We start from the raw sequence: 120,403 nt of genomic DNA on the forward strand, positions 1-120,403 counted from the left end.
CAAAGGGATTGTTTACACTAACCCTCGTTGCACACAGTGATATTGCAGTATAGAGCATTCTGCTACTGACAGAGAACCCTCATATCACACAAATAAATTGTTATTGTCATTACGCACTGTACAAAGGGATTGTTTACACTAACCCTCGCTGCACACGGTGATACTGCAGTATAGAACATTCTGATACTGACAGAGAACCCTCATATTACACATGTAAATTGTTATTGTCATTACGCACTGCACAAAGTGATTGTTTACACTAACCCTCGCTGCACACAGTGATATTGCAGTATAGAACATTCTGATACTGACAGAGAACCCTCATATCACACATGTAAATTGTTATTGTCATTACGCACTGTACAAAGGGATTGTTTACACTAACCCTCGCTGCACACGGTAATACTGCAGTATAGAACATTCTGCTACTGACAGAGAACCCTCATATCACACATGTAAATTGTTATTGTCATTACGCAATGTACAAAGTGATTGTTTACACTAACCCTCGCTGCACACAGTAATACTGCAGTATAGAACATTATGCTACTGACAGAGAACCCTCATATTACACATGTAAATTGTTATTGTCATTACACACTATACAAAAGGATTGTTTACACTAACCCTCGCTGCACACAGTAATACTGCAGTATAGAACATTCTGATACTGACAGAGAACCCTCATATCACACATGTAAATTGTTATTGTCATTACACACTATACAAAGTGATTGTTTACACTAACCCTCGCTACACACAGTGATAATGCAGTATAGAACATTCTGCTAATGACAGAGAACCCTCATATCACACATGTAAATTGTTATTGTCATTACGCAATGTACAAAGTGATTGTTTACACTAACCCTCACTGCACACGGTGATACTGCAGTATAGAACATTATGCTACTGACAGAGAACCCTCATATTACACATGTACATTGTTATTGTCATTACGCAATGTACAAAGTGATTGTTTACACTAACCCTCACTGCACACGGTGATACTGCAGTATAGAACATTATGCTACTGACAGAGAACCCTCATATTACACATGTACATTGTTATTGTCATTACGCAATGTACAAAGTGATTGTTTACACTAACCCTCGCTGCACACGGTGATACTGCAGTATAGAACATTCTGCTACTGACAGAGAACCCTCATATCACACATGTAAATTGTTATTGTCATTACGCAATGTACAAAGTGATTGTTTACACTAACCCTCACTGCACACGGTGATACTGCAGTATAGAACATTATGCTACTGACAGAGAACCCTCATATTACACATGTAAATTGTTATTGTCATTACGCAATGTACAAAGTGATTGTTTACACTAACCCTTGCTGCACACAGTGATACTGCAGTATAGAACATTCTGCTACTGACAGAGAACCCTCATATCACACAAATAAATTGTTATTGTCATTACGCACTGCACAAAAGGATTGTTTACACTAACTCTCGCTACACACAGTGATACTGCAGTATAGAACATTCTGCTACTGACAGAGAACCCTCATATCACACATGTAAATTGTTATTGTGATTACACACTGTACAAAGGGATTGTTTACACTAACCCTTGCTGCACACCGTGATACTGCAGTATAGAACATTCTGCTACTGACAGAGAACCCTCATATCACACATGTAAATTGTTATTGTCATTACGCACTGCACAAAGTGATTGTTTACACTAACCCTCGCCGCACTCCGTGATACTGCAGTATAGAACATTATGCTACTGACAGAGAACCCTCATATCACACAAATAAATATTGTCATTACGCACTGCACAAAAGGATTGTTTACACTAACTCTCGCTACACACAGTGATACTGCAGTATAGAACATTCTGCTACTGACAGAGAACCCTCATATCACACATGTAAATTGTTATTGTGATTACACACTGTACAAAGGGATTGTTTACACTAACCCTTGCTGCACACCGTGATACTGCAGTATAGAACATTCTGCTACTGACAGAGAACCCTCATATCACACATGTAAATTGTTATTGTCATTACGCACTGCACAAAAGGATTGTTTACACTAACCCTCGCTACACACAGTGATACTGCAGTATAGAACATTCTGCTACTGACAGAGAACCCTCATATCACACATGTAAATTGTTATTGTCATTACACACTGCACAAAGTGATTGTTTACACTAACCCTCGCCGCACACCGTGATACTGCAGTATAGAACATTCTGCTACTGACAGAGAACCCTCATATCACACATGTAAATTGTTATTGTCATTACACACTATACAAAAGGATTGTTTACACTAACCCTCGCCGCACACGGTGATACTGCAGTATAGAACATTATGCTACTGACAGAGAACCCTCATATCACACATGTAAATTGTTATTGTAATTACACACTGTACAAAGTGATTGTTTACACTAACCCTCGCCGCACACCGTGATACTGCAGTATAGAACATTCTGCTACTGACAGAGAACCCTCATATCACACATGCAAATTGTTATTGTCATTACACACTATACAAAAGGATTGTTTACACTAACCCTCGCCGCACACGGTGATACTGCAGTATAGAACATTCTGATACTGACAGAGAACCCTCATATCACACATGTAAATTGTTATTGTAATTACACACTGTACAAAGGGATTGTTTACACTAACCCTCGCCGCACACGGTGATACTGCAGTATAGAACATTCTGCTACTGACAGAGAACCCTCATATTACACATGTAAATTGTTATTGTCATTACACACTATACAAAAGGATTGTTTACACTAACCCTCGTTGCACACAGTGATATTGCAGTGTAGAACATTCTGCTACTGACAGAGAACCCTCATATCACACAAATAAATTGTTATTGTCATTACGCACTGCACAAAAGGATTGTTTACACTAACTCTCGCTACACACAGTGATACTGCAGTATAGAACATTATGCTACTGACAGAGAACCCTCATATCACACATGTAAATTGTTATTGTCATTACACACTGCACAAAGTGATTGTTTACACTAACCCTTGCTGCACACAGTGATACTGCAGTATAGAACATTCTGCTACTGACAGAGAACCCTCATATCACACAAATAAATTGTTATTGTCATTACGCACTGCACAAAAGGATTGTTTACACTAACCCTCGCTACACACAGTGATACTGCAGTATAGAACATTATGCTACTGACAGAGAACCCTCATATCACACATGTAAATTGTTATTGTCATTACGCACTGTACAAAGGGATTGTTTACACTAACCCTCGCTACACACAGTGATACTGCAGTATAGAACATTCTGCTACTGACAGAGAACCCTCATATTACACATGTAAATTGTTATTGTCATTACACACTATACAAAAGGATTGTTTACACTAACCCTCGCCGCACACGGTGATACTGCAGTATAGAACATTCTGATACTGACAGAGAACCCTCATATCACACATGTAAATTGTTATTGTAATTACACACTGTACAAAGGGATTGTTTACACTAACCCTCGCCGCACACGGTGATACTGCAGTATAGAACATTCTGCTACTGACAGAGAACCCTCATATTACACATGTAAATTGTTATTGTCATTACACACTATACAAAAGGATTGTTTACACTAACCCTCGTTGCACACAGTGATATTGCAGTGTAGAACATTCTGCTACTGACAGAGAACCCTCATATCACACAAATAAATTGTTATTGTCATTACGCACTGCACAAAAGGATTGTTTACACTAACTCTCGCTACACACAGTGATACTGCAGTATAGAACATTATGCTACTGACAGAGAACCCTCATATCACACATGTAAATTGTTATTGTCATTACACACTGCACAAAGTGATTGTTTACACTAACCCTCGCTGCACACGGTGATACTGCAGTATAGAACATTCTGCTACTGACAGAGAACCCTCATATCACACAAATAAATTGTTATTGTCATTACGCACTGCACAAAAGGATTGTTTACACTAACCCTCGCTACACACAGTGATACTGCAGTATAGAACATTATGCTACTGACAGAGAACCCTCATATCACACATGTAAATTGTTATTGTCATTACGCACTGTACAAAGGGATTGTTTACACTAACCCTCGCTGCACACGGTGATACTGCAGTATAGAACATTATGCTACTGACAGAGAACCCTCATATCACACATGTAAATTGTTATTGTCATTACGCACTGTACAAAGGGATTGTTTACACTAACCCTCGCCGCACACGGTGATACTGCAGTATAGAACATTATGCTACCGGAATGCGATGCTGAAACCTTAGCGCTATTATGATGACTCTTTGATATTCCGGCCCTTAGTATTAAGTTGCCGCATCACCATCCCTGTCATCATGGTTATATCCCTCTCCTGACAAAGGTTATCGCATTCTGCTCTATACTATTATATTAGTAACAACATTCATGTTTTCTTTATTTTATAACTTTTTTTTCCCTAGAGGAGAAGTGTGGACTCGTTTGGTTCGACAGTATCAATGCTATCAAATGAAGAAACAGGTGATGATATAACGCAAGCAATTAAAGGCAGCTGCAGCATAAAATAAGACCAATTAGATTAAAATATGGGGGGGAAAAGATTCTTAATTGTACACAGATTTACACAAAGATAAATATTTATAGACAGGGTACATGCAATACAGAGGGATTGGTATATAGATATATCTAGACAGTGTACGCACAATACAGAGGGGCTGGTATATAGATGTATAGATGTATCTAAACAGGGTACGTATAATACAGAGGGGGTGGTATATATTTGTATCTAGATAGGGTGTGTACAATACAGAGGTATTGGTATATAGATGTATCCGGACAGTGTATGCACAATATAGAGGGGGTGGTATATACAGTGGAGTAGCGTGGCTTCTCAGCGCCCAGGGCAAGGCAAGAATTGCGCCCCCCTAATCCATTAGCACTGACTGAGTCTCTTCCACCAGTACAGTAGGGATTGGCAAATTTGCTTTGAATCTAGGAGACAGCTCAACAACTTAGGAGACAGGTTTTTGTTTTAAAACAAACAAAGCTTTATTTTAACAACAAAAATATATATTATGTATAGAATTGTAAACTCTACATTCATCCTTAAAAATTAGGATTCAATATGGTTGCAGGCAGCCATTACTTTATTATATACATTAAGTAAGTACATTAAAGAACTTAACAATTACATTTTTTATGGTTTAATATTTAAACATGGGATTTCATTTTTAAAATACATCTGAGCCAGCCAGCATGCCAGAGTGTGAGAGTGATCTATGCTGCTTTAAAGTGAAAGCTGGTTATTTTATTTCAAATTCATTTTTAACCTGGGTAAAACATACAAGATGTAGATCATCTACATCTTGTATGTTTTATTCTACCCAGGTTAAAAATGAATTTGAAATAAAATAACCAGCTTTCACTTTAAAGCAGCATAGATCACTCTCACACTCTGGCATGCTGGCTGGCTCAGACTCTGGGTCCTTTGGAAGTTGGAATTTGGCTGGCTGGCTCAGAGGGACTCTGGGTCCTTTGGAACTTGGCTGGCTGGCCCTGCGACGTCACGTGCATAACGGTAGAGGCTAAGCTGCATTTTGCGTGCGTTGCCATTTCCAATCCCTATTCCCCAGGGCCCAGGCAAAAACAGGGGCTATAATAATTTAATTATAATTCTGGCTGGCAGTGGCACTGGTGGTCTGGTTCTGATACGGACCCGGTGATGAGTTTGGTAATTTCTGTTGACACTACTTACCTTATCATTGCGGGCGCGGCGTGCTAGTCAGTCTGACTCCACTCTGGCTCTGCTGCTCTGACTTCTTCCTCCCTCCTGACATGTGCGCTGGGAGTGGGAGTGGACCGTGCTAACTAGTGGTGTAAACACTAGTCTAGCAGCAGGTAACGGTCGGATAGGATTACACTCATAAAATTATGATAATTAAATCATTACACAGCACGTCTTGACTTCAGAGTAGTAGACAGTTCACTTGAGAGACAGAACGGCTGGGCGCAGGCGCCTGTCAGATTTTTTAGCCTCCCTGTAGCGCAGCTGGGAATGGGACTGTGACTGTCTACTGTCTTGAGATGGTGGGGACTGGGGAGGCTGGGAGCCAAGCATTTTGCGCCCCTCAGAATTTTGCGCCCGGGGCAACCGCCCCTGTGGCCCCCCCCACGCTACGCCACTGGGTATATAGATTTATCTAGACAGGGTACAGGCACTGGTATATAGATATATCTAGAGAGGGTAAATACAAAACAGAGAGATTTGTATATAAATATATCTAGACAGCATGCGTACAATACAGAGAGATTGGTATACAGATGTATCTAGATGGGGTAGTACAATTCAGAGGAATTGGTATATAGATATATCTAGACAGGGTATGTACAATACAGAAAGTGATATATAGATATATCTAGACAGGATACGTACAATACAGAGGGGTTGGTATATAGATGTATCTACACAGGGTACATACAATACAGAGGGATTAGAAAAATAGATCTATAGACAGACAGGGTATGTACAATACAAAGTTGTTGGTATAAAGATGTATCTGGACAGTGTACGCATAATACAGAGGGGCTGGTATATAGATGTATCTCGACACGGTACGAATAATACAGAGGGATTGGTATATAGATATATCTAGACAGGATACGTACAATACTGAGGGGTTGGTATATAGATGTATCTAGACAGGGTACATACAATACAGAGATATTCATATATAGATGTATCTACACAGGGTACGTACAATACAGAGGGATTAGAAAAATAGATCTGTTTAGACAGACATGGTACGTACAAAAGTGTTGGTATAAAGACAGTGTACACACAATACAGAGGGGCTGGTATATAGATGTATCTAGAGTAGACAAGATACAAATAATACAGAGGGATTGTTATATAGATGTATCTAGATAGGGTATGTACAATATAGAGGGGGTGGTATATAGATGTATATAGACAGTGTACGTACAATACAGAGGGGGTGGTATATAGATGTATATAAACAGGGTAGTACAATACAGAGGGGCTGGTATATATATGTATCTAGACAGGGTAGTACAATACAGAGGGGGGTGGTATATAGATGTATATAGACAGGATACGTACAATACAGAGGGGGACGTGGTATATAGATGTATCTAGACAGGGTAGTACAATACAGAGGGGCTGGTATATAGGTGTATATAGACAGGATACGTACAATACAGAGGGGGTGGTATATAGATGTAGCTAGACAGGATAGTACAATACAGATGGGCTGGTATATAGATGTATCTAGACAGGGTACGTACAATACAGAGGTGGTGGTATATAGATGTATCTAGACAGGGTAGTACAATACAGAGGTGGCGGTATATAGATTTATCTAGACAGGGTAGTACAATACAGAGGGGGTGGTATATAGATGTTTCTAGACAGGGTAGTACAATACAGAGGGGTGGTATATAGATGTATCTAGACAGGGTAGTACAATACAGAGGGGCTGGTATATAGGTGTATATAGACAGGATACGTACAATACAGAGGGGGTGGTATATAGATGTATCTAGACAGGATACGTACAATACAGAGGGGGTGGTATATAGATGTATCTAGACAGGATACGTACAATACAGAGGGGGTGGTATATAGATGTATCTAGACAGGGTACGTACAATACAGAGGTGGCGGTATATAGATGTATCTAGACAGGGTAGTACAATACAGAGGGGTGGTATATAGATGTTTCTAGACAGGGTAGTACAATACAGAGGGGGTGGTATATAGATGTATCTAGACAGGGTAGTACAATACAGAGGGGCTGGTATATAGGTGTATATAGACAGGATACGTACAATACAGAGAGGGTGGTATATAGATGTATCTAGACAGGATACGTACAATACAGAGGGGGTGGTATATAGATGTATCTAGACTGGGTACGTACAATACAGAGGGACTGGTATATAGATGTATCTAGACAGGGTACGTACAATACAGAGGGGGTGGTATATAGATGTATCTAGACAGGGTAGTACAATACAGAGGGGGTGGTATATAGATGTATCTAGACAGGGTACGTACAATACAGAGGGGGTGGTATATAGATGTATCTAGACAGGGTACGTACAATACAGAGGGGGTGGTATATAGATGTATCTAGACAGGGTACATACAATACAGAGGGACTGGTATATAGATGTATCTAGACAGGGTACGTACAATACAGAGGGGTTGGTATATAGATGTATCTACACAGGGTACATACAATACAGAGGGATTAGAAAAATAGATCTATTTAGACAGACAGGGTATGTACAATACAAAGTTGTTGGTATAAAGATGTATCTGGACAGTGTACGCATAATACAGAGGGGCTGGTATATAGATGTATCTCGACACGGTACGAATAATACAGAGGGATTGGTATATAGATATATCTAGACAGGATACGTACAATACTGAGGGGTTGGTATATAGATGTATCTAGACAGGGTACATACAATACAGAGATATTCATATATAGATGTATCTACACAGGGTACGTACAATACAGAGGGATTAGAAAAATAGATCTGTTTAGACAGACATGGTACGTACAAAAGTGTTGGTATAAAGACAGTGTACACACAATACAGAGGGGCTGGTATATAGATGTATCTAGAGTAGACAAGATACAAATAATACAGAGGGATTGTTATATAGATGTATCTAGATAGGGTATGTACAATATAGAGGGGGTGGTATATAGATGTATATAGACAGTGTACGTACAATACAGAGGGGGTGGTATATAGATGTATATAAACAGGGTAGTACAATACAGAGGGGCTGGTATATAGATGTATCTAGACAGGGTAGTACAATACAGAGGGGGGTGGTATATAGATGTATATAGACAGGATACGTACAATACAGAGGGGGACGTGGTATATAGATGTATCTAGACAGGGTAGTACAATACAGAGGGGCTGGTATATAGGTGTATATAGACAGGATACGTACAATACAGAGGGGGTGGTATATAGATGTAGCTAGACAGGATAGTACAATACAGATGGGCTGGTATATAGATGTATCTAGACAGGGTACGTACAATACAGAGGTGGTGGTATATAGATGTATCTAGACAGGGTAGTACAATACAGAGGTGGCGGTATATAGATTTATCTAGACAGGGTAGTACAATACAGAGGGGGTGGTATATAGATGTTTCTAGACAGGGTAGTACAATACAGAGGGGTGGTATATAGATGTATCTAGACAGGGTAGTACAATACAGAGGGGCTGGTATATAGGTGTATATAGACAGGATACGTACAATACAGAGGGGGTGGTATATAGATGTATCTAGACAGGATACGTACAATACAGAGGGGGTGGTATATAGATGTATCTAGACAGGATACGTACAATACAGAGGGGGTGGTATATAGATGTATCTAGACAGGGTACGTACAATACAGAGGTGGCGGTATATAGATGTATCTAGACAGGGTAGTACAATACAGAGGGGTGGTATATAGATGTTTCTAGACAGGGTAGTACAATACAGAGGGGTGGTATATAGATGTATCTAGACAGGGTAGTACAATACAGAGGGGCTGGTATATAGGTGTATATAGACAGGATACGTACAATACAGAGAGGGTGGTATATAGATGTATCTAGACAGGATACGTACAATACAGAGGGGGTGGTATATAGATGTATCTAGACTGGGTACGTACAATACAGAGGGACTGGTATATAGATGTATCTAGACAGGGTACGTACAATACAGAGGGGGTGGTATATAGATGTATCTAGACAGGGTAGTACAATACAGAGGGGGTGGTATATAGATGTATCTAGACAGGGTACGTACAATACAGAGGGGGTGGTATATAGATGTATCTAGACAGGGTACGTACAATACAGAGGGGGTGGTATATAGATGTATCTAGACAGGGTACATACAATACAGAGGGACTGGTATATAGATGTATCTAGACAGGGTACGTACAATACAGAGGGGGTGGTATATAGATGTATCTAGACAGGGTACGTACAATACAGAGGGACTGATATATAGATGTATCTAGACAGGGTAGTACAATACAGAGGGGGTGGTATATAGATGTACCTAGACAGGGTACGTACAATACAGAGGGGGTGGTATATAGATGTATCTAGACAGGATAGTACAATACAGATGGGCTGGTATATAGATGTATCTAGACAGGATAGTACAATACAGATGGACTGGTATATAGATGTATCTAGACAGGGTAGTACAATACAGAGGGGGTGGTATATAGATGTATCTAGACAGGGTACGTACTATACAGAGGGGGTGGTATATAGTTGTATCTAGACAGGGTACGTACAATACAGAGGGACTGGTATATAGATGTATCTAGACAGGGTACGTACAATACAGAGGGGGTGGTATATAGTTGTATCTAGACAGGGTACGTACAATACAGAGGGACTGGTATATAGATGTATCTAGACAGGGTACGTACAATACAGATGGGCTGGTATATAGATGTATCTAGACAGGGTACGTACAATACAGAAGAGCTGGTATATAGCGATATCTAGACAGGGTACGTACAATACAGAGGGGGTGGTATATAGATGTATCTAGACAGGGTACGTACTATACAGAGGGGGTGGTATATAGTTGTATCTAGACAGGGTACGTACAATACAGAGGGACTGGTATATAGATGTATCTAGACAGGGTACGTACAATACAGAGGGGGTGGTATATAGTTGTATCTAGACAGGGTACGTACAATACAGAGGGACTGGTATATAGATGTATCTAGACAGGGTACGTACAATACAGAAGAGCTGGTATATAGCGATATCTAGACAGGGTACGTACAATACAGAGGGACTGGTATATAGATGTATCTAGACAGGGTACGTACAATACAGATGGGCTGGTATATAGATGTATCTAGACAGGATAGTACAATACAGATGGGCTGGTATATAGATGTATCTAGACAGGGTACGTACAATACAGAAGAGCTGGTATATAGCGATATCTAGACAGGGTACGTACAATACAGAGGGGGTGGTATATAGATGTATCTAGACAGGGTACGTACAATACAGAGGGGGTGGTATATAGATGTATCTAGACAGGGTACGTACAATACAGAGGGGGTGGTATATAGATGTATCTAGACAGGATAGTACAATACAGATGGGCTGGTATATAGATGTATCTAGACAGGGTACGTACAATACAGAGGGACTGGTATATAGATGTATCTAGACAGGGTACGTACAATACAGAGGGACTGGTATATAGATGTATCTAGACAGGGTACGTACTATACAGAGGGGGTGGTATATAGTTGTATCTAGACAGGGTACATACTATACAGAGGGGGTGGTATATAGATGTATCTAGACAGGGTACGTACAATACAGAGGGACTGGTATATAGATGTATCTAGACAGGGTACGTACAATACAGAGGGGGTGGTATATAGTTGTATCTAGACAGGGTACGTACAATACAGAGGGACTGGTATATAGATGTATCTAGACAGGGTACGTACAATACAGAGGGGGTGGTATATAGATGTATCTAGACAGGATAGTACAATACAGATGGGCTGGTATATAGATGTATCTAGACAGGGTAGTACAATACAGAAGAGCTGGTATATAGCGATATCTAGACAGGGTACGTACAATACAGAAGAGCTGGTATATAGCGATATCTAGACAGGGTAGTACAATACAGAGGGACTGGTATATAGATGTATCTAGACAGGGTAGTACAATACAGAGGGGGTGGTATATAGATGTACCTAGACAGGGTACGTACAATACAGAGGGGGTGGTATATAGATGTATCTAGACAGGGTACGTACAATACAGAGGGGGTGGTATATAGTTGTATCTAGACAGGGTAGTACAATACAGAGGGACTGGTATATAGATGTATCTAGACAGGGTACGTACAATACAGAGGGGGTGGTATATAGATGTATCTAGACAGGATAGTACAATACAGATGGGCTGGTATATAGATGTATCTAGACAGGATAGTACAATACAGAGGGGGTGGTATATAGTTGTATCTAGACAGGATAGTACAATACAGATGGGCTGGTATATAGATGTATCTAGACAGGGTACGTACAATACAGAAGAGCTGGTATATAGCGATATCTAGACAGGGTACGTACAATACAGAGGGGGTGGTATACAGAGGATAACATGTAGGGTCCCTCACACTGCCATATCTTGTTGCACACAGATTGCTGCCGCGGTGGTCCAGGTGTGTGTGGATGCTCCCGCAGGTGTGTATGTATCACAGTTGTGGTCCTGTTCTTGCTGATGATCCTGGCAGCTGCAATCGCATGTACGGTTACCCTGGCACTGCCATCACGCACTGCAGGTGTGTAATTAGCCTGATCTGTTGCTCTCACACAGCGCTGATGCTGCGCATTGTCTGTGTTTGATATCCGGACAGTCTAAAACGAGCCTTGATTAACCTCTACACGTTTTGTCTGCTATCGTGCAGACAAAACGCCACGTTCTGCTACTCACTTTAAAAGTAATTTTAAAAATGAATAAATTTGTGAGCTAACGGATTGAACTGTTAGAATTGTATATCTATATTAAAAAGTAAGTTATAGCGCAACTTCATTACAACTGATTCATTAAACTGCATCTAAAATATCACTAACTGTCCAGATTCGTTTATTCAAAAGCGCTTGTTGTTTTACATAATCTATTGAACATTTATATTTAATAATCACAAAGGTTACATTTCTTTATAAACCATTGGTTTGCTTATCTTGCATTTTTACACATGCTGATTAAGTGCTCGTTTTTTATGTTTTGCCATCAGAGACTCGCACTTGTGTAACTTCAGATAATGTCAGTGGGTTCTTGTGTGATGACAGGATTACGTGTCTGCTACCGACACAAGTCTGTAACTCCCATAACGACTGCGGCAGCGGTGAGGATGAAGAAACCTCATTATGCAGTAAGTAACAGCAGTTGTAAGGGAAAATGGTGAAGGTTAAATTGTCAGTATTTCTCTGTATTATTTAATGGAGTCATGTGATGGGTTCATTTCATAATTCTGTAACATTTTCCTTTCTAGGTGACCTTCCCAATAATCTTCCAGGTTTCCTGATCTTCCGTTGTGGGAATCCAAAGAACTGGATCTACAGTAACTTAAAGTGCAATGGGATCAATAACTGTGGTGACTGCTCTGATGAGTCTTCAACATGTGAGTGGTGCAGCTCTGTTGTCAAGCTAGTGCCTTGCTGTGTGTGACGTGGGAATGCTGGTACCCTCCTGTGTGTGTAATATAGAGAGGCTGGCGCCCTCCTGTGTGTGTAATATAGAGAGGCTGGTGCCCTGCTGTGTGTGTAATATAGAGAGGCAGGTGCCCTGCTGTGTGTGACGTGGGAAGGCTGGTACCCTCCTGTGTGTGTAATATAGAGAGGCAGGTGCCCTGCTGTGTGTGACGTGGGAAGGCTGGTACCCTCCTGTGTGTGTAATATAGAGAGGCTGGTGCCCTCCTGTGTGTGTAATATAGAGAGGCTGGTGCCCTCCTGTGTGTGTAATATAGAGAGGCTGGTGCCCTGCTTTATGTGATATAGAGAGGCTGGTGCCCTGCTGTGTGTGTAATATAGAGAGGCTGGTGCCCTGCTGTGTGTGTAATATAGAGAGACTGGTGCCCTCCTGTGTGTGTAATATAGAGAGGCTGGTGCCCTGCTGTGTGTGACGTGGGAAGGCTGGTGCCCTCCTGTGTGTGTAATATAGAGAGGCTGGTGCCCTCCTGTGTGTGTAATATAGAGAGGCTGGTGCCCTGCTGTGTGTGACATGGGAAAGACTGGTGCCCTGCTGTGTGTGTAATATAGAGAGGCTGGTGCCCTGCTGTGTGTGTAATATAGAGACGCTGGTGCCCTGCTGTGTGTGTAATATAGAGAGGCTGGTGCCCTGCTGTGTGTGTAATATAGAGACGCTGGTGCCCTACTGTGTGTGTAATATAGAGAGGCTGGTGCCCTGCTGTGTGTGTAATATAGAGAGGCTGGTGCCCTGCTGTGTGTAATATAGAGAGGCTGGTGCCCTCCTGTGTGTGTAATATAGAGAGGCTGGTGCCCTGCTTTGTGTGATATAGAGAGGCTGGTGCCCTGCTGTGTGTGTAATATAGAGAGGCTGGTGCCCTCCTGTGTGTGTAATATAGAGAGGCTAGTGCCCTCCTGTGTGTGTAATATAGAGAGGCTAGTGCCCTCCTGTGTGTGTAATATAGAGAGGCTGGTGCCCTGCTGTGTGTGACATGGGAAAGGCTGGTGCCCTGCTGTGTGTGTAATATAGAGAGCTGGTGCCCTGCTGTGTGTGTAATATAGAGACGCTGGTGCCCTGCTGTGTGTGTAATATAGAGAGGTTGGTGCCCTGCTGTGTGTGTGTGTGTGTAATATAGAGAGGCTGGTGCCCTGCTGTGTGTGTAATATAGAGAGGTTGGTGCCCTGCTGTGTGTGTGTGTGTGTGTGTAATATAGAGAGGCTGGTGCCCTGCTGTGTGTGTAATATAGAGACGCTGGTGCCCTGCTGTGTGTGTAATATAGAGACGCTGGTGCCCTGCTGTGTGTGTAATATAGAGAGGCTGGTGCCCTGCTGTGTGTGTAATATAGAGAGGCTGGTGCCCTGCTGTGTGTGTAATATAGAGAGGCTGGTGCCCTGCTGTGTGTGTAATATAGAGAGGCTGTTGCCCTGCTGTATGTGATATAGAGAGGCTGGTGCCCTGCTGTGTGAGAGACATGAATAGGTTGGTGCCCTGCTGTGTGTGTGACATGAATAGGTTGGCGCCCTGCTGTGTGTGAGACATGAATAGGTTGGCGCCCTGCTGTGTGAGAGACATGAATAGGTTGGTGCCCTGCTGTGTGAGAGACATGAATAGTTTGGTGCCCTGGTGTGTGAGAGACATTATTAGGTTGGTGCCCTGGTGTGTGTGAGACATTATTAGGTTGGTGCCCTGCTGTGTGTGAGACATGAATAGGTTGGTGCCCTGCTGTGTGTGAGACATTAATAGGTTGGTGCCCTGGTGTGTGAGAGACATTAATAGGTTGGTGCCCTGGTGTGTGAGAGACATTATTAGGTTGGTGCCCTGCTGTGTGAGAGACATTAATAGGTTGGTGCCCTGGTGTGTGAGAGACATTAATAGGTTGGTGCCCTGGTGTGTGAGAGACATTATTAGGTTGGTGCCCTGGTGTGTGTGAGACATTAATAGGTTGGTGCCCTGGTGTGTGAGAGACATGAATAGGTTGGTGCCCTGCTGTGTGTGAGACATTAATAGGTTGGTGCCCTGGTGTGTGAGAGACATGAATAGTTTGGTGCCCTGCTGTGTGTGAGACATTAATAGGTTGGTGCCCTGGTGTGTGAGAGACATTATTAGGTTGGTGCCCTGCTGTGTGAGAGACATGAATAGTTTGGTGCCCTGGTGTGTGAGAGACATTATTAGGTTGGTGCCCTGGTGTGTGTGAGACATTATTAGGTTGGTGCCCTGCTGTGTGTGAGACATGAATAGGTTGGTGCCCTGCTGTGTGTGAGACATGAATAGGTTGGTGCCCTGCTGTGTGTGAGACATTAATAGGTTGGTGCCCTGGTGTGTGAGAGACATTAATAGGTTGGTGCCCTGGTGTGTGAGAGACATTATTAGGTTGGTGCCCTGCTGTGTGAGAGACATTAATAGGTTGGTGCCCTGGTGTGTGAGAGACATTATTAGGTTGGTGCCCTGGTGTGTGTGAGACATTAATAGGTTGGTGCCCTGGTGTGTGAGAGACATGAATAGGTTGGTGCCCTGCTGTGTGTGAGACATTAATAGGTTGGTGCCCTGGTGTGTGAGAGACATGAATAGTTTGGTGCCCTGCTGTGTGTGAGACATTAATAGGTTGGTGCCCTGGTGTGTGAGAGACATTATTAGGTTGGTGCCCTGCTGTGTGAGAGACATTAATAGGTTGGTGCCCTGGTGTGTGAGAGACATTATTAGGTTGGTGCCCTGGTGTGTGTGAGACATTAATAGGTTGGTGCCCTGGTGTGTGAGAGACATGAATAGGTTGGTGCCCTGCTGTGTGTGAGACATTAATAGGTTGGTGCCCTGGTGTGTGAGATACATTAATAGGTTGGTGCCCTGGTGTGTGAGAGACATTATTAGGTTGGTGCCCTGCTGTGTGAGAGACATTAATAGGTTGGTGCCCTGGTGTGTGAGAGACATTATTAGGTTGGTGCCCTGGTGTGTGTGAGACATTAATAGGTTGGTGCCCTGCTGTGTGAGAGACATGAATAGGTTGGTGCCCTGCTGTGTGAGGGACATTATTAGGTTGGTGCCCTGCTGTGTGTGAGACATTAATAGGTTGGTGCCCTGCTGTGTGTGAGACATGAATAGGTTGGTGCCCTGCTGTGTGAGAGACATGAATAGGTTGGTGCCCTGCTGTGTGTGAGACATGAATAGGTTGGTGCCCTGCTGTGTGTGAGACATTAATAGGTTGGTGCCCTGCTGTGTGAGAGACATTAATAGGTTGGTGCCCTGGTGTGTGAGAGACATTAATAGGTTGGTGCCCTGGTGTGTGAGAGACATTAATAGGTTGGTGCCCTGGTGTGTGAGAGACATTATTAGGTTGGTGCCCTGCTGTGTGAGAGACATTAATAGGTTGGTGCCCTGGTGTGTGAGAGACATTAATAGGTTGGTGCCCTGCTGTGTGAGACATTAATAGGTTGGTGCCCTGCTGTGTGTGAGACATTAATAGGTTGGTGCCCTGCTGTGTGTGAGACATTATTAGGTTGGTGCCCTGCTGTGTGTGAGACATAAATAGGTTGGTGCCCTGCTGTGTGAGAGACATTAATAGGTTGGTGCCCTGCTGTGTGTGAGACATGAATAGGTTGGTGCCCTGCTGTGTGTGAGACATGAATAGGTTGGTGCCCTGCTGTGTGTGAGACATGAATAGGTTGGTGCCCTGCTGTGTGTGAGACATGAATAGGTTGGTGCCCTGCTGTGTGTGAGACATGAATAGGTTGGTGCCCTGCTGTGTGAGAGACATGAATAGGTTGGTGCCCTGCTGTGTGAGGGACATTATTAGGTTGGTGCCCTGCTGTGTGTGAGACATGAATAGGTTGGTGCCCTGCTGTGTGAGGGACATTATTAGGCTGGTGCCCTGCTGTGTGTGAGACATGAATAGGTTGGTGCCCTGCTGTGTGAGAGAAATGAAGAGGTTGGTGCCCTGGTGTGGGAGATATAAAGTGTTAACCATGCTTTGTCTGGGGATTAGAGAGGAAGATGGGTTGATCTCCAGCTGGCACAGTATAGAGAAAGACAGATGGGCAAACCCTGTGCACTTGAGTAGATAAAGAGGCAACACAGCCATAACTTCCTCTCTCTCTTTCAGTGGCATCATGCCCGTCATGTGGGTCTGCATGGTGGCCATGCACACCCGTCCTCTTCCAGTACTGTAACTGCATCCCCAGCAGTCTGTGCCAGAATGGAATCCAGGACTGCACAGACTGGTCAGATGAGTACCGCTGCACCAAGTGACCACAATGTCTGACATTCTATGGCTGCCTATGCTTGTACCTCTACAGGGCCAGTTCTGGGATCAGTCAGCAGCCTCAGGAACTCACACCCTGTATGGTGTATGTATTTATGTGTGTGTCATAAAGTGTTGTATACAACTGTTACATGTGAGCACCTCTGTGTATAGGACTGTTACACGTGAGCACCTCACCTCTGTGTATAGAACTGTTACATGTGAGCACTTCTGTGTATAGAACTGTTACATGTGAGCACCTCTGTGTATAGAACTGTTACACGTGAGCACTTCTGTGTATAGAACTGTTACATGTGAGCACCTCTGTGTATAGAACTGTTACATGTGAGCACCTCTGTGTATAGAACTGTTACATAAGAGCACCTCTGTGTATAGGACTGTTAGACGTGAGCACCTCACCTCTGTGTATAGAACCGTTACATGTGAGCACTTCTGTGTTCAGAACTGTTACATGTGAGCACCTCTGTGTATAGAACTGTTACATGTGAGCACTTCTGTGTATAGAACTGTTACATGTGAGAATATCTGTCTATAGAACTGTTACATGGGAGCACCTCTGTGTATAGAACTGTTACATGTGAGCACTTCTGTGTATAGAACTGTTACATGTGAGCACCTCTGTGTATAGAACTGTTACATGTGAGCACCTCTGTGTATAGAACTGTTACATGGGAGCACCTCTGTGTATAGAACTGTTACATGGGAGCACCTCTGTGTATAGAACTGTTACATGTGAGCACTTCTGTGTATAGAACTGTTACATGAGAGCACCTCTGTGTATAGAACTGTTACATGGGAGCACCTCTGTGTATAGAACTGTTACATGGGAGCACCTCTGTGTATAGAACTGTTACATGGGAGCACCTCTGTGTATAGAACTGTTACATGTGAGCACCTCTGTGTATAGAACTGTTACATGTGAGCACCTCTGTGTATAGAACTGTTACATGTGAGCACATCTGTGTATAGAACTGTTACATGTGAGCACCTCTGTGTATAGAACTGTTACATGTGAGCACCTGTGTATACAACTGTTACATGTGAGCACCTCTGTATAGAACTGTTACATGTGAGCACCTCTGTGTATAGAACTGTTACATGTGAGCACCTCTGTGTATAGAACTGTTACATGTGAGCACATCTGTGTATAGAACTATTACATGTGAGCACCTCTGTGTATAGAACTTTTACACGTGAGCACCTTACCTCTGTGTATAGAACTGTTACATGTGAGCACCTCTGTGTATAGAACTGTTACATGTGAACACCTCTGTGTATAGAACTGTTACATGTGAGCACCTGTGTATAGAACTGTTACACGTGAGCACCTTACCTCTGTGTATAGAACTGTTACATGTGAGCACCTCTGTGTATAGAACTGTTACATGTGAACACCTCTGTGTATAGAACTGTTACATGTGAGCACCTCTGTGTATAGAACTGTTACATGTGAGCACCCAAAAGTTCCAGGAAGCGCTCAGACACTGCACTCGATGCGGCAAAAGGTTACCAGGAACCCTGCAGTGGCCTTCACGTAGAGAGTCACACCCCCTCCAATGCGTCGTAATGACGTCACTGCTTCACCCAACTGGTGCGAGGACAGGAACGTTCCACCTGCGCTCCAAATTCAATCAACTATGTTAGTAGTCAGCGCACCCAGGTAGGTAAAAGAATAGAAAAATAATATATGATCCGACTTGTTTATTGTAACAAATCACATTACATTACAAATGTTTAGGGCATCAAAAATAATACGGTTGGCAGCTCAGGTCAGATTAGGAAAAAAAAACAAAACAAACAAAAAGGTCAGACGCGTTTCTTAGTGCATTAAGCACATAATATGCATTAGCTCCTTAGCTCCTCAGTGACCATTAGTGTGTACCCATAATTCCTGAGTTTATATGCACAGGTAAACACCTCCTAAGTGATTGCCTAGCCAATTAAATGTAAGCAAAACAGGGCAAATATGGAGAAACTGCACATATAGGAATAATTAGGTACAAACTAGGGGGATTGTTAGAAATAACACGCTCAGTATACTGCAAACCCAAAAAGTCAAAAAAAGAATTAATATTAATATATATTATTTGATATCCATAATATACTGAAAACGTTGGGGATACGCAGTATTCACATGTGTGTGATTGTTTCTAAAAAACAACAATTAAAGACACATTTCTTTAGATGCAGAATGTGATGAACAATTTAAAGGTACAGTGATAAACAATGTCAAAAATAAAAATAAAATTTTTTGTTTGTTGAAAAACAGTTATGAAGAAAAAAATGATAATGAATAAAAATAAAAATTCAAATGAGGCTTACTATTGATCCACATAAAGCTTAACATCCCACTCTGAGTTAAGACCAATTGGCATTCGAGTATCCAATTGAAAGATCCAAAAAACCTCTCTTTTACTGAGGGTTATCCCTCTATTACCCCCTCTGGGGTGTCTCGGGATACATTGGATGCCCTGGAATGTCAAGAGGGAAATGTCAGAGTTGTGACATTTTTTGAAATGTAAAGATATTGGGGTAGTGGACTCAGGGTCCTCTATAGAGCGTAAATGCTCAAGAAAGCGATCTTTCAAGGCACGTGTGGTTTGACCTACATATTGCCTAGAACAACCCTTGCATGTTAAAAGATAGATAACATAGCAAGAGTTACAGGTCATGTGTTCCCGAATTTGAAAACTCTTATCATTAGCAGAAGATACAAAGCTTGTCCCAAAAGAAGCATGAGAACAAGATTTGCACCTCCTGCTCCCACATTTGAAAAACCCTGGCTTAATTGAAAGCCAATTCTGTGTATGTGGTGTCCGTGGCAACATGGAGGGAGAAAGAATATTCCCTAAAGTAAGTGATTTTCGTGACACAAAGCATGTGCCATCTCTCACAATGCTCTTAAGACTCTCATCAGTATCTAAAATTGGTAATGCTCTCCTTATTATATCACAGATTTGCCCAAATTCAACACTGTATGTAGTGATGAACTTGAGTTTATTGAAACCACTCATTTTAGTAGATCTGTGTGACTGGAAAAAAGTTTTCCTGTCAAACTGATCTACTTCCTGTTTGGTCCGTTCAAGAAGGTCCTTAGAATAACCTCTCTCAATAAGTCTGGCTGTTAGTTCTGCAGAAAATTTTGAATAAGTCTCATGGTTACTGCAGTTACGTTTAACCCTGATATATTGGGACTTGGGTATGGAATTTATTGTATGTCTGGGATGACAAGACCGGGCATTCAAAATAGTGTTTCCTGCACTAGATTTACGGAACAATTGTGTTTCTATAGTGGAGGTATGCAAATTAGCACATAATTCGATGTCAAGAAATGAAATCGAAGATGTGTTTACCTCCATAGTGAATTTAAGATTCAACAAATTGTCCTGAAGATAAATTTGAAACTGTTCAAGAAGATCAATTGGGCCCTTCCAGATAAGAAGGATGTCGTCAATGTACCGACCATAATATTGAATGAATTGTCTGAAGGGGTTTCCATCTCCATAGACGTGGGACAGCTCCCACCAACCCATGTAAAGGTTGGCATAGGAGGGGGCAAATTTGGCCCCCATAGCCGTCCCACGCCTCTGGAGATAGAACTCCCCCTCAAACAAGAAAAAATTGTGTGTCAACAAATATTCCACAGAAGTCTTGATAAACAGTTTCAAATTTTCCTCATATTTTGAATAGGTATTCAAAAAAAATTCAATTGCTTGTATGCCCAGTTGATGTGGTATACAAGTATATAGTGAGCACACGTCAATGGTGACAAAAGTAAATTCTTTATGCCATTCAATAGTTTCAACCTGGCTAATAACATCTGACGTGTCCTTAATGTAACTTGTGAGGTTTAATACAAATGGTTGAAGATAACCGTCAATGAGTTCCGAAAGGGGTTCATTGAGGGATCCAATCCCTGCCACTATGGGTCTCCCTGGGGGGTTGGTGCCATGCTTATGGACCTTCGGCAAATAGTGAAAAATGGCCATGACCGGATGCTCAGTGTATAGAAAGTCAAAGTTAGATTGTTTAATAATTCCCTCATTTAATGCTGTAACCAATATGTTACGTAACTCAGATTTATAAAAGAAAATGGGATTAAATTTGAGCTTTTCATACACTGTAGTATCCAACAATTGTCTATACGCCTCAGTTAAATATGCCTGCCTGTACAAAACAACAACCTTACCCCCTTTATCAGAGTTACGTATGACTAACTTAGAGTTAGCCTGTAGTTGCTTAATTGCAAAATGTTGTGCCTTAGACAAATTATCTTTATAGGGATTAAGAGCCCTACCAGACAATTTCTTTAACTCTAGTTCAACAGTTTTTTGGAAAACTTCAATGGCACTAGATCGTGCCTGGACAGGATAACATTTAGATTTTCTCTTGAGCCTGGTGATGTCCTGTACATCACCAGATGCCAGAACATCAGAGAAATCCAAATTCTCTCTATCTAGTGCCAAAAGATCTAATGCTGAACATTCATCTGAAAAATCAAAACCAAATTTTCTTTGAACATGTTTTTCCCCCACTTCCATACTCTGACTAGTTGAGCCCAAAAAATGCTTTTTGAGAACAATAGATCTAACAAATCTATTTAGATCAACTATTGTGTCAAATAGTTTAAAGTGTGCCGTGGGGGAAAAAACAAGACCTAAGGATAGTACCTCTATCTGTGGTTTAGTGAGTACTGTGGAGGAAAGGTTAATAACATTATCAGTGTCTAAGCATATTTCTGTGATGGATTGGCCTTCCTCCTCTGTGGGTATCGACGAGACTTCGGTGTTAATGTCTCTGAGTCTTGGTGTTGATCTGCGCGACCCTCCTCGGCCCCCTCTGCGTACTTTTTTCTGCGTACATAGGGCTTCTGTGGGCGCTGCCCGTTTTTTGGCTGTGAAAGAGTGGGTGTCACAACATCAGTGCCAAGGGAAAAGGATCCACTTGCTGCAGTAGACTCTTTTATTGAACTTGTGGTCTCAGGATCAGAAGAGTCATAATCATACTCCGTGTCAGTGTCTGCAAATCTTACTTGCTTATTATCTGCATTTGTATTTCTGGAGTTTCTCCTATACCGTCTCCTAGTATCTGACACGGTCCACTTGTAAACTTTGTTAAGTTCATAATCTTGCTTATCTCTGAGTATCTTTTGTTTCTTAAAGTGCCAGAGATCTTTTTTAAAATCAGTAATCACTTTATTAAGTTTGTTGTCATATTTTGTAAATTCAGGGTTTTCACTAAGTGGGCGCAAAAATGATTGCAATTTTAATTTTTCTGCAGTCAACTCCTGACGTAATGTCTTTTTAAATTCAATAATAAGATCAATTAGTGCCAGAGAACAGGTTGTCAAAACATGATTCCATTTTTCAATAAACACCTGATTGGTAACTTGGAAAGAAGGAAATTTCCTAATGCGCAGCCCACGTGGTATACGCTTGGCTTTTTGGTACATCTGGAAACTCTTAATATCTAGTTCTATTCTGGTATCTCGTTTAAGCAAAGTATCCATCTTGAAAAACAGATTGTCCAAATTGGTATTAGCCTCCTGTTCCATAATATCAGTATTGAACAGATCCTCACTGTCACTTATTTCATCAGCAAACTGCTGTAAAACATATCCCCCTGCTGCCATACCGTATACTTCAATAACAGATGCCTAACACTGTGTAAATATCAATAATAGACTGTAATAATCTTCAGGGTGTATCTACGGCTTATATCACATGCAGTCAATAATTGTGCCTTGAAATCAGACTAGTGTCCGTGCAGCTTACCCTCCGATGCGGCGGAAAATCAACAATCAAAAGTTCCAGGAAGCGCTCAGACACTGCACTCGATGCGGCAAAAGGTTACCAGGAACTTAGGAGGTGTTTACCTGTGCATATAAACTCAGGAATTATGGGTACACACTAATGGTCACTGAGGAGCTAAGGAGCTAATGCATATTATGTGCTTAATGCACTAAGAAACGCGTCTGACCTTTTTGTTTGTTTTTTTTTTTTTTCCTAATCTGACCTGAGCTGCCAACCGTATAATTTTTGATGCCCTAAACATTTGTAATGTAATGTGATTTGTTACAATAAACAAGTCGGATCATATATTATTTTTCTATTCTTTTACCTACCTGGGTGCGCTGACTACTAACATAGTTACATGTGAGCACCTCTGTGTATAGAACTGTTACACGTGAGCACCTCACCTCTGTGTATAGAACTGTTACATGTGAGCACCTCTGTGTATAGAACTGTTACATGTGAGCACCTCTGTGTATAGAACTGTTACACGTGAGCACCTCACCTCTGTGTATAGAACTGTTACATGTGAGCACCTCTGTGTATAGAACTGTTACATGTGAGCACCTCTGTGTATAGAACTGTTACATGTGAGCACCTGTGTATAGAACTGTTACATGTGAGCACCTGTGTATAGAACTGTTATATGTGAGCACCTCTGTGTATAGAACTATTATATGTGAGCACCTCTGTGTATAGAACTGTTACATGTGAGCACCTCTGTGTATAGAACTGTTACATGTGAGCACCTCTGTGTATAGAACTGTTACATGTGAGCACATCTGTGTATAGAACTGTTACATGTGAGCACATCTGTGTATAGAACTGTTACATGTGAGCACCTCTGTGTATAGAACTGTTACATGTGAGCACCTCTGTGTATAGAACTGTTACATGTGAGCACCTGTGTATAGAACTGTTACATGTGAGCACCTGTGTATAGAACTGTTACATGTGAGCACCTCTGTGTATAGAACTGTTACATGTGAGCACCTCTGTGTATAGAACTGTTACATGTGAGCACCTCTGTGTATAGAACTGTTACATGTGAGCACCTCTGTGTATAGAACTGTTACATGTGAGCACCTGTGTATAGAACTGTTACATGTGAGCACCTCTGTGTATAGAACTGTTACATGTGAGCACCTCTGTGTATAGAACTGTTACATGTGAGCACCTCTGTGTATAGAACTTTTACACGTGAGCACCTTACCTCTGTGTATAGAACTGTTACATGTGAACACCTCTGTGTATAGAACTGTTACATGTGAACACCTCTGTGTATAGAACTTTTACACGTGAGCACCTTACCTCTGTGTATAGAACTGTTACATGTGAACACCTCTGTGTATAGAACTGTTACATGTGAGCACCTGTGTATAGAACTGTTACACGTGAGCACCTTACCTCTGTGTATAGAACTGTTACATGTGAGCACCTCTGTGTATAGAACTGTTACATGTGAGCACCTCTGTGTATAGAACTGTTACATGTGAGCACCTCTGTGTATAGAACTGTTACATGTGAGCACCTCTGTGTATAGAACTGTTACATGTGAGCACCTCTGTGTATAGAACTGTTACATGTGAGCACCTCTGTGTATAGAACTGTTACATGTGAGCACCTCTGTGTATAGAACTGTTACATGTGAGCACCTCTGTGTATAGAACTGTTACATGTGAGCACCTCTGTGTATAGAACTGTTACACGTGAGCACCTCACCTCTGTGTATAGAACTGTTACATGTGAGCACCTCTGTGTATAGAACTGTTACATGTGAGCACATCTGTGTATAGAACTGTTACATGTGAGCACCTCTGTGTATAGAACTGTTACATGTGAGCACCTCTGTGTATAGAACTGTTACATGTGAGCACCTCTGTGTATAGAACTGTTACACGTGAGCACCTCACCTCTGTGTATAGAACTGTTACATGTGAGCACCTCTGTGTATAGAACTGTTACATGTGAGCACATCTGTGTATAGAACTGTTACATGTGAGCACCTGTGTATAGAACTGTTACATGTGAGCACCTGTGTATAGAACTGTTACATGTGAGCACCTCTGTGTATAGAACTGTTATATGTGAGCACCTCTGTGTATAGAACTGTTACACGTGAGCACCTCTGTGTATAGAACTGTTACACATGAGCACCTCACCTCTGTGTATAGAACTGTTACATGTGAGCACCTCTGTGTATAGAACTGTTACATGTGAGCACATCTGTGTATAGAACTGTTACATGTGAGCACATCTGTGTATAGAACTGTTACATGTGAGCACCTCTGTGTATAGAACTGTTACATGAGAGCACCTCTGTGTATAGAACTGTTACATGTGAGCACCTCTGTGTATAGAACTGTTACATGTGAGCACCTCTGTGTATAGAACTGTTACATGTGAGCACCTCTGTGTATAGAACTGTTACATGTGAGCACCTCTGTGTATAGAACTGTTACATGTGAGCACCTCTGTGTATAGAACTGTTACATGAGAGCACCTCTGTGTATAGAACTGTTACATGTGAGCACCTCTGTGTATAGAACTGTTACATGTGAGCACCTCTGTGTATAGAACTGTTACATGTGAGCACCTCTGTGTATAGAACTGTTACATGTGAGCACCTCTGTGTATAGAACTGTTACATGTGAGCACCTGTGTATAGAACTGTTACATGTGAGCACCTCTGTGTATAGAACGGTTACATGTGAGCACCTCTGTGTATAGAACTGTTACATGTGAGCACCTCTGTGTATAGAACTGTTACATGTGAGCACCTCTGTGTATAGAACTGTTACATGTGAGCACCTCTGTGTATAGAACTGTTACATGTGAGCACCTGTGTATAGAACTGTTACATGTGAGCACCTCTGTGTATAGAACGGTTACATGTGAGCACCTCTGTGTATAGAACTGTTACATGTGAGCACCTCTGTGTATAGAACATGCATGAATTCACAGAGCAAGTCCTGCAGTATCTTATAGACACCAAATCCTAAAGGGGACTCAGTACTTTACTCACATAATGACTAAGGTCATTGTCTTTGCTGTAAAAAAAATGCTTGCCAAGTAAATTTTTATAATTCATTAATTTAAGAGACATTGCATTTTATATATTCATAGGCCAAGGTTACAAATGGAGCACAAAAATAATATCACTATTGGGCGCTAACATCACTCATGGTAAATCAATTGCACTATTATTTTTGTGCTCATATTACATGTTTAAAATAATATGTTAGCGCATGAATGAGTCTAGGGCCCGCTAACATCTGGATGCCTGAAACATAAAAATTTACTTTTTACTTCCTTTTAATCTATGCACAAACTTCCATGTCGTTCTTCCAATATGGATCTTGCATAATTTGTGTTCTCATAAATCACAATGCATAGATGTTTGTGTGCGTCCCACATACTGCTGCACACATTTACAATCTAATCAATATATATATATATATATATATATATATATATAAAATATATGTGTGTAAAATTATTTTTTTATTTCAGTGCTGGGTGGGTGGGTGGGTGGGTGTGAGGACTTACGTGAAGCTTAGACTGGAAGTAAGTTTGTAATGACCTAGGATATGCATAGGGCTGGGTAGAGGTGGTGTCCCCAGACTCTTCTGATGCAAATTGGAATAACAAAGGAAAAGACTGGGAATCTGGTTTATCTTTCTATATCTCTATTGTACGGTGTCACTGAACAGGTTGGCACTAAATAAACCACAAAAATGTTTTCATACAAAACTTTACTGTGTTCACCTTTACAAAATTGAATTAAATCTTCTATTAAAACATATGTCATGTCATTACAAAATGTGTAGAAAATAAATAGACCATTCATTTATACTTAATGGCACTTTGCTGGGTACTGCTTGGCACAGTCGCTGCACATGCCTCTGATACTCAGTATTTATTCAGTAGGTCCCAGTCTGCAACAGTGAGGGTCACACGCTGACGCTTTGAAGAGGGAGCAGGTGCACTAATTTCAGGCGTTTGGTTGTTTGATGCTCTCTTTAGTGCGCTAAGTGTTATGTTAGATTTAGGGAAGCAGGAATTATCTGGTCTATAAAACTGCAGCAGCTTGTTCTTCGGAGTCTTGAGATCTGGGAAGGTGGAGATTTCCGAGTTCTGCACTGGAGGTCTCATTTCTTTTCCATCTAAGTAAAGAACACAAGATTTTCTCTGTGAAAGTTCTTGGTTTACTTCTTCAGTAACTAAACACAATGGATCCCACTCACATACAGGACAGCTGTAGATAGGTCTCATTTGGGTACTTGTCACAATCACATGATCACGGGCATAGGGTCACAAGTCAACAGTCACACTGACCTTAATGTGTCAATTTATTGCTGTGGTATTGGCCCGAGTAATGTCACACTATAATTGTGACCCTGTTATTGTGGGCATGTTTGTGACACTGTTTGTGTATGGGGGCAGGGGCATGACATGGTCATCAGTACGGAATATCTCTGAGGTTCTACTACTAAATGCTTCTGCAGTGTGATCCCAGATACTCACAGAACTGCTGTGCCGCTCTTCGGAATTTTATACCATCCTTGGGTTTAACCGCTGATGTTACTTTGGATTCCCAGTAGTTCACTAGCTGGAAGATATACAAGTAGTAGACTAACCATATAATTCTCTGATCACAAACTGCTCATACACTTTCCTGTGTGGACACTCCTGCTGCTTTCGCCCTGTTTTAAAGGGACACTGAACCAAATTTTTTTCTTTTGTGATTCAGATAGAGCATGAAATTTTAAACAACTTTCTAATTTACTCCCAAACTTTCTTCATTCTCTTGGTATCTTTACTTGAAATGCAAGAATGTAAGTTTAGATGCCGGCCCATTTTTGTTGAACAACTTGGGTTGTTCTTGCTGATTGGTGGATAAATTCATCCACCAATAAAAAAAGTGCTGTCCAGAGTTCTGAACCAAAAAAAATCCTAGCTGCCTTCTTTTTCAAATAAAGATAGAAAGAGAATGAAGACAAATTGATAATAGGAGTAAATTAGAAAGTTGCTTAAATTTGCATGCTCTATCTGAATCACGAAAGAAAAAAAATTGGGTTCAGTGTCCCTTTAAGGGACATAAAACCAATTTTTTTTCTTTCGTGATTTAGATAGAGCATACAATTATAAACATCTTTCTAATTTACTTCTATTATCAAATTTTCATTGCTTTCTTGTTATCCTTATTTAAAAAGCAGAAATGTGAGCTCAAGAGTGTGCACGTGTCTGCAGCACTCTATAGCAGCAGTTTTGCAACAATGTTATAAATTAGAAATAGCACTAGAAGGCAGCACTGTTTACTGTCATGTAGGGCTTCAAATGAAAACATTTTGGAAAAAATGTATTCTCTATCTAAATCATGAAAGAAAACTTTTGAGTTTAATGTCCCTTTAAAGGGACAGTCTACACCAGAATTTTTATTGTTTTAAAAGATAGATAATCCCTTTATTACCCATTTCCCAGTTTTGCATAACCAACACAGTTATAATAATATACTTTTTACCTCTGTGATTATCTTGTATCTAAGCCTCTGCAAACTGCCCCTTTTTTCAGTTCTTTTGACAGACTTGCAGTCTAGCCAATCAGTGCCTGCTCCCAGATAACTTCTCGTGCACGAGCACAGTGTTATCTATATGAAATACGTGAACTAACACCCTCTAGTGGTGAAAAACTGTTAAAATGCAATCTGAAAGAGGTGAGCTTCAAGGTTTAAGAAATTAGCATATGAACCTCCTAGGTTAAGCTTTCAACTAAGAATACCAAGAGAACAAAGCAAAATTGGTGATAAAAGTAAATTGGAAAATTGTTTAAAATGACATGCTCTATCTGAATCATAAAAGTTTATTTTGGCCTAGACTGTCCCTTTAAGTCCTGATTTTAATACATAAAATCTGACACAACCAAAAACTAAAATTATCATGTCCAACCAAGAAGCCAGGGCCAGACTAGGAATAAAAAGCAATCCTGGAGCTTATCATGGTTTAAATACCACTTTATAGCCTCTCACAAATACAGAGATAAAATAACCAGAGAACTCACAAACTTTGAAAAAAACTCAAAGTATCTTACACCGCAACGGGTAAAACAACTATTTCCAACCGCCTCCGACAAATGTTGGAGATGCGGAGAGAAGAAAGGTGATATGCTTCACATATGGTGGTCATGCAAGATAATACAAATTATTTGGTCTAAAAGTAATTCAACAATTTAACAGAATACTGTCTTGCGACTTAAACCCGAATCCTCAACTACACTTATTTAATACCCCGATAGGAATCAGATGCAAAATTAAACTAGCTTTAGGCCAGATACTATTAAACTCTGCTAAACAATTAATAGCACTGAATTGGAAGAAAAAGGAAGCACCCTCCATGACCTCAAGGGAAAATAGTTAAAAAAAACCCTACTATTAGAAAGATACCACTACTTCAAATCAGGTCGCATAGATTTCTTCTCATGATATCCAATTCTACTGGGATTCGTATTTGAACATGAACACACCTACATAGATGTGAAATAAATTTAAAACGAAATCTCAATGATAAAACAAGTAAATGTTCCTATATGTGTAACTTTCCCATTAAATAATGCCGTACATATTTTGTTTTTCTTTTAATGTTGACATGTTATTGATGTACTGTTATGTTTTTTACTGTTTGAGTAAATTGTACTCTAAGTTATAGAGATATAAAATTATCCTTTTTCACACTGGGACTATACAAAGGCTATATATCAACAAAGGACTATTTGCAAACGCTGGACTCTAAACTACAGAGATGTAATGGACTATATAATTGCCTTGACATGCGAATGTCCCCAGAACACTGTGGAAAAAATATGAGACAAATATTGTAAAACTTTGATCTTTTATTGTAAAGTCAAATAAAAATAAAATATTTAAAAAAAAAAAAAGCAATCCTGGAACAATCCTATTTTCTGTTGTTATATTAGTTTACAATAAAAAATATTTGCCAGAATGTTGTTGTACAACCCAATATCATCAATGACTCATTTTAACATTGTGAAAATGATTATCCATAGTGTTATCTGATGAAGACACTCAAAACAGTGTCATTATGTCTCACGGTTTGTCTTGACTAGACCCTAGAAACCGTTCAAAGAAGGGCTACTGAAATGGTACATGGTCTAGGAAATAAAACTTTAGATGAAATACTTTCCGACCTTACACACAACACATAGAAAGTCTGGCACTCTCTTGCAAGCACAAAGCTAGATTGAAAGCAAAAGGGAAGAGTTAGTTACAGCATTTGGCCTCCCTGGGTCCCTAACCTACAGCCAACACAATGCAGCCTTTAACCAAACACACTGAGATACAAACAAGGGGGACACAGGCCCTTTGTAATTTCAATAGACACATACAAAACAGTCAAGCCGGACTAGCCCCGCCCACAAAAGCATAAATCCCTCAACAAGCCAGGCAATGCCACACCCACAAACTTATTAACCTCACCTTGAATTATAAACTCCACCCATAGTCATCCTGTCACAGCCCTTTATGTCCGATTTCACGTTACAAAAATGTTGGATGATATTGGTGTTACAGTCTGAGGATAAGTTACTCAGGTTATGTACTAGAGCTAAATACAACCCCAGTAGTCCCCAGGTACCTGCTCAGCCCAGCCCTGTGTCCTGCATTCTGCATGAGCAAACTTGGTGAGACCCTGAGACTGAAGTAATCCAGTGCGTGTGCAGATCTTCTGTGCAGTAATTCTGGGATCCTGCAAACATGTAGCACAAATAATGTTGTATTACTGTATATAACATAGTGTGTGTCTCCCTAGAATATTAATGTAAATGTGTTTATTATGCCCATACAATGTCATATCTGGAACATTCTACCCTGCCTGATAACATCTGCCCTGAGATATCCATCAAAAACATCATCTGTCTTTACCAATCACATAAACTCTTTCAGGAACAAGGACATTTAATATGTTGTGTAAATTGCAGCCCTATAAGGCTCTGCAGAATAAAATAAAGTCAAAATATTATATTTGGAGATCACAGTGTAAAATGTTTGTTACAATAGGTGTATAATATATTGGATGCACTGATTAATAATATAAATGCTAAGTGGCTCACACATTACATTATACATATGTACATTATAGGTTATATCGTGTGCGTAAAATACGCACTTTGTGTAACACTCTGCTTTGATGTGAATTATGCTTTTTTATGTGACTGTTACAACTACAAACACTAGAACATGCTTACACGTCTATCGCTCACCTTTATGCCGGTCTCAGAAATATCCAAGAAAAGAAGATGTTTAAACACAAAAAGAAATGATACTCCCAGGTCGGTTACATTCGGGTTACCTGACGGATACAGAAAATAAATAAACATAAATATGGCGCTACATTGCACACGAGTCAGAGAGCAGATTTAACCTAGAGATATTCTTTACCACACAGCACTGTCAGGGTGTATGCACCAGATATCACAGCAGTGTCAGGGTGTATGCACCAGATATCACAGCAGTGTCAGGGTGTATGCACCAGATATCACAGCACTGTCAGGGTGTATGCACCAGATATCTCAGTACTGTCAGGGTGTATGCACCAGATATCACAGCACTGTCAGGGTGTATGCACCAGATATCACAGCACTGTCAGGGTGTATGCACCAGATATCTCAGTACTGTCAGGGTGTATGCACCAGATATCACAGTACTGTCAGGGTGTATGCACCAGATATCACAGCACTGTCAGGGTGTATGCACCAGATATCACAGCAGTGTCAGGGTGTATGCACCAGATATCACAGCAGTGTCAGGGTGTATGCACCAGATATCACAGCAGTGTCAGGGTGTATGCACCAGATATCACAGCACTGTTAGGGTGTATGCACCAGATATCACAGCACTGTCAGGGTGTATGCACCAGATATCACAGTACTGTCAGGGTGTATGCACCAGATATCACAGCACTGTCAGGGTGTATGCACCAGATATCTCAGCACTGTCAGGGTGTATGCACCAGATATCACAGTACTGTCAGGGTGTATGCACCAGATATCACAGCACTGTCAGGGTGTATGCACCAGATATCACAGCACTGTCAGGGTGTATGCACCAGATATCACAGCACTGTCAGGGTGTATGCACCAGATATCACAGTACTGTCAGGGTGTATGCACCAGATGATATCACAGCAGTGTCAGGGTGTATGCACCAGATGATATCACAGCAGTGTCAGGGTGTATGCACCAGATGATATCACAGCAGTGTCAGGGTGTATGCACCAGATATCTCAGTACTGTCAGGGTGTATGCACCAGATATCACAGTACTGTCAGGGTGTATGCACCAGATATCACAGTACTGTCAGGGTGTATGCACCAGATATCTCAGTACTGTCAGGGTGTATGCACCAGATATCTCAGTACTGTCAGGGTGTATGCACCAGATATCTCAGTACTGTCAGGGTGTATGCACCAGATATCTCAGTACTGTCAGGGTGTATGCACCAGATATCACAGCACTGTCAGGGTGTATGCACCAGATATCTCAGTACTGTCAGGGTGTATGCACCAGATATCACAGTACTGTCAGGGTGTATGCACCAGATATCTCAGTACTGTCAGGGTGTATGCACCAGATATCACAGCACTGTCAGGGTGTATGCACCAGATATCACAGCAGTGTCAGGGTGTATGCACCAGATATCACAGCAGTGTCAGGGTGTATGCACCAGATATCACAGCAGTGTCAGGGTGTATGCACCAGATATCACAGCAGTGTCAGGGTGTATGCACCAGATATCTCAGTACTGTCAGGGTGTATGCACCAGATATCACAGTACTGTCAGGGTGTATGCACCAGATATCACAGCAGTGTCAGGGTGTATGCACCAGATATCTCAGCAGTGTCAGGGTGTATGCACCAGATATCTCAGTACTGTCAGGGTGTATGCACCAGATATCACAGTACTGTCAGGGTGTATGCACCAGATGATATCACAGCACTGTCAGGGTGTATGCACCAGATGATATCACAGCACTGTCAGGGTGTATGCACCAGATGATATCACAGCACTGTCAGGGTGTATGCACCAGATATCACAGTACTGTCAGGGTGTATGCACCAGATATCTCAGTACTGTCAGGGTGTATGCACCAGATATCTCAGCACTGTCAGGGTGTATGCACCAGATATCACAGCACTGTCAGGGTGTATGCACCAGATATCACAGCACTGTCAGGGTGTATGCACCAGATAACACAGCAGTGTCAGGGTGTATGCACCAGATATCACAGCACTGTCAGGGTGTATGCACCAGATATCACAGCACTGTCAGGGTGTATGCACCAGATATCACAGCACTGTCAGGGTGTATGCACCAGATATCACAGCACTGTCAGGGTGTATGCACCAGATATCTCAGCACTGTCAGGGTGTATGCACCAGATATCACAGCACTGTCAGGGTGTATGCACCAGATAACACAGCAGTGTCAGGGTGTATGCACCAGATATCACAGCACTGTCAGGGTGTATGCACCAGATATCACAGCACTGTCAGGGTGTATGCACCAGATATCACAGCACTGTCAGGGTGTATGCACCAGATATCACAGCACTGTCAGGGTGTATGCACCAGATAACACAGCAGTGTCAGGGTGTATGCACCAGATATCACAGTACTGTCAGGGTGTATGCACCAGATATCACAGCAGTGTCAGGGTGTATGCACCAGATATCACAGCAGTGTCAGGGTGTATGCACCAGATATCACAGCAGTGTCAGGGTGTATGCACCAGATATCACAGCACTGTCAGGGTGTATGCACCAGATATCACAGCAGTGTCAGGGTGTATGCACCAGATATCACAGCACTGTCAGGGTGTATGCACCAGATATCACAGTACTGTCAGGGTGTATGCACCAGATATCACAGCACTGTCAGGGTGTATGCACCAGATATCACAGCACTGTCAGGGTGTATGCACCAGATATCACAGCACTGTCAGGGTGTATGCACCAGATATCACAGTGTGTAATTCTAGTTATGCAGTGACCATTCGTGTCCAGTGGGAACAAAGTTTGATAATAAATGATAGCATTTATTTGTACTCATTCATTCCCTCTCCCCTTGTTTAGCTATAATAACGTAACCAGTAATCACTCTGTGACTATTAAGCCCGCTCACTGCAGACAGTAATTATCCAGGCTGCACAAACCCTCACATAGGACCCTTACAGGACACATCCAGCAGAGTAAGATGTTCAGGCCCACGGTGTAGGACTCGCATTGGGGCAGTCATCTTCCGGAGCCCAGCATCAGACAAGCAGTTATCCTTTAGGAACAATTCAGTCAAGCTGCAAGTGAAACAACTTGTGTTACTAGGCAGAAATCCATAGAAAAATACATGAATAAACAGAATAATGTAAATAAATATCTGTTATAAAATATGGAGCAGGAAGTAGGCTCAAATATTTTTTTGGCCATTTACACAAACATAGATGTGGCCCTCAGATACGCAGCACAGTTATGGTTAGGGATAGCGAACTTGCTGCTGGAGCCAGTAACAGGTTTAGCTCCAGAGCAGTGGTTGCTTTATTTAACGTATAGGTGGTGAGATAGAGCGCTTAAGGGAAACCTCTGTCGCTCTATAACAAGGGTGTACTAGCCCACCCTGGATGTGTGAGGAAATAATAATAGTGAAGTATAGAGCGCCAAAAGAGGTTGGGTTAAAAAGTGAAATGTAATTACAGCTATTCTCAATCCCTATTGGGGGATATACACGATGTAAATACACGATGATAATAGAAAAACACAATAATAAAAAGTACAATTGTAAAAAATTAGCACAATGTATGAATAGTACGTGATTATCACATAATATAATTAAAAACACATGTTAAAACACCTTATAGGTGGAAAATCCAGCTCAGTCTCGGCTCTGTAAGGTGCACCTTATGAGTATAAGAACCGAAAAGGACTTGGCTAAACACAGTCAGTAATGTTCCGATAGGCAACGTGTTCCAAATGGGGATGATTAAAAATAAGTGTTCAAATATAAATCAGTGAAAAAAAGGGTGTGAGAAAAAATCCAAAAAGACGTCCAAAGTGTGTGAAGACAAAAAACAAAAATGAAAAAAAATCAACAAATCATCAAAATGAGAAATCAAAAACGAATTGTATCAAAGTGGTGACAATCAGTGAAGAAAAAAGTTATTCCAAAGTGTTAAATAGTGGATATAGATCCCTTTTTTGTTTTTTATCTTCACACACTTTGGACATCTTTTTGGAATTTTTCTCACACAATTTTCCCCTTTTTTCACCGATTATATTTGAACACTTATTTTTAATCATCCCCATTTGGAACACGTTGCCTATGAACATTACTGACTGTTTAGCCAAGTCCTTTTCGGTTCTTATACTCATAAGGTGCACCTTACAGAGCCGAGACTGAGCCGGATTTTCCACCTATAAGGTGTTTTAACATGTGTTTTTAATTATATTATGTGATAATCACATACTATTCATACATTGTGCTAATTTTTTACAATTGTACTTTTTATTATTGTGTTTTTCTATTATCATCGTGTATTTACATCGTGTATATCCCCCAATAGGGATTGAGAATAGCTGTAATTAAATTTCACTTTTTAACCCAACCTTTTGGCGCTCTATACTTCACTATTCTTAGTTGCTTTATTTAACACATTGGTGCGATTTTTCTGATAACAGCTCACTAAGTCTATAGATTTTGTGCCTCAGAAGATACCTGGTAAGTGTGGTCAAGTGTCCAAGCAGCTCATGTTCATCCCCCAGTTTACAGCAGGACAAGTCCAGGCAATGCAGGCTCTGGAAAGATTTAATCTCTTCCAGCCGTTCAGAAACAAGCAGATACCTGCAAATAAATACATAAAAACAGTTACATTTCACAATGGCACAAGAGAAGCCACAAGATATTCTAAAGCTCCAATACTGCACAAGATAAGTAAGTAACGTATTTTGACAACTTCAGTTTACAGATGATCTCCAATTACAATGCAGTGACAAAGTCTGTTTGATTCATGCAGACGTTATGTCATTCTATAACAGCGAGTATCTTTATAGGTTCATATTAACCACAGAGAAGTCTTTAGAAAAGGGTGTTACTCTGCTCTACAGATGATGAGCGTGTCCAACCTTAAAGCAACTGTACCTTGCTGTTACCCAGTCCCCACGTGACAGTGGTTTGTGGATTATGCTTCCTTTAGATGCTGGAACCTTCACTAATGGCTAACATGCAGAGGCACAGAAGCCGGTTACCTGCCTTGTAAACATATTCTTGCTTTTTAATGAGGGAAAGCACTAGTTTTAAAATGAAAGGACCAGTAAATATAGAAGATTTGCATGCTAAACAAATGCATGCTAACAACACAATGCAATAGCACTTAGTCTGAACTTCAAATGAGTAGTAGATTTTTTTCTGACAAATTTCAAAGTAATGTCTATTTTTACTCCCATTGCATCATGTGACAGCCATCAGCCAATCACTAAATGCATATACGTATATTTGGTGAATTCTTGCACATGCTCAGTAGGAGCTGGTGATTCAAAAAGTGTAAATATAAAAAGATTGTGCACATTTTGTTAATGGAACTAAATTGGAAAGTTGTTTAAAATTACCTGCTCTGTCTGAATCATGATAATTTAATTTTGACTTGAGTGTCCCTTTAAGCTACACTGTCACCAAACACTAGTTAGCAACCAAATGTCAATAACAACTGCACTGCTTAAGTGCTCAAAGCCCCATCATGTACCTGCCTCTCAGACACAGTGAAGACAGTACCAGGTCATCATAAGCCTCAGTGAACTTGCGCAGGGCCAACAAGCCACAGCTGGGTGAGTAGAATTTGTGCCTGGCTTCTGCTGCAGTAAACAGTTTCTCTGCAATCTGCTCAGGAAATCCCACCAGAGAGTCCACATGTTGAACGTTATCAGCAATGAGATCGAGTGCTAAAGTAAAAAGGGACTTGGCAGAGTAACGCAGACTCCCCTGATCCGTGTAAGTGAAGATGAAGGGTTCCCGTTTATGTCTGCAGGTGTCCTCCTGCTTTACACACAACTTCACTGAGAATCCTCTAGAGAAAAGACCATAAGGCCGAGTCTTTGGCACAACCTTTTGTGATCCCAGGAGGGAAAGTTGTCCTTTTTCACGAACATAGACAGGACCTACATCCTCACTCCTCTCGGACTCTGAGCTCCCAAACATAATCTGAGAGGGAAAGAAAAGACAGTGAGGAAAATCATCTCCACCACATCATGTTTATGCAACACAATTAGCTGGGAATCTAAATCTGCATAACTACAACAGGCTGTACTATTACATTACTTTCCGGTTCACAACTATTTTGCACTTTGCATATTTGTGTGAGAATCCAAAGATTCCTAAATGGCAATATCACAGTGTGTGTGTCACTAGAAAGCTTTGAAGAGTTTTTAAATATGTGCTGAGAGAAAGATAAGACAACCAGCTCTCTTCATCTAATCTGATTTCTATGTAGGGATGTGACTCCCCAGGGAGATCATATATCCTGGCTGAGGTACACTCTAAAAAGAAATAAAATGTTACCAGCTTAAAAGACTTCTGATAATAATAATAATAATAATAAAGAAGTAGATCTGTGACAAAGTTTGTTACCTGCTAACCTTCTGTTCCCTGTGAGTCAATTAAATGTATAAAGCTAAAGAGAGATATAGAGCTCTCTGCTCAGATTAGATTATATAAAATGATCTTCCAGCACTGCAAGATTCCAAACAGGCAAATTTTACTATACTTCCCTAAGGGACATTTCCTGAATTTCTGTATGTGAGAGACAAACCCAGTGAAATAAAGCACTTGATGATGTGAGTTTTGTTACATTTACACTTTGTGATTTCTATTTTATATTACTTTACACTTCAGATTGTGTCCTTTAAGTTTTATGACATTTAAGATTTGCACTTTCTATTTTGTGTTTTAATGCATATATATTTAGGATTGTGATTTTACAAATTCTAATTATGTTCTGACAGCTTCTTTGTAACATTAACAAATTAGGATAATACTTTGTATATTTATGTGTTTCTTTAACAAATGACATTGCACTTTTTTATGTAAAATAAAACGGACAGTTTCAAAAAGTGGGAGGGACATTGGAGTTTCCAGGGCCTGTCTGAATATCTCTTACAATTATTATATGCTCTAAGAATTTTACACCTTCAAGTCTTACTAATTCATCTTGACAGCTGTATGCAGGTGGTCTGCTCAAAATTCACAATATACCCATTTACCTCATACAAAAGATATATATATATATATAGACTTTAATTTCTGTTCTTTTAACCCCTTAAGGACCAGCGACATACCCTGTATGTCGCTGGCCTTTTTTTGGGACTTGATTGTTTTATAGCGCGGTCTTGCCACCAGCGTTGAGACTGCTCTATTCCACAAAGCCTGCTGGAGGGATGGAATTAATAGCGTGTTCTTGCTAGACTTGTGCTATTATGTCCTTAAAAAAACCCTTAACGACCAGTGACATACAGGGTACATTGTGGTCATTAAGGGGTTAACTAACTGCGGTAACACCACCAACACAGTCACCACCTGCCTTGTGTCACTAACTGGAGTACTAACTGGAGTACCAACACCAATACAGTCACCACATGCCTTGTGCCACTGTGCCAGTCTAACTGGGGTATACTAACACCAATAAAGCCCCCCCCCCCCCCCCCCCCCCCCGCTTGTGTCACTATTCAGTTTCCCAACCTACAGGGAACTTGTAAAACCAGCCATGGGGTTTATTTCTCTGCTATTTCTACTGTATGCATGATATTAATATCTTACTTGTCACTGTGCCTTTACAAACATTTATTTTATGATTCAGATAGAACATACAATTATAAACAACTTTCTAATGTACTGCTGTTATGAAACTTACTTAATTCTCTTGGTATCCATTGGTAAAGGAGCAGCAATGCACAGTGCACTACTGGGAGATAGCTGAACACATTGGGTCAGCCAATAACCAATCCGCAGCTAGAATCCAGTAGTGCATTGCTGCTTCTGAGCCTACCTAGGTATGCTTTTCAGCACAGGAGACCAAGAGAACTAAGCAAATGTGATTATAGAAGTAATGTGGAAATTCTTTAAAACTGCTTCTCTATCTTTATCATGAAATAAATGTTTTGGGTCATGTCGCTTTAACGCATTATTATCAGTTATTTGTAGAGCGCTATATGTCCTGTGCGGTTCCGTACACCGGGTCAGAGCTAATAGATACCGGGGAGCTTGCTGTGCTCATACATTCACACCGGGGGGTTAATGGTTACACTATTACGGTTGAACACCCCCGACCTCAGAGACGCTCTCCACGAATTACCTGTTGATATTTGTAGGCGGAACTCTTCTTCTCCGGAACGTTTCTTCTAGTTTAGAGTAGGGGAACTACAAGGGAACGTACAGATTTATTCCATTTCCGGATACGTGACTGGTTGCTAGGTAACAGCTTGACAACATCACCGCTAGTGTGCAGCGGCTGCAAAACATGACTAGAAGCCGGGATCCGTGTGCGAGCTCGTCAGGGGCGCGCGTTACCTTGGCAACCTCCGGTGACTCCAGGCATCCGGCGGACTGCATAGTAGATGGGTGAGGGTTGCTGTCTGCTGGGGTCAATTGTCCCTAATTAGTCGGCGTGGCTCTGTAAGCCATTGTATGCCAGAGAAGACTCGTATGTCACACTATGCCTTGCTCAACAAGGGGTTAAATTAATATACAGAGCTAGGAGTTTCCACTAGTCTCGAACTTGAAAGACATGTAAGGCTTCCAGGCGTCCGAGAGACCTGCACCCTCCCTCTGCTCCCCCTGAGACCTGTACCTGCATCATCCCTCTGGTCACACTGAGACCTGCACCCTCGCTCTGCTCCCCCTGAGACCTGTACCTGCACCCTCCCTCTGGTCACACTGAGACCTGCACCCTCGCTCTGCTCCCCCTGAGACCTGCACCCTCGCTCTGCTCCCCCTGAGACCTGTACCTGCACCCTCCCTCTGCTCCCCCTGAGACCTGCACCCTCCCTCTGCTCCCCCTGAGACCTGCACCCTACCTCTGCTCCCCCTAGAGCCCTGTACCTACACCCTCCCTCTGCTCCCCCTAGAGCCCTGTACCTGCACCCTCTCTCTGCTCCCCCAGAGACCCGTACCTGCACCCTCCCTCTGGTCCCCTCAGAGACCTGTACCTGCACCCTCCCGAGACCTGCACCCTCCCTCTGCTCCCCCTGAGACCTGCACCTTCCCTCTGCTCCCCCTAGAGCCCTGTCACTGCACCATCCCTCTGCTCCCCCTGAGACCTGTACCTGCACCCCCTGAGACCTGTACCTGCACCCTCCCTCTGCTCCCCCTGAGACCTGTACCTGCACCCTCCCTCTGCTCCTTCTAGAGCCCTGTACCTGCACCCTCCCTTTGCTCCCCCCAGAGACCTGTACCTGCACCCTCCCTCTGCTCCCCCTAGAGCCCTGTACCTGCACCCTCCCTTTGCTCCCCCCAGAGACCTATACCTGCACCCTCCCTCTGCTCCCCCTAGAGCCCTGTACCTGCACCCTCCCTCTGCTCCCCCTAGAGCCCTGTACCTGCACCCTCCCTCTGGTCCCCTCAGAGACCTGTACCTGCACCCTCCCTCTGCTCCCCCCAGAGACCTGTACCTGCACCCTCCCTCTGCTCCCCCCCAGAGACCTGCACCCTCCCTCTGCTCCCCCTAGAGCCCTGTACCTGCACCCTCCCTCTGCTCCCCTCAGAGACCTGTACCTGCACCCTCCCTCTGCTCCCCCTGAGACCTGTACCTGCACCCTCCCTCTGCTCCCCCTAGAGCCCTGTACCTGCACCCTCCCTTTGCTCCCCCCAGAGACCTGTACCTGCACCCTCCCTCTGCTCCCCCTAGAGACCTGTACCTGCACCCTCCCTCTGGTCCCCTCAGAGACCTGTACCTGCACCCTCCCTTTGCTCCCCCCAGAGACCTGTACCTGCACCCTCCCTCTGCTCCCCCCAGAGACCTGTACCTGCACCTGCACCCTCCCTCTGCTCCCCCCAGAGACCTGTACCTGCACCTGCACCCTCCCTCTGCTCCCCCTAGAGCCCTGTACCTGCACCCTCCCTCTGCTCCCCTCAGAGACCTGTACCTGCACCCTCCCTCTGCTCCCCCTGAGACTTGTACCTGCACCCTCCCTCTGCTCCCCCTGAAACCTGCACCCTCCCTCTGCTCCCCCTAGAGCCCTGTACCTGCACCCTCCCTCTGCTCCCCCCAGAGACCTGTGCCTGTACCCTCCCTCTGCTCCCCCCCTCTGCTCCCCCTAGAGCCCTGTATCCTCCCTCTGCTCCCCTCAGAGCCCTGTACCTGCACCCTCCCTCTGCTCCCCTCAGAGACCTGTACCTGCACCCTCCCTCTGCTCCCCTCAGAGACCTGTACCTGCACCCTCCCTCTGCTCCCCTCAGAGACCTGTACCTGCACCCTCCCTCTGGTCCCCTCAGAGACCTGTACCTGCACCGTCCTTCTGCTCCCCCCAGAGACCTGTACCTGCAACCCCCTCTGCTCCCCCTGAGACCTGTACCTGCACCCTCCCTCAGCTCCCCCCGAGACCCGTACCTGCACCCTCCCTCTGCTCCCCCGAGACCTGTACCTGCACCCTCCCTCTGCTCCCCCGAGACCTGTACCTGCACTCTCCCTCTGCTCCTCCAGAGACCTGCACCCTGTCTCTGCTCCTCCAGAGACCTGCGCCTGCACCCTGTCTCTGCTCCTCCAGAGACCTGCACCCTGTCTCTGCTCCTCCAGAGACCTGCGCCTGCTCCTCCAGAGACCTACACCTGCTCCTCCAGAGACCTGCGCCTGCACCCTGTCTCTGCTCCTCCAGAGACCTGCGCCTGCACCCTGTCTCTGCTCCTCCAGAGACCTGCGCCTGCTCCTCCAGAGACCTGCGCCTGCTCCTCCAGAGACCTGCGCCTGCTCCTCCAGAGACCTGCGCCTGCTCCTCCAGAGACCTGCCCCTGCACCCTGTCTCTGCTCCTCCAGAGACCTGCGCCTGCACCCTGTCTCAGCTCCTCCAGAGACCTGCGCCTGCACCTTCAGAGACCTGCGTCTGTACCCTGTCTCTGCTCCCCCTGAGACCTGTACCTGCACCCTGCGTCTGCCCCCCCCATCTGCAGTTCCAGTGGTTGTATGTGTGCACACTCTCTCTGATCCTCTTCTCAGCTCCCCCAGAAGTTCTTGTTTGTACCCCCTTCTCTGCTCCATAGAGACTCAATGCCTGTGGTCCCAGTCTCTGTTCCACTTTGGACTTTTTATCTTTATGTCATGACTCATACCCCTTTTTTCCCGGGTCACTGTGGGGCAAATGTGCTTTCTTTATGGTTATCTTATTGTTCAGCATTTGTTTTCACAGGGATCCAGAAACATTTTGGGTCACAACTGGGATGTTCCCCCAGGAATTTATCATTAGCCTGAGCAGCCCACAGAGAATCAACAGTATTACCCTGCAAAGCTTCCTGGGTAAGTGCGACTACGCCATGAATTTTATTGATGGTTTTTATGTGACCTATAATGATATTATATTGTAAACTTCATATTTGTGTATATATGGTATCACCTATTCTAATATATATATATATATAATGTTTTATTATTAAAAGTAAGTAAAGATTCAGTGCTTCTTTCTTTTAGTACAATCCTTAAGAATTGAAAAAAGCATCTCTAAAGAGCCAGTGGATTTTGAGTGTTTTGTGGAAAAGGGTGAGTAGGTTTAATACAATCCTGAGATACCCTGAAATTGTTTATTTTTAGCAGAACTTTATATTTAAAAGGACACAGAAGTCCAAAATTAAAGACCTCAAAAGTCAAATTGAAAGTTTCATGATTTAGATAAAGCTTCCAGTATACTCCTGTTGAGAGAATGTGCACATTCATTTTTATATGTACACTTGCTGAAGCTCCAGCTTCTACTGAGCATGTGCAAAGTATATACATATATGCATTATGTGTTTGGCTGATAGCTGTCACATGATACAGGGGAGGGAAAATTGAATTTACTTCCAGAAGATATTCTACTGCCCATTTCAAATGCAAAGTTAGTGCTTATGGTATATTTGTCAGTTTTTCAATTTTACTGTTTAGATCCTTTAAAATTTCATGATTCAGATACAGAGTGCAATTAAAAAAAATAAAATCCAATTCTATTACTGAGTAGGCTCAGGAGCGTGCACAATTATTTTTTTACGTCTTACAGTACTGTGTCTGTTTTCTTATTCTATAGATCTGGAGCCTGCAGAAGGACATTTGCAGAATGAGGAATTTCCTGTGAGTGATCAGCACCTTTGTGTAACTAACCCCTACTTGTTGCAGTGTTAGACCAGAGGGAATGCCTAACAACTAAGTTCTAACAAAGTGATACAAAATAAACTGTATGAAATTAGATCTTTAGGGTCAGAGCATCACTTTGTGACATTAAAGGAACACTATTCAAAATGTATGAAAAAGCGGCATCTAAACTGATTTTTGTTTTTCTTTTTGCATGACAAAATTAAATGAAAACTAATACAGCTTTATCAGTTGTATATTTCCTACCAATGGTTATTGGCCGATAGGCGCTTCCTACCAATGGTTACTGGCCGATAGACACTTCCTGTTAATGGTTATTGGCTAATGCTGAATGACTGATAGGTACATCCTGTTACTTCTTGTTGAGCATTAGTAGGAGCTACCTCAGTATTCTCCCCAGGACCTAATTATGGGCACACCACCTGGCTACAATTTAATCCAATATGAGGCTAAAATTAGCTAATACAGTATAAATGTTTTCAATGTTTGTTGCACAAATGATCATTAAAACAATTTATGTTAAATAATGCACTTTATTTATGATTTGGATAGCTTAAAGGAGGTATTGAAACAGTGCTCCTTTAGTGTAAAAACCCCCCAACAACTTATGTTAAATCAAAGTAAACACAAAAAACAAAACAGCAAACAACTTTCTCGTTTTATTGCAAAATGAGCACTTATGGAGATGACGTGTATACCAATTTTTCTATAACTGCATGTAATAGACACTACTATAAAGAAGAATATGCACAGATACTGATATAAACTTCCAGTATATAACCTTTTAAAAATGTACTTAGAAGCTCCCAGTTTAGCACTGTTGATGAGGTTAGGCTAGGACACCCAGTGAAAGAGGTTGGGAAAGCGAAAAAAAATCAGACACTCCCCCCTCCCCTGCATATGAAAAGACCCATTACACAACCAGGAGTCTTTAGACATCAGTATACATCTAAAACTGTGGGTCTTGGTTAGGAGTCTGAAAATCAGCACAATTTTATTTTAAAATAAGCAAAATTATACATTTTTCCAAAAACAGCCTCAGATGTTTACAAAAACACACCCAGATGGGCTATATAAATTGATTATCTACAAAATATTTATGCAAAAAATTTTTTAGTGTACAATGTCCTTTTAAGTTGCATTTTGCCTCTTCTGATCATGGGCAAGAAACTGACTTTCTGTTTAGCTGGTATTTCCAGAATAGTAGACCAGCTCACATTGCTCTAGAAGATTTATGACATCACGTTAGATAAGCTGTGCTATAGAGACCCCAGTCCCCTTGTGGGGCTGTCACAGGAAGTCATTGCCCTTGCACAAATGAAGTTAAAAAAGGATAAATAATATATATTGCAATGATTTCTATTTTGTATAACACAATGCTTAGTGCTTTATATTTCAACAATGAAACAGATGGTTTTATATCCCTTTTAAGTAATATTTACACAAAATGTTATAATATTGCAAAGTATTTCACTGTCCCCTCCTGGCTACTTCATAATGTGAGAAAATGTTCTGTGAACACTGTATTATAAATCAAGGAGCATTAGTAGGAAATGCTGATACTGGTATATTAGATTAAAGGGACACTGAACCCAAATTTTTTCTTTCGTGATTCAGATAGAGCATGCAATTTTAAGCAAATTTCTAATTTACTCCTATTATCAATTTTTCTTCGTTCTCTTGGTATCTTTATTTGAGAACGAAGGCATCTAAGCTTTTTTTTATTCAGAACTCTGGACAGCATTTTTTTTATTGGTGGATGAATTTATCCACCAATCAGCAAGGACAACCCAGGTTGTTCACCAAAAATGGGCAGCATCTGAACTTACATTCTTGCATTTCAAATAAAAATTCCAAGAGAATGAAGAAAATGTGATAATAGGAGTAAATTAGAAAGTTGCTTAAAATTTCATGCTCTATCTGATTCACAAAAGAAAAAAAAAATTGGGTCCAGTGTCCCTTTAAGTTTAAATTAACAACTTTATTTAGTTAGGCAATAATAGTACAGACACGTTTAAATGCTGCACATTAATGTGGATGAGAAAACATTTTTTAGCACAATTGATAGTAAATGTTCCAATCTCTCCTTCTTATCTGCATGCTGATTTCCTGGATCTGCATTACTAAATCTTATATTTGTACTTGGTGCGATCACTGAAATGTCACTAAGGCAGGCGAAGCAAATGTTCATGAGCTACAACAGATTAGAGGATCAACACTTTATTTGACCATGATTTATATTCAGAAAATTCACTGCTTTATGTCTCTGCTGCAGCTCTGTCCAGACTGTACCCGACTTGTGCCCAGAAGCAAGATGTTCTATATTTATTAAATTTCTGTGTCCTGGCTCACACTGTATTTGTCCTCTGGTATAGCCTCATTCCTTACTAGTGTTCATAAGAAGATAATCTGTGTTACAAGTCTAAGGGAACTTCACCCCAATATAAAATATCCCTTAAAATATCCTTGGTAGTTAAATGAATAAAACTGTAATAATTGACACATGGTTGTGCTATGATTCCATAACAGACTCTTGTTCTCATTTTTTCCAGCTCAATGGGATGCAGGTTGCCCATTTGCGCTTTGTGATCCTGTCTGGATATGATCATTTTGTGGCTGTGCGCAGTGTGTCCGCAGAGGCAGGAGTGTAACCATCTGAGTATTCGTATGGCTTTTTTATGTCCCATACTGAAGTGTTCAGTGTCTGCACCATTGTTAGCAGACTGCTGTAAAAGTGCAAGATGAGGTTCCACTGTGTTTGTGTATATTACCTGTATTTATAGACTTTCTAATAAAAACCAAAATCATATCATAAATATGTTGTATTGCAATAAACATTTGTTTTTTTGTGAAGAATCAGAAAAAATAAATTAAAGATGACCCTTCTGTATAAATCACTAATAAAATCTTGCCTGGTGTATAGGTTAGAAATATCTTACATGACCTAAAAAGGACAACAAGATGGTGCAGTATAAAATGGACACAAAAGGGATGTACATACAGTTTAGTCAGGGAGAGTGCGTTTGGGGGGGCTCAGGGGCATATGTCAGGGAGAGATGTGTGTTTTTTTTGGGGGGGGGGGGTTCAGGGAGAGATGTGTGTTTTGGGGGGGGGGGTCAGGGAGGGATGTGTTTTATTGGGGGGCAGGGGCATAGGTGTGTTTTGGGGGTCAGTGGCATATGTCAGGGAGAGATTTGAGTCTTGGGGTCAGGAGCATAGGTCAGGTAAAGATACGTATGGGGGTTGGGGCATATGTCAAGGAAATAAGTGTGTTAGGGGCTTATGTCAGGGAGAGAAGTGTTGGGGTTCGGGGCATATTTCAGGGCGATGTGTGCTTTTGCGGGGGCAGGAGCATATGTCAAGGAAATAAGTGTCTTGGGGGACAGGGACATATGTTAGGGAAATTAGAATGTTGGGGGGTCAGGGGCATATTTATGACGGAGAGAATTGTGTTTTGGGGGGCGGGGGCATATGTCAGGGAGAGAAGTGAGTTGGGGGTTAGGGGCATGTCAGAGAAATATGTGTGTTAGGGGCATTTGTCAGATAATTATGGGGCGGGGGTTCAGGAAAAAATATCTCAGGAACAGATGTATGTAAAGTGACCATTAGTAGAATATGACTGTATATCAGGGCGGATGAGGTGGCACCGGCTGCTATTATGACTGTACAGAGGGGGGTGACAAACTGTGTATCTAGTGACGTTGCGCGCAGTGATTAGTCAGCTATGGTCCCATGATTACATTTACAGTCCGACTTCCGGCAACATTGTCACGTGATCTGTGTATGTTATCGGGTTTTCGGGTGAGTGAAGTCGCCGTTTCACTGTATTCAGCTGAGTATTTTACCGGAAGTACTCCGGGACACCGGTTTAAGGTAGGTAGGTTTGGTTACTAGTTACTGTGTCTACTGTTATAAAAAAACAGGACGGGTTACTAGGGTGTGCTGGGATTAGCCAGGACTAATTACTGGGGTGTACTGGGATTATTTTGGATTGATTATTGGGATGTACAGGGTTTAGCTATGACTGATTATTGGGGTGTACTGTAAAGTGACCAGATTTTTAAAGTGAAGGTCCATTTTGATGAATTAATGCCCGGTTTTTAATAAACCTATTAAAAACAAGGGCACTTTAATTCATCAAAATTTACATTTCACTGTTTTCGGCTTCCTCCAATCACAGCGTTGCATCAGGCCAAGATTCCCCCGGGGGGGAAGCTGTGATTGGAGGAAGCCTGATTCGTCATTTCTGACGTCTGCAGAGGCTTCCGACGGCCGGGGGAATCGCTGGAGCGGCATTCAGGATTAAAGTGAAGGTCCATTTTGATGAATTAGTGCCCGGTTTTTAATAAACCTATTAAAAACAAGGGCACTTTAATTCATCAAAATTTACATTTCACTGTTTTTCTTCAAAAAAACGTACCTTTTAATCCTGAATGCCGCTACAGCGATTCCCCCCTGCCGTCTGAAGCCTCTGCAGACGTCAGAAATGACGAATCAGGCTTCCTGCAATCACAGCTTTTTTTTTTTATTTACAAATGGTAAAAAAACTATTTTATTTGCATATTTTCCTCAAATTATATATGCAGTGTATCTGGTATGGGTTTATGGAGTGATTGTATGATATACCGTGTATACGTTATTTCTCAAATTTTCTCACTCACAAGCATACATATACACACACACATATGCACAATCCTACATATACATGCACATGCACATACACAAACACACAAGCTTTCATATATACACACACACACAAGTATACATATACACACATGCATATACACAGACATACAAGCATAGATATATACACACACAAGTATACATATACACAAGTATGCATACATATAGACACACAAGCATACATATACACACACAAGCATACATATACACACATACACACATGCGCACACACACACGCATAAATATACACACATGCACATACATACAAACAAACATATATATATATATATATATATATATATATATATACACACGCACACACATACACAAGCATACATATACAAACATATACATACACACACACACACACACACACATGCGCACATACACAAGCATACATATACAAACAACACAAGCTCTGCCTGCCATACACTGGGACAAAGTGAAGTTATTCAGAAAGAAAAATTATTATTAAAGCGCCAAAAGGACAAGGCTGGGTCTAAGTAAAATTATATCATTTATTACAATGAATATAGAAAACAGTTAAAATATATCTAGAGTACATAAAAAATATATATACATATATCCTGGATCCAAGATTTACAATAATTAAAACAAAATGTAAAAGCAATCAGTAAAAACAGATGTATCCAAAACTTGATTATCAGTACTTCGATTGGTTTGGAAATCTGATATGTTGTGAGTCAATGATACAAGCTATGTATCTTAACAGTGCTTTAAAGCAAATGGATTGAATGTTATTTGATTGAGTGTGGGTGCTCTTATTAACACATCAGTGTGAAATAATAAAGTGCAAACAAAGGTTAACAAAGAACAGTGTAAAGATCAGTGTAAACCTATGATGTGAACACAACTAGCAATCGTTAAATTGTGTAGTGTTAGTGTACAATGGCAAACTCCAAAAAAACATATAAAAATATAAAAATATAAAAATCCAAAAAAAGGTCCAAAAAAGTCCTGAAACAAAGTGAACAGTCAAACAACAGTGGAGAATGTCAGATGTGAAAAATTAAAAATGAAAAAATGAAAAAATGAAATAATGAAATGAAAAAATGTACTTGTTTGTCCCAAACAGATGTAGTGGTATTCCTCCCAGTGTTTTTTCTCCCAAGTGTTAGATGTAGATAAGACTCCTAAGTGATGACCCAATCGGTCAGTCAGTGATCTGCCATATTGATCCTTTCTGTCAAAGATACAAGAACAATAATAGTGCAGACGTTTTACAAAATAGCTCCCTATCAGAGTATCACTTACCAGTCGACGCGTTTCGGTCAGGCATTGACCTTTATCAAGACTGGTTTTAGCTAATTTTTTGCTTCTTTTTATACCCTTGTTGATTTTCGTATGACCGGAAGTGCAGTTTCCCACTTCCGGTTTCGGGTGACGATCGTTAGTTAATATCGTATATGAAAGGGCTTTTCTATTGGCATTTTTTATTCATAGTTTGGAATAAAACACTTGTATCTTAAATCCATATAGTTTGGTATGGTATATTTAATGTTTTCCTATGAGTTCCGATTTTCTAGTTATCTGATTGGTCGAATTTAGGGCGTGTGTTCTATGCCTTTTACTATTGGTGGTGTATTTCAGTCTTGTGAATAGACTCCAACTACCTATTTACATGTGGGGGTGTGTATTAGTTCCCTTTTCTTATTGGTCCAATATTTTTTAGTGCCGGTTTCCATACTATTTTCAGTGTATGTTAATTGTGAATTGGATATGTTCTTTTGTGTGGTCCAGTCAAAGGTGGGATAGACATTGTGTGTCACAGTCAAAATTGAAAAATAATGAAAAGTAAATATAACATAACAAATAAAAATAAAAAATAGAAATAGCGATTAAAACAATAGAAATTATATAAATATTGCAACAAGTACATACATACTTTTATACATACTTTTTACATTCTTAGCATTTTATTTCTTCAATCTTATGCTTTATTAGACATTTTTAAAGTGGAATGACATATTGATGGTATATAGAAATTTCAATAGACCCGTGCTTTGTTGTTTTCTTATCTGTTTAAAATGGGGGGTATATGAGATACTTTTTCTTGTTGGTCTTCGGTAATTTATTAATAATTATTGTTTTTTTAAATTCTTTCTGATTATCCAGCTTAGATTTTAGCTTAAATTATAGCTTAAATTTTTATTATAGCTTATATTTTTAGAGGACTGGGTTAATGATTCTTCTCTAATATATTAAATGTTCTTTCTATTGTGTGTATTGGGTATAGTGGGTTTTTTGTTGGAAATCTGTATATACCCCTTTATTAGGTATTAGAGGGCCGATCGTAAGGGCCACTTGGAATGGGATTAAAACCCCATGTCAGGTTGTATCTATGTGATTTCTTTTTCTGGAGTTATCCAGAAAAAGAAATCACATAGATACAACCTGACATGGGGTTTTAATCCCATTCCAAGTGGCCCTTACGATCGGCCCTCTAATACCTAATAAAGGGGTATATACAGATTTCCAACAAAAAACCCACTATACCCAATACACACAATAGAAAGAACATTTAATATATTAGAGAAGAATCATTAACCCAGTCCTCTAAAAATATAAGCTATAATAAAAATTTAAGCTATAATTTAAGCTAAAATCTAAGCTGGATAATCAGAAAGAATTTAAAAAAACAATAATTATTAATAAATTACCGAAGACCAACAAGAAAAAGTATCTCATATACCCCCCATTTTAAACAGATAAGAAAACAACAAAGCACGGGTCTATTGAAATTTCTATATACCATCAATATGTCATTCCACTTTAAAAATGTCTAATAAAGCATAAGATTGAAGAAATAAAATGCTAAGAATGTAAAAAGTATGTATAAAAGTATGTATGTACTTGTTGCAATATTTATATAATTTCTATTGTTTTAATCGCTATTTCTATTTTTTATTTTTATTTGTTATGTTATATTTACTTTTCATTATTTTTCAATTTTGACTGTGACACACAATGTCTATCCCACCTTTGACTGGACCACACAAAAGAACATATCCAATTCACAATTAACATACACTGAAAATAGTATGGAAACCGGCACTAAAAAATATTGGACCAATAAGAAAAGGGAACTAATACACACCCCCACATGTAAATAGGTAGTTGGAGTCTATTCACAAGACTGAAATACACCACCAATAGTAAAAGGCATAGAACACACGCCCTAAATTCGACCAATCAGATAACTAGAAAATCGGAACTCATAGGAAAACATTAAATATACCATACCAAACTATATGGATTTAAGATACAAGTGTTTTATTCCAAACTATGAATAAAAAATGCCAATAGAAAAGCCCTTTCATATACGATATTAACTAACGATCGTCACCCGAAACCGGAAGTGGGAAACTGCACTTCCGGTCATACGAAAATCAACAAGGGTATAAAAAGAAGCAAAAAATTAGCTAAAACCAGTCTTGATAAAGGTCAATGCCTGACCGAAACGCGTCGACTGGTAAGTGATACTCTGATAGGGAGCTATTTTGTAAAACGTCTGCACTATTATTGTTCTTGTATCTTTGACAGAAAGGATCAATATGGCAGATCACTGACTGACCGATTGGGTCATCACTTAGGAGTCTTATCTACATCTAACACTTGGGAGAAAAAACACTGGGAGGAATACCACTACATCTGTTTGGGACAAACAAGTACATTTTTTCATTTCATTATTTCATTTTTTCATTTTTTCATTTTTAATTTTTCACATCTGACATTCTCCACTGTTGTTTGACTGTTCACTTTGTTTCAGGACTTTTTTGGACCTTTTTTTGGATTTTTATATTTTTATATTTTTATATGTTTTTTTGGAGTTTGCCATTGTACACTAACACTACACAATTTAACGATTGCTAGTTGTGTTCACATCATAGGTTTACACTGATCTTTACACTGTTCTTTGTTAACCTTTGTTTGCACTTTATTATTTCACACTGATGTGTTAATAAGAGCACCCACACTCAATCAAATAACATTCAATCCATTTGCTTTAAAGCACTGTTAAGATACATAGCTTGTATCATTGACTCACAACATATCAGATTTCCAAACCAATCGAAGTACTGATAATCAAGTTTTGGATACATCTGTTTTTACTGATTGCTTTTACATTTTGTTTTAATTATTGTAAATCTTGGATCCAGGATATATGTATATATATTTTTTATGTACTCTAGATATATTTTAACTGTTTTCTATATTCATTGTAATAAATGATATAATTTTACTTAGACCCAGCCTTGTCCTTTTGGCGCTTTAATAATAATTTTTCTTTCTGAATATCCACTTTTCTGACCGCTAGGGGTCAATTTATTAGAGCAAAGGGTCCCTTTTAGCATTAGGCGCTTAGTGTCCACCCAGACAAAGTGAAGTTATCAGGACGATCACTTCCACCCAGCACTTGGCTGCAGTACAACAGGAGCCCGGGACATAATTTTTCTGGGGACTGTCCCCTAAAATTGGGGATGTCTGGTCACCCTAGTGTACTGGGATTAGCCAGGATGGATTACTGGGGTACACTGGGATTAGCCAGGATTTATTGCTAGAATGTACTGGGATTAGCTAGGACTGATTACTGGGTTGTACTGGGATTAGCCAGATCTGATTACTGGGTTGTACTGGGATTAGCCAGATCTGATTACTGGGGTGTACTGGAATTAGCCAGATCTGATTACTGGGGTGTACTGGGATTAGCCAGATTTGATTACTGAGGTGTACTGGGATTAGCCAGATTTGATTACTGGGGTGTAATGGGATTAGCCAGATCTGATTACTGGGGTGTACTGGGATTAGCCAGATCTGATTACTGGGGTGTACTGGGATTAGTCAGGACTGGTTACTGGGGTGTACTGGGATTAGCCAGATCTGATTACTGGGGTGTACTGGGATTAGCCAGATCGGATTACTGGGGTGTACTGGGATTAGCCAGATCGGATTACTGGGGTGTACTGGGATTAGTCAGGACTGGTTACTGGGGTGTACTGGGATTAGCCAGGATTGATTACTGGGGTGTACTGGGATTAGCCACGATTGATTACTAGGGTGTACTGGGATTAGCCACGATTGATTACTAGGGTGTACTGGGATTAGCCAGGACTGGTTACTGGGGTGTACTGGGATTAGCCAGGATTGATTACTGGGGTGTACTGGGATTAGCCAGGATTGATTACTGGGGTGTACTGGGATTAGTCAGTACTGGTTACTGGGGTGTACTGGGATTAGCCAGGACCAATTACTGGGGTGTACTAGGATTAGCCAGTACTAGTTACTGGGGTGTACTGGGATTAGCCAGGATTGATTACTGGGGTGTACTAGGATTAGCCAGGACTGGTTACTGGGGTGTACTGGGATTAGCCAGGACCAATTACTAGGGTGTACTAGGATTAGCCAGTACTGGTTACTGGGGTGTACTGGGATTAGCCAAATCTGATTACTGGGGTGTACTAGGATTTGCCAGGACTGGTTACTGGGGTGTACTAGGATTAGCCAGTACTGGTTACTGGGGTGTACTGGGATTAGTCAGGACTGGTTACTGGGGTGTTCTAGGATTAGCCAGTACTGGTTAGTGGGGTGTACTGGGATTAGCCAGGACTGGTTACTGGGGTGTACTAGGATTAGCCTGGACTGGTTACTGGGGTGTACTGGGATTAGCCAGGACTGGTTACTGGGGTGTACTAGGATTAGCCAGGACTGGTTACTGGGGTGTACTGGGATTAGCCAGGACTGGTTACTGGGGTGTACTGGGATTAGCCAGGACTGATTACTGGGGTATACTGGGATTAGCCAGGACTGATTACTGGGGTGTACTGGGATTAGCCAGGATTGATTACTGGGGTGTACTGGGATTAGCCAGGATTGATTACTAGGGTGTACTGGGATTAGCCAGGATTGATTACTGGGATTAGTCAGGATTGATTACTGGGGTGTACTGGGATTAGCCAGGATTGATTACTGGGGTGTACTAGGATTAGCCAGTTCTAGTTACTGGGGTGTACTGGGATTAGCCAGGATTGATTACTGGGGTGTACTGGGATTAGTCAGGCCCAATTACTGGGGTGTACTGGGATTAGCCAGGACTGGTTACTGGGGTGTACTGGGATTAGCCAGGATTGATTACTGGGGTGTACTGGGATTAGCCAGGATTGATTACTGGGGTGTACTGGGATTAGCCAGGATTGATTACTGGGGTGTACTGGAATTAGTCAGGATTGATTACTAGGGTGTACTGGGATTAGCCAGGATTGATTACTAGGGTGTACTGGGATTAGCCAGGACTGGTTACTGGGGTGTACTGGGATTAGCCAGGATTGATTACTGGGGTGTACAGGGATTAGCCAGAACTGGTTACTGGGGTGTACTGGGATTAGCCAGGATTGATTACTGGGGTGTACTGGGATTAGTCAGGATTGATTACTAGGGTGTACTGGAATTAACCAGGATTGATTACTGGGATTAGTCAGGATTGATTACTGGGGTGTACTGGGATTAGCCAGGTCTGATTACTGGGGTGTACTGGGATTAGCCAGGATTGATTACTGGGTGTACTGGGATTAGCCAGGACTGATTACTGGTGTTTACTGGGATTAGCCAGGACTGGTTACTGGAGTGTACTGGGATTAGCCAGGACTGGTTACTGGAGTGTACTGGCATTAGCCAGATCTGATTACTGGGTGTACTGGGATTTGCCAGGATTGATTACTGGGTGTACTGGGATTAGCCAGGACTGGTTACTGGGGTGTACTGGGATTAGTCAGGACTGATTACTGGGGTGTATTGGGGTTAGCCAGGACTGGTTACTGGGGTGTACTGGGATTAGCCAGGACTGGTTACTGGGATGTACTGGGATTAGCCAGGACTGGTTACTGGGGTGTACTGGGATTAGTCAGGAGTGATTACTGGGGTGTACTGGGATTAGCCAGGACTGGTTACTGGGGTGTACTGGGATTAGCCAGGACTGGTTACTGGGGTGTACTGGGATTAGCCAGGATTGGTTACTGGGGTGTACTGGGATTAGCCAGGACTGGTTACTGGGGTGTACTGGGATTAGCCAGGACTGGTTACTGGGGTGTACTGGGATTAGCCAGGACTGGTTACTGGGGTGTACTGGGATTAGTCAGGAGTGATTACTGGGGTGTACTGGGATTAGCCAGGACTGGTTACTGGGGTGTACTGGGATTAGCCAGGACTGGTTTCTGACATGCTAAGGAAGTAAAGGGATATTACTGGTTATCGGATTGCTGTTAGGCAGTTTGGAGTATTGGGGAGCACTTGCAGTACTATAAATTGTAATGAGCTGGTTTGTCTATTAGGGGGCTTCAGCATTCTGTTCACTTATGACACTGATTTCCCTCACACAGTTCCGTATTCCTGGGTTTGTAATGGGTGTGTGATCCTTTGTCGTGTAACCTGAGCTTTGCAGACTATCTGTGGAGTTATCCTGTGGTCACAACATCCCATACAGAGAAGCAATGGAGGCTGCAGATGGGCTGAAATTTCAAGGTGAGGGTCTAACTGTGATACCGTAACACTACTGCACAGAGTGTAACAATGTCTTATAACCTGCACGTTACATGGCACACTTCAGTGTAACATTGTCTTATAACCTGCACGTTACATGGCACACTTCAGTGCAACATTGTCTTATAACCAGCACGTTACATGGCGCACTTCAGTGTAACATTGTCTTATAACTTGCACGTTACATGACACACTTCAGTGTGTAACATTGTCTTATAACTTGCACGTTACATGACGCACTTCAGTGTAACATTGTCTTATAACTTGCACGTTACATGACACACTTCAGTGTAACATTGTCTTATAACTTGCACGTTACATGACGCACTTCAGTGTAACATTGTCTTATAACTTGCACGTTACATGACACACTTCAGTGTAACATTGTCTTATAACTTGCACGTTACATGACGCACTTCAGTTTGTGTAATCTCGCTTGGTAAGTGTGCCTCACAGACAAGTTGCCCTCTTGCTTTCTCACACCTTGCTTACTGTCCCCATTCTCTGAGCCTTTAATGAATATATTTTTGAAAAACGTGTTAACTATTCTCCATCTCGCCTCTCCCCAAATTCACTAAAAAGATTACGGAGAGAGATAGGATAAAGTGACAGAGTGTATGTGTTAGACATATTTATTTATATAAGTGTGCTTTGTAACAACATGGTGTTAATTATTAGAATAATTAAAGGGATATTACATTTCATCTCTTATGAGTGTGAAAGTGACCCATAAGCTCAATAACAACCCTATCTGTTCTGCCGATGTGCAGTAACACAACCATAAGCATAACAGCAAAGTATTCTTTACGCAGCACAGGATGTTTTGTTTAAACGCCATCTTTTAGATGCATCAAAGAAAATAATGATATTTATATATCTATTTGTGATTGTGCAGCATAAGATATTGAAACAATCATCTTTATCTTCTATCTGCTCAGCTTTTTTACATTAAAGGGACAACATAGTTAAAATTGAAATGCTCAGTTTTGAATAGTCATGACTCATTCTCCAGTGTGCTCCTATTAGTCTATCAGTGTTTGTATGGTAACTATACTGTGTACAGATCATACGCAGCATAGATACATAACCCCATACAGCTGTATGCATGATCGCTTGTGCTAGAGGCATGTAGCTAAAATGTAAGTATTGTGCAACTGCTTCTATGAGAAATTGAAAGCATTTGAGCATTTCAGTTGTTACTCTTATGTGATTATGTTCATATGAGTTAGTGTACTGTATATGTGTGTGTATGAGGCTGAAGAAGAAAATTAATATAATGAAAGGGAAAATACATTCTTCATGCTGTGCACATTTACTTTGTCTCATGAAGCCACACTGTAGTATTTGTAGACCAACTCGGATCCCGCTTTTCACTTATTTTCAGAGTTTGATGACGCTGCCCACCTGCTGGCAGCGAATCCTGATGCCACAACTGTGAGTATTGGTGAGCCCGAAGACAAAGGACAGAGGAGGCACAGGTCTGGGGAAGATGAAGATTTGCTGGGCAATGACGATGACAAGACTGAGGTTCCTCACCTGATTAATCCTATTGCAAATTGTGTTTTGTGAAAAGTCTTGTGCATAATCTGCATGTTTATATGTTGGCCACCAGATGTCGCCCTAACAACAGGGGTTTTATCTATACCTACTGAAAGGGTAACAGCAGCCAGTGCCACTGACCTATCAGAGGCTGGATAAATAGCAGGTTGTTCAACTTATAGCCTGAGAGCCCAAACGGACACCTGCCGCTTCGTTATTTGTCCCCCAACAGTATTTAGTTTTATCTGTGCATCAGTTATGGAGATATTTCACATTCTTCCTCAAATATAACTAAACATATTCTCAGCTTTAAAATTGGCCAATTACATACATTAGAGATTTATAACAGCTGAAATTGATAGACAAATATCTTTTACTGTCGCTTACGCTTCTCTGTTATTAACAATACGCTCGACATTATGGCAAAGGTGGTAAAGCAATATGGGCATCTTGTATCATTCGGGGGTCCACATATATGACATCAGAGACTCCTGAAGGGCCACACTATTGTTAGGGTCTTGCTGGACCCAAAGAGTAGAAGAGAGGGAGCACAGGTGTGCTCGGGTAACACAGACTAGATTTGTTAAATAGGACGTTTCTGCTCAGGTCAAAGGGCTGTTGGTACAGGGGTAGACGCTGAGGGCAGCAAACAGTCCCGGTCACTTTTCACCATTCTAGTAAAGTCAGCGGCACCTCAGCACACCGCAGTGCACACCAGACAGTTTCTGTTGCTTTTACTTTATTGTTCCCCATTGGTTGGAGAGATGGTGCAGACACGAGATGCTGTACAGTAAGGGAACCACATAGTCCCTCTAGAAGAAAATGTCTTCAATCCTGAATATTTGTCACCAAACCAGGACATATAAAGTTAGTTAGTTCTGTTGGAGGGGGGGGCTGCTCTTCTTGGGGCCCCTGGTCTGTGATTTGTGGTGAAACAGTTGCCAGACCCAAGCTAATTCCTTTTGGTACCCCCTCTCTATATTCTGCGTCCTGTGCTTGGGGCAGCTCCTGGTGGGAGTGGGGCACCATTTTTATTGTTGCTGCCTCTTGTTATTCTGTCTTTTCCCTGTAGCTGTCTCACTCAGGGCCTGATATTCAAAACCTCACCGCTCTGGTGAGAAGATCTAAGAAGTCTCGTCGGTACGGTTAGGCCCTTAAAATTTTTGTTTCTAATTATTATTATTTTTTTATCTTGAGAAATGTTTGTTACTTTGTAGTGATCTTTATGTGAAACAGAAACCCCTACATTAGACTAGAAGGTCTAAAAAATATCCTAAAGATTTTGTGTGATTTCTCTCCATGTCGGCGAGCTTTTGAATATCAGGCCCTCAACATTATGCAGATGCAGCAAATGGCAATGCCATAGGACTCTCCATGACTGATGTTTGTGATTTGCTTTGCAGTTGTTAGCTGGACAGAAGAAACTTGCCCCATTTTGGACCTTTGAATATTATCAAACATTTTTTGATGTTGACACGTATCAGGTAGGGAGATACCACATTATTATTATCTTTGGGGCACATCTTGGAATTTACTCTATTATATGCTATGTTTTTTTAACAGGTTCTTGACAGAATTAAAGGCTCTCTTTTACCAATACCTGGAAGAAACTTTGTTCGGTTGTATGTGAGAAGCAACCCAGATCTTTACGGTGGGTTCTGGAGATCTGACATTTCCCTTCACCAACCCATAACACACTGTATTTACTTATAGAAACAGAATGTCTTAAGGGGCACTAAACCCAATTTTTTTTCTTTCATGATTCAGATAGAGAAGGCAATTTTAAGCCACATTCTGATTTACTCCTATTATCAATTTTTCTTTGTTCTCTTGGTATCTTTATTTGAAAAAGCAGGGATGAAAGCTTAGGAGCCGGCCCATTTTTGGTTCAGCACCCTTGATAACACTTGCTTATTGGTGCTACGTTTAGCCACCAACCGGCAAGTGGTACCCAGGTGCTGAACCTAAAATGCTTTTCAAATAAAGATACCAAGAGAACGAAGAAACAATGATAATAGGAGTAAATTAGAAAGAAAAAAATTGGATAGTAAACACCAAAAATGTTATTGTTTAATAAGATAGACAATCCATTTATTTACCATTCCCCAGTTTTGCATAACCAGCACGGTTATATTAATATACTTTTTACCTCTGTAATTACCTTGTATCTAAGCTTCTGCAGACTGCCCCCTTATCTCAGATCTTTTGACAGACTTGCATTTCAGGCATTTAGTGCAGACTCTTAAATAACACTATGTGTGTGAGCACAATGTTATTTATATGAAACACATGAACTAATGCCCTCTAGCTGTGAAAAACTGTCAGATTCATTCAGATAAGAGGCGGCCTTCAAGGGCTTAGAAAATAGCATAAGAGCCTACCTAGGTTTAGCTTTCAACTAAGAATACCAAGAGAACAAAGTCAATTTGATGATAAAAGTAAATTCGCAAGTTGTTTAAAATTACATGCATCTGAATCATGAACGTTTAATTTGGACGTTACTATCCCTTTATCTCCTGTTTGGCTTTATATTTAAGGTCCTTTCTGGATCTGTGCCACGCTGGTTTTCTGTATTACCATCAGTGGAAATCTGTCTAACTTCTTGTTGCATCTCGGACGCCCTGATTATCACTACGTACCAGAGTTCAGGAAAGGTGAGAGATATCAATTTAGGTACAGTAGGTGAGTCTCATAGCACTAATGTGTGTGTGATTCAGGGCTGTATTCTGCATATTATAATTTTATAAAAAATGTCACCTGCTATACACTGGTCTTTATGAGTCTTTTATTTGTATGTTACTATAATGTAAATAACACGCTAGAGATATTCCCTATATATTTGTTAGAATTAGTTGTGCTATTTTTCTATGGCGCTGGGTATATAGTCATGCTCTGTACCACTAATACGACACTTATGTGTTTATATATAGTTTTGTGCACCTTGTCAGGCTGCTGTATCCTTCTAGTTTCTTGTTGTACATTACTCACCAGCTTCGGTTTGTTGCAGTGTCTATCGCAGCAACTGCTATCTTTGCCTACGCCTGGTTGGTGCCGCTTGCTCTCTGGGGCTTTTTAACATGGAGAAACAGCAAAGTGATGAGCATGGTATCCTATTCCTTCCTTGAGATTGTGTGCGTCTATGGATATTCACTGTTCATCTACATCCCTACATCAGTAAGTCCAAAATATTTTAGTGAGCCCCCTCTCCGCGCCTGCTGGTGAGCCCCCTCTCCGCGCCTGCTGGTGAGCCCCCTCTCCGCGCCTGCTGGTGAGCCCCCTCTCCGCGCCTGCTGGTGAGCCCCCTCTCCGCCCCTGCTGGTGAGCCCCCTCTTTTCTTCTCCCTCTGGGCAGGTGATGTGGATTTTCCAGTCAGAAATACTACGCTGGATCCTTATGGCTTTGGCGATGTGCCTGTCTGGGACGATCCTCATGCTGACATTCTGGCCAGCTGTACGTGAGGATAATCGGAGAATTGCAGTTGCCACTATAGTTGCTATCGTCCTTCTCCATGCATTGCTGGCAGTTGGATTTCGGGTGAGCGTTGCTGATATTTCCTAACCAACCTGTCACACCAAGATACTGATGAAACTGTAAGGAAACCACTACATAATGCAATGGGCTTCATAATAACATCATCGGTGTGACTGATCATGTGATGTGCCACGCCCACTGACATCACGTTTCTAATATACAACATCTTGTTACCTTGTGTACAACAGACAGTAGCGTCTGTATTTGTGATTATATGCGGTGTCAGTAGAGATGCCCCCTTTGCTTCCTGAGATAAAGCTGCTCACTTACATTGTTTTTGCTTTAGGTGTATTTTTTTGACCCCCCGGAGAAGGAGCATTCGTTACCCTCTGTGGCTTCCCCTAATACAACAAAAGGAGCAGCTCTGGCTCAGTGACCGGAGGTAACTGCACAATGAAGTTGTTTCTAACGTTTACTGATAAAGATTATAAACCAGTTACAATTTTATTACAAACATCAATACTGAATAAAAAATCCCTTCATCACATCAACCAAAAATACTGAATTATTTTATAAATTGTAAAACATTTTGTGTTCCTTTCTTTCTGCAAACAAATAAAAAATCTCATTCTTGACCTCATCTATTGAGTAAAACAAATATCTCCTTCTGCCTCTTACAGACTGAGAATGTTTGTTTTTTATCCCATTCCATAAATGTAAGCAAATCGCTCCTGTACAGTTCTCACTCTGCTCCCATTTATACACAAGCTCCCTGTGCAGCTCTCGCTCTGCTCCCATTTATACACAAGCTCCCTGTGCAGCTCTCGCCCTGCTCCCATTTATACACAAGCTCCCTGTGCAGCTCCCGCCTTGCTCCCATTTAGACACAAGCTCCCTGTGCAGCTCCCGCCCTGCTCCCATTTAGACACAAGCTCCCTGTGCAGCTCTCGCTCTGCTCCCATTTATACACAAGCTCCCTGTGCAGCTCTCGCCCTGCTCCCATTTATACACAAGCTCCCTGTGCAGCTCTCGCCCTGCTCCCATTTATACACAAGCTCCCTGTGCAGCTCTCACCCTGCTCCCATTTAGACACAAGCTCCCTGTGCAGCTCTCACTCTGCTCCCATTTAGACACAAGCTTCCTGTGCAGCTCTCGCCCTGCTCCCATTTATACACAAGCTCCCTGTGCAGCTCTCGCTCTGCTCCCATTTATACACAAGCTCCCTGTGCAGCTCTCGCTCTGCTCCCATTTATACACAAGCCCCCTGTGCAGCTCTCGCCCTGCTCCCATTTAGACACAAGCTCCCTGTGCAGCTCTCGCTCTGCTCCCATTTAGACACAAGCTCCCTGTGCAGCTCTCGCTCTGCTCCCATTTATACACAAGCTCCCTGTGCAGCTCTCGCCCTGCTCCCATTTAGACACAAGCTCCCTGTGCAGCTCTCGCTCTGCTCCCATTTATACACAAGCTCCCTGTGCAGCTCTCGCCCTGCTCCCATTTAGACACAAGCTCCCTGTGCAGCTCTCGCCCTGCTCCCATTTATACACAAGCCCCCTGTGCAGCTCTCGCCCTGCTCCCATTTAGACACAAGCTCCCTGTGCAGCTCTCGCCCTGCTCCCATTTAGACACAAGCTCCCTGTGCAGCTCTCACTCTGCTTCCATCTGGCATTCATTAGTATGTAGGATAGTCTTATGCTCATCCCAGGCATTAATTAGTATGTAAGATAGCCTTATGCTCATCCCAGGCATTAATTAGTATGTAAGATAGCCTTATGCTCATCCCAGGCATTAATTAGTATGTGAGATAGCCTTATGCTTATCCCAGGCATTAATTAGTAAATAGGATAGCCTTATGCTCATCCCAGGCATTAATTAGTATGTAAGATAGCCTTATGCTCATCCCAGGAATGAATTAGTAAATGAGATAGCCTTATGCTTATCCCAGGCATTAATTAGTAAATAGGATAGCCTTATGCTTATCCCAGGCATGAATTAGTAAATAGGATAGCCTTATGCTCATCCCAGGCATTAATTAGTATGTAAGATAGCCTTATGCTCATCCCAAGCATTAATTAGTATGCAGGACAGCCTTATGCTTATCCCAGGCATTAATTAGTACGTAGGGTAGCCTTATGCTCATCCCAAGCATTAATTAGTATGCAGGACAGCCTTATGCTTATCCCAGGCATTAATTAGTATGCAGGACAGCCTTATGCTTATCCCAGGCATTAATTAGTATGCAGGACAGCCTTATGCTTATCCCAGGCATTAATTAGTATGTAAGATAGCCTTTTGCTCATCCCAAGCATTAATTAGTATGTAAGATAGCCTTATGCTTATCCCAGGCATTAATTAGTATGTAGGATAGCCTTATGCTTATCCCAGGCATTAATTAGTATGTAGGATAGCCTTATGCTTATCCCAGGCATTAATTAGTATGTAGGATAGCCTTATGCTTATCCCAGGCATTAATCCGTACGTAGGGTAGCCTTCATGCTTATCCCAGGCATTAATTAGTATGTAGGATAGCCTTATGCTTATCCCAGGCATTAATCAGTACGTAGGGTAGCCGCCTGCTTATCACATTCTTGAAGTTTCCCAGTGTTTGTCTTTACAACCTCTAATGTGAATTTATTCCATGAATCAGGCACCCTTTCTGTGAAGAAGCTTCTGCAAATGACTCCTGAACCTATTACCCTTAATCATGAGATCATGACCCCTTGTTCTGAATTGTTCTGAATTGTTCTCACTGCCTCAGCTTTACTAAGCCCCTTAATATAGTTGAAAGGTTCTATCATCTCATCCTTTCCCTTCTCTAAGCTATACATATTTAGGTCATTGAACCTTTCCTGGTATGTTGTTGTTTAGACCATGTACGTTAAGTAGTCTCCTTTATACAGATTCCAGCTTGCTTTACATCTTTCTACAGATATGGCTTCCAGAGCTGCGCACAATACTCATGATGAGTTCTACACTAACACCGCCTGCACTGATTATCTTTCAGCCGGTGGCTTCCAGAGCTGCGCACAATACTCATGATGAGTTCTACACTAACACCGTCTGCACTGATTATCTTCCAGCCGGTGTCAATAACGTTTCCCCTGAGGAGGAGGGTTTGGATGTCGTCTGATGGCTTTAGGAGTTTCCTTATGGTGACGGACAGTGCTGCTTCTCTTTTTTTTTTTTTCTTTGCTATTTGGCTCCGTGAGCTCTGTACATTATGTTTATGTGAACATAAAAGGGACGTCACAGTAACTTATTTTTATTTTGTTGTTTCTAAAATATTTTAAACATTTTTTTTTAATTTCTTTTTTAATGTTCTGAAAGAGAAAAAAAATGTTTTATGCTTGTGTTGTGTGTCACCCTCCACCAATAGAACTGTGGGAGATGTCAATATCAGCCAATAAGCAGTCCGTCCCTAGGGATGCATTGTGCACAAACGTCTTTTCATGTTTCTTTCAAAATTAATTTAAAGAGCTTTAATCAACATTTTTTTCAAGCAAAAATAATTTTAAATACTTGCAAAGAAAGCGAGTGCTCAATATCAGAGCATTCAGAAGTTCCAGTCTTTGTGAATTTTTGATTTTGAGCATTCACGTTCTTCCTTTGCACCTACTTATTGTAAGTGGAAACAAATTATAATTCCTGTTAATTATTTATTCGTAATGGTGAGCAACACCGAAAGAGAGTTTTTGTTTTTAAAAAATAATTTTAAGTTTAAATGATTTTTATTGTTATAAGTGTGTCATTTTACAATAACTGGTGAATAGAATACAAAAACATTTAAGTCATTTCCAAGTATAATACAAAGTCATTGTCAGTAGGAGTCGTATTGCTTACATTCTTACCTCTTTATCAGTTATATCTAGCTCCAATTCTTATAATAACAAAATAAATTTTCTGTTTGCAGACAATGTCTAGAACGTGATGTTTGTCAACACAAATTGAATAAAAGTAAAGAGAGGAGAAAAAAAATAACGAAAAGAGGGGAGGGGGAGGTTAAAAAATAATTTTAACGTTCCATTGCTGGTTTTTTCTTAAAGGGACTGTCTTTATCCAACTTTTTAACCAATAAAGCCTTTACTACCCATTCCAGAGCTTTGCACAACCAACATTATGTTAATATACTTTATAGAAATTTAGAGGTTTAAATGTTATAGACAGCCTTTTAATCACATGCTTTTTTATTTGCTTTTCACAACAGGAGACTGCTAGTTCATGTGGGCCATATAGATAACATTGTGCTCACGCCCGTGGATTCTGCACAACCCTGCATTAATTGGCTAAAATGCAAGTCAATAGATAATACATAAATAGTCATGTGATCAGGGGGCTGTCAAAAAATGTTAAGATACAAGGTAATTACAGAGGTTAAAAGTATATTAATATAATCATGTTGGTTATGCAAAACTGGGGAATGGGTAATAAAGGGATTAACTATCTTTTTAAACAATACATTTTTTTTGAGTTGACTGTCCCTTTAAGCATAGAAGATTTAATGTCCCCTTTTGAAGATGACAGAAAACAATGTAAGGTTTACATCCGTTATCTAGGCTGTCACATCAATGCATCTTGTGATTGACAAGTGCAAAAATATTATTGGTGAAAATGTAATGAATTTAATTCCTTATGAGTACGGCAGAAGCCACTGTTCATTTTCCTGTAGTGTGTGTGATATTTTATACACTCAAAGGGACGTTCATAATCTTCATTAGAAAAAGGATTTTACTTTGCACTAAATAACATTTAAATTAAAAAAAGAGGTCAAACTTTTTAAGTATTTTTATTTCCTCTGCTAGAGCCTTTGTTGTAGGTATGTAATGGTGACTATCAAACGGGAATACTTAGTTCCTAAATGGTTTCCTGGTGAATAGCTATTGAGTGTAACGGCAGGTGCAGAAGAGAACTCTGTGTCAAACAGGGATACAGACATTTTTTGTGATTTGGGAATAAGAATAAAAATTTAAAAAAAAAGTCCATATTAGTTTGTATTTTATACAGGAGACAGATGTTTATCTCATACTGTGTGTGTACGTTTGCGCGTGTGTGCACGTTTGCGTGTGTGCATGCTTGTAAGAGAGAGCACAGTATGGTAGTCTTGTGCGTCTGTGAGTGCTCTCCTTGTGCACCTGTGAGAGCGCAGCCTGGTGTTTTTGATGCACCTTCATAGCAAAAATGCCAAGTTCTTGAATAAGAATGTACTTCATATGGGAAGTGTGTGTAGCCATAATTTGTCAGAAAGTGAAAATTTAAAAATTCTTAGCTTCATTTGACTGTAAATGCAGTGATTCCAGTTTGTAAACCTCTGAACAAATGGTTATCAGCTACTTTTTCATGTGGCTACATATACAGGTAAATTGTAGCCTTGGATTTGTTTATCTGGCTATGCAGGTTCTGTATGTGAAGGAGATACATTAACATCAAAATATAATGCTCAAAAATTCAGTGCGATTTCTCTCCAAGCTAGTGGTTTCTAAACATTGGTTCCTATGTGAGTGAAAGAACGCATTCCCCCCTTTAAATAACGTTAAGCAGAATAATTGTGCTTTACAATTCAAGAGACTTTTTTTCCCATTTAAGTAAATATAACATGAATTTCAATAGAATTTCTGTTTTGTGTGTATTTGTTTCTCCTGGTTTTCTGTCTATGCTTAGACTTGTTCTGTCCTTGTAATGTATGTATCTTGGGGTACCACAGTAAGTACTAAGGCACACGAGAGAAGCATCACTCACAAAGACCGTATCATTAACTTAAGGTGATAATATATTAAAGGACATCACAGTGTCCGCTACATGTCCTGTAAAGGGGCATCAGCGATCACTATCGCCACAAAAAAAGGCAGAAAAGATTATTAGTTTGTTGAAAAAGAGAATTGGACTTAACCAGGGAATGAACAAAGCTGCAGTAGCTTGTTTTGCATCCAAGGAGCGGACACTTTTAGCTCAAGTGTACTTTTCACATATGAGAAATTTTCATCATTATGAAGGGTCTGATGATCAAAACTCACCAGCATTGAGAGAAATTGCACAAAACCTTTTGGAGGGGGGTTTGAGCATTCTATGAAACTTGTGTCTCTCCTTCACACCCGGAACCCTGTATATTGAGATAAAAAAACTCTCCAGATAAAATTTGCCTTTCTAAAATTCTTACAAAATCTCACCAGACTGGAGAGTTTTACATGATTGGACCCCAAGTCTTGCCTAAAAAGCACAGTGGAGACCTGAAATACTAGAGTGTCTCCCTCAAGTGACAGATATGACAACCCCTAGATGCATGGTTTCCAATCATTCACCCCAATACTTTTTCAGCAGCACACAATCTTTCTTCAGCCTATCACAGCTCTCGGCAGTGTAAACAGTGAATGGCAATCAGTGAGTGCGCTGGGGACGGCTGTTTAATGAGTTATTACATATTACTGGCCCTGAGGATTGTATTGGAGCACACTTTTATATAACGTTTACTGTCCCTTTAATTGAGCCTATACAAACACAATTGGCACACAAGAAATATCACAGGCTGCATTATCTATTGAGCGACCTTGCACAAAGAATAACACATAATCTGGTACTACAAGTGGTTGATTAAATATTTCAACCAAAGCATCTTTACGTGGCTGAAACATTTTCAGTGTGGCCTGTACCTTGAATAGATAACACAAGGTGTGATATTAGAGTGCTCATTGTGCGTGTATAGCAAGTGGTGAGTAAAGTGAACTTGCACTCAATCCAAAATACTGATGTAAACTTTGCTGCTTTTTAAGACCTGAAGTAGACTGATTATTATTACTCATATAGCACAGAACCACGAGGAAATCTACTTCTTGCGCAACATCACCTTAGTGCACCATCAACATTCGAGCGATATCCAACATGAATTGCCGCTTGCCTTAGGATGAGAGGCGGCAAGGAGGAAGAAGGGATCCGGAGTCCCAAACCTATTGACAGGCTGCCGTTGCACGCACTATACCACCAACAATAAAGTACAACGGATTATAAAGAAAATAAAAACCATAACTAAAAAATTACTACATAAATGAATGAACCTCTGCACCACACTATAGTTAAATAACAAAGGGGGAAATACACTTTCTCGTAGAAACTTACTAAACATGAAAATAAAGAGAGAAATAAATCTAGGTTTATATTTTCCAAAGCTAATTAAAGCTAGACATTAGTTATACAGAAAACGTTTGATAAATATCCCAAATCAATTAAAAAGAATTTTAAAAGTTATAATAAGGGAGACACATCACCTGCTGGCTGGAAGGCAGCAAAGAAAAGAGGAAGATATTTTCTGTTTCTTGTTGGATATATTATCTGCTCGCTCGCTGCTGATTGGCTGTTTTTGTTTCGATGTTACTTGTTCTTTGCTGCTGTTTTGGAAGTCAGTAAAGATTAAAGGGACACTGAACCCAAATTCTTTATTTTGTGATTCAGATAGAGCATGTAATTTTAAGCAACTTTCTAATTTGCTCCTATTATCAATTTTTCTTCGTTCTCTTGCTATCTTTATTTTAAAAAGAAGGTATTTAATCTATTTTTTGGTTTAGACCATGGACAGCACTTGCTGATTGGTCGGTTAAATTAATCCACCAATCAGCAAGTGCTGTCCATGGTACTGAACCAAAAAATAGATTAAATACCTTCTTTTTAAAATAAAGATAGCAAGAGAACGAAGAAAAATTGATAATAGGAGTAAATTAGAAAGTTGCTTAAAATTACATGCTCTATCTGAATCACGAAATAAAAAATTTGGGTTCAGTATCCCTTTAACCCCTTAACGACCGAGGATGTGCAGGGTACGTCCTCAAAAAAAAAAAGGCAGTTAACGCCTGAGGACGTACCCTGCACGGAAAGCAGCTGTGGAAAGCAGCTGGAAGCGATCCTGCTCGCTTCCAGCTGCTTTCCGGTTATTGCAGTGATGCCTCAATATGGAGGCATCCTGCAATAACCTTTGGTAGCCATCCGATGCAGAGAGAGCCACTCTGTGGCCCTCTCTGCACCGGACATTGATGGCTGGTATCGTTGGTGGGTGGGAGGCGGGTGGCGGCCATCAATGGCCCTGGTGATGTGGTGGGGGGCGAGATCGTGGGCGGGGATGACCGGGGGTGCGCACGGACGCGCGCGCGTGCACAGGAGGGCGGGGGCGTGCACGGGGGGGGAGCGGGTGGAAACCGCTACACTACAGAAAAAGTTTTAGTAAAACTGTCAAAAAAGGGGGAAAAAGTTTTTTTTAAAAAAAGATCAGGCAGGTGGTGGGGGTTCGTCTGTGGGGGGGGAAGCTACACTACAGAAAACAAAAAAACTTTTTTTTTTGCAAAATGGGTACTGGCAGACAGCTGCCAGTACCCAAGATAGCCCCCAATAAGGCAGATGGGGAGGTTTAGAGAGCTGTTTTGGGGGGATCAGGGAGGTTGGGGGCTAAGGGGGGATGCTACACCACAGCATATGTAAATATGCTAAAAAAATAAATAAAATAAAAAAAAACTTTTTTAAATGATTTCAGTGAGAAACCCAAAATTGTGAAAAATGTAATGTTTTTTTAATTTGATCGCATTTGGCGGTGAAATGGTGGCATGAAATATACCAAAATGGGCCTAGATCAATACTTGGGGTTGTCTACTACACTACACTAAAGCTAATTACCACAAAAAGCTCCCTACATGCTCCCTAATTAACCCCTTCACTGCTGGGCATAATACACGTGTAGTGCACAGTGGCATTTAGCAGCCTTCTAATTACCAAAAAGCAATGCCCAAGCCATATATGTCTGCTATGTCTGAACAAAGGGGATCCCAGAGAAGAATTTACAACCATTTATGCCATAATTGCACAAGCTGTTTGTAAATAATTTCAGTGAGAAACCGAAAGTTTGTGAAACAATTTGTGAAAAAGTGAACGATTTTTTGTATTTGATCGCATTTGGCGGTGAAATGGTGGCATGAAATATACCAAAATTGTCCTAGATCAATACTTTGGGATGTCTACTAAAAAAAAATATATACATGTCAAGGGATATTTAGGGATTCCTGAAAGATATCAGTGTTCTAATGTAACTAGCGCTAATTTTGAGAAAAAAAAATGGTTTGGAAATAGCAAAGTGCTGCTTGTATTTATGGCCCTATAACTTGCAAAAAAAGCAAAGAACATGTAAACATTGTGTATTTCTAAACTCAGGACAAAATTTAGAAACTATTTAGCATGGGTGTTTTTTGGTGGTTGTAGATGTGTAACAGATTTTGGGGGTCAAAGTTAGAAAAGTGTTTTTTTTTTCTCCATTTTTCCTCATATTTTATAAAAAAAATTATAGTAAATTATAAGATGTGATGAAAAAAATGGTATCTTTAGAAAGTCCATTTAATGGGGAGAAAAACGGTATATAATATGTGTGGGTACAGAAAATGAGTAAGAGGAAAATTACAGCTAAACACAAACACTGCAGAAATGTAAAAATAGCCTTGGTCCCAAACGGACAGAAAATGGAAAAGTGCTGTGGTCATTAAGGGGTTAATGCATAAAATATGAAGCCTCTTCTTGTCTTGCCATAAAATAGTATTACTATTGATTGCGCATGAGTAATGTTAACTCCCACACTAATATGTTTGTGCTTCAGTTGAAATCTAGGCCATAATTTGAAGAAAGCCTTGTTCTGGTTTTATGTGCTCATTCTTACTCATTTGTTTAGAACAAATGATCCTTAATAAGAAAATCACTGGGACCCATGAATACTCAGTAGGCCATTGTTGTGGTGTCATGGAGAAGGTGTGTATCCGCAGCTAACACTATTCAAACTTTGTAGCCAGTGTTATCTTCAGGGCCTGCTGATTTTACGGACCACCCAGCTAAAATTTTAGCCAATATTAAGTTATAATTTGATAACATTAAGGGCTAGATTACAAGTGGAACGATAAATTATAGCATGCCCGTAAACTGGCAAATTTGCCCGTTTGCAGGTGTATGATAAATAACCAGCCACTACAAGTGGCTGGTTATTGCTACCGCGAGGTCACAGTGGCAATTAGTGCTCAGAAAGTTATCCAGAGATTAGATCTCTGGTTAATTTTCTAAAAGTGCCCCAAATGCGCTCAAAAAAAAAAAAAGAAAAATGAAAAAACTGCTCTATGCAGTTTTGGGACTTTAAAGTTGGCATCTGCGGCTGTTAGAAAAAATCTTATCAATTTAAGGTAAATTATGCAATTAATATGTGCTTTGGATAGCTTTAGTGAATAACAGAAAATGTTATTATATTGCTATGCATTACACTACCCCACCAGCTACCTGGCTGGCATTTCTTTCTATACAGAGCACTGGTAGCCATTAAGTATTAAAAGGATAACAATTTAATTAAGTCTCCACCAGATAGAAAACACAGTGTATCAGCCTTTTGTTTGAGAGCTGAACGTTGGGTGCCATCCATCAATGTCACAGTCATTATCTCATTGCAGCAGGTGTATATTTATGTGACCTAATGCAGTGTTTACCAAGCTGTCTTCCTTGTAGCTCTGGTATTGGATTGTTTGTGATTAGGTGACCATAAGTAAATAACTGCAAAAATATTGGCAAAAAAGCTATGTATATGGTGCTAGAGGTCAGCAGCTGCAGTGACACAGTGGTTGCTGACAGTTGTAAGCAGAGACTATGTTGTCCTGGGGAGCAGTTGAGTATTTTTTGTTACTATAGCACTTCTACAGATGAGAAGAGGTTCCACATAAATTTTATGGGATCCTGGGAGTTTTCATTACTTGCGCAAATCTGCAACAAGGTCCTACTTTTTAATGTGCACAACACTGATCTTATGGATATAAGTGAGTTTAAAGTGAAGGTAAACTTTGGTGAATGAAAGCCTGTTTTTTAAAAATACTATTAAAAACAGAGGCACTTTCATTCATCAAAGTTTACAAAGCAGCCGTTTTAAATTAAAAACTTACCTTTTTTTCTTTTCACAGCCAGAGCAGCTTCCCCCTCCTGGAAATCCTCTCTTCACACGTCAGCAATGAATAATCCGGCTTCCTCCAATCACAGCATGGCCTCAGGCAATGACCAACCTGGGGGAAAAGCTGTGATTGGAGGAAGCCGGATTAGTCATTGCTGACGTGTGAAGAGAGGATTTCCAGGAGGGGAAAGCCGCTGTAGCTGTGAAAAGAAAAAAAAGGTAAGTTTTTAATCAAAACGACTGCATTGTAAACTTTGATGAATGAAAGTGCCCGTTTTTAATAGTATTTTTAAAAAACAGGCTTTCATTCACCAAAGTTTACCTTCACTTTAAGGGCTGAAATTGCCATCTCTTGTGCCCGTAGGCAGTTATTACATAGAGACAACCAAGCATTTACCCTGTGACATAACTATAATTATAAAGGCTGTAAAAAAAAAAAAGGACAGCCTCCAGGAAGCTTTGCTCAACACAGATCACAACATGAAAGGAAAAAAAGTAAATACAGTAGTTGTAAAGCTGCATCACTTGCCAATCAGGAAACTTCAGCATGAAGGTGCCCATGGGATGCTAACTACTTTGCCTAAGGTCGCATTCACATTGACATTTTAATGAATCAGTATTTTCATAGTTAGTGCAAACATGAAACACTTTACTGAATAACACAGTGACATACATCATTTCTAAAACAGCACAGGAGCAAGCCAGGTGACAATAGCCATAAACCGCGGTGTCCAGGGTTTGCACGGTGTGACACAGATGTGCTCAGTACTATGGACATTAATTTTCTAGTGAACATCACATAACCATGTATACATGATCAGTGATATAAATGCTATTAAGCTCTATTCTTGGAAGGAACAGAAACAAATATAGAAGGAGGGAATGATAGCACACTAGTATATAGCGATGTACATAGCGAGAGAATGGGGTCTATTTATCAAGCTCATAAGACATCGCTGAAAATCAACCGGATCCAATACGATCGGGTTGACACCCCCTGCTGGGGGCCGATTGGCCGTGAATCTGCGGGGGGCGGCGTTGCACCAGCAGTTCACAAGAACTGCTGGTGCAATGATAAATTCCGACAGAGTATGCTGTCTGCATTTATCGATGTGCGGCTCTCATTCTACCCAGTGAAATTGTATTAACGTAACAGTTACAAGTCCTGTTGCTAGCGTTTTTTATCCGATGTACAAAATACCATGTCCTGGGGCACTTAATGCAACTCTAGATGTATAGGCAGGAAAACTAGAGAAGATAGGTGAAGTAGCGCTCAATGAATCTCACCTTAAGTCCGGCAGCCCATTGTACCTCAGATACACTTAGCCCATTGTCCTCAGCTACACTTAGCCCATTGTCCCTCAGCTGCACTTAGCCCATTGTCCCTCAGCTGTACTTAGCCCATTGTCCCTCAGCTACACTTAGCCAATTGTCCCCAGCTGCACTTAGCCTATTGTCCCTCAGCTATACTTAGCCCATTGTCCTCAGCTACACTTAGCCCATTGTCCCTCAGCTACACTTAGCCTATTATCCTCAGCTGCACTTAGCCCATTGTCCCTCAGCTGTACTTAGCCCATTGTCCCTCAGCTGTACTTAGCCCATTGTCCTCAGCTACACTTAGCCCATTGTCCCTCAGCTATACTTAGCCTATTATCATCAGCTACACTTAGCCCATTGTCCTCAGCTCCATTTAACCCATTGTCCCTCAGCTGCACTTAGCCCATTGTCCCTCAGCTGCACTTAGCCTATTGTCCCTCAGCTATACTTAGCCCATTGTCCTCAGCTACACTTAGCCCATTGTCCCTCAGCTACACTTAGCCTATTATCCTCAGCTGCACTAAGCCCATTGTCCCTCAGCTGTACTTAGCCCATTGTCCCTCAGCTACACTTAGCCTATTATCCTCAGCTACACTTAGCCCATTGTCCTCAGCTCCATTTAACCCATTGTCCCTCAGTTGCACTTAGTCTATTGTCCCCAGCTGCACTTAGCCCATTGTCCCTCAGCTACACTTAGCCCATTGTCCCTCAGCTGCACTTAGCCCATTGTCCCTCAGCTGCACTTAGCCCATTGTCCCTCAGTTACACTTAGCCCATTGTCCCTCAGCTACATTTAGCCTATTATCCTCAGCTGCACTTAGCCCATTGTCCCTCAGTTGCACTTAGCCCATTGCCCCTCAGCTACACTTAGCCAATTGTCCCCAGCTGCACTTAGGCCATTGTCCCTCAGCTGCACTTAGCCTATTGTCCCTCAGCTATACTTAGTCCATTGTCCCTCAGCTACACTTAGCCTATTATCCTCAGCTGCACTAAGCCCATTGTCCCTCAGCTGTACTTAGCCCATTGTCCCCAGCTACACTTAGCCCATTGTCCCTCAGCTACACTTAGCCTATTATCCTCAGCTACACTTAGCCCATTGTCCTCAGCTCCATTTAACCCATTGTCCCTCAGTTGCACTTAGTCTATTGTCCCCAGCTGCACTTAGCCCATTGTCCCTCAGCTACACTTAGCCCATTGTCCCTCAGCTACACTTAGCCCATTGTCCCTCAGCTACACTTAGCCCATTGTCCCTCAGCTACACTTAGCCCATTGTCCCTCAGCTACACTTAGCCTATTATCCTCAGCTGCACTTAGCCCATTGTCCCTCAGCTGCACTTAGCCCATTGTCCCTCAGCTACACTTAGCCAATTGTCCCCAGTCTGAGACGTGGGACAGAATGGTGGAAGGGCCTGTGTCAGGTTCAGAAGTGACCAAGGGAAGGTGATGAGTACAGAAAGACACAATCAGCCCCAGGTCGATGAAACGCCTCTCATTCTACCCAGTGAAATGGTATTAACATAACAGTTACAAGTCCTGTTGCTAGCGTTTTTTATCCAATGTACAAAATACCATGTCCTGGGGCACTTAATGCAACTCTAGATGTAAAGGCAGGAAAACTAGAGAAGATAGGTGAAGTAGCGCTCAATGAATCTCACCTTAAGTCCGGCAGCCCATTGTACCTCAGATACACTTAGCCCATTGTCCTCAGCTACACTTAGCCCATTGTCCTCAGCTGCACTTAGACTATTATCCTCAGCTGCACTTAGCCCATTGTCCTCATCTACACTTAGCCCATTGTCCCTCAGCTGCACTTAGCCCATTGTCCCTCAGCTGTACTTAGCCTATTGTCCCTCAGCTGTACTTAGCCCATTGCCCTCAGCTACACTTAGCCTATTGTCCTCAGCTACACTTAGCCTATTGTCCTCAGCTACACTTAGCCCATTGTCCTCAGCTACACTTAGCCCATTGTCCCTCAGCTACACTTAGCCTATTATCCTCAGCTACACTTAGCCAATTGTCCCCAGCTGCACTTAGCCTATTGTCCCTCAGCAATACTTAGCCCATTGTCCTCAGCTACACTTAGCCCATTGTCCCTCAGCTACACTTAGCCTATTATCCTCAGCTGCACTTAGCCCATTGTCCCTCAGCTGTACTTAGCCCATTGTCCTCAGCTGTACTTAGCCCATTGTCCTCAGCTGTACTTAGCCCATTGTCCTCAGCTACACTTAGCCCATTGTCCCTCAGCTGTACTTAGCCCATTGTCCTCAGCTACACTTAGCCCATTGTCCCTCAGCTACACTTAGCCCATTGTCCTCAGCTCCATTTAACCCATTGTCCCTCAGCTGCACTTAGTCTATTGTCCCCAGCTGCACTTAGCCCATTGTCCCTCAGCTACACTTAGCCCATTGTCCCTCAGCTACACTTAGCCTATTATCCTCAGCTGCACTTAGCCTATTATCCTCAGCTACACTTAGCCTATTATCCTCAGCTACACTTAGCCCATTGTCCTCAGCTCCATTTAACCCATTGTCCCTCAGCTGCACTTAGGCCATTGTCCCTCAGCTACACTTAGCCAATTGTCCCCAGTTGCACTTAGCCCATTGTCCCTCAGCTGTACTTAGCCTATTGTCCCTCAGCTGTACTTAGCCCATTGTCCTCAGCTACACTTAGCCCATTGTCCCTCAGCTACACTTAGCCTATTGTCCTCAGCTACACTTAGCCCATTGTCCTCAGCTACACTTAGCCCATTGTCCCTCAGCTACACTTAGCCTATTATCCTCAGCTACACTTAGCCCATTGTCCTCAGCTACACTTAGCCCATTGTCCCTCAGCTACACTTAGCCTATTATCCTCAGCTGCACTTAGCCCATTGTCCCTCAGCTGCACTTAGCCCATTGTCCCTCAGCTACACTTAGCCAATTGTCCCCAGTTGCACTTAGCCCATTGTCCCTCAGCTGTACTTAGCCTATTGTCCCTCAGCTGTACTTAGCCCATTGTCCTCAGCTACACTTAACCTATTGTCCCTCAGTTGTACTTAGCCCATTGTCCCTCAGCTGCACTTAGCCCATTGTCCCTCAGCTGCACTTAGCTTGTTGTCCCTCAGCTGCGCTTAGCCCATTGTCTCTCAGCTGCACTTATCCAATTGTCCCTCAGCTGCACTTATCCAATTGTCCTCAGCTGCACTTAGCCTATTGTCCCTCAGCTGCACTTATCCAATTGTCCCTCAGCTGAACTTATCCAATTGTCCCTCAGCTGCACTTATCCAATTGTCCCCAGCTGCACTTAGCCTATTGTCCCTCAGCTGCACTTAGCCCATTGTCCCTCAGCTGCACTTAGCCCATTGTCCCCAGCTACACTTAGCCCATTGTCCCTCAGCTACACTTAGCCTATTATCCCCAGCTGCACTTAGCCCATTGTCCCTCAGCTGCACTTATCCAATTGTCCTCAGCTGCACTTAGCCTATTGTCCCTCAGCTGCACTTATCCAATTGTCCCCAGCTGCACTTAGCCTATTGTCCCTCAGCTACACTTAGCCCATTGTCCGTCAGCTGTACTTAGCCCATTGTCCTCAGCTACACTTAGCCCATTGTCCCTCAGCTACACTTAGCCCATTATCCCCAGCTGCACTTAGCCCATTGTCCTTCAGCTACACTTAGCCCATTGTCCCCAGCTGCACTTAGCCCATTGTCCTTCAGCTACACTTAGCCCATTGTCCCTCAGCTATGCTTAGCCCATTGTCCCTCAGCTACGCTTAGCTCATTGTCCCCAGCTACACTTAGCCCATTGTCCCTCAGCTGCACTTATCCAATTGTCCCCAGCTGCACTTATCCAATTGTCCCTCAGCTGCACTTATCCAATTGTCCCCAGCTGTACTTAGCCCATTGTCCCTCAGCTGCACTTAGCCCATTGTCCCTCAGCTGCACTTAGCCCATTGTCCCTCAGCTGTACTTAGCCTATTGTCCCTCAGCTGCACTTAGCCCATTGTCCCTCAGCTGCACTTAGCCCATTGTCCCTCAGCTACACTTAGCCCATTGTACCTCAGCTACACTTAACCCATTGTCCCTCAGCTGCACTTATCCCATTGTACCTCAGCTGCACTTAGCCCATTGTCCCTCAGCTGTACTTAGCCCATTGTCCCTCAGCTGCACTTAGCCCATTGTCCCTCAGCTGCACTTAGCCCGTTGTCCCTCAGCTGCGCTTAGCTCGTTGTCCCTCAGCTGCGCTTAGCCCATTGTCCCTCAGCTGCACTTATAAAATTGTCCCTCAGCTCCACTTATCCAATTGTCCCTCAGCTGCACTTAGCCCATTGTCCCTCAGCTGTACGTAGCCCATTGTCCCTCAGCTGCACTTAGCCCATTGTCCCCAGCTGCACTTAGCCTATTGTCCCTCAGCTGCACTTAGCCCATTGTCCTCAGCTCCATTTAACCCATTGTCCCTCAGCTGTACTTAGCCCATTGTCCTCAGCTACACTTAGCCCATTGTCCCTCAGCTACACTTAGCCTATTGTCCCTCAGATGTACTTAGCCCATTGTCCTCAGCTACACTTAGCCCATTGTCCTCAGCTACACTTAGCCCATTGTCCTCAGCTGCACTTAGCCCATTGTCCATCAGCTGCACTTAGCCCATTGTTCTCAGCTCCATTTAATCCATTGTCCCTCAGCTGCAGTTAGCCCATTGTCCCTCAGCTGCACTTAGCCAGTTGTCCCTCAGCTGCACTTAGCCAGTTGTCCCTCAGCTGCACTTAGCCAGTTGTCCCTCAGCTGCACTTAGCCAGTTGTCCCTCAGCTGCACTTAGCCTATTGTCCCTCAGCTGCACTTAGCCTATTGTCCCTCAGCTGCACTTAGCCCGTTGTCCATCAGCTGCACTTAGCCTGTTGTCCCTCAGCTGCACTTATCCAATTGTCCTCAGCTGCAGTTAGCCCATTGTCCCTCAGCTGCACTTAGCCAGTTGTCCCTCAGCTGCACTTAGCCAGTTGTCCCTCAGCTGCACTTATCCAATTGTCCCTCAGCTGCACTTAGCCCATTGTCCCTCAGCTGCACTTAGCCCGTTGTCCCTCAGCTGCACTTAGCCCATTGTCCCTCAGCTGTACTTAGCCCATTGTCCCTCAGCTGCACTTAGCCTATTGTCCCTCAGCTGCACTTAGCCTATTGTCCCTCAGCTGCACTTATCCAATTGTCCCTCAGCTGCACTTAGCCTATTGTCCCTCAGCTGCACTTATCCAATTGTCCCTCAGCTGCACTTATCCAATTGTCCCTCAGCTGCACTTAGCCAATTGTCCCCAGCTGCACTTATCCAATTGTCCCTCAGCTGCACTTATCCAATTGTCCCCAGCTGTACTTAGCCCATTGTCCCTCAGCTGCACTTAGCCCATTGTCCCTCAGCTGCACTTATCCAATTGTCCCTCAGCTGCACTTATCCAATTGTCCCCAGCTGCACTTATCCAATTGTCCCTCAGCTGCACTTATCCAATTGTCCCCAGCTGTACTTAGCCCATTGTCCCTCAGCTGCACTTAGCCCATTGTCCCTCAGCTGCACTTAGCCCATTGTCCCTCAGCTGTACTTAGCCTATTGTCCCTCAGCTGCACTTAGCCCATTGTCCCTCAGCTGCACTTAGCCCATTGTCCCTCAGCTGCACTTAGCCCATTGTCCCTCAGCTACACTTAGCCCATTGTACCTCAGCTACACTTAACCCATTGTCCCTCAGCTGCACTTATCCCATTGTACCTCAGCTGCACTTAGCCCATTGTCCCTCAGCTGTACTTAGCCCATTGTCCCTCAGCTGCACTTAGCCCATTGTCCCTCAGCTGCACTTAGCCCATTGTCCCTCAGCTGCACTTAGCCCATTGTCCCTCAGCTGCACTTAGCCTATTGTCCTTAGCTGCATTTAGCCCATTGTCCCTCAGCTGTACTTAGCCCATTGTCCCTCAGCTGCACTTAGCCCATTGTCCCTCAGCTGCACTTAGCCCATTGTCCCTCAGCTGCACTTAGCCCATTGTCCCTCAGCTGCACTTAGCCCATTGTCCCTCAGCTGTACTTAGCCCATTGTCCCTCAGCTGCACTTAGCCCATTGTCCCTCAGCTGCACTTAGCCCATTGTCCCTCAGCTGCACTTAGCCCATTGTCCCTCAGCTGCACTTAGCCCATTGTCCCTCAGCTGTACTTAGCCCATTGTCCCTCAGCTGCACTTAGCCCATTGTCCCTCAGCTGCACTTAGCCCATTGTCCCTCAGCTGCACTTAGCCTATTGTCCTTAGCTGAACTTAGCCCATTGTCCCTCAGCTGTACTTAGCCTATTGTCCCTCAGCTGTACTTAGCCCCCTATTAAACGAAAAAATATCCTTAAAGCGGCAAAAAAACATAAGCCTGATATTATTTTCTTTCAAGAACTACATCTAAAAAAGGGAGAAATTGAGAAATTAAAAGTTAATTGGATTTCTAAAATAATCGCAACCCCCTGCGAAAAACGTAAACGGGGTGTAGCGATCTTGTTGGGTAGAGAGTTCACATATACTATTGTTAAACAAGAGTTAGATGCTGAAGGAAGATATATCTTGCTTCAAATAAAAATAGATGATACTACATGGACTCTTTGTAACATATATGCGCCAAATAAGCTGGAAGTTAAATTCTGGGAGAATCTGAGCAAGATATTACTACCATATCTAGGCCAGAATCCTATATTGGCGGGTGATATGAATAACACACTGTGCCCGGACATAGACCGATTTAAACTCCGCAGGAAGGTGGCAAATTATAGAGAGGCGAAATGTTTTCGTAATTTCACCAGCACCATAAAGGTGTGGGATGTTTGGCGGATATAACACCCCGATACACGCACATATACCTGTGAGTCTATAACCCATAAAAACTTTTCTCGCATAGATATGTTTTTGCTGGAAGAACAAATCATGAAACATAAAATAGAAACGCAGATCGCAGACATAATCATATCGGATCATGCAATTGTTAGCATAAACATAATCTTGAGCAGCCCCCCTAAAAAAGCAGTCAATAGTTTTCGGTTCCCAGGATATATGTCTAACAATGTACATTTTTGTAATTGGCTGAAGCAAAGATGGAAAGAGTATTTAATCCAAAACGCGGAATATGTAGATAAATCAGAGATACTTTGGGAGGCGGGAAAAGCGGTAATCCGTGGCGAGATTAAAGCTTACATGGTCAAGAGGGACAGGAAGATTAGGGCTAGGGAGACTCAACTGTCGAACCAAGTAAGAAATAAGTACACAAATTATCTAAGGGAACCCAGTAATGAAACTTGGGTTAAATATACAGAAGCACGTATAGAAAGGGAACATTATCTAAAAAAAAACTGGGCACAAGATGAATTAAAAATAAGGGCATTATTTCAGGGATATCAGGGTGTTTCTGCCAAGCATCTTGCTAAGCTGGTGAAGTTCAGGAAAAAATCAAATCAAATTTTGGCCATTAAAAGAGGAGAGAAAGTCCATACCGATGCAGCAGAAATTAGGGCGACATTTTATGATTATTATCGAAAATTATATGCCAGGGAGGAAGTGAATGCTAGACTAAAAGAACAATTTTGGCTGGGGTTGAATACTCCAAAAATTCCACAGGAAGCTCTGCAGATGATTAATGCTCCTATTACTGAAACTGAAGTATTAAATATAATAAAAAGGTCTAAATCTGGAAAGGCCCCTGGGCCGGATGGCTTATCAGCAGAATTTTACAAAATCGCATCCGAGGAGATTATTGCCACACTAACAAAATTATTTAATCACTATTTTCTAAAGAATGGCAGGATTTCAACTTATTTTGCCGATTCGGTTGTCACACTAATACATAAAAAAGGGAAAGATCCGGAAAATGTATCTTCATATCGCCCTATCTCTCTCTTAAATCAAGACTACAAAATCTTAATGTCTTTGATTGCAGAAAGGTTAAAAAAATCAATCACTGAAATTATACATCCGGACCAGGCCGGATTTATTCCGGGCAGAAATTCTGTTCGCAATATGCGTAGAGTACTTACCACAGTGGATTATCTATATCAGGTTGCTCAGGACGTCGAGAGCTTCCGTGGGTCGCATAAGGGAACTGATGTTGCAGTAGTCACTGTAGATGCTGAAAAAGCATTTGATTCAATAATCTGGGACCATTTATTTACTTCTCTGGAAACATTTGGGCCTAGATTTGGAGTTCGGCGGTAGCCGTCAAAACCAGCGTTAGAGGCTCCTAACGCTGGTTTTGGGCGCCCGCTGGTATTTGGAGTCAGTGATTAAAGGGTCTAACGCTCACTTTTCAGCCGCGACTTTTCCATACCGCAGATCCCCCTACGCCATTTGCGTAGCCTATATTTTCAATGGGATCTTTCTAACGCCGGTATTTAGAGTCGTTTCTGCAGTGAGCGTTAGAGCTCTAACGACAAGATTCCAGCCGCCTGAAAATAGCAGGAGTTAAGAGCTTTCTGGCTAACGCCGGTTTATAAAGCTCTTAACTACTAACCCCTAATCTGCCAAGCGGACCGCACTGCTACTATAATAAAGTTATTAACCCCTAATCCGCCTCACTAACCCTATCATAAATAGTATTAACCCCTAATCTGCCCTCCCTAACATCGCCGACACCTACCTTCAATTATTAACCCCTAATCCCCCTGATCGGAACAGCCAATAGAATGCGAGCTCAATCTGATTGGCTGATTGGATCAGCCAATCGGATTGAACTTGATTCTGATTGGCTGATTCCATCAGCCAATCAGAAAATTCCTACCTTAATTCCGATTGGCTGATAGAATCCTATCAGCCAATCGGAATTCGAGGGACGCCATCTTGGATGACGTCCCTTAAAGGAACCGTCATTAGTCGGGAGACATCGGAAGAAGAGGATGGATCCGCGTCGCCTGCTTCAAGATGGACCCGCTCCGCACCGGATGGAAGAAGATCGAAGATGCCGCTTGGAGAAGATGTTTGCCGGTCCGGATGTCCTCTTCTTGCCGGATAGGAGGAAGACTTTGGAGCACCGGATTATGGATCGCCAACCCCCGCTTGGGTTGGATGAAGATCTTGGAGCCAGGACGGATCGGTGATACCTGGATGGTGAAGACAAGGTAGGAAGATCTTCAGGGGATTAGTGTTAGGTTTATTTAAGGGGGGTTTGGGTTAGATTAGGGGTATGTGGGTGGTGGGTTGTAATGTTGGGGGGGGGGGTATTGTATGTTTTTTTTTACAGGCAAAAGAGCTGAAATTCTTGGGGCATGCCCCGCAAAGGGCCCTGTTCAGGGCTGGTAAGGTAAAAGAGCTTGTAACTTTTTTAATTTAGAATAGGGTAGGGAATTTTTTATTTTGGGGGGCTTTGTTATTTTATTAGGGGGCTTAGAGTAGGTGTAATTAGTTTAAAATTGTTGTAATATTTTTCTTATGTTTGTAAATATTTTTTTATTTTCTGTAACTTAGTTCTTTTTTATTTTTTGTACTTTAGCTAGTTTATTTAATTGTATTTATTTGTAGGAATTGTGTTTAATTAATTTATTGATAGTGTAGTGTTAGGTTAATTGTAGGTAATTGTAGGTAGTTTATTTAATTATTTTATTGATAGGGTAGTGTTAGGTTTAATTATAACTTAGGTTAGGATTTATTTTACAGGTAAATTTGTTATTATTTTAACTAGGTAACTATTAAATAGTTCTTAACTATTTAATAGCTATTGTACCTGGTTAAAATAATTACAAAGTTGCCAGTAAAATAAATATTAATCCTAAAATAGCTATAATATAATTATAATTTATATTGTAGCTATATTAGGATTTATTTTACAGGTAAGTATTTAGCTTTAAATAGGAATAAGTTATTTAATAAGAGTTAATTTATTTCGTTAGATAAAAATTATATTTAAGTTAGGGGGGTGTTAGTGTTAGGGTTAGACTTAGCTTTAGGGGTTAATACATTTATTATAGTAGCGATGAGCTCCGGTCGGCAGATTAGGGGTTAATAATTGAAGGTAGGTGTCGGCGATGTTAGGGAGGGCAGATTAGGGGTTAATACTATTTATGATAGGGTTAGTGAGGCGGATTAGGGGTTAATAACTTTATTATAGTAGCGCTCAGGTCCGCTCGGCAGATTAGGGGTTAATAAGTGTAGGTAGGTGTCGGCGACGTTGTGGGGGGCAGATTAGGGGTTAATAAATATAACATAGGGGTCGGCGATGTTAGGGCAGCAGATTAGGGGTACATAGGGATAACGTAGGTGGCGGCGTTTTACGGAGCGGCAGATTAGGGGTTAAAAGTGTAATGCAGGGGTCAGCGATAGCGGGGGCGGCAGATTAGGGGTTAATAAGTGTAAGGGTAGGGGTGTTTAGACTCGGGGTACATGTTAGGGTGTTAGGTGCAGACGTAGGAAGTGTTTCCCCATAGGAAACAATGGGGCTGCGTTAGGAGCTGAATGCTGCTTTTTTGCAGGTGTTAGGTTTTTTTTCAGCTCAAACAGTCCCATTGTTTCCTATGGGAGAATCGTGCACGAGCACGTTTTTGAGGCCGGCCGCGTCCGTAAGCAACTCTGGTATCGAGAGTTGCATTTGCGGTAAAAATGCTCTACGCTCCTTTTTTGGAGCCTAACGCAGCATTTGTTTTAACTCTCGATACCAGAGTTAAATTTATGGTGCGGCCAGAAAAAAGCCCGCGGAGCGTTAACAGCCCTTTTACCGCCGAACTCCAAATCTAGGCCTTGGTTTCTCCGGCGCCCTGACCGACCTGATTAGATCGATTTATAATAAGCCAAGATCCCAATTACTCATAAATGGGGAACTATCCCAAAGCATTATTTTAGAAAGAGGCACTCGCCAAGGTTGTCCTCTATCGCCTTTACTTTTTGACATTGCACTAGAACCATTAGCTATCTATATCAGGAATACACTTCCTCCGGTTAGGCTCGGCAAGCAAAAAGTCTCAATTTCTCTGTACGCTGATGATCTTTTAATTTTTCTAGGTCATACCAAAAGTAGTATTCCCCGCTTTATGGAGATTATAAATTTATTTAGTTCATTTTCAGGTTATAAAATTAATCCCAGCAAATCTGAAATACTCTGGCTTATTAAAGATAGGACTAGCTATTCAGAGGTTTTTAAGGAGGTACAGAGTATCAGTTATCTTGGGATCAAAATCAGTAGAAATCCTAAGGACTGGTATCAGCTTAATTATAAAGATCTATTTGAGAATATACAACATGACATAGGAAAATGGAACATTTATTATTTATCTTTATCAGCCAGAGTAATGGTGATTAAAACTATTATATTTCCAAAGCTTCTCTTTCTATTACAGAATCTGCCTCTTTTTATTCAGAATAAAGATATACTTAGGTATAACAGAGCATGCTCTACCTTTATATGGGGGAAAAAAAGCCCACGAATATCTCTCAGAAAGTTAACCCAAGAAAAACAATTTGGGGGGCTTTCGTTACCCAATATAAGGTATTACAATCTTGCTTCTCTAGTCAAATTTGGTATTGACTGGATGAGTAAGGTGGACTATGTTACCTATTACGAGCAGGAAGCGGAGCTAGTTAAACCATTTGATCTTCAAGCTATTCTTCATCTTCCTTATAGGCAATTACCTAGTAATGTAAGTAGAATGGTAACAATGGCAAATATTGTTCTAGGTTGGCAAAAATATTGTAAGTTGTTGGGGCAGGAGTTTCAGATTTCCAATTTCCTTCCGATTATGGGCAACCCAGGTTTTTCACCAGGTTATAATAATAAAGTGTTCCAGGAATGGAAAGCACAGGGACTGTCATACTTATCACAATTGAGAGAACCACATTCGGGCATAATAAAATCTTATGGAAATCTGACCAGGGAATATAAACTGTCTCCCAAACATTTTTATGCCTTCTTACAAGTGCGCCATCTAATAGATGACTACATAAAACGGTTTGGCCAGGATTGGTCTCATTCAATCACCGACCCCGGATTAGTATTATATAAAGCCGGAATTAGATCCATAACAATCTGGTATCGATATATCATGAAATGCGAGGGAGCTGAGCATTTAAACCAGATTAAAAGGAAATACACATCATATTTTCCGGACATACAAAATAAAGATATATCAGATAGCCTTGTAAGGACTATGGAAGCATCAGACAGAGTTAATTTACGAGAGACACAATATAAGCTCTTAAACAATTTTTATTTAACCCCAGCCAGAATTGCTAGGTGGTCTACACAACAGAGTATATGTCCAAAATGCCATAACCCAAATGCAGATTTGATACACTGTTTTTGGAACTGTCCGAAAATTGCACAATATTGGAGGAAAATACAGCATTGGACAAATAGAAATGTGTCGACCAAGATTGAATTAAATGCTACACATATTTTTTTTTTACACCCTGCCCAGACTCCGAGTGATAGACAGTTTATTAACTTACGATTTTGCTAGCTAGGAATTTAATATGTAAAGGCTGGAAACAGAAAAATTCTCCTTCCATAAAAGAATTTCAGAATCAAATGAGATCGCAGATTATTTTAGAGCAAATAGGGCTCAAAAAAGAGGCAGATAAACAAATAGTGTTATTCTTTAAGAAATGGAAAAATTACATATACAGATTACCGTTACCATTGCAACAGCAGATTATAGCCCCATTCCAAGACACTCTCCCTTTTTTGAACATGATAGTATCGGGGGCTCTCCCTTTGAACTGGGCGAGATCCAGATAAAAACCCAAAGTTAGTAAGAAGGGGGAGGGGAATAGTAGGTAGAAGAATTTTTTTTTTTTTTTCTCTCTCTCCCTTCCCTCCTGGGTTGGATGGGCTGTGTTTATGATTAGGAGTTAGGAATTAAACTTTGCAGGAATATAATCTCAAGTAAATAGTTCTTTTTTTTTTCTTTCTTTCTCCTGTTAGCAGGATAAGCAATGTAGGATTCGGAGCTTTCATAGTTTGTATATATTGTGACATTTCTTCAATGAAGGTTGTACTGGACAGGATATTTCAATGTATATTATTCTGTATATATAGTTTCAAGAAAATGTTCAGACTGTATGGATTTCCTTATTTTTCTTCTTTATGTATATGATGTTTGAAATCATTTTGTGTATGACTCTGTTCCACATTCTCTTAAAAACAATAAAATAAACAGATATTCAGCTGTACTTAGCCCATTGTCCCTCAGCTGCACTTAGTCCATTGTCTCTCAGCTGCACTTAGCCTATTGTCCCTCAGCTGCACTTAGCCCATTGTCCCTCAGCTGCACTTAGCCCATTGTCCCTCAGCTGCACTTAGCCTATTGTCCTTAGCTGCACTTAGCCCATTGTCCCTCAGCTGTACTTAGCCCATTGTCCCTCAGCTGCACTTAGCCCATTGTCCCTCAGCTGCACTTAGCCCATTGTCCCTCAGCTGCACTTAGCCTATTGTCCTTAGCTGAACTTAGCCCATTGTCCCTCAGCTGTACTTAGCCTATTGTCCCTCAGCTGTACTTAGCCCATTGTCCCTCAGCTGCACTTAGCCCATTGTACCTCAGCTGCACTTATCCAATTGTCCCCAGCTGCGCTTAGCCCATTGTCCCTCAGCTGCACTTATCCAATTGTCCCCAGCTGCACTTAGCCTATTGTCCCTCAGCTGCACTTATCCAATTGTCCCCAGCTGCGCTTAGCCTATTGTCCCTCAGCTGCGCTTAGCCCATTGTCCCTCAGCTGCGCTTAGCCCATTGTCCCTCAGCTGCACTTATCCAATTGTCCCTCAGCTGCACTTATCCAATTGTCCCTCAGCTGCACTTATCCAATTGTCCCTCAGCTGCGCTTAGCCTATTGTCCCTCAGCTGCACTTAGCCCATTGTCCCTCAGCTGCGCTTAGCCCATTGTCCCTCAGCTGCACTTAACCCATTGTCCCTCAGCTGCACTTAGCCCATTGTCCCTCAGCTGCACTTAGCCCATTGTCCCTCAGCTGCACTTAGCCCATTGTCCCTCAGCTGCACTTAGCCCATTGTCCCTCAGCTGCACTTAGCCTATTGTCCCTCAGCTGCGCTTAGCCCATTGTCCCTCAGCTGCGCTTAGCCCATTGTCCCTCAGCTGCACTTAACCCATTGTCCCTCAGCTGCACTTAGCCCATTGTCCCTCAGCTGCGCTTAGCCCATTGTCCCTCAGCTGCGCTTAGCCTATTGTCCCTCAGCTGTACTTAGCCCATTGTCCCTCAGCTGTACTTAGCCCATTGTCCCTCAGCTGTACTTAGCCTATTGTCCCTCAGCTGTACTTAGCCTATTGTCCCTCAGCTGCACTTAGCCTATTGTCCCTCAGCTGTACTTAGCCCATTGTCCCTCAGCTGCGCTTAGCCCATTGTCCCTCAGCTGCGCTTAGCCTATTGTCCCTCAGCTGTACTTAGCCCATTGTCCCTCAGCTGCACTTAGCCTATTGTCCCTCAGCTGCACTTAACCCATTGTCCCTCAGCTGCACTTAGCCCATTGTCCCTCAGCTGCACTTAGCCCATTGTCCCTCAGCTGCACTTAGCCTATTGTCCCTCAGCTGCACTTAGCCTATTGTCCCTCAGCTGCACTTAACCCATTGTCCCTCAGCTGCACTTAGCCCATTGTCCCTCAGCTGCACTTAGCCCATTGTACCTCAGCTGCACTTAGCCCATTGTCCCTCAGCTGCACTTAGCCTATTGTCCCTCAGCTGCACTTAGCCCATTGTCCCTCAGCTGCACTTAGCCTATTGTCCCTCAGCTGCGCTTAGCCTATTGTCCCTCAGCTGCGCTTAGCCTATTGTCCCTCAGCTGCACTTAGCCCATTGTCCCTCAGCTGCACTTAGCCTATTGTCCCTCAGCTGTACTTAGCCCATTGTCCCTCAGCTGCACTTAGCCCATTGTCCCTCAGCTGCACTTAGCCTATTGTCCCTCAGCTGCGCTTAGCCCATTGTCCCTCAGCTGCACTTAGCCCATTGTCCCTCAGCTGCACTTAGCCCATTGTCCCTCAGCTGCACTTAGCCCATTGTCCCTCAGCTGCACTTAGCCCATTGTCCCTCAGCTGCACTTAGCCCATTGTCCCTCAGCTGCACTTAGCCCATTGTCCCTCAGCTGCGCTTAGCCCATTGTCCCTCAGCTGCGCTTAGCCCATTGTCCCTCAGCTGCACTACAATTTAACTTGCTTTTCTTTATATTTTAATACATTTTACTGTTCTGTTGGTTAAAATAAGTGTATTGTGAAACTTCACCTGCATACAGCTGGTGAGACAAATCAGTGAGACCAGCTTGTTTAAAATGCTTAGAAAATTTCACAAGACTTGTGAGAAAGCGTCAGACCTACCATGGGAACTGCCCTCTCCCTCCCACTTTCTGTTAGTGTCAGTTTTAGTTTGCAATGCAGCAAATTCAATGTGCAATGTAATTTGTATATATAAATAGAAATATACAAAGTATGATCCTAATTTATTAAAGTAACACAAAAGTGTAACAAAACTCTCATATCACGCAGAGCTGTATTGCACTGGGCTTGTCTCCTTCATATATAGAATAAATATTAACAACAACAAAATCCTAACTACCTAAACAAAAAACAACTAATCTTACCTTTAAAAAAAAACTACAATTAAAAAATAACACAAATACTGAAAAATAAAAAAACTAACATTACAGAAAATAAAAAATAAATGACCAAAAATAAGAATGTGTAACCCTATTGTAATACCCCTAAAAAAAACTATTCTAAAAATAAACTACCAATAGCCCTTAAAAGGCATTTTGTAGGGCATTGCCCTAAAGTGATCAGCTCTTTTAGTAAAAAAAAAAAAAGCACTAACCCCTCTAACATTACAAACCCCCTAACCCCCAAAATAATAAAAAAAAAATTAAATTACCCATTGCCCTGAACAGGGCATTTGGATGGACATTGCCCTTAAAATGGTATTCAGCTCTTTTGCTGCCGAAAAAAATCAAATTCCTAATCTATAAAAAAAAACTTACACTAAACCCAAAGTTGGTACCCACCGATGATAATGGGCGCGGCTCTCCATCTTCATCCATCTTCATCCTGGCAGAGGTCCATGTTCTAACTTCATCCCGGTGGCTGCAGTGAGGTCAGCTGCGATGGCAGTGGGAATATCGGTGGTCCTATTCAGACCTTCAACACAGAGGACCTCTTCATGCGGTCTCCAGCCGCACACTGAATAGGGTTTGTGAGGTACCCCTTTTATATATACACTTGAATTCCTATTGGCTGATTTGAATCTTCAAATTCAAATCAGCCAATAGAATGAAAGCCCATGCCATGTTACTAGATGGTACATGAGATATGTGCCATAGGTGCCCATGCCATGTTACTAGATGGTACATGAGATATGTGCCATGTTACTAGATGGTAGATGAGATTTGTGCCATAAATGCCCATGCCATGCTACTTAATGATACATGAGATATGTGCCTTAAGTGCTCATGTCATGTTACTAGATGGTACATGCGATATGTGCCATATGTGCCCATGCCATGTTACTAGATGGTAGATAAGATTTGTGCCATAAATGACCATGCCATGTTACTTAATGAAACATGAGATATGTGCTATAGGTGTCCATGCCATGTTACTAGAAGGTAGCTGAGATATGTGCCATAAATATCCATGCCATGTTACTTAATGCTACATGAAATATGTGCCATAGGTGCCCATGCCATGTTACTTAATGATACATGAGATATGTGCCATAGGTGCCCATGCCATGTTACTTAATGATACATGAGATATGTGCCATAGGTGCCCATGCCATGTTACTAGATGGTACATGAGATATGTGCCATAAATGCTCCTGCCATGTTACTTAATGATACATGAGATATGTGCCATAGGTGCCCATGCCATGTTACTTAATGATACATGAGGTACAATATTTGACATAAATCTTTCCCTGGACACTGGATGTTGCCTAACATCAGGATATGAAGATGCATCAATAAGTTAGTAAGGACACTGGCATGAAAGCCGAGCAGTGTCTCCTCTCTTTAGTTAATGACAGTAACTCGAGCCACTTCTGTAAATGATGCCTGCAGGCTGGAGCGTTAGTATCTCTGGGCTTCACTAGTTATTATTTTGCAGCAGACTCTGCAGTGAGCACAAAGCTGGACTGTGATAGTATTAGCAGATATGAGCAGGTAAGATGCTGTCACCACATGCATATCCTGCCACCTGCAAGGGGACTACTTTATCACTGTAATTTTCTAGAAGAGGCTGTTAACTCCTTGATGGCCAAACAGGTAAAGGTGACTGCTAAGTCACCCCTAGCGACTAGTTTTCATGGGTAACATTTTGTGTCTCTAGATTAGGGTATAGGGGCTCACTCACTAGTTTATATGGTACAGTGTGTAGGTTTAACCTATGTGTAACTTATTTATACACTCACTAGTTTATATGGTACAGTGTGAAGGTTTAACCTACTGTATGTGTAACTTGTTTATACACTCACTAGCTTATATGGTATAGTGTGTAGGTTTAACCTATGTGTAACTTATTTATACACTCACTAGTTTATATGGTACAGTGTGTAGGTTTAACCTATGTGTAACTTGTTTATACACTCACTAGTTTATATGGTATAGTGTGTAGGTTTAACCTATGTGTAACTTATTTATACACTCACTAGTTTATATGGTACAGTGTGTAGGTTTAACCTATGTGTAACTTATTTATACACTCACTAGTTTATATGGTACAGTGTGAAGGTTTAACCTACTGTATGTGTAACTTGTTTATACACTCACTAGTTTATATGGTACAGTGTGTAGGTTTAACTTATGTGTAATTATTTATACACTTACTAGTTTATATGTACAGTGTGTAGGTTTAACCTATGTGTAATTATTTATACACTCACTAGTTTATATGTACAGTGTGTAGGTTTAACCTATGTGTAACTTGTTTATACACTCACTAGTTTATATGGTATAGTGTGTAGGTTTAACCTATGTGTAACTTATTTATACACTCATTAGTTTATAAGGTACAGTGTGTAGGTTTAACCTATGTGTAACCTATTTATACACTCACTAGTTTATATGGTACAGTGTGAAGGTTTAACCTACTGTATGTGTAACTTGTTTATACACTCACTTGTTTATATGGTACAGTGTGTAGGTTTAACTTATGTGTAATTATTTATACACTTACTAGTTTATATGTACAGTGTGTAGGTTTAACCTATGTGTAATTATTTATACACTCACTAGTTTATATGTACAGTGTGTAGGTTTAACCTATGTGTAACTTGTTTATACACTCACTAGTTTATATGGTATAGTGTGTAGGTTTAACCTATGTGTAACTTATTTATACACTCACTAGTTTATATGGTACAGTGTGTAGGTTTAACCTATGTGTAACTTATTTATACACTCACTAGTTTATATGGTACAGTGTGTAGATTTAACCTATGTGTAACTTGTTTATACACTCACTAGTTTATATGGTACAGTGTGTAGGTTTAACCTATGTGTAACTTATTTATACACTCACTAGTTTATATGGTACAGTGTGTAGGTTTAACCTATGTGTAACTTGTTTATACACTCACTAGTTTATATTGTACAGTGTGTAGGTTTAACCTATGTGTAACTTATTTATACACTCACTAGTTTATATGGTACAGTGTGTAGGTTTAACCTATGTGTAACTTATTTATACACTGACTAGTTTATATGGTACAGTGTGTAGGTTTAACCTATGTGTAACTTATTTATAAACTGACTAGTTTATATGGTACAGTATGTAGGTTTAACCTATGTGTAACTTATTTATACACTCACTAGTTTATATGGTACAATGTGTAGGTTTAACCTATGTGTAACTTATTAATACACTCACTAGTTTATATGGTACAGTGTGTAGGTTTAACCTATGTGTAACTTGTTTATACACTCACTAGTTTATATGGTACAGTGTGTAGGTTTAACCTATGTGTAACTTATTTATACACTAACTAGTTTATATGGTACAGTGTGTAGGTTTAACCTATGTGTAACTTATTTATACACTCACTAGTTTATAAGGTACAGTGTGTAGGTTTAACCTATGTGTATCTTATTTATACACTCACTAGTTTATATGGTACAGTGTGTAGGTTTAACCTATGTGTGACTTATTTATACACTCACTAGTTTATATGGTACAGTGTGTAGGTGTAACCTATGTGTAACTTGTTTATACACTCACTAGTTTATATGGTACAGTGTGTAGGTTTAACCTATGTGTAACTTATTTATACACTCACTAGTTTATATGGTACAGTGTGTAGGTTTAACCTATGTGTAACTTATTTATACACTGACTAGTTTATATGGTACAGTGTGTAGGTTTAACCTATGTGTAACTTATTTATACACTCACTAGTTTATATGGTACAATGTGTAGGTTTAACCTATGTGTAACTTATTTATACACTCACTAGTTTATATGGTACAGTGTGTAGGTTTAACCTATGTGTAACTTATTTATACACTCACTAGTTTATATGGTACAGTGTGTAGGTTTAACCTACTGTATGTGTAACTTGTTTATACACTCACTAGTTTATATGGTACAGTGTGTAGGTTTAACCTATGTGTAACTTATTTATACACTCACTAGTTTATATGGTACAGTGTGTAGGTTTAACCTATGTGTAACTTATTTATACACTCACTAGTTTACCTGTACAGTGTGTAGGTTTAACCTATGTGTAACTTATTTATACACTCACTAGTTTATATGGTACAGTGTGTAGGTTTAACCTATGTGTAACTTATTTATACACTCACTAGTTTATATGGTACAGTGTGTAGGTTTAACCTATGTGTATATTATTTATACACTCACTAGTTTATATGGTACAGTGTGTAGGTTTAACCTACGTGTAACTTATTTATACACTCACTAGTTTACCTGTACAATGTGTAGGTTTAACCTATGTGTAACTTATTTATACACTTACTAGTTTATATGGTACAGTGTGTAGGTTTAACCTATGTGTAACTTATTTATACACTCAATAGTTTATATGGTACAGTGTGTAGGTGTAACCTATGTGTAACTTGTTTATACACTCACTAGTTTATATGATATAGTGTGTAGGTTTAACCTATGTGTAACTTATTTATACACTCACTAGTTTATATGGTACAGTGTGTAGGTTTAACCTATGTGTAACTTATTTATACACTCACTAGTTTATATGGTACAATGTGTAGGTTTAACCTATGTGTAACTTATTTATACAATCACTAGTTTACCTGTACAGTGTGTAGGTTTAACCTATGTGTAACTTATTTATACACTTACTAGTTTATATGGTACAGTGTGTAGGTTTAACCCATGTGTAACTTATTTATACACTCAATAGTTTATATGGTACAGTTTGTAGGTTTAACCTATGTGTAACTTGTTTATACACTCACTAGTTTATATGGTACAGTGTGTAGGTTTAACCTATGTGTAACTTATTTATACACTCACTAGTTTATATGGTACAGTGTGTAGGTTTAACCTATGTGTAACTTATTTATACACTCACTAGTTTATATGTACAGTGTGTAGGTTTAACCTATGTGTAACTTGTTTATACACTCACTAGTTTACCTGTACAGTGTGTAGGTTTAACCTATGTGTAACTTATTTATACACTTACTAGTTTATATGGTACAGTGTGTAGGTTTAACCTATGTGTAACTTATTTATACACTGACTAGTTTATATGGTACAGTGTGTAGGTTTAACCTAAGTGTAACTTATTTATAAACTGACTAGTTTATATGGCACAGTGTGTAGGTGTAACCTATTTGTAACTTATTTATACACTCACTAGTTTATATGGTACAGTGTGTAGGTTTAACCTATGTGTAACTTATTAATACACTTTTATGTGAGAAAAGTTAAGAAAAAACATTAAATAAACTTCTAAAATACCCCTCAGGCAACCCCACACCTCAATTATTGAGGTGCCTTACCGCTACCAATTAAGACCGGATCACCCAGATATGGAGAAAAACAACTTTTTCCTCAGAAACGTTATGAAGTAAAGTCGGTCATGTGACCGCAACTGCCATGCTCAAATTACTGCTGCGACACAGAGAGGAACTAAAAATAGCTTCCTGGTACACTGAGTACCAGAAATATCCGGTTTTTCAAACTGGACAGTTTAAAATGTTGCATCATTTTATTTTAAAGCAAAGGGGAAATGAATAAGCTGCTCAAAAAAGAAAAACATTTTACCCTTTCTGTTTAAAAGAGTTTAAATGTTAGTCTCACACATGCTACAGTGCTTGCTTCATGCCCCAGTGTAACCCATACAACAGGATTATCTATGTCCCAATAAAAAAGCAGTGTCTTTTAAATTGTTAAGTGCATGGTCTCCCCAACTGGAAGAAAAAGCACTTACCTGCTCCGCTGTCCGGCATGTAGACAGTTACAAGGCATGAGAGGTCACAGTTCCTTACAGAGACCTTTGAAAAAGAAAGAACAGAGTAGCCAGCTCTGGCTTTCTAAACTAGGGCAGCAATTTTTAGGAAAACGCAGTAAGTGCCTCTTTACAAGTTCCTAACTGCTTTAAAGCCACCACTACCCGGCTGCAAGGAATGACGTGGAATACGGTTATACCCCAAAACTTGCTTGTAGATTAAATCAAAAATGTTCTTCAGACACCTAAACTTCACCTCCTCCATGCACCGAAGGCAAAGAGAATGACTGGGGGTTGTGGGTAAGGGAGTGATACAGCAGTTTAACTGTGGTGCTCTTTGCCTCCTGCTGGTCAGGGGTGATATTCCCAACAGTAATTACTCAAGCCGTGGACTCACCATATCTTAGGAAAGAAATCAGGATTAAGATATTTACAAATTATGGGCCAAATTTTTGCGTTACAGCTATACCGCTGTAAAATTGTCCTTTGCACACGGAATGGCAGGTCTCCCGTATTACAAGTCACAGCGGTATGGCTATAACGCAATCGTTTTAGCCTGTACCGCAGCTCTCCATTCCACACTCAAAAAATGGCTTTTGAGTTTGGAATTTTGATTTCACCTGTTTCATAGGTTGTGCGGTCCAGCTATTACGCTAGCGGTCTAGCTTATAAAGCCACGATCCATTCTGCTATCAGAGACCAGTAGTTATGGATTTTGCGAAACAAAAATGTTTCACAAAACTCATATTAAAAATGTAACAAAGTACACTAACCTCCATAAAATACATATTAACCCCTAAGCCGCCGGTCCCCCACATCGCAAATACTTTATGAAAGTTATTACCCCCTAATCCGCCGCCCACCGACATAGCCAACACTAAAATAAAGTATTAACCCCTAAACCGCCGACCCCCCACATCGAAACTACTATAATAAACCTATTAACCCCTAAACCGCCAGCCCCACACATCACAACTACTATAATAAACCTATTAACCCCTAAACCGTCGACCCCCCACTTCGCAACTACTATAATAAACCTATTAACCATTAAAATGCCGACCCCCCACATCGCAAATACTAAACTAAACCTATTAATCCCTTAACCCCCCACATTGCTACACACTAAATTAAACTATTTACCCCTAAACCTAACACCCCTAACTTTAAATTAAAGTTACAATATACTAACTACCTTAAAATAAATAAAAACTTACCTGTGAAATAAAAAAAAAAAAAAGCTTAAACTATAAATTAACCTAACATTACTATTTTAAAAACTAAAATAAACGAAAAATAAAAAGACTAAATTATAACATTAAAAAATCCTAACACTACGAAAAAATTTAAAAAATCTAACATTACAAAAAAAAAAATTTATGACAATAATCTGTAGTTAGCAATTAAACCAAGATAAAGTAAGACAATTAAATGCACAGGTGTGCTTATGCCTGCATAGGACAAAACATAATTATGAATACAGTATACAACAATTATTGTTTGCAGATCCCAATAAGAAGCAAGGTCCGTATTAAACAGGGTCAATCTGATAAGTATCTTGCATACAGCGCTGTACTCAAACATTCCACATAGACTAGGACTTGAAGCAATTAATCAGATGTTGCATAGACATTCCAAATACAATGAAGATTTCATTTTGTTCTTTTTAATCTACCAGGGGAGTATTTTCTGCAAAGATGCGGCACGGCAATGGGGGGGGAAATTTGCCCCAGCCTATGCTAACATTTACATGGGCTGGTTTGAATTCAACCGCATCTTTGTAGAAGATTTCCCCTATAAAGATAATTTGTTCCTATACGGCCGCTTTATTGATGATTTGGCCATCATTTGGCAGAATGATAACACACATACAGTGGACTCATTCCTTGATTTCATGAATGATAACGCATTTAATCTAAACTTTACAGCCCAACACAATGCTATTTCAGTTGACTTTCTAGATCTAAATTTGGAGGCTAATGGTAACCGAATAATAACATTGACTTACCGTAAGCCTTTTAGCAAGGAATACTATATTAAGAGCTGCCATATAACACACTTAAAGAAAGGCATTCCTAAAGCCCAATATATACGGTTACGTAGAAATTGCACTGAACTAACCAAGTTTCATGAACAGGCCCAGGATCTTACCCATAGGTTAGTAGAGAGAGGATACCAGCTATCATCGCTCAAAAACATTGAAAGAGAGGTTGCACTAATGGATAGACAGGATCTGTTTATTGGAAGAAAAAATAAGAGAGCATTTGATGGTAACAAAATGGATGATTTAGCTAGTAATATCTTATTTATCACACAGTTTAGCAGACAGGATAAACAAGTCTGCAATATTATAAAAAAATGTTTTTGACAATTCTGAAGGGAGATGACACCTTGACAGAAATCATCTCCAATGGGGTCAAATGTATATCTAGGAAGGCCCCAACACTAGGGGAAATCACTAGGAAAAACTTTGCAGGAAAACCTTCCACTAGCACTAATTGGCTTAATCCTAGAAAAGGTTGTTTTAAATGTGGTCACGTACCTTGTAAAAGTTGCAAATACACTACAGTAGCCAATACATTTACATCACATGTGACTGGACAAACGTTTCACATTATGGATAGAATAGATTGCACTTCACAATATGTAGTCTATGTGGTAAATTGTTTAGCCTGTTTCTAACAGTATGTGGGCATCACTACCAGCCTCCTCAAGGATAGAATTCACAAACATTTATTGTCCTTGCCCTGGATGAGAAAGATCCTAGGACCCCAGTTGCAAAACATTTTAGGACACATGGTCCAGGATCCAGATATTTCTCATTCATTGGGATTGATATTATTAATAAACATCCTAGAGGGGGCGATAGAGAAAAAAGACTGCTAAGGAAAGAAATCTTTTGGATAATAAAACTACAAACTAGGTTTCCGGATGGCATGAATAAAAGAATGGATGTGGATTTATTAGTTGAATGATATTGAAAATTAGATGTATAACCGAGAAATTAACATTTATTCCTTAATCAGACTACTTTTAGTCCAAATTCTTGGTTGTTCCTCCTTACTGTCCCATGATAACATTTTTTTTTAGTAATATATTAGGATCATTGAGAGTCCTTTAGAACTAGCTAAGATATTTAAATAGCACTAATTATTGGATGGGTATCCCACTCATTGTTTCATATACATATAAGTATTGATATAAGAAGATCAAATTTACTACATCAAAATCCCTATCCGTAATCCGTCATTTTCTGAGAACAATGTATGAGTTTTTATTTTTTCTATATTTTTTACTTTTCGTTCAGTATGTTATTAATGATTTTTTTGAACCATGTTAATTGTGGTATATTATACGTTATAATCTTTACTGATTTAATTTTATGTTTTCATTTTTTAATTTTTATTATTTTCTATATTATTTTTTTATTTTGTTATTTATTCCTTTTCTTATGATAAAAAAACAGTTATGTCTATATAAGGGTGCTTAGTTTAAGTTGATATTATAATGCACTAATATATCTTTTTGTGAGATGACTAATTCCCAAATATCTTTTGATTTGGTGAAAATTGCCTTCTTTATGTGCATTTACACACACACATATATATATAACTTTTGCATATACTTGGCAAATTACATTATACCTTTTCTGCATGTGAATTACACATTTCCAATGTATGCTTCAAGTAATTTTATACATGCATCATTATTTAGATTTTTGAAATGTTATGTTGCAAGTGTATGGGTAAGGAAGCCTATATATAAGTGTGATGGATACCCCGACTGGGTAGCTCCGCCAAACGGGTTCTGCTTCCTCCCTGCCAACTGCAGCTATGTAGCTGGCAAGTGACCACAGCCTGTAGCCACCCCTGATGCCCGACAGCACCAAAATTCAGGATCCCACCCTGTGGCAGACTCCCACCCTGTGGCAGACAGGCTGCTATGTAGCCCAGGAAAGTGATTTTAGCAGGAGCCCACCCAAATAACTAGACATACTAGCATTCAGGTGAAACAGGAACTCATTTTATTGGGAAACACACAATCCTTTTATACACACAGCTCATCTTGATAAGACATTGGACAATCCAACAATTTTCCTGTCATTCCCGCCCCTCCATAGCAGCCCAAGTCTCAGAGAATCCCAGGACCCAGGGTGGCGGTTTTGGGGGGATCCCGGGGGAGCGGCAGCACTTCCAGGGTGTCATTTTAAAGCTCTTGGTCCCCAGATGCCCCAATTTAAAAAAAAAAAAAACCTAACATTAACCCCAAAAAATGTACTCACAGTTCCTGAAGTACGGACATCCATCTTCATCCAGGCGGTGACAAGTCTTCATCCAGGCAGCGACATCTTCATTCATAGTGGGGGCATCTTATATCTTCATCTCGGTGGCGGGGAGCTGAGCAGGACCAGCGGTGACGACAACATCCAGCGCGGAGCCTCCTCTTCATGCAATCTCCGCCGCACACTGAAGATTGAATGCAAGGTACCCCTTTTATATTTGGGGTACCTTGCATTCCTATTGGCTGAAATATTAAAATCAGCCAATAGGATGAGAGCTGCTCAAATCTTATTGGCTGTTCAAATGAGCCAATAGGATTTAAGCAGCTCTCATCCTATTGGCTGATTTGAAAATGTCAGCCAATAGGAATGCAAGGTACCCCAAATATAAAAGGGGTACCCTGCATTCAATCTTCTGTGTGTAATGATCAGCAATTCGATTACTGTTTCTTTAGTCTGATTATGAGTATTCTCTGGTAAATAGTTTGTATGTATCATGTGATTAAGTCTGTCTGCTAGTGAGGAGACAGAGTCTTAATCACCTGGAATAATGTAGCCCGGAATATTCACCTCAAAATTATAAGTAGTAAGATCAGGTGAATTATGTCTGGGTCTAGAGATAAGTTTGTACTATGTAAACTTTTAGATAATAAGTAGCAATTTATATAGGGTTGTGACAGATAAGTGAGGTCCCCTTTAAGGTAATACTGTGCCTTTAAATAATACACCTTGCGGTAAAGATAAGTTCACAGTGTGGAGTATAATGTTTCAGCTTGCTGGCCCTTTAAAAAATACACCTTGTGGTAATGATAAGTTCACAGTGTTAAGCATACTGTTTCAGCTTGCTGGGCCTTTAAATAATACACCTTGCGGTAAAGATTTGTAAACAGTGTTAAGAATACTGTATCAGCTTGCTGCGCTGTTAAACAATACACCATACGGTAAAGATAAGTTCACAGTCTTAACGGCAATGCTAACACTTGTATACGGAACCTGGCTCTAGCAGCTGTGTGCGTGCAGCCTCTCTGATCCTCTCCGCAGATTGCGGGCTGTGTCCGTTAGACTGGAAGTTGTTAGAGCGGCGTGTGTGCTGCAGTTGCAACAGGTGACTTCTGCCTTAGATGAGAAGTAGCTTCAGTTGAAGGAGACAGAGCTAATCACAGAACAAGTGATACTCTGTTTTAGACAAGTAACAAGAAAGCCTGGAGAGTGAGTGGGTATCAACCTTCAATAAACCAGCAAAGGTTTATGGGAATAGAAAGCTTTTAAAGGAAAAGAGAGCCTGATAATTGATTCTTAAGGTGGTATGTGATGAGATGTAACAACATCAGTTAAGGTGGAACTGAGGAGTTCATGACACAGTGTGCGGCGGAGATCGAATGAAGAAAAACCTCCACGCCGATGAGGACCGCTGCTCCGGATCTGCACATCGGGGAAGACTGCTCCGCTCCTCCGGGAAGAAGATAGAAGATGGTCCTGCATTGGATGAAGATGGGGCTGCCTGGAAGAAGACCTTCAGGAACTGTGAGTACCTATTTCGGGGTTAGACATTTTTTTGTTTATTTTGGGTGAGGGTTTTTTTTAGATTAGGGATTTTTTATTTTAATGGGCAGCAAAAGAGCTGATTTCCCTTTTAAGGGAAATGCCCATACAAATGCCCCTTTAGGAGCAATGGGTAGCTTAGGTTTTTTATAGTTAGATTTTTTATTTTGGGGAGTTGGTTGGGTGGGGGGTTTTACTGTTAGGGGTACTTTGAATTTATTTTTCAGGTAAAAGAGCTGATTGCTTCAGGGCAATGCCCTACAAAAGGCCCTTTTAAGGGCTATTGGTAGTTTATGGTTAGATTAGTAGGTGTTTTTATTTTGGGGTGGCTTTTTTGTTTAGTTTTAATTTTTTATATTTTGGATAATTCTGGTTTATATATTATATTTTTCGTAATTTGTGTTTTTTTATAATGTTAGTTTTTTTTTTCGTAGTGTTAGGATTACTTAATTTTGTAACTTAGTTTTTTTATTTTTTGTTTATTTTATTTTTTAAAAATAGTTATGTTAGGTTTTTTTATAGTTTAAGCTTGTTTTTTTTTTATTTCACAGGTAAGTTTTTATTTATTTTAAGATAGTTATATTGTAACTTTAATTTAAAGTTAGGGAGTGTTAGGTTTAGGGGTTAATAGTTTAATTTAGTGTGTTGCAATGTGGGGGGCCTGCGGTTTAGGGGTTATATAGCTTTATTATAGTAGATGCAATGTGGGGGGCAGTGGTTTAGGGGTAAATAGGTTTATTTCGGTGTTAGCAATGCGGGGGAAGGCGGTTTAGGGGTTATTAAATTTATTTAGTGTCATCAATGTCGGGGGGCGGCAGATTAGGGGTATTTAGACTAGGAGTTAATATTAGGGTGTTAGGTTTTTACATAACCTTCTTGTCACCATAGACATCAATGGGGATTGCATTATAGCGATAGTTTTTTTCTAACACTTTCTCTCCATTGCACAAGCATGTCAAGTCAGGCCTTGGCTTTTGTGCGGTTTGGAGCAACCATAACGCACCATAACGCACAGCAGAAGAAGGTTTTTCTGTAACTTGTAATGGCAGCATTATGGAAAGTGTGGTAGGACTACATTTTTAGCGTTATTTACGCACCGGGTTTAGCGCACAACTTGTAATCTTGGTGATTGCTTATAAAGTTTGAATGTAAAGAAATTATATTAGTTTAAAATACTGATATTTTGATTAGTGTTTCAGATGGCACCTTAGTTTAATAAATGTGTCAACAAGTAATTTAAATAGTCAAGATATTCAAGGAACACAGTCTGTCCTATTCCAAATATGGAATAACCTTGGACTAAGTCGGGTCTCTCAATTCTTGGACTTTGAGGCTCGAGCAGTTAAGACTTTTTCCGCACTTAGCCAAGAATTTCAAATTCCAAACAAGGACTTTTTTGCATATTTGCAAGTTAGACATTATCTTTCTAAATTAATTGCTGAGCATGGTTGGAGCTGGTCCTGGGGCAAACTTGAAAAATGGTTAACATTGGCTAAAAATGAGTTGTCTATATCCCCTGGGTACCTTTTGCTCACCTCCTACAGAAGTGAATTAAATTTATAAGATATATCTCAAAAGTGGAAAAATCTGATCCCCTTGGCAGATATAGACATGTGCTTGGTTCAAAGGTCTATTCGAGTGGTTAATCAGACTACATTGTCCTCAACTTGGACAGAATCCCATGTTAGACTGCTTTACATGTTTTACGCCTGTAAAAGGAGCTAGGTGGGGTAATTCTAGTTTTTATAAATGTCCAAAATGTTTGCACCAATCGGCCAATTTGCTTCATATGATTTGAGATTTTCCCAAAATTAGTCAACTCTGGCAAAAAATAGCTTATTGGATTTCTAACACAATAAAACTACCTATAGGGAATTTCTCCTTGTTGCAAGTAATTTTTATGTGGGAGGAAACGCAGAACCAACAACACAAAAAATGATTAATATGATCTTCCTTGTGGTCAGATACTTAATTTTCAGAAAATGGAAAGAAACAAACGTTCCTAATATTTTAGAAATTTAAAACTTTTTAAAAAAACTATCGGATAGATTATGAGTTTTGCATTAGGATTAAAAAGCAGAGTTGGCCGGTCCTAACGCTGCTTTTTAACGCCCGCTGGTATTACGAGTCTTGCAGGTACAGGTGTACCGCTCACTTTTTTGGCCAGACTTGGAAATACCGCAAATCCACTTACGTAAATTGCGTATCCTATTTTTTCAATGGGACTTGCATAGCGCCGGAATTACTAGTCTGACAAAAAGTGAGTGGTACACCCTCTCCTGTCAAGACTGGTGCCGCATTTTAAAGTCAGTAGTTAAAGAGTTTTATGGTACAACGCCGTAGCATAAAACTCTTAACTAAAGTGCTAAAAAGTACACTAACGCCCATAAACTACCTATTAACCCCTAAACCGAGGCCCTCCCGCATCGCAAACACTAAAATTAAATTTTTAACCCCTAATCTGCCAAACCGGACATCGCCGCCACTATAATAAATATATTAACCCCTAAACCGCCGCACTCCCGCCTCGCAAACATTAGTTAAATATTATTAACCCCTAATCTGCCGTAGCTAACATCGCCGACACCTACCTACATTTATTAACCCCTAATCTGGCGCCCCCAACGTCACTGCCACTATACTAAAGTTATTAACCCCTAAATCTAAGCCTAACCCTAACACCCCCTAACTTAAATATAATTACAATAAATCTAAATAAAATTCCTATCATTAACTAAATAATTCCTATTTAAAACTAAATACCTATAAAATAAACCCTAAGCTAGCTACAATGTAACTAATAGTTACATTGTAGCTAGCTTATGGTTTATTTTTATTTTACAGGCAAGTTTGTATTTATTTTAACTAGGTACAATAGTTATTAAATAGTTAACTATTTAATAACTACCTAGCTAAAATAAATACAAAAGTACCTGTAAAATAAAACCTAACCTAAGTTACAATTACACCTAACACTACACTATAATTAAATGAATTCCCTAAATTAAATACAATTAAATAAAATTAGCTAAAGTACAAAAAAACAAAACACTAAATTACAGAAAATAATAAACAAATTAAAATATTTTTAAACTAATTACACCTAATCTAATCCCCTAACAAAATAAAAAAGCCCCCCAAAATAAAAAAGCCCTACCCTACACTAAATTACAATCAGCCCTTAAAAGGGCCTTTTGCGGGGCATTGCCCCAAAGTAATCAGCTCTTTTACGTGTAAAAACAATTACAAATCCCCCCCCCAACATTAAAACCCACCACCCACACAACCAACCCTACTCTAAAACCCACCCAATACCCCCTTAAAAAAACCTAACACTAACCCCTTGAAGATCACCTTACTGGGAGAAGTCTTCATACAACCGGGCCGAAGTCCTCAACAAAACCGGGAGAAGTCTTCATCCAAGCCAGGCGAAGTGGTCCTCCAGACGGGCAGAAGTCTTCATCCAGACGGCATCTTCTATCTTCATCCATCCGGCGCGGAGCGGGTCCATCTTCAAGACATCCGACGCGGAGCATCCTCTTCAATCGACGGCTAACACAGAATGAAGGTACCTTTAAGTGACGTCATCCAAGATGGCGTCCCTTCAATTCCGATTGGCTGATAGAATTCTCGCGTCGGATGGATGCTCGCGTCGGATGTCTTGAAGATGGACCCGCTATTTGAAGCCTTCCACTGTCCGGTGTGCTGACATGAGCTTTAGTTGTACTCTCACAGAGCTCAGCGTCCTGCAGGAGCTGCCATGCCTGTTGCTGCAGAGAGCGATGTGAACGCTGAATGTGTCGGCTGAGGATGACATCAGACTGAGGGTGAATGCGGCAGAGCTGAAGCGGTGATTATCGGAGGATGGTCACCAAGCTGATTCTACAGCGGTGGTAGGTTAGAAAAATAAAATAAAGTTATTCCTCGCAGGTAAAGTCCTTGAATGGATTGAGAGGACAAGGAGAGGAACCGGAGAGATTCTCCAGATAAGCAATGTAATTTTGTTTTATAAAGGGCTAATAGAGCAAAATAGTAGACAGAATCAGCATGAACAAACTGCTTACGCTAACTTTTGCTAATAATCAAGCAATTAAACAGGGAGAGAGGTGTTCCTTTATTAGGCACAGTAGCAAGGTGGAGACTCCCATTTAAAGGGACAGTAACATATGACAAGGTGTCGGCGATGTCGGGGAGAGGCAGATTAGGGGTTAATAAGTGTAAGATTAGGGGTGTTTAGACTTGGGGTTCATGTTAGGGTGTTAGGTGTAAACGTAAATTTTATTTGCCCATAGGAATCAATGGGGCTGCGTTAAGGAGTTTTACGCTGCTTTTTTGCAGGTGTTAGACTTTTTTTCAGCCGGCTCTCCCCGTTGATTCCTATGGGGAAATCGTGCATGAGTATGTTACACCAGCTCACCGCTAATGTAAGCAGCGCTGGTATTGGAGTGCTGTAATGAGCAAAATTTTGCTCAACGCTCACTTCTTGTCTGGTTTGTAAAAACTCCTAATACCAGCGCTGTCTGTAAGTGAGCAGTGAGCATAAACTGCTCGTTAGCACCGCACAGCCTCTAACGCAAAACTTGTAATCTAGGTGTATGTGTTTTGGAACAAATCAATACAGATATGAAGAATCAACAGGACATTTGTATGTTCTTTAAGAAATGGTCCTTGTTTATTAAAAGTTTCCTCCCCAACGAAATTGATCAACTGATTTACCCATTTAGAAATTCAGAATGATTTTTAACTTCCCTCCCTGATTATTGTTCTCCTCCCCCCCCCCTTTTTTTTTAATCTGGCTGTTGCGACACCTTTTGCTGTGTATGGCCTGTTGGTATTTATGATTTGATCTACATTGTCAGATCTAAATAAAAAGGGGATAGAAATGTATTTATGCTTTGTGAATTATAATAGTGAATTTGAACTGTAATTAGGGAGCTGCGTCTCCAGATAATTATACAACTGTTTTGAATGTTATTTTTCCCCCCATAATTTATTTTGTGCACAAGCTGCATTTTGTTTTGTATTTACTTCATATCTGCATCTGATGTACACAATGGTTGATGCATTTTTATTTATTTACTTATTATTATTTATTTATTTTATTTTTTTATTGTGTTTTTTTGTTTTGTTCTGATCGTTTCATTTAATTTAAAAAAATATCCCAACAGTCTATTCTGGTCCAAGGAGTAAAATGCCATATTTATATATATACAGTACATATAATTCAGGGCCTTCCTTATTTTTCTTCGTATGATAGGGATTTGTCTGACTTACATTGTACTTGTACTAAGGTCTAAGAAGGGTTCGGCTGATTTATATTGTTTTTTTACATCATTACGAATACGTTTTGATTTACTTGCTTTGATTTATTTAAGACACCCTGCAAGGTGCAATGAAAATGTAAATGTGAGTTGTTTAATTTTAATTTGTCTACACTGTTGGATTATAAATAAAGAATTAAAAAAAAAAATAGTCAAGATATTCACAGAAATATTGTAGCCAATTTATAAGACTGATGTATGGTGGGATCAGGCTGCTATATTGCAGGCACCCAGTTGAAAATCACAGTTTTGTATTAGGGATCTGGTGCCTACCAGAATCTTACCATCTATGAGATCCAACTGCTACCATATGGTTCCCAAAAATTCTGTACCTATTCTGTACCTATTAGAAAAAGGGAGAACACCAGAATGCTGTGAAATCAGATCACTTTTATTGAAAAGTTATACTAAAACAAAGCCATGACTATACATAAGACAATATTTAGCTTCACGTAGTTCATGACTTGTTAATGTTTAAAGATGGCATACACTGGCAGGAAGACAGATCACCATAATCACACACAGAAGGAACTTAATCTTAACAGATGACAAAACACTTTGTGGAAGATGCTTCAGTAAAGTCTCTTCTCAACAGCTTGTTCAATTCTTTTTTTGTGCTTCTCACTTCAGTCCTTAATACAACTTTTTGTCTCTCTCTTGCTTCCTTCAGTTCTGTGTGTCTATAAAAATTTTACTCTTTCACCCAGCAGCAGTGCCCCCCTTCACCATCTAAGAAAACACACTATTAGTTTAACAAGAAGTAAACTGCTCTCCTGGGCGGGCATATGTCTTCTACAGCATTAGGTGGAGTACTGTTGTTTCAGAATAAGACAAGCTGGAATCAATGGCTGAGAGGCACAGCTCACCTCAAACCCTTATTGTGTCACTGGAAGTAAACCCAGTGTCCAAACAAAGGCCAGGGGTAAGAGAGCAATGAGACTAAACTTAGTAGCTAAACTCTCTCTAGTACTTTAATCAACTCCTTTGTTAAAGTTTAGTCTCAGCATACAGATGAGCATAAACTTGCATAAGTTACTTAAATGCAGATCTGCTGATCACAGAGGAATCCAGGGTAAAGGAAATCTAAAGTCTGTATTGAGGTCTCACAGGAAAAAGCAGCAAAAAATCATAAAACAAATGCAGAATTCACAAACAAACTAAAGTCATATATCAAGTCAGTCCAAACAAAGGGATGATACAAAAGCGTAGTCAGGGGAAGCAAAAGTCATACCAGTATATCCAAATAGTAACTGCCAGAGTAAGAAATAATAACTCAATACACAAGCGACCTCATCCTGAAAACACAGAGCTTAAAAAGCCTACTACAATTAGGGCCTAATTGATCTTCTAGGCCTCCTTAAAGGTACAGTATGCCTTACTGCAGCAGGAACAGAAATCACTCTTTTAGACAAACACAATCAGTCATAATAAGGGTTACTTCTCATGCTACTTTTGTATTAAAACTTACTGTGCTAAGCATCTCCTCAAGGCCACAGCCAGCAGAGGATGAGGTAAACAAGCCTTTGTTCCTTACAAAGCTAGCCTGGTAAGTATATAATATGTTTCTTTCTGAAAGCAAAAACCAAAAGAAGATCTTTAATATCTGCTAATATTGTAACTTTGATTAAAGGAACAGTCAAGTCCAAAAAAAAAATTCATGATTCAAATAGGGCATGTAATTTTAAACAACTTTCCAATTTACTTTTATCACCAATTTTACTTTGTTCCCTTGGTATTCTTAGTTAAGGAGGAGGAGGTTCATATGCTAATTTCTTAGACCTTGAAGGCCGCCTCAAATCTAAATGCATTTTGACAGTTTTTTTTACCACTAGAAGGTGTTAGTTCATGTGTTTTATATAGATAACATTGAGTTAATGCACGTGAATTTACCGAGGAGTGAGCACTGATTGGCTAAAATGCAAGTCTGTCAAAATAACTGAAATAAGGGGCAGTCTGCAGAGGCTTAGATACAAGGTAATTACAGAGGTAAAATGTGTACTATTATAACTGTGTTGGTTATGCAAAACTGGGGAATGGGTAATTAAGGGATGATCTATCTTTTAAAACAACAAACATTCTGGTGTTGACTGTCCCTTTAAATACATAGGTGTGCAAAAAAATTAACTTTTTTTTAATCATCAGAAATACCAAAATAATTTTCTAGACCAGTTTTTAATGCTGATCATGAATGTACAATCAGATTTGTGCTGGCACCCACCACTTTTGAAAAACAAACCACTTTAGTACAACAAAAAGTGTTCTTAGTTTGACACATACAATATAGGATTTAAGCTACGTAAAAAAAAAAATTACTAAAAAATGTGATGACTGTCCATGTCTGTTGTACACAGCATCAGGAACATCCTGATACAATATCCAACAGTAATCTGCCATCATAGAGTTTTTCCAGAAACCTTGGTAGCACTATTCCATTGACCTGATATCTTGGTGGAAACACTAACCTTGTTTGTCAATTACACCTCCAAGGCTGGTTGGGAAGAAATATAAATGTGAGTGTAGAACGTGTAGCTTAAGTGATGTGCGGCATCCCATGATTATTGACACTATCACAGAAATCAGATTTCGTTTTACCTTGGAAGTGTTCACAAACCGACTGAAAACTCATACAAGCTTCTCATTCTTCACCAATCAGAGTTTTCATAAACGCTCCATCTTTTAGGATATCTCGGATTTGGGGTCCAATGAAGACCTCATCTTTCAGTTTATCTATGCTGATGTTTTGAAATTTTCCAGTCAGGTATTGGAACCATTTAGAGTTTGTTTTTGCCATTGCCTTCAACAAGCATTTTACCAGCTCGAGTTTAATGTGGAGGGGAGGAAGAAATATCTTCTTGAGATCAATGAGAAGAACATGTTGGGCACTGTATTTTACAGGTGTATACGTGTGTCTTGGCTCCCAGTTATGTTTGATCATCTCAATAACTATACATGCTGGGGGGAAACTAAGCATAGATTTAGAATCAAGGGTTCAAACCTAGTCTACAGTACCTATTAGTTTATCTGATTTTTATTTGTTGAACAGTGTTATTTGTGTATGGAATCAGGAACAGTTTCCAATCCCTTTCAAGCAGCTACAATATATATACTGGGGCAACATTATGGACCAGAACCCTGTATAGCCCATACTTGCACATAAACTAGGCTTCTCACTGGTTAATAGTTTGAAGCATTATCCCCAACTCTATAAGAAAAAGAGGGTTTAGCATATCATATTGACCAAAGTATGTAAGCTCACCTACCAATGTCAAGGCAAATACCATATGTAAGTTATATTCTAGTGCATGTAAATATGTGCTGCACTTTATATCAGTAATACAGTGGACACATACCTTGTAATGTGGGGCTCAGTTGAACCTCACCCAATTAAACCCTGTCAGCGACATAAAATAGGATGGTATTGAAACAATTCTGCCTATGGGAAACAACAGGGTGGCACCTGCTGTCTGGTCATGTGATGCTCCTAGATCATATGATATAAAAATCAGGCCAGGAAAGCCAATCAGTAAGTGCACTGCCAGAAGTTGGTGTAGCTGTGCTTGAGACCCTGAAGAATCTCTACTTTCACCCCTGGTAGTATCATGACTGATGGATATTGTAGCTGTAATCTTAAAGTAGGCACAATGTTTTAATGGACATAACGCAGCCACAGCAATGTCGCTTGTGGATCACTGTGACATTGTCAGTATAAGTGCAAACTTATACTGTAATATGGTCAGATACTCCTGCAGCAGGGAAATATCTACTAGTGAGGATGTAACTGAAAATAAGGGGCATCTAGGTAATTTACACTTATGGATCTGACTAGTTAAAGGTTGTAAATTCATTTTTCAGACAAACAGATTCATGTATTTAAATAAATATATCAGCCATTAAGCACTAAAAACGAAATGACTGTTTTATAAGCATGTACATCTGTCATTTTACTGGCATGGCCCAGAGCTAGAAAGGGATATGTCCTTTAAAAAAAAAATGTATATGTTTTGCTAACTTCCTTTGCTGTGGCTAATTGGAGGCCAGATGTAAATGAGCTCCTGCACTAATGAAGCAGTCACTTCGTAGCATGTTGCGGGTCAATGAATATGTAGTCTGCAGGATGCAATCCAGCATCTCTGAGGCAGTGGAAAATGTACAGGTCTAACAGTTAATTTACTGGGCAAAATTAATAATGGATGTAAATTTTAAGTCATACATGAAATATTTTGACACATTAGTGTTTTATTATGTTTACTTGTTTCTATGGTAACACTGCATTTCCCATCAGGCCACTGACAGAAGCGAGTCTCCAAGATTCACCCCAGAGCCTGCGGAAAACGTACATGTCAACCTATGAATTAAGTAGGTTCCTGCAGAAATGCCAGAAGGAGAGAGACGAAGCGTTCCGCAGGGAGGAATCCATGAGAGAAAAACTGAAGCGCCTCGAAGACTCAACACGGTCCCAGATCCAGGACCTAAAGCTTCGCCTGAAGGAGGCCAACAGTGAAAGCAAAGTACTGCAAAGAAACGTCAAGAAGTTGCGCACAGAGCTTGGTCTAGAGGCAAATCCAAGGTTCAAAGGGAAGATGACTAAAGATATCATCAAAGAGCTTTATAGCCAAGAACAACAGGTCTCCCGGCTCCAGCAAGACAACCAAGTTCTTACTATACAGCTTCGTGAAATCATCCCAAGCATTGCCCAAAATCAGAAGCAGAGAACAGAGATGGACACACAACTAGAGATGACCAAGCGCCAAGTGCAGGAGCTGCTGAATGAGAACAACCGAATCTCTCAGCTCCTCCAGGAAAGTGAGCGAGAGAGAGAGGAGCTGGAGAAGGCCCACATCACGTTGAAGAAATATATTGAGGAGGCCAGGCAGGTGACTCACCGCTCAGTACAGACCACCACCTCCATCCCGGTTACCCTGCACAGTAGTTACAAGAGGCCCTATCAAGACACCCCAAGCTCTCATGTGGCCCTGGAGAGGAGGAAAAATGGCTCTAAAAACTACTCACCTATAACTGAAGGTGGCACCCAGAAGCAGTATTACAGCCGTAGCTAACAGAGGACATTCCTGCCTCGCCATGCACCGTATGTGCCCAGGCACTGCACTCTCAACCTCCCAGAGACGCAGTTCCTGCCTCATTATGCCCTGTATGTCCCCAGAGTCTGCACTCACCTCTCCCAGAGACGGTTACAGTTCCTGCCTCATCATGTCCTGTATGTGCCCAGAATCTGCTCGCTTCTCTCCCACAGACAGTTATAGTTCCTGCCTCATCATGCCCTGTATGTGCCCAGAACACACTCACCTCTCCCAGAGACGGTTACAGTTACAGCCTTATCGTGCCCTGTATGTGCCCAGTGCCTGCACTCACCACTCCCAGAGACAGTTACAGTTCCTGCCTCATCATGCCCTGTATGTGCCTAGTCTGCACTCACCACTCCCAGAGACAGTTATAGTTCCTGCCTCATCATGCCCTGTATGTGCCCAGAGCCTGCACTCACATCTCCCAGAGACAGTTACAGTTCCTGCCTCATCATGCCCTGTATGTGCCCAGAACACACTCACCACTCCCAGAGACAGTTATAGTTCCTGCCTCATCATGCCCTGCATGTGCCCAGAACACACTCACCTCTCCCAGAGACAGTTATAGTTCCTGCCTCATCATGCCCTGTATGTGCCCAGAATCTGCACTCACCTCTATCAGAGACAGTTATAGTTCCTGCCTCATCATGCGCTGTATGTGCCCAGAACACACTCACCTCTCCCAGAGACAGTTATAGTTCCTGCCTCATCATGCCCTGTATGTGCCCAGAACACACTCACCTCTCCCAGAGACAGTTATAGTTCCTGCCTCATCATGCCCTGTATGTGCCAGAGCCTGCACTCACCACTCCCAGACACAGTTATAGTTCCTGCCTCATCATGCCCTGTATGTGCCCAGAACACACTCACCTCTCCCAGAGACAGTTATAGTTCCTGCCTCATCATGCCCTGTATGTGCCCAGCCACTGCACTCACCTCTTCCAGCGACAATTCCTGCCTCATCATGCCCTGTATATACCCAGAGACTGCATTCACTTATTTCAGAGACAGTGATAGTTCCTGCTTCATCATGCCCTGTATATACAGAGACAGTTCCTGTCTCATCATGCCTTGTATATACCATGAGACTGCACTCAACTCTCCCAGAGACAGTTATAGTTCCTGCGGTTTGGCATTATCAGACTGCTGCACGGCACAAGACCAGACATTAAGGAAATCACAAACAACATGTTACTGTAGCTGGGATCTTATAATTATTCTCTTTAAAGGGACATGCAAGTTAAAATCTATCTTTCAGGATTCAATTAAAAACAGTTATAGTTCCTGCCTCATCATGCCCTGTATGTGCCCAGAACACACTCACCTCTCCCAGAGACAGTTATAGTTCCTGCCTCATCATGCCCTGTATGTGCCCAGCCACTGCACTCACCTCTTCCAGCGACAATTCCTGCCTCATCATGCCCTGTATTTACCCAGAGACTGCATTCACTTATTTCAGAGACAGTGATAGTTCAGTGATCATGCCCTGTATGTGCCAGAGCCTGCACTCACCACTCCCAGACACAGTTATAGTTCCTGCCTCATCATGCCCTGTATGTGCCCAGAACACACTCACCTCTCCCAGAGACAGTTATAGTTCCTGCCTCATCATGCCCTGTATGTGCCCAGAACACACTCACCTCTCCCAGAGACAGTTATAGTTCCTGCCTCATCATGCCCTGTATGTGCCCAGCCACTGCACTCACCTCTTCCAGCGACAATTCCTGCCTCATCATGCCCTGTATATACCCAGAGACTGCATTCACTTATTTCAGAGACAGTGATAGTTCCTGCTTCATCATGCCCTGTATATACAGAGACAGTTCCTGTCTCATCATGCCTTGTATATACCATGACACTGCACTCAACTCTCCCAGAGACAGTTATAGTTCCTGCGGTTTGGCATTATCAGACTGCTGCACGGCACAAGACCAGACATTAAGGAAATCACAAACAACATGTTACTGTAGCTGGGATCTTATAATTATTCTCTTTAAAGGGACATGCAAGTTAAAATCTATCTTTCAGGATTCAATTAAAAACAGTTATAGTTCCTGCCTCATCATGCCCTGTATGTGCCCAGAACACACTCACCTCTCCCAGAGACAGTTATAGTTCCTGCCTCATCATGCCCTGTATGTGCCCAGCCACTGCACTCACCTCTTCCAGCGACAATTCCTGCCTCATCATGCCCTGTATTTACCCAGAGACTGCATTCACTTATTTCAGAGACAGTGATAGTTCAGTGATCATGCCCTGTATGTGCCAGAGCCTGCACTCACCACTCCCAGACACAGTTATAGTTCCTGCCTCATCATGCCCTGTATGTGCCCAGAACACACTCACCTCTCCCAGAGACAGTTATAGTTCCTGCCTCATCATGCCCTGTATGTGCCCAGAACACACTCACCTCTCCCAGAGACAGTTATAGTTCCTGCCTCATCATGCCCTGTATGTGCCCAGCCACTGCACTCACCTCTTCCAGCGACAATTCCTGCCTCATCATGCCCTGTATATACCCAGAGACTGCATTCACTTATTTCAGAGACAGTGATAGTTCCTGCTTCATCATGCCCTGTATATACAGAGACAGTTCCTGTCTCATCATGCCTTGTATATACCATGACACTGCACTCAACTCTCCCAGAGACAGTTATAGTTCCTGCGGTTTGGCATTATCAGACTGCTGCACGGCACAAGACCAGACATTAAGGAAATCACAAACAACATGTTACTGTAGCTGGGATCTTATAATTATTCTCTTTAAAGGGACATGCAAGTTAAAATCTATCTTTCAGGATTCAATTAAAAAAAATGTTTCCAATTTACGTCTATTAACAAATTATCTCCTTTCTCTTGGTCTCCTTTGTTAAAACACAGCACCTTTCCATGACAGCATACTCAGGTAGGCTCAGAAGCATGTGCACTTTTATGTACCATTATTTAAAATTGCCCCCTTGGTTGCCATAAACAGCTAAGGCACAAATTAGATAGGCTACGTCTGTGCCTATTTACATATAATAAATTCCTATTTAGTGCTCTGTGATGTATCCCCCCCATGTGGTGTTTAGCTCTCTCCCTGTTAGTAACCTGCAGTACAGTGAAATCTGACAAATTCACTGTGTTATTTTTATTAACATTTCTACCTCTTGCTCTGTGCACGTATAACTTTCTATTTAGAGAAACGCAGCTCTGAAAGTTGTATGAAATGTAATGATCCAGAATGTCTTGGAATTCTCAATTATAATGTAATGTCACACTTATCATAACCCTAGGACCAACCCTAGAGATAATACTAAACCTATCCCCAACCCTAGATCTAATCCTTACCCTAGACCCAATTATAGAGCTAATCCTAACCCTAGCCCCAACCCTAGAGCTAATCCTAACCCTAACCCCAATCCTAAAGCTTATCCTAAACCTAGCCCCAACCCTAGAGCTAATCCTAACCCTAGCCCCAAATCCTAAAACTAATCCTAACCCTAGCCCAAACCCTTGAGCCTATCCTAACCCTAGCCCCAACCCTTGAGCTTACCATATCCCTAGCCCCAACTTTAGAGCTAATCCTAACCCTAGCATCAACTTTAGAGCTAATCCTAACCCTAGCATCAACTTTAGAGCTAATCCTAACCCTAGCATCAACTTTAGAGCTAATCCTAACCCTTGCCCCAACTTTAGAGCTAATCCTAACCCTAACTTTAGCCCCAACCTTAGAGCTAATCCTATCCCAAGACCCAATCCTAGAGCTAATCCTAACCCAACCATAAAGCTAACCCAAGCCCCAACCCTAGAGCTAATCCTAGCCCAACCATAGAGCTAACCCAAGCCCCAACCCTAGAGCTAATCCTATCCCAAGACCCAATCCTAGAGCTAATCCTAACCCAACCATAAAGCTAACCCAAGCCCCAACCCTAGAGCTAATCCTAACCCTAGCCCCAAATCCTAAAACTAATCCTAACCCTAGCCCAAACCCTTGAGCCTATCCTAACCGTAGCCCCAACCCTTGAGCTTACCATATCCCTAGCCCCAACTTTAGAGCTAATCCTAACCCTAGCATCAACTTTAGAGCTAATCCTAACCCTAGCATCAACTTTAGAGCTAATCCTAACCCTAGCATCAACTTTAGAGCTAATCCTAACCCTAGCATCAACTTTAGAGCTAATCCTAACCCTAGCATCAACTTTAGAGCTAATCCTAACCCTAACTTTAGCCCCAACCTTAGAGCTAATCCTATCCCAAGACCCAATCCTAGAGCTAATCCTAACCCAACCATAAAGCTAACCCAAGCCCCAACCCTAGAGCTAATCCTAGCCCAACCATAGAGCTAACCCAAGCCCCAACCCTAGAGCTAATCCTAACCCTATCCCCAACCCTAGAGCTAATCCTAACCCTATCCCCAACCCTAGAGCTAATCCTAACCCTATCCCCAACCCTTGAGCTAATCTTAACAGTCGCCCCAACCCTTGAGCTCACCCTAATCCTAGCCCCAATTCTAGAGCTAATCATAACCCTAGCCCCAACCCAAGGTATTGGGGAGGAAAAATAGGGACTTACCAAATGCAAGAATTTGATCAAATAAAACATAATTACCACTAATATGAAAAGTTAGTAATTACCTTGATGATTATGTTTAATTGTTGCCAGTTTAAAAATCTGTGGAGGTGACCTGCTGTGAAATCTATTAAAGGGACAGAAAAGTCAAAATGAAACGTTCATGATTCAGATAGAGCAGCAATTTTAAACAACTTTCCAATTTACTTCTGTTATCAAATTTGCTTTGTTCTCTTGGTATCTTTTATTGAAGAGTAAAACTAGGTAGGTTTATAAGATCTCAGGAGTGTGCACGTGTCTTTTAGTACTCTATGGCAGCAGTGTTTTGCAACATTGTACACACAGAAAAAAGGGGAGCGCTAAAAAAGGTTAGCTATTGAGTACAGATATTTAAACCGAATAAATTACTATACTGAAATAACAATGTAATTCACTCTGTATAAAATGATACAAATATAAACAAAAGATTTAAAAATTGTATAAATATTAAAAACACCTCTGTTAAAATACAATTTCAAATTTATTAGATAATGCAATTTATAAAATTACCACCGGTGGTTTTAACGATATAATTAAAAACAAAAATTCTAACAAGTTCTCTAGACAAGGCAAAGCTTACTATCGATAAGTATCCAAAACAAAAATGTGCTAGATAATCTATTCCTGTACACAGACTTTACTACTTGGTATGGTCACCCAGGAATGGTTTTAAGTATCTCTTAGCAGTGTTTTAGATACTCTTGATATCAAGATCTATATAGGTGCAAAAATTCTTGAGCATCCTTTTTATTTTAGTCCGATAACAGCTGATGGGTATTAATATTAGGGGATGTCTAATATCAACTTTAAAGAGAGAGTTCAATCCAAAGTATAGTCAGTGTATACTGCTATTATCCGTGATATGCTCCGCTGTTAGTTGGAGAAGTTATTATAGCGAACATATGTTCCAAGGAAAGAGTTCTTTGGTAGCAATCTTTACAACCCGAAGTATGAACAGTTTAACTCACCGAAATCCGAAGATATTTACACTTCACCGCTCTTTACCAGACTCACAGCGTCTACCTTCGTCTGAGCAAACGCTGCCCTCATGAGCTCCGTTCACGTGGTAGTATCCTGGCCAATGGTGAGAGCGGATTACTGGCAAAGTCAGCGTCACTGGTTGTTCCAATATGCAACGGTTAGTTCCAATATGCGGGTGTAAGTGTTCAGAGCGCTCTGATTTGAATCACTTTGTTGCATGTTAACACTCTGTAATGTCAAAACACCTAATTCTCATCAACGCATTTCAGCTCGAATGGCCTTTATCATTGTTCTTTTTAATTATATTGTTAAAACCACCGGTGGTAATTTTATAAATTGCATTGTCTAATAAATTTGAAATTGTATTTTAACAGAGGTGTTTTTAATATTCAAACCATTTTTTCTTGAGCCTGTGAGCGAAAAACATTTGTTTTTCAAGAAGAAATGTGTTGCTGTGTTTATGTGCTGTGTGTGTTTTTCCTTTGATAAACCAGACCCCCCTAATAAATAGTTTCTAAGGTCCACTTCACCAAATGTTATTGTGTATGCATTGATGCATAAAGCCAGTAAACTTATCAGCCCCAGTAATACAAAGCAGTGCCTCTCCCCAGAGCAGATAAGGTCAATAAGAGAACCCTAGTATAATTTAGGACATGCTTTTAAACATGTTAGGACACTAGATGAGGGGAATATGACACTCATGTCATATTTGGTACCAAACTAATTCTCATGATGTCCCTAGGAAGTTGCTTATATAGGCGAACGCGCTGAATATGCCTATCAGAAGTTGTAATGTTTTCTATGATTTCAGCCAAAGGTGCTGAGCTTTATGGCCAGTCGTAAAAGAGAGGGGTGGATATTTCCCTAGCCCCGCCCCCCCCCCCTGCAAGAAGGTTGGCTCAAGCAATCTGATCTCATGGAAAGAAGTATAAAATTTTGTGTTTTAACATTTTAAAGTGGCTCATTCTACTTGGGAGGCTGCTGCAGCGTGAGTGACCATCTTCCTGACCCATCTCCCTGGGGCAGATACCAAAGCTAGTAAAGTGTAAGGTTTCTGTTATTTCTCATTTTTATCTTAAAACAATTTGCTTGTGTATAATTCTATTTGATAACATCTTTTTTTATTAACCCTTTAAGGACACAGCTTTCAGTTTGCTCAATTGTTTTATGACGGAAAAATTCCGTCATATTTCCTTAAGAGGTTAATAATGCATTGTGCTAATTTTTCACATAATAAATCATTCAATTATTACGTTTTTTTGCCTTTGTCTAATATTTGAACCACGTTACTGAAAGAGACCGGTAGTATTAGTACTGTGATTTTAGGTTATTTTTTGCTAAATTGTTAGTCTGGGTTTTTCCTTAGGATTTCCTATAATTCAAATCCTAAGTGGTGGCAGCAGCTTAGAGATAGTTTTAGTTTAGTTTGGGTAGCAGTAAAATTGGAATTTGGGCATTTTTCTAAGTCTAGGACAGACTAGAGAGTGTTGTTAACCCTTGCACCCACTGAACTAAGTCACAGGCTTGCCTGGAGTGGCTGGACTGTGACAGATTAGTGAAAGTAGAAAGTGTCTGTTAACCCTTTCTGGGCCAAACAAGTGACTGGCGCAGGGTTGGTTAACCCTGGTCGTCACACCCACTGACAAAAAAAGAATTAGCGCACTTTACCAAAATAGATGACTAACGAAAAACAGGACCAATGGATGACTGTCAAATACAGGGACAAAAACAAGACAATGGAAACACACAGTTTCTAAAATCTAATGAACCATGTATCTTCTAAAACGTACATTCTTGTCACACAGGAGGCTGGTCGCTCCACTGTTTTCATAAGCTCTGAATAAAGCTTGCCAAACGGTAGATATCTTAAATACACAAAAGGGGGCACCACATAGCGTATCCTGTGGAATACTGTGCTCACATCAATTTTCCTAATGATGGGTACTAACGAATTTGAAACTATCTAACTAATGGTGTCTGCGTGTACTGAACCCTCTGATTCGCCCAGTTGACTCACTCTAAAATAGCAGCCAATCTGCAATTTTGTTATTTATTAAAACTTATATTTAATAGGAATATTAACTATTTAAAAATTCACATAAAACAATGAAACTGAGCAAAAAAACACTAAGCGTTTCTTGGTCTTTACAAGCAAATAATTCGGCCATTTCATAAGGAGCATGAAATAACTGAAGAATCTCAGGCATGAAGCCCGTGTGTTTCTGGGCTGGAGCGCGCAGTGCATTAAAGGACAATAAACAAAGGGGTTCTACAAACAGTAGAAGTGCCATTATGGACCCGCAGTGCACTACTGGTCCCAAGCTGAACCCATCGCTGATCCAATCAGCAGTGCTAGTTACACATCTCTGCTGATTGGACCAATGGTGGGTTCCTCTCAGAACCAGCAGTGCACCGGTTTGTAGAACCCCTCTTGATCACTTGCTTTATTTGAAAGAGCAAATCTGGACTTGTTACAGGAGTAAACAAAGCTTGTCACTTTGCTAATAAAAGTTCCATTGATTTGCAATATCTTATTCTATAACCTCCATTCCATTCCATCCATAGCAGGGACAGGCTTGTGATGTCTGCAGTGTGCACCTCCTATTCTCAGAAGTGGAAAACTAGAGTACTGGAGAGAATGTGAAATAATTAAAGTATTTAGCAAGGTTGTTTTACTGCACATAATTAAATGTTTTTCACGTCCCTTTAAAGGAGTTAGCAGCGTAGCATCTGATTGGCTGTGCCGCCAGCTCACAAGCACTAGGGATATGTGTGTATTGTTCCAGCATTTGTATTTTGTCAGTAAAATCAACAGTCTGCAGCATTCATCTTGTCTCACCGCTGGAGTATCTGTATTTGCACTGATATTTGTGCATTGTACTTTTATGCTACCAAATCTAGCACTGTAGTGAGACGAAAGACCGCAGGCGGATAACGAGTATAATGCACATACCTCCAAACATTTACGGCTGAGAATGAGGGACACAGGAGGTTGATAGCAGCCTGTCACCATTTTGTGGTGGAGCCATATTAGGAGGGATCATAGGTGGTTAGTGGGCGGGATTGTGGGTGTTTTTGGTGTTCTTTGGGTGTGTCAGTACCTTGGCCGGTGTTTTGTTGAGAACTCCAATTCATCAAAAACTCCAATCTGACGTCACTTCCGGTGACTCTTTTATTTTAAAATCTGTTTTGCCTCTGCCTGGGGGGCTACCGCAGACCCTTTGGCATACACCCCAAGTAAACCTTGGGGGAATGAGGTTAACAAGGGGGGCTTTGCCCCCCTTGAACCCTCTAGGCGGAGGCAAGAATAGATAGTGAAGATAGGTGATTACAGGGCCTATCTGATTGGTTGTGAATCCTGTCACTCACAGGACACGGACCAATCAGATGTATGGAAATACCGGAAGTGACGTCAGATTGGAGTTTTTGACAGATTGGAGTTCTCGACAGAGCACCGGACTGTTATCCAGACATTTGTGCGATGGATAATAATCCAACAGATGAATGTCAGTACTCGGATAACCGTTCTGTGGGTGTGTCAGTGCAGTTTGTGGGTGTTCTGTGGGTGTCAGCACAGTTAGTGGGTGTTCGGTGGGTGTCTCAGTGCAGTTTGTGGGTGTTCTGTGGGTGTCTTAGTGCAGTTTGTGGGTGTTTCTGTGTGTTCTGTGGGTGGGACTAAGGGAAATTCTGTAATGGCTGCATGAGAAGGGCTTTGGTAATACAGTTACAACAGTGGCGGTGCTAAACATGTGGAAAGGGTTTTTAATCCTGTCCTGAGGCTCCATAACAGTTTAGATTCTCAGGATTACCTTGGTTAATAACCATGTTACTTACTAATCAGCTGATTATTTCACCTCCACTCCAGTTCAGATATCCTGAAAATCTGGCCTGTTAGATAGGCCTCAGGAGTCAGGGCAGGATTGAAAATCCCTGCTCTAGGCAATACTAGTGTCAAAATCAATTTACTTCTCCATG

At 41.0% G+C, this 120,403-nt stretch overlaps 4 protein-coding genes across 7 annotated transcripts; 3 read left to right on the forward strand and 1 right to left on the reverse strand.

Moving 5' to 3' along the window:
* Window positions 1-4,480: 4,480 nt before the first annotated feature.
* LDLRAD1 (low density lipoprotein receptor class A domain containing 1) lies at window positions 4,481-17,583 on the forward strand (the record flags this gene model as incomplete). The annotated part of the gene is given in 5 exon segments (XM_053693991.1): window positions 4,481-4,553; window positions 12,296-12,436; window positions 12,893-13,030; window positions 13,151-13,279; window positions 17,438-17,583. Coding segments are annotated over 5 exon segments (627 nt in total), but the record flags the coding sequence as incomplete, so codon positions are not given.
* A 9,545-nt stretch (window positions 17,584-27,128) lies between these two features.
* On the reverse strand, window positions 27,129-39,809 carry LRRC42 (leucine rich repeat containing 42). The gene is made up of 8 exons (XM_053693440.1): window positions 39,788-39,809; window positions 37,187-37,641; window positions 36,163-36,288; window positions 34,632-34,750; window positions 31,663-31,751; window positions 31,038-31,148; window positions 27,916-28,000; window positions 27,129-27,554 (listed from the first exon to the last, which is right to left on the reverse strand). Exons 2-8 carry the CDS (start codon window positions 37,636-37,638, stop codon window positions 27,301-27,303), a joined length of 1,236 nt encoding a protein of 411 aa, XP_053549415.1. The 5' UTR covers window positions 37,639-37,641; window positions 39,788-39,809; the 3' UTR covers window positions 27,129-27,300.
* Window positions 39,810-39,914: 105 nt separating this feature from the next.
* On the forward strand, window positions 39,915-46,581 carry IFT25 (intraflagellar transport 25). Its single transcript, XM_053693992.1, has 5 exons — window positions 39,915-40,053; window positions 42,834-42,940; window positions 43,112-43,180; window positions 43,701-43,744; window positions 46,318-46,581. Exons 1-5 carry the CDS (start codon window positions 39,953-39,955, stop codon window positions 46,414-46,416), a joined length of 420 nt encoding a protein of 139 aa, XP_053549967.1. The 5' UTR covers window positions 39,915-39,952; the 3' UTR covers window positions 46,417-46,581.
* Window positions 46,582-47,518: 937 nt separating this feature from the next.
* YIPF1 (Yip1 domain family member 1) lies at window positions 47,519-65,986 on the forward strand. Of its 4 annotated transcripts, none has more exons than XM_053693441.1 (10): window positions 47,519-47,638; window positions 55,843-55,984; window positions 57,387-57,529; window positions 58,945-59,025; window positions 59,105-59,192; window positions 60,079-60,195; window positions 60,549-60,715; window positions 60,893-61,075; window positions 61,359-61,454; window positions 63,939-65,986. In XM_053693441.1, the coding sequence occupies exons 2-9, from the start codon at window positions 55,954-55,956 to the stop codon at window positions 61,446-61,448; spliced, it is 900 nt and encodes a 299-aa protein (XP_053549416.1). In that variant the 5' UTR covers window positions 47,519-47,638; window positions 55,843-55,953; the 3' UTR covers window positions 61,449-61,454; window positions 63,939-65,986. The 4 variants fall into 4 exon arrangements, with proteins under 4 accessions (XP_053549416.1, XP_053549419.1, XP_053549417.1 ...); XM_053693444.1 differs by having other exon boundaries at window positions 64,014-65,986; XM_053693442.1 differs by having other exon boundaries at window positions 47,522-47,566.
* The last annotated feature ends 54,417 nt before the right edge of the window (window positions 65,987-120,403 follow it).

The sequence above is a fragment of the Bombina bombina genome, chromosome 10 (assembly GCF_027579735.1).
Source record: "Bombina bombina isolate aBomBom1 chromosome 10, aBomBom1.pri, whole genome shotgun sequence".
Lineage (NCBI taxonomy): Eukaryota > Metazoa > Chordata > Amphibia > Anura > Bombinatoridae > Bombina > Bombina bombina.

What these genes read in the sequence shown, in the direction of transcription:
- LRRC42 (XM_053693440.1), bottom strand. Translation starts at nt 37,638, where the DNA reads ATGTTTGGGAGCTCAGAGTCCGAGAGGAGTGAGGATGTAGGTCCTGTC. An exon ending in TACTCTGCTGGATGTGTCCT is followed by an intron (nt 31,752 to 34,631) that starts GTAAGGGTCCTA and finishes TGTATCCGTCAG; the next exon opens with GTAACCCGAATGTAACCGAC. An exon ending in AAGAGCGGCACAGCAGTTCT is followed by an intron (nt 27,555 to 27,915) that starts GTGAGTATCTGG and finishes TTCTTTACTTAG; the next exon opens with ATGGAAAAGAAATGAGACCT.
- IFT25 (XM_053693992.1), top strand. Translation starts at nt 39,953, where the DNA reads ATGACTAGAAGCCGGGATCCGTGTGCGAGCTCGTCAGGGGCGCGCGTT. An exon ending in TACCCTGCAAAGCTTCCTGG is followed by an intron (nt 42,941 to 43,111) that starts GTAAGTGCGACT and finishes TCTTTCTTTTAG; the next exon opens with TACAATCCTTAAGAATTGAA. An exon ending in TGAGTGTTTTGTGGAAAAGG is followed by an intron (nt 43,181 to 43,700) that starts GTGAGTAGGTTT and finishes CTTATTCTATAG; the next exon opens with ATCTGGAGCCTGCAGAAGGA.
- YIPF1 (XM_053693441.1), top strand. Translation starts at nt 55,954, where the DNA reads ATGGAGGCTGCAGATGGGCTGAAATTTCAAG. An exon ending in ATGACGATGACAAGACTGAG is followed by an intron (nt 57,530 to 58,944) that starts GTTCCTCACCTG and finishes TTTGCTTTGCAG; the next exon opens with TTGTTAGCTGGACAGAAGAA. An exon ending in CGTACCAGAGTTCAGGAAAG is followed by an intron (nt 60,196 to 60,548) that starts GTGAGAGATATC and finishes GGTTTGTTGCAG; the next exon opens with TGTCTATCGCAGCAACTGCT.